This window comes from Triticum urartu, chromosome 1A (genome assembly GCF_056163025.1).
Source record: "Triticum urartu cultivar PI428250 chromosome 1A, HENAU_Tu73, whole genome shotgun sequence".
In the NCBI taxonomy this organism is placed as follows: domain Eukaryota; kingdom Viridiplantae; phylum Streptophyta; class Magnoliopsida; order Poales; family Poaceae; genus Triticum; species Triticum urartu.
This window is the reverse complement of record NC_141873.1, coordinates 398395403-398539581: the sequence shown is the minus strand read 5'-3', so window position 1 is coordinate 398539581 and position 144179 is coordinate 398395403. Positions and strand designations below refer to the sequence as shown.

At 46.4% G+C, this 144179-nt stretch overlaps 5 protein-coding genes across 5 annotated transcripts; 2 read left to right on the top strand and 3 right to left on the bottom strand.

Moving 5' to 3' along the window:
• The first annotated feature begins 43179 nt into the window (after nucleotides 1-43179).
• On the top strand, nucleotides 43180-49937 carry LOC125514237 (Polynucleotidyl transferase, ribonuclease H-like superfamily protein). The gene is made up of 11 exons (XM_048679535.2): nucleotides 43180-43374; nucleotides 44742-44911; nucleotides 45326-46007; nucleotides 46096-46180; nucleotides 46535-46622; nucleotides 47516-47700; nucleotides 48113-48245; nucleotides 48360-48496; nucleotides 48615-48689; nucleotides 49262-49375; nucleotides 49473-49937. Exons 2-11 carry the CDS (start codon nucleotides 44764-44766, stop codon nucleotides 49512-49514), a joined length of 1689 nt encoding a protein of 562 aa, XP_048535492.2. The 5' UTR covers nucleotides 43180-43374; nucleotides 44742-44763; the 3' UTR covers nucleotides 49515-49937.
• Nucleotides 49938-55663: 5726 nt separating this feature from the next.
• LOC125532878 (NADPH-dependent diflavin oxidoreductase 1-like) lies at nucleotides 55664-93197 on the bottom strand. The gene is made up of 17 exons (XM_048696753.2): nucleotides 92914-93197; nucleotides 92712-92791; nucleotides 91936-92130; nucleotides 91768-91845; nucleotides 91585-91689; nucleotides 90860-90951; nucleotides 90312-90423; nucleotides 89632-89706; nucleotides 60938-61048; nucleotides 60401-60475; nucleotides 60124-60243; nucleotides 59812-60028; nucleotides 59224-59709; nucleotides 58860-58978; nucleotides 58699-58791; nucleotides 58443-58574; nucleotides 55664-55705 (listed from the first exon to the last, which is right to left on the bottom strand). The coding sequence occupies exons 3-17, from the start codon at nucleotides 92089-92091 to the stop codon at nucleotides 55664-55666; spliced, it is 2013 nt and encodes a 670-aa protein (XP_048552710.2). The 5' UTR covers nucleotides 92092-92130; nucleotides 92712-92791; nucleotides 92914-93197.
• Nucleotides 93198-99481: 6284 nt separating this feature from the next.
• Nucleotides 99482-104003, top strand: LOC125514219 (nicotinamide adenine dinucleotide transporter 1, chloroplastic). The gene is made up of 9 exons (XM_048679511.2): nucleotides 99482-99919; nucleotides 100028-100123; nucleotides 101959-102065; nucleotides 102196-102244; nucleotides 102348-102457; nucleotides 102769-102866; nucleotides 102975-103063; nucleotides 103192-103286; nucleotides 103413-104003. The coding sequence occupies exons 1-9, from the start codon at nucleotides 99793-99795 to the stop codon at nucleotides 103662-103664; spliced, it is 1023 nt and encodes a 340-aa protein (XP_048535468.2). The 5' UTR covers nucleotides 99482-99792; the 3' UTR covers nucleotides 103665-104003.
• A 1283-nt stretch (nucleotides 104004-105286) lies between these two features.
• On the bottom strand, nucleotides 105287-106962 carry LOC125514228 (uncharacterized). The gene is made up of 3 exons (XM_048679523.2): nucleotides 106234-106962; nucleotides 106077-106132; nucleotides 105287-105832 (listed from the first exon to the last, which is right to left on the bottom strand). Exons 1-3 carry the CDS (start codon nucleotides 106319-106321, stop codon nucleotides 105374-105376), a joined length of 603 nt encoding a protein of 200 aa, XP_048535480.1. The 5' UTR covers nucleotides 106322-106962; the 3' UTR covers nucleotides 105287-105373.
• Nucleotides 106963-107187: 225 nt separating this feature from the next.
• On the bottom strand, nucleotides 107188-110318 carry LOC125514210 (pentatricopeptide repeat-containing protein At1g80880, mitochondrial). The gene is made up of 2 exons (XM_048679499.2): nucleotides 109724-110318; nucleotides 107188-108491 (listed from the first exon to the last, which is right to left on the bottom strand). Exons 1-2 carry the CDS (start codon nucleotides 110248-110250, stop codon nucleotides 107462-107464), a joined length of 1557 nt encoding a protein of 518 aa, XP_048535456.2. The 5' UTR covers nucleotides 110251-110318; the 3' UTR covers nucleotides 107188-107461.
• Between the last annotated feature and the right edge of the window lie 33861 nt (nucleotides 110319-144179).

Genomic DNA, 144179 nt, shown 5'->3' with positions numbered 1-144179 from the left:
CTTGGACCCTATGTCATAAGATGAAGGAGGAGCTCACGAGGGTAGGGGCGCGCCCACCCCCCTGGGGCACGCCCCCCTGCCTCGTGGCCACCCCTTCGGTCCACCGACGTACTCCTTTCACTCATATATACCCACGTATCCTAAAACATCCAGAACGCAACATAGATCTGGAGTTCCGTTGCTAGAAGCCTCTGTAGCCACCAAAAACCAATCGGGACCCTGTTCCGGCACCCTGCCGGAGGGGGGAACCCTCACCGGTGGCCATCTTCATCATCCCGGTGATCTCCATGACGAGGAGGGAGTAGTTCTCCCTCGGGGCTGAGGGTATGTACTAGTTGCTATGTGTTTGATCTCTCTCTCTCTCTCGTGTTCTTGAGGTGATATGATCTTGATGTATCGCGATCTTTTCTATTATATTTGGATCCTATGATGTTTCTTCCCCCCTCTACTCTCTTGTAATGGTTTGAGTTTCCCCTTTGAAGTAATCTTATCGGATTGAGTCTTTAAAGACTTGAGAACACTTGATGTATGTCTTGCCGTGAATATCTGTGGTGACAATGGGATATCACGTGCCACTTGATGTATGTTTTGGTGACCAACTTGCGGGCTTCGTGACATTGGGAACCTATGCATAGGGGTTGGCACACGTTTTTGTCGTGATTCTCCGGTAGAACTTTGGGGCACTCTTTGAGGTCCTTTGTGTTGGTTGAATAGATGAATCTGAGATTGTGTGATGCATATCGTATAATCATGCCCACGGATACTTGAGGTGACATTGGAGTATCTAGGTGACATTAGGGTTTTGGTTGATTTGTATCTTAAGGTGTTATTCTAGTACGAACTCTAGGGCTGTTTGTGACACTTATAGGAATAGCCCAACGGATTGATTGGAAAGAATAACTTTGAGGTGGTTTCGTACCCTACCATAATCTCTTCGTTCGTTCTCTGCTATTAGTGACTTTGGAGTGACTCTTTGTTGCATGTTGAGGGATAGTGATGTGATCCAATTATGATATTATTGTTGAGGGAACTTACACTAGTGAAAGTATGAACCCTAGGCCTTATTTCCACGCATTGCAATACCGTTTACGCTCACTTTTATCATTAGTTACCTTGCTGTTTTTATATTTTCAGATTACAAATACTCATATCTACTATCCATATACCACTTGTATCACCATCTCTTCGCCGAACTAGTGCACCTATACAATTTACCATTGTATTTGGTGTGTTGGGGACATAAGAGACTCTTTGTTATTTGGTTGCAGGGTTGCTTGAGAGAGACCATCTTCATCCTACGCCTCCTACGGATTGATAAACCTTAGGTCATCCACTTGAGGGAAATTTGCTACTGTCCTACAAACCTCTGCACTTGGAGGACCAACAACGTCTACAAGAAGGTTGTGTAGTAGACATCAGTCGTCCTTTTACCGAGGGACACGGCTATTTGAATAGATCAACTTCCCTGCAGGGGTGCACCACATAACCCAACACGCTCGATCCCATTTGGCCGGACACACTTTCTTGGGTCATGCCCGGCCTCGGAAGATCAACACGTCACAGCCCTACCTAGGCACTGAAGGAAATATGCCCTAGAGGCAATAATAAAGTTATTATTTATTTCCTTATATCATGATAAATGTTTATTATTCATGCTAGAATTGTATTAACCAGAAACATAATACATGTGTGAATACATAGACAAACAATATGTCACTAGTATGCCTCTACTTGACTAGCTTGTTGAATCAAAGATGGTTAAGTTTCCTAGTCATAGACATGAGTTGTCATTTGATTAACGGGATCACATCATTAGGAGAATGATGTGATTGACTTGACCCATTTCGTTAGCATAGCACTTGATCGTTTAGTTTGTTGCTATTGCTTTCTTCATGACTTATACATGTTCCAATGACTATGAGATTATGCAACTCCCGTTTACTAGAGGAACACTTTGTGTGCTACCAAACGTCACAACGTAACTGGGTGATTATAAAGGTGCTCTACAGGTGTCTCCGAAGGTACTTGTTGGGTTGGCGTATTTTGAGATTAGGATTTGTCACTCCGATTGTCGGAGAGGTATCTCTGGGCCCTCTCGGTAATGCACATCACCTAAAGCCTTGCAAGCATTTAACTAATGAGTTAGTTGCGAGATGATGTATTATGGAACGAGTAAAGAGACTTGCCGGTTGTCGGTGTCAAAACCGGCGGATCTCGGGTAGGGGGTCCCGAACTGTGCGTCTAGGCCGGATGGTAACAGGAGGCAGGGAACACTTTGTTTTACCCAGGTTCAGGCCCTCTCGATGGAGGTAATACCCTACTCCTGCTTGATTAATATTGATGATATGGGTAGTACAAGAGTAGATCTACCACGAGATCAAGGAGGCTAAACCCTAGAAGCTAGCCTATGGTATGATTGTTGTGTATGGAGTTGATTCCCTACGGACTACAACCCTCCGGTTTATATAGACACCGGATAGGGTTAGGGTTACATAGAGTCGGTTACAATGGTAGGAGATCTTGAATATCCGCATCGCCAAGCTTGCCTTCCACGCCAAGGAAAGTCCCATCCGAACATGGGACGAAGTCTTCAATCTTGTATCTTCATAGTCCAGGAGTCCGGCTGAAGGTATAGTCCGGCTACCCGAACACCCCCTAATCCAGGACTCCCTCAGTAGCCCCTGAACCAGGCTTCAATGACGACGAGTCCGGCGCGCAGATTGTCTTCGGCATTGCAAGGCGGGTTCCTCTCCAAATCTTGTGTACCTGTAGGAATAATGTCCGATTTTTGTAATGTAGTGCTCCTCGGCTTCCACGCCCAATAATGGCCGTCTTCCACGTGTTCAAACGAATGCGAAAAGCTGGGGTGTTTTTACATCCACACCCCTAGCCGTATAAACGAGCCGCCTATTTAACGGGATGGGGATTTAGGTCCAAACCACATCTTCTCCTTTCCGCGAGTTATCATCAGAGCGCTTCCAGCAAAGGTCCATTCCAACATGACCAGCCGTCGCAGCTCCTCCCTGATGGGGAACGTTGCAGAAAACAAAAATTTTCCTACGGTTTCACCAAGATCCATCTAGGAGTTCATCTAGCAACGAGTTATTAGATGCATCTACGTACCTTGTAGATCGCGAGCGGAAGCGTTCAAAGAACGGGGATGAGGGAGTCGTACTCGACGTGATTCGAATCACCGAAGATCCTAGCACCGAACGGACGGCACCTCCGCGTTCAACACACGTACGGAACAGCCACGTCTCCTCCTTCTTGATCCAGAAAGGGGGAAGGAGAGGTTGAGGGAGATGGCTCCAGCAGCAGCACGACGGCGTGGTGGTGATGGAGCTGCAGTACTCCGGCAGGGCTTCGCCAAGCACTATGGAGGAGGAGGAGGTGTTGGAGAGGGAGAGGGAGGCACCAAAGGCAAAGGTAAGAAGTCCACCATCTCCCCCACTATATATAGGAGGGCCAAGGGGGGGGGCGCCGGCCCTAGGAGATCTAGTCTCCTAGGGGGGTGCGGCCAAGGGGGAGGAATCCCTCCTCCCCAAGGCACCTAGGAGGTGCCTTCCCCTCCTAGGACTCTTCCCTCCTTGAAACCCTAGGCGCATGGGCCTCTTGGGGCTGGTGCCCTTGGCCCATGTAGGCCAAGGTGCACCCCCTACAGCCCATGTGGCCCCCTGGGACAGGTGGCCCCACCCGGTGGACCCCCGGGACCCTTCCGGTGGTCCCGGTACGATAACGGTGACCCCGAAACTTGTCCCGATGCCCGAAATAGCACTTCCTATATATAATTCTTTACCTCCGGACCATTCTGGAACTCCTCGTGACGTCCGGGATCTCATCCGGGACTCCGAACAACATTCGGGTTATTGCATATACATATCCCTACAACCCTAGCATCACCGAACCTTAAGTGTGTAGACCCTACGGGTTCGGGAGACATGTAGACATGACCGAGATCGCTCTCCGGTCAATAACCAACAGCGGGATCTGGATACCCATGTTGGCTCCCACATGCTCCTCGATGATCTCATCAGATGAACCACGATGTCAAGGATTCAAGCAACCCCGTATACAATTCCCTTTGTCAATCGGTATGCTACTTGCCTGAGATTCGATCGTCGGTATCCAATACCTCGTTCAATCTCGTTACCGGCAAGTCACTTTACTCGTACCGTAATGCATGATCCCGTTACCAGACACTTGGTCACTTTGAGCTCATTATGATGATGCATTACCGAGTGGGCCCAGTGATACCTCTCCGTCATACGGAGTGACAAATCCCAGTCTTGATCCGTGTCAACCCAACAGACACTTTCGGAGATACCCGTAGTATACCTTTATAGTCACCCAGTTACGTTGTGACGTTTGGCACACCCAAAGCACTCCTACGGTATCTGGGAGTTACACTATCTCATGGTCTAAGGAAAGGATACTTGACATTGGAAAACTCTAGCAAACGAACTATACGATCTTGTGCTATGTTTAGGATTGGGTCTTGTCCATCACATCATTCTCCTAATGATGTGATCTCGTTATCAATGACATCCAATGTCCATAGTCAGGAAACCATGACTATCTATTGATCAACGAGCTAGTCAACTAGAGGCTTACTAGGGACATGTTGGTGTCTATTATTCACACATGTATTACGATTTCCGGATAACACAATTATAGCATGAATAAAGACAATTATCATGAACAAGGAAATATAATAATAATGCTTTTATTATTGCCTCTAGGGCATATTTCCAACAGTCTCCCACTTGCACTAGAGTCAATAATCTAGTTACATTGTGATGAATCGAACACCCATGGAATTCTGGTGTTGATCATGTTTTGCTCTAGGGAGAGGTTTAGTCAACGGATCTGCTACATTCAGGTCCGTGTGTACTTTACAAATATCTATGTCTCCATTTTGAACATTTTCACGAATGGAGTTGAAGCAACGCTTGATGTGCCTTGTCTTCTTGTGAAACCTGGGCTCCTTGGCAAGAGCAATAGCTCCAGTGTTGTCACAGAAGAGCTTGATCGGCCCCGACGCATTGGGTATGACTCCTAGGTCGGTGATGAACTCCTTCACCGAAATTGCTTCATGCGCTGCCTCCGAGGCTGCCATGTACTCCGCTTCACATGTAGATCCCGCCACGACGCTCTGCTTGTAACTGCACCAGCTTACTGCCCCACCATTCAAAATATACACGTATCCGGCTTGTGACTTAGAGTCATCCAGATCTGTGTCGGAGCTAGCGTCGACGTAACCCTTTACGACGAGCTCTTCGTCACCTCCATAAACGAGAAACATTTCCTAAGTCCTTTTCAGGTACTTCGGGATATTCTTGACCGCTGTCCAGTGTTCCTTGCCGGGATTACTTTGGTACCTTCCTACCAAACTTACGGCAAGGTTTACATCAGGTCTGGTACACAGCATGGCATACATAATAGAACCTATGGCTGAGGCATAGGGGATGACACTCATCTCTTCTATATCTTCTGTCGTGGTCGGACATTGAGCTGAGCTCAATTTCACACCTTGCAACACAGGCAAGAACCCCTTCTTAGACTGATCCATATTGAACTTCTTCAATATCTTATCAAGGTATGTGCTTTGTGAAAGACCTATGAGGCGTCTTGATCTATCTCTATAGATCTTGATGCCTAATATATAAGCAGCTTCTCCAAGGTCCTTCATTGAAAAACTCTTATTCAAGTAGGCCTTTATGCTGTCCAAGAGTTCTATATCATTTCCCATCAAAAGTATGTCATCTACATATAATATGAGAAATGCTACAGAGCTCCCACTCACTTTCTTGTAAACGCAGGCTTCTCCATAAGTCTGCGTAAACCCAAACACTTTGATCATCTCATCAAAGCGAATGTTCCAACTCCGAGATGCTTGCACCAGCCCATAAATCGAGCGTTGGAGCTTGCACACCTTGTCAGCATTCTTAGGATCGACAAAACCTTCCGGCTGCATCATATACAATTCTTCCTTAAGGAAACCATTAAGGAATGCCGTTTTGATGTCCATTTGCCATATTTCATAATCATAGAATGCGGCAATTGCTAACATGATTCGGACGGACTTCAGCTTCGCTACCGGTGAGAAAGTCTCATCGTAGTCAACCCCTTGAACTTGTCAATAACCCTTAGCGACAAGCCGAGCTTTATAGATGGTCACATTACCATCCGCGTCTGTCTTCTTCTTAAAGATCCATTTATTTTCTATGGCTCGCCGCTCAACAGGCAAGTCAGTCAAAGTCCATACTTCGTTTTCATACATGGATCCTATCTCGGATTTCATGGCTTCTAGCCATTTGTCGGAATCCGGGCCCGCCATCGCTTCTTCATAGTTCGAAGGTTCACCGTTGTCTAACAACATGATTTCCAAGACAGGGTTGCCGTACCACTCTGGTGCGGAACGTGTCCTTGTGGACCTTCGAATTTCAGTAGGAGCTTGATCAGAAGTATCTTGATCATCATCATTATCTTCCTCTCTAGTCGGTGCAGGCACCTCAGGAACATTTTCTTGAGTTGCACCATTTTCCGGTTCAAGAGGTAATACTTCATCAAGTTCTACTTTCCTCCCACTTACTTCTTTCGAGAGAAACTCTTTCTCTAGAAAGGACCCATTCTTGGCAACAAAGATCTTGCCTTCGGATCTGAGGTAGAAGGTATACCCAACAGTTTCTTTTGGGTATCCTATGAAGACGCATTTTTCTGACTTGGGTTCGAGCTTTTCAGGTTGAAGTTTCCTGACATAAGCATCGCATCCCCAAACTTTTAGAAATGACAGCTTAGGTTTCTTCCCAAACCATAATTCAAACAGTGTCATCTCAATGGATTTCGACGGAGCCCTATTTAAAGTGAATGCGGCAGTCTCTAAAGCATAGCCCCAAAAAGATAGCGGTAAATCGGCAAGAGACATCATAGATCGCACCATATCCAATAGAGTGTGATCAGGACGTTCGGACACACCATTACGCTGAGGTGTTCCAGGCGGCGTGAGTTGTGAAACTATTCCACATTTTCTTAAGTGTGTGCCAAACTCGTGACTCAAGTATTCTCCTCCACGATCTGATCATAGAAACTTGATTTTTCTGTCACGTTGATTCTCAACCTCACTCTGAAATTCCTTGAACTTTTCAAAGGTCTCAGACTTGTGTTTCATTAATTAGACATACCCATATCTACTCAAGTCATCAGTGAGGGTGAGAACATAACGATAGCCACCGCGAGCCTCAACACTCATTGGACCGCACACATCAGTATGTATGATTTCCAATAAGTTGGTTGCTCGCTCCATTGTTCCTAAGAACGGAGTCTTGGTCATTTTACCCATGAGGCATGGTTCGCACGTGTCAAATGATTCGTAATCAAGAGACTCTAAAAGTCCATCAGCATGGAGCTTCTTCATGCGTTTGACACCTATGTGACCAAGGCGGCAGTGCCACAAGTATGTGGGACTATCATTATCAACCTTACATCTTTTGGTACTCACACTATGAATATGTGTAGCATTACGCTCGAGATTCATTAAGAATAAACCATTCACCATCGGAGCATGACCATAAAACATATCTCTCATATAAATAGAACAACCATTATTCTCGGATTTAAATGAGTAGCCATCTCGTATTAAACGAGATCCTGACACAATGTTCATGCTCAAACTTGGCACTAAATAACAATTATTGAGGTTCAAAACTAATCCCGTAGGTAAATGTAGAGGTAGCGTGCCGACGGCGATCACATCGACCTTGGAACCATTCCCGACGCGCATCGTCACCTCGTCCTTCGCCAGTCTCCGCTTATTCCGCAGCTCCTGCTTTGAGTTACAAATGTGAGCAACTGCACCGGTATCAAATACCCAGGAGCTACTACGAGTACTGGTAAGGTACACATCAATTACATGTATATCACATATACCTTTTGTTTTGCCGGCCTTCTTGTCCGCTAAGTATTTGGGGCAGTTCCGCTTCCAGTGACCACTTTCCTTGCAATAAAAGCACTCAGTCTCGGGCTTGGGTCCATTCTTTGGCTTCTTCCCGGCAGCTTGCTTGCCGGGCGCGGCAACTCCCTTGCCGTCCTTCTTGAAGTTCTTTTTACCCTTGCCCTTCTTGAACTTAGTGGTTTTATTGACCATCAACACTTGATGTTCCTTCTTGACTTCTACCTCTGCTGATTTCAGCATTGCAAATACTTCAGGAATGGTCTTTTCCATCCCCTGCATATTGAAGTTCATCACAAAGCTCTTGTAGCTCGGTGGAAGCGACTGAAGGATTCTGTCAATGACCGCGTCATCCGGGAGATTAACTCCCAGCTGAGTCAAGCGGTTATGCAACCCAGACATAGTGAGTATGTGCTCACTGACAGAACTGTTTTCCTCCATCTTACAGCTGAAGAACTTGTCGGAGACTTGATATCTCTCGACCCAGGCATGAGCTTGGAAAACCATTTTCAGCTCTTCGAACATCTCATATGCTCCGTGTCTCTCAAAACGCTTTTGGAGCCCCGGCTCTAAGCTGTAAAGCATGCCGCACTGAACGAGGGAGTAGTCATCGGTACGTGCCTGCCAAGCGTTCATAACGTCTTGTTCTGCAGGGAGAACAGGTGCGTCACCTAGCGGTGCTTGTAGGACATAATCTTTCTTGGCAGCTATGAGGATGATCCTCAGGTTCCGGACCCAGTCCGTGTAGTTGCTGCCATCGTCTTTCAGCTTGGTTTTCTCTAGGAACGCGTTGAAGTTGAGGACTACGTTGGCCATTTGATCTACAAGACATATTGTAAATATTTTAGACTAAGTTCATGATAATTAAGTTCATCTAATCAAATTATTCAATGAACTCCCACTTAGATAGACATCCCTCCTGTCATCTAAGTATAACATGATCCGAGTTAACTAGGCCGTGTCCGATCATCACGTGAGACGGACTAGTCAACGTCGGTGAACATCTTGATGTTGATCGTATCTTCTATACGACTCATGCTCGACCTTTCGGTCTTCTGTGTTCCGAGGCCATGTTTGTACACATGCTAGGCTCGTCAAGTCAACCTAAGTGTTTTGCATGTGTAAATCTGTCTTACACCCGTTGTATGTGAACGTTAGAATCTATCAGACCCGATCATCACGTGGTGCTTCGAAACAACGAACTGTCGCAACGGTGCACAGTTAGGGGGAACACTTTCTTGAAATTATTATGAGGGATCATCTTATTTACTACCGTCGTTCTAAGCAAACAAGATGAAAAACATGATAAACATCACATGCAATCAAATAATAATAGTGACATGATATGGCCAATATCACATAGCTCCTTTGATCTCCATCTTGGGGCTCCACGATCATCTTGTCACCGGCATGACACCATGATCTCCATCATCATGATCTCCATCATTGTGTCTCCATGAAGTTGCTCGCCAACTATTACTTCTACTACTATGGCTAACGCGTTTAGCAATAAAGTAAAGTAATTTACATGGCGTTTCTCAATGACACGCAAGTCATACAAAAATAAAGACAACTCCTATGGCTCCTGCCGGTTGTCATACTCATCGACATGCAAGTCGTGATTCCTATTACAATAGCATGAACATCTCATACATCACATATAGATCATTCATCATTCATCACAACTTCGGCCATATCATATCACAAAGCACTTGCTGCAAAAACAAGTTAGACGTCCTCTAATTGTTGTTGCAAGTTTTACGTGGATGAAGTAGGGTTCTAGCAAGAACGTTTTCTTACCTACGTGAAAGCCACAACGTCATTTGTCAACTTCTATTTGCCCTTCATAAGGACCCTTTTCATCGAATCCGCTCCAACTAAAGTGGGAGAGACAGACACCCGCCAGCCACCTTATGCAACTTGTGCATGTCAGTCGGTGGAACCGGTCTCACGTAAGCGTACGTGTAAGGTTGGTCCGGGCCACTTCATCCCACAATACCGTTGAAGCAAGATAAGACTAGTAGCGGCAAGAAAGTTGACAACATCTACGCCCACAACAAATTGTGTTCTACTCGCGCAAGAAGAACTACGCATAGACCTAGCTCATGATGCCACTGATGGGGAACGTTGCAGAAAACAAAAATTTTCCTACGGTTTCACCAGGATCCATCTAGGAGTTCATCTAGCAATGAGTGATTAGATGCATCTACGTACCTTGTAGATCGCGAGCGGAAGCGTTCAAAGAACGGGGATGAGGGAGTCGTACTCGACGTGATTCGAATCACCGAAGATCCTAGCACCGAACGGACGGCACCTCCGTGTTCAACACACGTACGGAACAGCCACGTCTCCTCCTTCTTGATCCAGCAAGGGGGAAGGAGAGGTTGAGGGAGATGGCTCCAGCAGCAGAACGACGGCGTGGTGGTGATGGAGCTGCAGTACTCCGGCAGGGCTTCGCCAAGCACTATGGAGGAGAAGGAGGTGTTGGAGAGGGAGAGGGAGGCACCAAAGGCAAAGGTAAGAAGTCCTCCATCTCCCCCACTATATATAGGAGGGCCAAGGGGGGGCGCCGGCCCTAGGAGATCTAATCTCCTAGGGGGGTGCGGCCAAGGGGGAGGAATCCCTCCTCCCCAAGGCACCTAGGAGGTGCCTTCCCCTCCTAGGACTCTTCCCTCCTTGAAACCCTAGGCGCATGGGCCTCTTGGGGCTGGTGCCCTTGGCCCATGTAGGCCAAGGCGCACCCCCTACAGCCCATGTGCCCCCCCCGGGACAGGTGGCCCCACCCGGTGGACCCCCGGGACCCTTCCGATGGTCCCAGTACGATACCGGTGACCCCGAAACTTGTCCCGATGCCCGAAATAGCACTTCCTATATATAATTCTTTACCTCTGGACCATTCCGGAACTCCTCGTGGCATCCGGGATCTCATCCGGGACTCCGAACAACATTCGGGTTACTGCATATACATATCCCTACAACCCTAGCGTCACCGAACCTTAAGTGTGTAGACCCTACGGGTTCGGGAGACATGTAGACATGACCGAGATCGCTCTCCGGTCAATAACCAACAGCGGGATCTGGATACCCATGTTGGCTCCCACATGCTCCTCGATGATCTCATCGGATGAACCATGATGTCAAGGATTCAAGCAACCCCGTATACAATTCCCTTTGTCAATCGGTATGCTACTTGCCCGAGATTCGATCGTCGGTATCCCAATACCTCATTCAATCTCGTTACCGGCAAGTCACTTTACTCGTACCGTAATGCATGATCCCGTGACCAGACACTTGGTCACTTTGAGCTCATTATGATGATGCATTACCGAGTGGGCCCAGTGATACCTCTCCGTCATACGGAGTGACAAATCCCAGTCTTGATCCGTGTCAACCCAACAGACACTTTCGGAGATACCCGTAGTATAACTTTATAGTCACCCAGTTACGTTGTGACGTTTGGCACACCCAAAGCACTCCTACGGTATCCGGGAGTTACACTATCTCATGGTCTAAGGAAAGGATACTTGACATTGGAAAACTCTAGAAAACGAACTATACGATCTTGTGCTATGTTTAGGATTGGGTCTTGTCCATCACATCATTCTCCTAATGATGTGATCTCGTTATCAATGACATCCAATGTCCATAGTCAGGAAACCATGACTATCTGTTGATCAACGAGCTAGTCAACTAGAGGCTTACTAGGGACATGTTGGTGTCTATTATTCACACATGTATTACGATTTCTGGATAACACAATTATAGCATGAATAAACACAATTATCATGAACAAGGAAATATAATAATAATGCTTTTATTATTGCCTCTAGGGCATATTTCCAACACTCCCCTCGCCCCTCCGGTCCCAAACCCGGGGACTGGGAGAGTTGCACCATCCCGCATAGCGAGTTAGCGTCACTTCAGGCCAAGGGATTTCTCCCTCAGGCATACATGGTCCCGGTCCGAGCCGGTCTCGCCACCTATAATGGCGGAAAACAAGCGGAGAGCACCCCCAATCCTTCTAAAGGAGAGCGGGTGTGCCTCGTCCCTTATCTAATAAGGGGACTGGGATTTCCAATTCACCCATTTCTCCGCGGGCTTCTGGAGTTCTACGGCCTCCAGCTGCACAACCTCACGCCCGCCTCCGTATTGCATATTGCGGGTTTCGTCGCCCTTTGCGAGCTATTTTTAGGCGTTGAGGCTCATTTCACGCTGTGGAAGAGGTTATTCTGCCTGGTGCCCCGTTCCAAAGAGGGGTCTATATACCAAGTGGGCGGAGCCGAAGTATGGCGCATCGCCGGGACCGGATACCTATCCGGAACCCCGAAGAAGGCGTCTGAGGACTGGCCTTCAGAATGGTTTTATATAGATGACGTCCCGCTACCGGACCCTATCCGAGTCGGTCTCCCTGAGTTCAACAGTGCTCCATTGAAGAAACGCTTGAGCTGGCGTCCGCGGAGCTCTCAGAGAGAAAGCGATAGAGACGTCCTTTACCTGATGGGCCGGATAAGACTGTTGGCTCATTCCAGACTAACCATGATTGGAGTCATGGCCGCATGCATTATGCGGGGGGTGCAGCCACTTCAATATAGAGGCCACCCCATGTGGGATTTCAACGGGGAGGATGACGCCACCCGTTACGGTCGTAAGGGGCCGGCTTCAGCTGCCACCCTAGTAAAGATCTTATCCTCTTTGTACAAGGGAGAAAAGGAGGAATTCCTCCGCGTCAACCCGCAGGCCGGATTTACTATGTACGATCCTCCAAGTTGGGTAAGTGAACAACTGCGCTTGCCCGTTTGTTTTGTACTCCCACGGTTAGATATGTAGTCTAACGACTTCAATGCAGAAATGCGACAGGTAGTGAAGGATATAAACAGCCGCCCTCCACAACCCGAGGACCCAGAACGGTCCCTCGATCCGGACTCCGAAGAGCATCCGGACATATCGGTGGAGCTTATCGACGGGGTGTTCCATCAGCTAAGAAAGGACAATACCTTGGTAGCCATCACGGCTGATTACCCAGGGTTAATCCCGGCCTCCCACGTGACAGAAACCGGAGTCTCATTCCCTTGAGAGAGATTCCACTCTCACGTATTCCGGTGTTTCTGACGACAACCGTGTTTTGCAGGGGAGATTTCCGAGGCAGGAGGCCGAACCTGCGGTGGCTAGCCAACGAGGGGCCGCAGGGCCCCGGGGGGCAAAAAGGAATGTAGTCCGGACTGAGATGCCGGCGCAAAGGTATAGCGCACCCTCTACTTCCCTGGTGTTATTCTGTCCGAGCATATTAACGTTCGTGCTATCTTCAGAACGAAGAGACCTCGCCGAACTATATCCGGAGAGGTTTCCAATCGCGCCTCCACCAGCCAGGCTCCAACGTCTGGCCAGGAAGCGGAGGCGAGCACAAGGCGCGCACCGGACGCTCCTCCGACAGAGGATGCGGACAGGCTGTCTGCCACAAATTCTAAAGTGGAGAGTGCCATGAACCACAGGCGTCGCCGGACAGTTCTATGCGACGCTTGTTTCTCCCAAGAGGCTTTAGATGCCTTTAATTCGGGAGATGCGTACCTCCGTGCCGCTCAAAATGGTTTAGCCAGAGCCACGGAGCAGTATGTAAAAGACATATGGGTAAGAAAATTTTGGTCAATATATATATACCCGTAGCCCCCGAGACTTGAAACAGTTAGAGCAACTGATTTAAGGATCATTGAATATTCAGGTTCTTACAGAGAAGAATACTGTACTGTCCCAGGAGCTGGAAAAGTGCAAGGCCCAACTAGAGGCCGCACTAGCCGCAGCAGGGGAGTCCAAAGAGACCCCCTCAGGTAAGATACACTTCGAAAGATTAGTATTGTGCGGTGTGGGTGCAAATCTGACAAATCATGTTGCAGATGGCGCCGGACTCGATCCGGAAAAGCAACAACTCTTACGCCGGCTAAAGGCCGGTGAGAGTACGTTGACAAAGGTGAGGCGAGAGAAGAATGATCTTCAGGATGCCAACACCAGGCTGGACGTCGAACATAAAGATGTTCGTGGCCAGCTGTCGGACTCCACGAAGGAGAATCAGCGGCTTCGACGCGGCATATTTAGTAAGTGCTTGAACGAACTTTGAAAAAAGAGTTCGGCGAGGAAGTCGACTAACAGAGTAATGTCTGTAGGTATGCTCATAGGTCGTCCTGCAGAGGAGATGCCCGGTTCTACGGGTGGCCTTCTTCCCAAACTCATGCAACTGCATGAGCGAATTCGGCAGGCGATGCGAGGTGTTGCCCAAGCCTTATGGCCTGCCCACTCCATGCCCGAGGGCCTTGGAGAGCTTGCGGAGAAGCTGAACGGAGCTCGGCGGCGCTTCCGGTTGTGGAAGATATCGGCCTGCCGACAAGGCGCTAGGGAAGCCTGGGCCATGGTGAAAACCCGTTTTACGAAGTCTGACCCAAACCACATGGTCGAGGTCGGACCAGTGGGGCCTGACGGGAAGGAGATCCCTGTGAGCTTAGTATACGGCCAAGTAGAGTTGGCCGTGAAGTATTCCCAGCAGGACTGTAAATTAGACAGCATGTTAGATGGTATAGAAGAGGAATACAATTAGTCAGAATGACTATGTAATTTTGAATTGACATGTGTAATGCCTTCTAGCCGGATTGTAGATCGTTTGTCGTTGCCGACCTTTTCGCTTCAACCTCGGGACCTAACGGCCCGGAGTGTGTCCGAATACCATAGCGGTTATATAAGAACCGTGGTATGCGTGGAGACCAGGCGTAGGGGTCATTAGTGCTTTATCAGACAAGTGCCCAACTAGTTATGTTATATTACATGGTTAGTAAGAAACATCTTCCAGAGAGAATAGTTCCGTTAGGGGTTCCTTTCGCTGGGAGGCATGCCCTAAAGTGCATGTCCGGACTGCATAAAAAGACGCAGAAAAAAGCATCTGGGGGCGCATAGAATGAGTAAAAAGATCATCTTTTATCTCACCGGCCGAATATTCCCTTAAGAACGCTAGCTTTCGGCTTCACCCAGTATGAGGTACACATCCGGCTGACCCGGCAGTAACAATCGCAGAGGTGCTCCCTTTACCGCCTAGCCGAACAATCGGAAACGTAGGGGTAAGCACAGGAGCCAGGCAACCCAGCTTGGCCAAAACTTAAGTCATATCGATGCATATAATGGTGAAAAAAAGGGTACATGCGAAAGTTTGACGCATATGTTGGGCGTGAAGCCCGTATAAATAAGCTTCTGTTAAAGAAGCCCCCAGTTTTAATGAGCGCGAGTGGCGCGTCACTAGATGAGCCTTTAAGGGCTATAAAAGAAAAGAGGGGAAGGAGAGAAATGTAAGACAGAAAAATGCAAAAAATGGACAGAGGAAGGAGATGAACACAGAGTCCGGCGCTAGGCATAGGATCTTCGGAGACGGGTGGCGTTCCACGGGTTCGGCTCGAGTCAGTTATCCGACGCATCTCGCAGGCGGTACACCCCGCCAGTCAGGACTTGGTCGATTATGAATGGACCTTCCCACTTGGGCTTGAGTTTGTCCTTCTTATCCAGTAGGCGTAGAACTAGTTAGCTAACATTGTAATTTTTTGCCCGTACTTCTCTGCTTTGATATCTTCGGGCCTGCTGTTGATAAAATGCGGAACGGGCTTTTGCCACATCACGCTCCTCCTCCAGGGCGTCCAAGTTGTCCTGCCGATCGAGCTCAGCTTCTCTTTCTTCGTACATGCGCACTCTAGGTGAGTCATGAATTATGTCGCAGGGCAGAACTGCCTCTGCGCCGTACACCATAAAAAATGGTGTGTATCCGGTGGTGCGATTTGGCGTGGTCCGCAGCCCCCATAGCACAGAGTCAAGCTCCTCTACCCAGTGCATGTTAGATTCCTTGAGGGACCGCACCAGTCTGGGTTTAATGCCGCTCATGATAAGACCATTTGCACGTTCGACCTGGCCGTTGGTTTGTGGGTGATAGACGGAAGCATAATCGAGCTTGATGCCCATGTTTTTGCACCAGAGTTTTACCTCGTCGGCGGTAAAGTTTGTACCGTTATCGGTTATGATGTTGTTGGGGACGCCATAACGGTGTACAACCCCGGATATGAAGTCTATCACAGGTCCGGATTCGGCCGTTTTAACAGGCTTGGCTTCTATCCATTTGGTGAATTTATCCATCATGACCAGTAAGTATTTTTTCCTATCCGTCCCACCTTTAAGGGGTTCGACCATGTCAAGCCCCCAGACCACAAAAGGCCAGGTGATGGGTATAGTTTGGAGTGCGGTGGGTGGCATATGGCTTTGGTTGGCAAAAAGTTGGCAACCAGCGCATCGTTGGACTAGGTCCTGAGCGTCTGCCCGGGCTGTCGGCCAATAAAAGCCTGTACGGAAAGCCTTGCTAACAAGGGACCGAGCAGCGGCGTGGTGACCACCGAGTCCGGCATGAATTTCATCCAGAAGGTTCCGCCCTTCCTCTTCGGAGATGCACCTTTGAAGGACTCCGGTAGCGCTTTTCTTATAAAGCTCTCCCTCATGGACTCTGTAGGCTTTAGATCTCCGCACTATGCAGCGGGCCTCGTTTTGGTCCTCCGGGAGTTCCTGCCTAGTAAGGTAGGCTAGGAATGGTTCTGTCCACGGGGCGATGACCGCCATTATTACATGGGCTGAAGGTGTAATTTCATTAGCAGAGCCTTCAATTGTGTCAGATTGTTCGGCGTCGAGTGGTGCGGCTGGGTCCGGGCTGTTATTTGCGGGTTCCCCCTCCCATGCTACGGATGGCTTGAACAATCTTTCCAAAAAGATATTGGGGGGGACTGCATCTTGTCTTGCTCCGATGCGTGCCAGGACGTCCGCTACTTGATTGTTTTCTTGGGCTATATGGTGAAACTCCAGCCCTTCAAACCGAGCTGACATTTTTAGGACGGCATTGCGGTAAGCTGCCATTTTTGGGTCCTTGGCGTCGAAGTCTCCATTTATTTGGGATATCGCGAGGTTTGAATCCCCGCGTACCTCTAGGCGCTGGATACCCATGGATACTGCTATCCGGAGGCCATGTAGGAGGGCCTCATATTCGGCTGCATTGTTGGAATCCATGTACATGATCTGGAGCACATATTGGACTGTGTCTCCTGTGGGGGACGTCGGGACGACGCCAGCCCCCAGTCCGGCCAACATTTTGGAGCCGTCGAAATGCATCATCCAGTTTGAATATGTGTCGTACTCTTTAGGGAGCTCGGCCTCCGTCCATTCTGTGACGAAGTCGGCCAAAACTTGCGATTTAATAGCTCGCCGTGGCTTATAGGTTATATCAAACGGGAGAAGCTCGATGGCCCATTTTGCAATCCGGCCCGTTGCGTCGCGGTTGTTGATAATATCGTTGAGTGGTACTTCCGAGGCTACTGTTATGGAACACTCTTGAAAGTAGTGTCGTAGCTTCCGGGATGCCATGAATACCGCGTATGCAATCTTTTGATAATGCGGGTACCGTGATTTGCATGGAGTGAGGACGGTGGATACGTAGTGGACCGGCCTTTGAAGGGGGAATTTGTGTCCATCCGTTTCCCGCTCGACAATGAGTACTGCGCTGACAACTTGATGTGTTGCTGCAATGTACAATAACATTGGTTCACCGGTGTTCGGCGCGGCCAGGACTGGGTTTGTTGCCAATATGGCTTTTATTTCATCAAGTCCGGCCGTGGCGGCCTCCGTCCACTCGAAGTGTTCGGTGCGCCGAAGGAGGCGATAGAGGGGTAGTGCCTTTTCTCCCAAGCGGGAGATGAAGCGGCTTAAAGCCGCCACGCATCCGGTTAGTTTTTGTATTTGTTTGAGGTCCTTTGGGATATCCAATTGTGACAAAGCTCGAATCTTGGCTAGATTTGCTTCAATTCCTCTACCGGATACAATGAAGCCCAAGAGCTTTCCGGCTGGGACGCCGAAGACGCATTTTTCCGGGTTGAGCTTGATGTCATATTTTCGGAGGTTATCGAATGTAAGCCTCAAGTCGTCTACTAGAGATTCGACATGTCTTGATTTGACGACCACATCGTCCACATATGCCTCCACTGTTTTGCCGATCTGATTTGCCAGACATGTCTGGATCATGCGCTGATATGTTGCGCCGGCGTTTTTTAGCCCGAAGGGCATTGTGTTGAAGCAGAATGGGCCGTATGGTGTGATGAATGATGTTGCAGCTTGGTCTGATTCTGCCATCTTGATTTGATGGTAACCGGAGTATGCGTCGAGGAAACACAACAAATCGTGTCCTGCGGTGGCATCGATAATTTGGTCGATGCGGGGGAGGGGGAAGGGATCCTTTGGGCAAGCCTTGTTAAGGTCTTTAAAGTTAACACACAAGCGCCAGGATTTGTCCTTTTTTGGTACCATCACTAGGTTTGCTAGCCAGTCCGGATGTTTTATGTCTCTGATGAATCCGGCCTCCAATAGCTTGGCTAGCTCCTCTCCCATAGCCTGTCTCTTGGGTTCGGAAAAACGCCGAAGGGCTTGTTTGACAAGTTTAAATCCTTTTAGGATATTTAAGCTGTGTTCGGCCAGCCTGCGTGGGATCCCTGGCATGTCTGAAGGGTGCCAGGCGAAGATGTCCTAGTTCTCTCGTAGGAACTCTCGTAGTGCGGCGTCTGCATCAGGGTTTAGTCTTGCCCCGATAGAAGCTGTTTTATTGGGGTCCGTTGGATGGACCTGGAATTTGACTATTTCGTCGGCTGGCTTGAAGGATGTGGATTTGGATCTCTTATCGAGTATCACATCATCCCTGTTAACCGTGGAGCGCAGTGCAGTCAGTTCCTTGGCCACTAAGGCTTCGGATAGCGCCTCAAGGGCTAATGCGGCCGTCTTGTTTTCGGCGTGGAGTGCTATGTCCGGATCACTAGCTAGAGTGATAATTCCATTCGGCCCGGGCATCTTAAGCTTCATGTACCCGTAATGGGTATTGCTTGGAAGATTGTGAATGCTTCTCGCCCTAGTAAAGCGTTATATCCGCTCTTAAACGGGGCCACCTGAAACGTGACTTCTTCGGACCTGTAATTATCCGGCGTGCCGAACACCACATCTAGTGTGATTTTTCCTGTGCAGCGCGCTTCCCGACTGGGGATTATTCCTCTAAAGGTTGTGCTGCTTCGCTCGATGCGGTTCCAGTCTATTTCCATTTTTTGAAGGATTTCCTCATAAATGAGGTTCAGTCCGCTGCCTCCATCCATGAGCACCTTGGTGAGGCGAAAGTCGTCCACTATGGGACTAAGGACCAATGCGGCTGGTGCTCGGGCTGTTCGGAATCTAGGTTCATCACTTGCGTTGAAGGTAATAGCAGTGTCGCTCCATGGATTTATTGTTGCAACTTGATAGACTTCGGCGAGGCTGCAGAGTGTTCTTTTTCGCATATTGTTTGATGCGAAAGTCTCGAAGACTGTGAGAACGGTACTGGTGTCCTCGGGCTGGCTTTCTGCGGCCTCCAAAATTAAGAGATCCTCGCCAATTTTGGCCACCTACCGGAGTATCCAACACACTCTAAGGCTGTGAGTTGGTGTGGCGTCCTCTGTACTGTGAATTTTACAGGGTCCATCAAGCCACCTTTCCAGTACGGTTCCATGCCATGTAGAGGGTTTTGGTTTTTTGGTGTTTATCCTGGGTGTCCTATGATGATGCACCCTCTTAGTTCGGACGGGATTACTATTCAAGGCCGGATTATCCCAAAACTTTATTTCGGTTTTCCAGGCGCTTTCCATCGCACAGTATTTTTGTACTATGGACGCCAAGTCAGCGAAGCGTGTAATATCACGACGACTTACGGCATTAAGGATTCCCTCGTCCGTGCAATTACTGCAGAAAATTGAGATTGTGTCTCCCTCGCGGCAATCCTTTATCATGTTCATAACCAGGAGGAATCTGGCCCAGTAATGATGTACTGTTTCCTCGGGCCTCTGCCTGATTTGGGAGAGATCGCTTATGTTTGGGTGGGCGGGTGTCGTTGAACTGAAACCTCGCCCAATCCAAGATTCGGAGGCCGAAGAGTTTCCGAACTCTGAAGTTCGGATTCTAGGATGTTGTCCAACGAATCTAGCCCGTTGCCTGATCCTAAGCTCAGGTCTTGAGTTACATCCTCCTCTCCGCGGGTATCCGGCTTGGAGGAGTCGGGAATTCGGACGTAGCTAGTCCTTAAAATAGATGAAGGGTCGCCGCACTGCGCCTCTACCACGGCAACGTGGTGGGTGACTTGGGGAGAGTTAATTTCTCTTAGATTGGGTTTAAGCCCAACCTGGTTGTAATCCGTAGCGACCCCCAAGGCGGCGATGCGATCCAAGAGCTCGTTTACGGAAGAGAGCTCCATTGGATCTAGCTGCTCGACGAGCTCCGAGCTGACGTGTAGGTTGCTTTTGATGACCCGAGAGGTGACCGTCGGCGCAACAGCCGAACAGGCAGTCATGAGGAAACCACCTAGCCAGAGGGTTTGGCCGACAGCCAAGGCTCCCTTAGCAACGGCGCCGTCTTTAAAGACGGGAGGAGGCATCCTTCCTGATTGTGATGGCACAGAGGAACTCTCAATGAAAGCACCAATGTCGGTGTCAAAACCGGCGGATCTCGGGTAGGGGGTCCCGAACTGATCGTCTAGGCCGGATGGTAACAGGAGGCAGGGAACACTTTGTTTTACCCAGGTTCGGGCCCTCTCGATGGAGGTAATACCCTACTCCTACTTGATTAATATTGATGATATGGGTAGTACAAGAGTAGATCTACCACGAGATCAAGGAGGCTAAACCCTAGAAGCTAGCCTATGGTATGATTGTTGTGTATGGAGTTGATTCCCTGCGGACTACAACCCTCCGGTTTATATAGACACCGGATAGGGTTAGGGTTACATAGAGTCGGTTACAATGGTAGGAGATCTTGAATATCCGCATCGCCAAGCTTGCCTTCCATGCCAAGGAAAGTCCCATCCGGACACGGGACGAAGTCTTCAATCTTGTATCTTCATAGTCCAAGAGTCCGGCTGAAGGTATAGTCCGGCTACCCGAACACCCCCTAATCCAGGACTCCCTCACCGGTAACGAGATTGAACTAGGTATTGAGATACCGACGATCGAATCTCGGGCAAGTAACATACCGATGACAAAGGGAACAACGTATGTTGTTATGCGGTTTGACCGATAAAGATCTTCATAGAATATGTGGGAGCCAATATGAGCATCCAGGTTCTGCTATTGGTTATTGACCGGAGACGTGTCTCGGTCATGTCTACATTGTTCTCGAACCCGTAGGGTCCGCACGCTTAAGGTTTCGATGACAGTTATATTATGAGTTTATGAGATTTGATGTACCGAAGGAGTTCAGAGTCCCGGATGAGACCGGGGACATGACAAGGAGTCTCGAAATGGTCGAGACATAAAGATCGATATATTGGATGACTATATTCGGACATCGAAAAGGTTTCGAGTGATTCGGGTATTTTTCGGAGTACCGGAGAGTTACGGGAATTCGCCGGGGAGTATATGGGCCTTATTGGGCCATACGGGAATAGAGGAGAGAGACCAAAAGGAAGGAGGCGCGCGCCCCCCCTCTGGTCCGAATTGGACAAGGGGTGCATCCCCCTTTTCCTTATTCCTCTCCCCCTCTTTCCTTCTCTCCTACTCCAACAAGGGAAGGAGGAGTCCTACTCCCGGTGAGAGTAGGACTCCCCCCTTGGCGCGCCCTCCTCCTAGGCCGGCCGCCTCCCCCCTTGCTCCTTTATATACGGGGTCAGGGGGCACCCCATAGACACAATAATTGATCATTGATCTCTTAGCCGTGTGCGGTGCCCCCCTCCACCATAATCCTCGATAATATTGTAGCGGTGCTTAGGCGAAGCCCTGCGACGGTAGAACATCAAGATCGTCACCACGCCGTCGTGCTGACGGAACTCTTCCCCGACATTCTGCTGGATCGGAGTCCGGGGATCGTCATCGAGCTGAACGTGTGCTAGAACTCGAAGGTGCCGTAGTTTCGGTGCTTGATCGGTCGGGTCGTGAAGACGTACGACTACATCAACCGCGTTGTGCTAACGCTTCCGCATTCGGTCTACGGGGATACGTAGACAACACTCTCCTCTCTTGTTGCTATGCATCACCATGATCTTGCATGTGCGTAGGAATTTTTTGAAATTACTACGTTCCCCAATAGTGGTATCAGAGCCTAGGTTTTATGCGTTGATGTTGTGCACGAGTAGAACTCAAGTGAGTTGTGGGCGATATAAGTCATACTGCTTACCAGCATGTCATACTTTGGTTCGGGGTATTGTTGGATGAAGCGGCCCAGACTGACATTACGCGTACGCTTATGCGAGACTGGTTCTACCGACGTGCTTTGCACACAGGTGGCTGGCGGGTGTCAGTTTCTCCAACTTTAGTTGAACCGAGTGTGGCTACGCCCGCTCCTTGCGAAGGTTAAAACAGCACCAACTTGACAAACTATCGTTGTGGTTTTGATGCGTAGGTAAGAATGGTTCTTGCTCAGTCCGTAGCAGCCACGTAAAACTTGCAACAACAAAGTAGAGGACGTCTAACTTGTTTTTGTAGGGCATGTTGTGATGTGATATGGTCAAGACGTGATGATATATAAGTTGTTGTATGAGATGATCATGTTTTGTTGAAGTTATCGGCAACTAGCAAAAGCCTTATGGTTATCTCTCTATTGCATAAGATGCAAGCGCCAAATAATTGCTTTACTTTATCGCTATGCGATAGCAATAGTTGCAAGAGCAATTGTTGGCGAGACAACCATGTGACAACACATTGATATAGATCAAGATGATGGAGATCATGGTGTCATGCCGGTGACAATGAAGATCATGACGATTCTTTGGAGATGGAGATCAAAGGCACAAGTTGATGATGGCCATATCATGTCACATATTTTGATTGCATGTGATGTTTATCTTTTATACATCTTATTTTGCTTAGTTTGACGGTAGCTTTATAAGATGATCTCTCACTAATTATCAAGGTACAAGTGTTCTCCATGAGTATGCACCATTGCGAAAGTTCTTCGTGCTGAGACACCACGTGATGATCGGGTGTGATAGGCTCTACGTTCAAATACAACGGGTGCAAAACAGTTGCACACGCGGAATACTCAGGTTAAACTTGACGAGCCTAGCATATAACAGATATGGCCTCGGAACACTGAGACCGTAAGGTCGAGCATGAATCATATAGTAGATATGATCAACATAGTGATGTTCACCATTGAAACTACTCCATCTCACGTGATGATCGGACATGGTTTAGTTGATATGGATCACGTGATCAGTTAGAGGATTAGAGGGATGTCTATCTAAGTGGGAGTTCTTAAGTAATATGATTAATTGAACTTTAATTTATTATGAACTTAGTCCTGGTAGTATTTGCATATCTATGGTGTAGATCAATAGATCACGTTATTGCTTCCCTATGTTTTATATGTGTTCCTAGAGAAAACTAAGTTGAAAGATGATAGTAGCAATGATGCGGATTGGGTCCGTGATCTGAGGTTTATCCTCATTGCTGCACAGAAGAATTATGTCCTTGATGCACCGCTAGGTGACTGACCTATTGCAGGAGCAGATGCAGACGTTATGAACGTTTGGCTAGCTCAATATGATGACTACTTGATAGTTTAGTGCACCATGCTTAACAGCTTAGAATCGGGATTTCAAAGACGTTTTGAACGTCATGGGCCATATGAGATGTTCCAGGAGTTGAAGTTAATATTTCAAGCAAATACCCGAGTTGAGAGATATGAAGTCTCCAACAAGTTCTATAGCTAAAAGATGGAGGAGAATAGCTCAAGCAGTGAGCATGTGCTCAGATTGTCTGGGTACTACAATCTCTTGAATCAAATGGGAGTTAATCTTCCAGATAAAATAGTGATTGACAGAATTCTCTAGTCACCATCACCAAGTTAGTAGAACTTCGTGATGAACTATAATATGCAAGGGATAACGGAAACGATTCCCAAGCTCTTCATGATGTTGAAATCGACGAAGGTAGAAATCAAGAAAAGCATCAAGTGTTGATGGTAAACAAAACCTCTAGTTTCAAGTAAAGGGACAAAGGGAAGAAAGGGGAACTTCAAGAAGAATGGCAAGCAAGTTGCTACTCAAGTGAAAAAACCCAAGTCTGGACCTAAGCCTGAAACTGAGTGCTTCTACTGCAAAGGGACTGGTCACTGGAAGCGGAACTACCCCAAGTAATTGGCGGATAAGAAGGATGGCAAAGTGAACATATGTATATTTGATATACATGTTATTGATGTGTACTTTACTAGTGTTTATAGCAACTCCTCAGTATTTGATACTAGTTCAGTTGCTAAGAATAGTAACTCGAAACGGGAGTTTCAGAATGAACATAGACTAGTTGAGGGTGAAGTGACGATGTGTATTGGAAATGGTTCCAAGATTGATATGATCATCATCGCACACTCCCTATACTTTCGGGATTAGTGTTAAACCTAAAATAAACGTTATTTAGTGTTTGCGTTGAGCATGAATATGATTGGATCATGTTTATTGCAATACGGTTATTCATGTAAGTTAGAGAATAATTGTTGTTCTGTTTACATGAATAAAACCTTCTATGGTCATACACCCAATGAAAATGGTTTGTTGGATCTCGATCGTGGTGATACACATTTTATAATATTAAAGCCAAAAGATGCAAAGTTAATAATGATAGTGCAACTTATTTGTGGCACTGCCGTTTAGGTCACATTGGTGTAAAGCGCATGAAGAAAATCCATGCTGATGGGCTTTTGGAATCACTTGATTATGAATCAGTTGATTCTTGCGAACCATGCCTCATGGACAAGATGACTAAGACTCCGTTCTCCGGAACAATGGAGCGAGCAACAGATTTGTTGGAAATCATACATACTGATGTATGTGGTCCGATGAATATTGAGGCTCGTGGCAGGTATCATTATTTTCTGATCTTCACAGATGATTTGAGCAGATATGAGTATATCTACTTGATAAAACACAAGTCTGAAACATTTGAAAAGTTCAAAGAATTTCAGAGTGAAGTGGAGAATCATCGTAACAAAAATAAAAGTTTCTACGATATGATCGCAGAAGTAAAATATTTGAGTTACGAGTTTGGCCTTCAGTTAAAACAATGTAAAATAGTTTCACTACTCACGCCACCTGGAACACCACAGTGTAATGGTGTGTCCGAACGTCGTAACCATGCTTTATTAGATATGGTGCGATCTATGACATCTCTTACTGATTTACCGCTATCATTTTGGGGTTATGCATTAGAGACAGCTACATTCACATTAAAAAGGGCACCATCTAAATCCGTGGAGATGACACCGTATGAACTGTGGTTTGGCGAGAAACCTAAGCTGTCATTTCTTAAAGTTTGGGACTGCGATGCTTATGTGAAAAAGTTTCAACATGATAAGCTCGAACCCAAATCGGAGAAGTAAATCTTCATAGGATACCCAAAAGAAACTGTTGGGTACACCTTCTATCATAGATCCGAAGGCAAGATATTCGTTGCTTTGAATGGATCCTTTCTAGAGAAGGAGTTTCTCTCGAAAGAAGTGAGTGGGAGGAAAGTAGAACTTGATGAGGTAACTGTACCTGCTCCCTTATTGGAAAGTAGTTCATCACAGAAATCTGTTCCTGTGACTACTACACCAATTAGTGAGGAAGCTAATGATGATGATCATGTAACTTCAGATCAAGTTACTACCGAACCTCGTAGGTAAACCAAAGTGAGATCCACACCAGAGTGGTACGGTAATCCTGTTCTGGAGGTCATGTTACTTGACCATGACGAGCCTACGAACTATGAGGAAGCGATGATGAGTCCAGATTCCGCGAAATGGCTTGAGGCCATGAAATCTGAAATGAGATCCATGTATGAGAACAAAGTATGGACTTTGATTGACTTGCCCGATGATCGGCAAGCAATTGAGATTAAATGGATCTTCAAGAGGAAGACGAACGCTGATAGTAGTGTTACTATCTACAAAGCTAGAATTGTCGCAAAAAGGTTTTCGACAAGTTCAAGGTGTTGACTACGATGAGAGTTTCTCACTCGTATCTATGCTTAAGTCTGTCCGAATCATGTTAGCAATTGCCGCATTTTATGAAATCTGGCAAATGGATAAACAAAACTGCATTCCTTAATGGATTTATTAAAAAAGAGTTGTATATGATGCAACCATAAGGTTTTGTCAATCCTAAAGGTACTAACAAAATATGCAAGCTCCAGCGATCCATCTATGGACTGGTGCAAGCATCTCGGAGTTGGAATGTACGCTTTGATAAGTTGATCAAAGCATATAGTTTTATACAGACTTGTGGTGAAGCCTGTATTTACAAGAAAGTGAGTCGGAGCACTACAGCATTTCTGATAAGTATATGTGAATGACATATTGTTGATCGGAGATAATGTAGAATTATTCTGCAAAGCATAAAGGAGTGTTTGAAAGGAGTTTTTCAAAGAAAGACCTCGGTGAAGCTGCTTACATATTGAGCATCAAGATCTATAGAGATAGATCAAGATGCTTGATAAGTTTTTCAATGAGTACATACCTTGACAAGATTTTGAAGTAGTTCAAAATGGGACAGTCAAAGAAGGAGTTCTTGCCTGTGTTACAAGGTGTGAAGTTGAGTAAGACTCAAAACCCGACCACGGCAGAAGATAGAGAGAGAATGAAAGTCATTCCCTATGCCTCAGCCATAGGTTCTATAGAGTATGCCATGCTGTGTACCAGACCTATTGTATACCCTGCCCTGAGTGTGGCAAGGGAGTACAATAGTGATCTAGGAGTAGATCACTGGACATTGGTCAAAATTATCCTGAGTGGAATAAGGATATGTTTCTCGATTATGGAAGTGATAAAAGGTTCGTCATAAAGGGTTACGTCGATGCAAATTTTGACACTGATCCAGATGACTCTAAATCTCAATCTGGATACATATTGAAAGTGGGAGCAATTAGCTAGAGTAGCTCTATGCAGAGCATTGTTGACATAGAAATTTGCAAAATACTTACGGATCTGAATGTGGCAGACCCGTTAACTAAAATTCTCTCACAAGCAAAACATGATCACACCTTAGTACTCTTTGAGTGTTAATCACATAGCGATGTGAACTAGATTATTGACTCTAGTAAACCCTTTGGGTGTTGGTCACATGTCAATGTGAACTATGGGAGTTAATCACATGGTGATGTGAACTATTGATGTTAAATCACATGGCGATGTGAACTAGATTATTGACTCTAGTGCAGGTGGGAGACTGAAGGAAATATGCCCTAGAGGCAATAATAAAGTTATTATTTATTTCCTTATATCATGATAAATGTTTATTATTCATGCTAGAATTGTATTAACCGGAAACATAATACATGTGTGAATACATAGACAAACAGTATGTCACTAGTATGCCTCTACTTGACTAGCTCGTTGAATCAAAGATGGTTAAGTTTCCTAGCCATAGACATGAGTTGTCATTAGATTAACGGGATCACATCATTAGGAGAATGATGTGATTGACTTGACCCATTCCGTTAGCATAGCACTTGATCGTTTAGTTTGTTGCTCTTGCTTTCTTCATGACTTATACATGTTCCAATGACTATGAGATTATGCAACTCCCGTTTACCAGAGGAACACTTTGTGTGCTACCAAACGTCACAATGTAACTGGGTGATTATAAAGGTGCTCTACAGGTGTCTCCGAAGGTACTTGTTGGCTTGGCGTATTTTGAGATTAGGATTTGTCACTCCGATTGCCGGAGAGGTATCTCTGGGCCCTCTCGGTAATGCACATCACCTAAAGCCTTGCAAGCATTGCAACTAATGAGTTAGTTGCGAGATGATGTATTACGGAACGAGTAAAGAGACTTGCCTGTAACGAGATTGAACTAGGTATTGAGATACCGACGATCGAATCTCCGGCAAGTAAAATACCGATGACAAAGGGAACAACGTATGTTGTTATGCGGTTTGACCGATAAAGATCTCCGTAGAATATGTGGGAGCCAATATGAGCATCCAGGTTCCGCTATTGGTTATTGACCAGAGACGTGTCTCGATCATGTCTACATTGTTCTCGAACCCGTAGGGTCCGCACGCTTAAGGTTTCGATGACAGTTATATTATGAGTTTATGAGTTTTGATGTACCGAAGGAGCTCGGAGTCCCGTATGAGAACGGGGACATGACGAGGAGTCTCGAAATGGTCGAGACGTAAAGATCGATATATTGGACGACTATATTCGGACATCGGAAAGGTTCCGAGTGATTCGGGTATTTTACGGAGTACCAGAGAGTTACGGGAATTCGCCAGGGAGTATATGGGTCTTATTGGGCCATACGGGAATAGAGGAGAGAGGCCAAAAGGAAGGAGGGGCGCCCCCCCCCCTCTGGTCCGAATTGGACAAGGGGTGCAGCCCCCTTTTCCTTGTTTCTCTCCCCCTCTTTCCTTCTCTCCTACTCCAACAAGGGAAGGAAGAGTCCTACTCCCGGTGAGAGTAGGACTCCCCCCTTGGCGCGCCCTCCTCCTAGGCCGGCCGCCTCCCCCCTTGCTCCTTTATATACGGGGTCAGGGGGCACCCCATAGACACAACAATTGATCATTGATCTCTTAGCCGTGTGCGGTGCCCCCCTCCACCATAATCCTCGACAATATTGCCGCGGTGCTTAGGCGAAGCCTTGCGACGGTAGAACATCAAGATCGTCACCACGCCATCGTGCTGACGGAACTCTTCCCCGACAATCTGGTGGATCGGAGTCCGGGGATCGTCATCGAGCTGAACGTGTGCTAGAACTCGGAGGTGTCGTAGTTTCGGTGCTTGATCGGTCGGGCCGTGAAGACGTACGACTACATCAACCGCGCTGTGCTAACGCTTCCGCTTTCGGTCTACGAGGGTACGTAGACAACACTCTCCTCTCTTGTTGCTATGCATCACCATGATCTTGCGTGCGCGTAGGAATTTTTTAAAATTACTACGTTCCCCAACAGGCACAACTGAGAGGTCAGCACGCCAGTCTAAATCCTATGACGCAGGGGTCTAGGCCCATCGCCCATTGCACACCTGCATGTTGCGTGCGCGGCCGGTAAGCAGAACTAGCCCCCTTAATACAAGAGCAGGCTTATGTTCCAATCCGGCGTGCGCCGCTCAGTCGCTGACATCACGAAGGCTTCGGCTGATACCACAACGTCGAGTGCCCATAAGTGTCCCCGCGGAGATGGTTAGTGCGTATAAGCCAGTGGCCAGACTCGGATCAAATACCAAGATCTCGTTAAGCGTGTTTAAGTATCCGCGAACGCCGACCAGGGCTAGGCCCACCTCTCTCCTAGGTGGTCTCAACCTGCCCTGTCGCTCCGCCTCAAAGTAACAGTCGGGGACCGTCGGGAACTCAGGCCCACCTCTACCGGGATGGAGCCACCTGCCCCTTCAGCCCCCATCTCCGAACAGTATCACCGGTAATGTAACAGCGTAAAGTATATATTATATGCCCGTGATCACCTCCCGAAGTGATCACGGCCCAGTAGTATAGCATGGCAGATGGACAAGAGTGTAGGGCCACTGATGGAACACTAGCATCCTATACTAAGCAGTAGGATAGCAGATAAAGGTAACAACAGTAGTAGCAAGGACAGGCTATGCAACATGATAGGATTAACGGAAAGCAGTAACATGTTACACTACTCTAATGCAAGCAGTAGAGAGTAGAGTAGGCGATATCTGGTGATCAAGGGGGGCTTGCCTGGTTGCTCTGGCAAGAGAGAGGGGTCGTCAACACCGTAGTTGAACTGGGGGTCGCCAGCAGTCTCGGGGTCTACCGGAAAGAAGTAACAGAGGGGGAACACAATAAATAACAGAGCAATCAAATGTAGCACAAACCAAGATGCGACAATACGTTGTGCTAGGGGTGACCTAACATAGGGATAGGCGATACCGGCGAAGGGGGGAAACATCCGGGAAAGTATTCCCGTTGTTTCGTGTTTTCGGGCAGATGAAACAGAGGGGGAAAGTTGCGTGTTCGCTATGCTAGGGATGCGTGGCGGACGAACGGGCTGCGTATCCGGATTCGTCTCGTCGTTCTGAGCAACTTTCATGTACAAAGTTTTAACACCGGAGCTACTGTTTATTTTCTATTAATTATTAAAGTTTTAAACCATTTTCTAAATTATTATCTATTTAATTCTAACATTATCCAGAATAGTATGGGATGATGTCAGCATGACATATGTGTGACATCAGCAGTCAACAGTGCGGTTGACTGGAGTCAAAACTGACCGGTGGGTCCTGCTTGTCATAGTCTGTTTAGGTAATTAACAATAGTTAATTAGGTTAATTAACTAATTAGGTTAATTAAACAGGATTAATTAAGTTAACTAATTTAGTTAATTAAGTAATTAATTAATTACATTTATTTTATTATTATTATTTTCATCCTTTTATATGTATATATATAATCGTTCTGGGGGCTAGGCCCCACATGCCACTAGGCCAAAGGCCTTAGCGGGTCAACAGGCGCGGGTATGGGCACCGAGCAGAGCCGGACGACGGGCGCCAGCCCGCCCGACAGGGCGCTGCGGCCAAACGGGTGAAGGGGCCAGCGTGTGGCCCGGCGTCGGCGACCGTGGCCGGAGTGGGGCAGCGAGGCCAGCCGGAGCGAAGGGAGGCGTGGCGGCGTGTGCGCGGGGCGCGCGGGCGTAGGGGGTTGCGGGCGGCTGCGTAGCACGCGGCAGTAGAGCGGGAGCGGAGGCGGTGCACTGGCGAGGGCTTGGCCAGGTGCGGTCGCCATGCGGGATGCGCCCAGAGCGCGGGCGGGAGCGGCGAGCAGCTGCGGTGGCGGGGACGCGCGGGGCGATGGCCAGGGGGTGTGGCCATGGAGCCACGGGCGCGAGCGGAGCAGTGTGCGGGCGGCAGAACGGCGCGGCAACATGGTCAGGGGCGCGGGCACGCGTGCGGAGACATGGCCGGATCCGGTGATGGGAGAGAGAGGGGGAGGGGTAGAGGGCGCGACCGGCGCGGCAGCTCACCGCGTAGCTGTAGGGGGTGGCAGTGGGGGTCGAGGAGAAGGACGGGGACGCATCGCCGGCGAGGAGGAGAGGTCGAGGCGGCGGCGTTCGGTGACGACGTCAGCGAGGCAGAGGCCACGGACGGGCGTCGTGCGAGGGAGGAGGGGATGAGGAGGCGGGCGTCGATGGCAGGCGGCGGCGCGACGAGTTCCGGCGGGGTCTGACGAAGAGGAGGTCGAGGACGGAACGGCGCCGGCGTGGACGAGGATGGGGAGGGGTTGCGTCGGGCGGCGTCAGAATCGGGCGTGCACCCCCGATCTGGATCGGGGGGGAGAGGGAGGAGACGAGGGGGTCGTGGGGGGCAGTGGGAGTCGTGGGTGAGGGGGTTAGGGTTTCGGGGGTTAATGGGGGAGTGGGGGCGGATGGGCCGGCCTGGCCGGGACTTGGCCCAGTTGGGCCGGGGGCTGCTGGGCCGGAGCCCTGGGGGGTTCTTTCCTTTTTTGTGTGTGTGTGTGTGTTAGTTCTGTTTTTGTTTTGATTCTTCTTCTTATTTTCTTTTCTGTTTTATTTCTAGTTTCTTTTAATTTTTAGTTTTTACAAAAATCACCACTAGTACCTAAATTAGTATTTATAAACAAACTGCTGTCACATCAATTCTTAACCCATAATAAAATATTTTTAATATTTTATAAAATCCAATAGGTATTTGTTTAATTGTTTTCACTACTGTTTTAATTAGTTTATAGCCCTTAAACATTTTATCAAGGTTTGGTTTCTCCATCGTATTTACACATGATTTATCTGACCCACCTTGAACATTTTGGTTTCATTGTTTGGAAACTTTTGTTGTTTGCCTATAATTTAAATTTGAATCGTTTTGAACTAACGTGATTTTCTCAACAGCAACCGAGGTGACGTGGCATCATTAGCAAAGGTTTACTGTAGCTTAATTATCCGGGCGTCACACTCTGGGTGCCTAAGGTGTCCAATGGGATAACACCCACTCTATGTTGGGAAACGTAGTAGAAAACAAAAAATCACGACTACGCACATCCAAGATCAATATGAAGATGCATAACTGGTTGGGATTGAAGGAAATATGCCCTAGAGGCAATAATAAGTTGTTATTTTATATTTCCTTATTCATGATAAAGGTTTATTATTCATGCTAGAATTGTATTGATCGGAAACTTAAATACATGTGTGAATACATAAAGAAATACCGTGTCCCTAGTAAGCCTCTACTAGACTAGCTCGTTGATCAAAGATGGTTAAGGTTTCCTAACCATAGCCATGTGTTTTCATTTGATAATGGGATCACATCATTAGAAGAATGATGTGATGGACAAGGCCAATCCGTTAGCTTAGCATATTGATCGTTCAGTTTATTGCTATTGCTTTCTTAATGTCAAATACATATTCCTTCGACTATGTTATTATGCAACTTTCGGGTACCGGAGGAATACCTTGTGTGCTATCAAACGTCACAACGTAACTGGGTGATCATAAAGATGCTCTACAAGTATCTTCGAAGGTGTTTGTTGAGTTAGCATAGATCGAGATTAGGATTTGTCACTCCGAGTATCAGAGAGGTATCTCTGGGCCCTCTCGGTAATACACATCATAAGAAGCCTTGCAAGCATAGTGACTAAGGAGTTAGTTGCAAGATGATGTATTACGGAACGAGTAAAGAGACTTGCCGATAACGAGATTGAACCAGGTATGAAGATACCAATGATCGAATCTCGGGCAAGTAACATCCCGATGGACAAAGGGAATTACGTATGTTGTCATAAGGTTCGGCCGATAAAGATCTTCGTAGAATATGTAGGAGCCAATATGGGCATCCATGTTCCGCTATTGGTTATTGACCGGATCGGTGTCTCGGTCATGTCTACATAGTTCTCGAACCCGTAGGGTCCGCACGCTTAACATTCGTTGACGATATAGTGTTATATGAGTGATATGTTTTGGTGACCGAATGTTGTTCGGAGTCCCGGATGAGATCACAGACATGATGAGGAGCTCCGGAATGGTCCGGAGGTAAAGATTGATATATAGGACGATGATATTTGAACACCAGAAGAGTTTTGGGATGTACCGGGTAGAAATCGGGTCACCGGAAGGGGTTTCGGACACCCCAGGAGGTTAATGGGCCATATGGGCCAAAAGAGGGGAACACACCTGCCCACAAGGGGCTGGCGCACCCCTTCTAAGGCCGCAGCCCTTGGGGAGAGAAGGAAAGGGGGGAGTCGGCTTCCCCCTTCCTTCCCTCTTCTCCCCTTTCCTTTCCCCTCCGGCAAATATGGTAGGGGGGTTAGGGAATGACCCCAAGTAGGATTCGGTCCTACTTGGGGCGGCCCTTGGCCTCTCCCCTCTCCCCCACCTATATATATGTGGGAGGGGGACGCCACACATAACCACGACAATCTCTTAGCCATGTGCGGCGCCCCCTCCATCGTTTACACCCTCGGTCATATTTTCATAGTGCTTAGGTGAAACCCTACAAAGATAGCATCATCATCACCACGCCGTCGTGCTGTGGAACTCATCCACTACCTCGCCATCTTGCTGGATCAAGAAGACGTGGACGTCACCGAGCTGAACGTGTGTTGAACGTGGAGGTGCCGCACGTTCGGTACTCGATCGGTTGGATCGCAAAGAAGTTTGACTACATCAACCGCGTTACTGAACGCTTCCGCTTACGGTCAATGAGGGTACGTAGACACGCTCTCCCCTCTCTTTGCTATGCATCTCCTTGATAGATCTTGCATGTGCGTAGATTTTTTTGTTTCCCATGCAACGTTTCCCAATAGGGATCACGATCATTACCGTCACCGAGTTGTAGCGAAAGATGAACATGCCGGTGTAGATCGTACTTGGAACCTCTTAAACCGTCGATGAACGATCCCATGAACCGAAGACCGAAAGCATGACCTCTCTACTTGGTTGCAAGCGTGCAACCTTCACAATCCGGCAGCGCTTCGCCATCTAGAGCTAATCGTCGCCGGAGAATTAGAGGGAGGAGATTAGAACCACACTGGGCTTTTAATTACAAGAACAAGAGAATTAGCCTAGCTCTAATTAGTTAACTAGGACCAACTCAAATTAGAACTAGGAGAACTAGAGGAGGCTCCAAAACTTTTACGTTAAATTATGGCAAATATATATAGGGTTACGCTATTCTAAGCGTGGTGCAGAATAACTTATTCTATACCCCTAGTAAGGCTATGTACAAAATCTAGTAAAAAACTGTATAAGATGTAGTAATTCTGAAATAAATTTTTTACCACCCAAGTTTTGAATTTACTACATTATCAAAAATATATTGTATTTTGTATGCTACGTTACTATAGTTTGTATAGATCATTACTAGGGGTGTAGAATAAGCTATTCTACACTCATGTTTGATTTAGCATTACTATATGTGTGTGTGTGTGTGTTAGAAGGGAAGGGAGAATCAACCACCAAGGAGGGAAAGCCTTATTGGGGCGTTGGCCAAAAGGGGGGAGGAGTTTCCCCTAGTAGGATTCAGTCCCCCTTCCTTATGGAAGGGAGGCGGCTTCCCCACTTGGGCCTTTTTGGCCCAAGTTGCCATCCACCTCTTGGCCTTTTAAGGTCTGTTGATATTAAATTAAATATAAGATTATTCTAGATACTTTTAGACCATTTATATATAATTTAACATCCCCGTAAATATTTTTCACCTATATATTAATTATCATAATACGCTTTATTACCTGGTACTCTTCGAAACCCATTCGGTCGTGGAATTGTCACGGCAGATGTCCTTAGTGTCAGGACTTAGTCGCGAGGCCAACGCATCTATGTGGTAGCTTGATAGGGGTTGAGCGGGACGAGAGACGCGAGGTTTTACCCAGGTTCGGCCCCTCACGGTGGAGGTAAAAGCCTACATCCTGCTTCATTGATATTGATGATGATGATCACGGTTACAAGAGTGCTCTTATCTCGAGAGCTATTGTCTAAACCTAACTTGTCCAAGGTTGTGGAACTTGTGAATCTTGTCCCCCTTCTTGGGGAGCCTTGCCCCTCCTTATATATGTTGAAGGGGCAGTTTACATGTGGAGTTCTATTAGGATTAGGACTAGTCTATCTCTAATACAAACCGGATACAAGTCCAGGTCTTAGCTCCTTGTAAGATAATGTTCCTCATGCCTTTCCTCTTAAACCGGCCCACCGTGAACCGGCCTTCTGGGCTTTGGGCCTTGTCATCCGTCGATCCCGCACGCCGGATCACCAGTGAGTCATAATGACCAGGTGGGTTGCTTGTAAACCGCCAGGTCAGGGCGGGTCGCTAGTAACTCGCCAAGTGTCAGAGGGGTCTTCAGATAAACCGCCAAGTCTGGCCGGGTTAACTTCCGGCCGGTTTACACCGCGGGGTATATCCCCGACATTAGCCCCCAAGTTTAGCTTGGATTTATTCATGGTAAACTTATGCTGCAAAATAAACACAAGAACAAATTTGACAGGTTATTCTCCGGGTTAAGAATTTTTGTAAACCGGTACCTGATCATCCTTAAGTCCTTGTTATTTCCTCCTTCTGGGAAATCCGGGTCAACAGACCAGCTTCATAATCAATTTGCCGACATTGGCTTACCACCGAGAAATATTGTGAAGAATAACTCCTTTGACTCAGCTTCGCCGGTTTAAGAAATATGGGTCTGAAAATACTTATCTGATATTCAGTCGGCTTGAAGATGTAAAACTTGCCGGTTTAATATTACCAAAATGGCCGGTTTATAAATATTGATGGCGCCGGGTCATAATTGTTGTCGACACCGGGTCATGTAATTGATCTTCCTGATTTGCTCAAAACTAATAAAATGAAGATGTTCCTCCTTTATATGCATAATACCTGTAGCCCCCAAGTCTTAAGAGGAGAACATAGTGATAACTTAAGACTTGCTCCAATAAGTGTTTCAATCTTGAAGAAATCCGGTTTGTTCATCTCAATCATATAAACTGAATACTCCATATATGTAGCCCCCAAGTGCCGGGTTGTCATGCTTGCAGCAACCTGGGACTTGCAATTGCTTATAAAAACTTCAATCAGTGTAGCCCCCAAGGGTCGGGTCATTATACATTAATTAGCAGGGATTTTATAAATATAATCATGTAGACTTGAGCGGTGATGTGTAGCCCCCAAGGGCCGGCTTAGTAAGATAATACTGAACCGGGACTTGATATATACTTCAATGAAAATAACATCTTATAATGTAGCTTCCATCGTAGGGCTTGAACCCACGTCCACAAGGTTAAGAGTTTTGTGCTTTACCAACTGAGCAATGAATCCTTCAATATTATGGACGAAAACTTGTGTACCTTGAATTGTTGATAGGAGCAATTGGTAGCCCCCAAGGGCCGGCTCATTATAATATGATGAGTCGGGTCTTCAATAAGACTAGTAAAAATGACTTTGCATTAGCCCCCAAGTGTCATGATGCATGCTTGCAACGACATGAGACTTGCATGTAATCTCGATTTGAATAATGTAGCCCCCAAGTGTCGGGTTGTAAGCCTGCAGCGACTCGGGACTATTCCTTCCATTGTAGAATAAATCATATCCTTTGATAAAAGAGTAGACATTGCGCTATAGCGACTTTGAAAACCTTAATAATAAAAATCCAGCCATGTTGGCTATTCAAGATAATATAATCCGGTATGAAAACCTTATTCATTCAATATCATAATGAAATTTCAGCCAAGTTTGGCTATTTGAATAATATACCCCAATGATTTATAAGCGCATGATTCCAATGGCGCAATCCAAATATATACTGGCGACTTATTGTCTAAAGCCAGGCCGGTTTAATAAACACCGGATCATACTACCGGTTTAATAAACACCGGTGATTTATAATCATGCTTTATTCAACCTGTTTCTGCATACAATAAGTTTAAAGTGTCCTGGCGGTTTACCGCCGGACGGGTCATAATGCCCAACATATAACCTGGGTTTATAACCAATGCTGCATTTAGAATAATCAAATATGAAATATATCATACCTGTGACATTGAATCACATCGTTGGTTTTACCAACTTTTTGTAGTAAGGGTGATAACCCAAATCTTGAGTACTGATAACTCCTTCCATATTGTGCCGGTTTATAATAAAACCGTGCCGGGTTGTGATAAACACCGTGTTACTCCATAAGAGGATGTTAACAACAAGGATCAAACCGGGCAAATAGTCTCCGGATTGACGTGAACTATGTTCCGTCAATTGATTGGTTGAAAACTTTGTCGGTTTAAAAAAACGCAATAAAAAAGAAAAAAGTATCTATCAAAGAAAATTTCAAGCAAAGGCAATGACAAAACCGTTTGCAAAAAAGGTTTATTTGAGCTGATCAAATGGCGTTACCATGGCCGAACACGACCAAACTCCCGTTAGGTGTAACTATGGTTCTAGTCAGCCAGGTCCCCAAATGAAACCGTGGCATTTATGCCGACCAAGTGGCATGGCAATGGTTCGGGTTCGACCAAGCCCCCAAGTGATTCTGTGGCCTTAGGCCGATCAAGAGGCATGACTGGTTCAGACGTGACCAAGTCCCCAAGTGATCTGGTGGCTCTCGCCTATCAAGAGGTATGGTATTGGTTCGGACATGACCAAACCTCCAAGTGATATAACATGATGCTTTTAAAAAGCGAACTCAAGGGGTAAACCGGAGGCCGCTTTAGAACAACTCCGTGTAACCACACATGATGTAAAAGAACAGAGACCCCGCTTTATGAAGCAGAAACCCCCATGTGATCAATAATATGTCAGGCCAGTAAGGCGGGATACCCATGTTTGAACCACACATCATGGCAGTAAGTCCTCTTCGGCAACTTTTAACTTTTTGCAAGAGATAAATTCTTCTTGAACCGGGATTTTGAACCGGATATTGAGAGCTTCAAAGCTTTGTGGGAAACATCTTTCCCTTGAACCGGATTTTAAACCGAAATCTTCATTTTCAACCGGAAAATTTTCTGACGGCCTTTAAACTCGAACTTGCGAGAAATTAATTCCTTTTTGAACCGGACATTGTTAAACCGGATTTGAGCGCTTCAGAGCTTTGTGGGAGAACAAATTTCCCTTGAACCGGACTGTAAACCGGATATTTGAGAGCTTCAGTCAGACTGACTTCCCTTGAGCCGGATTTTAAACCGGAATCCTTTCTGATAACCCGGATCTTCTTCATCAAGCCGGGATCTTATAACTGTCATATACTTTCTAAGCCGGAAATTTCCTGACGGCCTTTAAACTTTCATAAATATAACAGTAGCCTCGGGACCGAGTTATCCTTCCCTTCATCATCCTGGGGTTCTTGAATTTGCTAAAACTGGTAAGATTCGCTGAGTCATGTCATCGTAGCCCCCGAGTTTCAAGGGTGACTCGAGGAGTTGGCTTGAGACTCTCCATATTTGACCGTGATATAAACCGGCATAGCTTGTATATCATTGGCGTTGATAGCATGATATGAATCCATAGAAGGTTGAGGTGACTGCGGCGGGTTGTAAATGATCCCATATGAGCCGTGTCAGCAACTCGTCCAATGGTTCCTTCCAACTGGCGATTTGAAGTTAATCAAAACTGTAGTGGCGGCGACTTGTGCGCCTAATAAACAGCTCATGCAGACAGGTGCGGCCCGGTATGTTAATGTAGACCACGCCGCAAGAGATGGGCGGCAAAGACGGCCGCAGCTTTAGAGACGACACAACCAGATGAGTCGGCCGCGGCGTAGTAAGTCAGCGCGGACGGGAGAGTCGGCCGCGGGAGTTGTAAACCGGCATGGACGGAGAGCCGCCTGCGGGTATTGTGAACCGGCGCGGACGGGGAGTCGCCTGCGGGCATTGTAAGCCGGCGTAGATGGAGAACCGACCGCGTGTTGATGTAAACCGGACCACCGGTGGTTTGCGCGCGTCCGTTGAACAACAATCAAACGCGATCCCGGCAAGTCGATGTAAACCGGGCCGCAAGGGTGACGACTTGCGCACATATTCTTTGATCATTATAGCACGGCCATATGCTAGCGCATGGCAATAATTGTGCGATTTATATATCCTTAATCCGGCCATCGTCTTTGCAATGACCAATTGTCCTGCATATAAAATACAAAGACCAAAGTAATTGTTCTTTGATAAAAACAATATATGCTAATAAGATAAATTTAAATGGAGGTCACCTAATTTGGTCGGACGTCAGATGGTCCGTGTGTAGCTCCCATAAATAATCTGGCGATGGTGCAACCCATCCACTGTAAACATCTGACGATCAGTAGTCTCTTCATATGGGAGCGTCACTTTTTCAGTACTTGTCGCTGAACTCCTTTTGATTCTTAAACAATTTTTGCAGGTCACCCCTTCGATGGCCTTGTCATAGTTTTCCGCAGCTCCTTCATATGCACATCCCACTGCTAACCCGGCTCCAATTTTGGCAGTACCTTCTTCTTAAGCGTGATAAATGAACTTGACAGTATTGGTTGTCCCGTGCATCACAAATTCTGAACAAGCATGGATCTTTTTTTTCCAATGACAGGCTCACGACTGACTTTGAGATCAACAATGCAACTTTAGGAGCTTGGAGACTCTCAAAACTGCCATCAGTTCAGTCATCAAACATATCCTCCACAGAAAAGTCGGATTCCCTAGAGAGATTTTTGAGTAGCTCGACAATCTCCTTCTTCCTAGCAGCGTATACGCCAGACCTGCTTGCCCACCATAACCCTGATTTGAACCGAACCATCATTATCGCTGGCGGTAGCGCGGTGCTCTTGAGATGAGGCAAGTGAAGAACGACTGAGCAACACAGTCTTGCATCAATAGTAGAAGAGCTTGGACTGCAAATTTCTGAATATTGAGCCAAACAGATGTAAACTAAAGAATTGTCAGTTGATAATGAAGTAACAAAAACTGCTAGCATGTTGTTGCGTTCCCTGAGATTCTGTAGAAGCATGTCGAAGCAGCTCTACGTGGCGAGTTGCTATCACCACGGTGTCAGTATCACTGTGGCAGAGGAAGCGAGACGAGGCCAGACGACTTAGAGGCGGACGGCGAGGCCGCTCGACTGGGGCGATGGCTTGGAAGATGCTCCCAGGGAGGAGAGTCGGCCGTTGTGACCATAGTGGCGAAGGCGATTCTTGCGGCAAGGCAGGCGACGCAGCAACTTGAGACGCCCGTGGGCTGCGGCTGCTTGAACCCATTAGGGCTCTGGCAGCCGGCTGAGCAAGTTTGAGCAGAGACGGCGTGTTACAGCGCCGAAAGTGGCCGGTCGTTAGAAGCGGCCGATGCTGGCGGGGGTAGCTCCCAGCAGCGGCCGAGGCGGAGACGGAGGCTCGCCGTGCGGCGGGCTTGCTGCGGCGGATCAGCGACGACAGGTCACGGAGGGAGCACGTGGGCGGCCTGAACGATGAAACGGCGGCCACAACGGCGGTTTGTAGGCTGGGCCATGTGGACAGCAGCTCAACCCGGCGGTGGTCAGCGGAGAGGCGGGGCCCGGCGCGGCTCGGAGGCCTACAGTGGCGATGCAGCCGAGCGCAGGAGGTGGCCGGTGCAACGGAGGAGGGCGTCAAGGCGGCCAGCGGCCCGAAGCACGGCAGTGGCGATGCGACCGGTGCCGGTGGGCGCGGCGTGGCAGGGCGGAGTCCGCGAGTGAGGCGGAGCACGCACGGCCTGGCGAGTTCGAGGCGGAGGCGGCTCGAGGTGGAGACAAGCCCGCCGCACTTTCCGATTCCACGCCCACCTGCTCGAGCATACGGTCCACAGGGATACGAGACCGAAGCGCGCGGCTGTGGAGGCGAAGTACGGCAGCGGGGGGCCGTGGCGGTTTAGGCATATGGCGGCTCGGCTCCGCTGCGGCTGAGGGGGCAGCCATGGCGCGGTAGGAGAAGTGCTGGCGAGTCAACGGCGACGACCGGCCCGGCGGCGTAGCGGCTCGGAACAATCGGGCGGTTCAAGGGCGCAGGCACAGTTGATGGATGAGTCCGGGTTACGGACGGCTCAGGTTTCCTTTCCTTGACTCTTTCCTTGACTTTGATTTTTTTTTTCTAATCTGCTGCAGCACGTCCGGCCCTCTGATCCGGCTTAGTTCCGATGTCTATCTCGCTTTCAATTCAGTTTCGCCGGATCATCTAGACGTAGAGGCGCATACTGCTGTATAACTCCAACTTTAATCCAAAAGCAATGATTTGTCGGCTCTATCTATGGCTATCCCCGTCGGTTCATCCTATGTGATTTCCTCTTAACTGATTGATCACAAGCTTCTCGATCCCTGAAGAAGATCCCTTCAAAAACTCAACACCACCGTGCGCAGGCCCCACGGTGAGCGCCAACTGTCATGGAATTGTCACGGCAGATGTCCTTAGTGTCAGGACTTAGTCGCGAGGCCAACGCATCTATGTGGTAGCTTGAGAGGGGTTGAGCGGGACGAGAGACGTGATGTTTTACCCAGGTTCGGCCCCTCACGGTGGAGGTAAAAGCCTACATCCTGCTTCATTGATATTGATGATGATGATCACGGTTACAAGAGTGCTCTTATCTCGAGAGCTATTGTCTAAACCTAACTTGTCCAAGGTTGTGGAACTTGTGAATCTTGTCCCCCTTCTTGGGGAGCCTTGCCCCTCCTTATATATGTTGAAGGGGTGGTTTACATGTGGAGTTCTATTAGGATTAGGACTAGTCTATCTCTAATACAAACCGGATACAAGTCCAGGTCTTAGCTCCTTGTAAGATAATGTTCCTCATGCCTTTCCTCTTAAACCGGCCCACCGTGAACCGGCCTTCTGGGCTTTGGGCCTTGTCATCCGTCGATCCCGCATGCCGGATCACCAGTGAGTCATAATGACCAGGTGGGTTGCTTGTAAACCGCCAGGTCAGGGCGGGTCGCTAGTAACTCACCAAGTGTCAGCGGGGTCTTCAGATAAACCGCCAAGTCCGGCCGGGTTAACTTCCGTCCGGTTTACACCGTGGGGTATATCCCCGACACTTTCGGTTACCCCGAAACGCTTTCGGATCCTCTCGGAACTATTCGAATGTTAATGAAATAATTTTACAAATATGTTCTCATCACTCCCATCCTACTAACACTCAACAGACCGTGATTGCCTTAATCTTGTGATCCTGCAGGTTCGGCAACTCATATACATGAACGAAAATGTTCGTTAAATGACCGATAGCGAAACCGTGGATGTCTATATCTATCCCTATAAGCACACGAATGATAATTGGGTGAACCTTTGGTTATCATGTGATGTTCCCTTTGCTTCGCGATACTTTGCAAAACCCGGGATGCATCGGTATCCTTCCCGACTCATCACCATGCTCACTATACCGAAATCCTCATCATCGGTTTTGTTCTTCTTTCTCGTTATTATGTTCCGGCATCCCCGTGATGTGGTCACCTGTGTTTGGGCAAATGATGATGGATATCGTCACACCGAGAGGGCCCTAAGAATAGGGTGCGACTTCGCATTGCGTTCATGGATGACATGCATCTCGTAGGGCGCGAAGTTCTTTCGTTCATGAAAGGACGCATTGCACGTTTTGCCAAAAGGCCAAGCCCTTCTACATGCCTACAAATTTCGCAGATACGACTAACCACACATCGCACATCAACTCATCCTCGATCATTGAGTACCCCGCCATCATGCTTACTATATAAAAAAACAAGAAGTTCAACCAAAAAGCTCTATGGCATTTGACCGAACATCTGCTGCCTGCCGGGCGTGGTGTCCGCCATGGACAATGCCGGGAGGGGGCGGAGGGAACCTGGCGAAAGGATATTGGGTGGACGGCGGCGTAGTCCAAGGGGGGTAGGCGCATGTGTGGGGGTTGGGGAAGGAGAGGTACCACGACGATCGAAGAGGTACAACGGCAACGTCAGACGAGGAAGATATGGATGAAAACAAGGGGCAAGGGTAGAATGGAAGAAAAGTGTCGGGAGGGGGATTTGAGTGAGTCGGGGTTGTCGGAGTCCTACATGGGGCGGTCCGGACTCCTGTGAAAGGTCCCTTTTGTTTTTGGTTTGTGAGAAAACGGACAAACAGACGTGTCGGTGGACCGATATGGTCAGAGTTGAATGGCAAAATACGCCTGAACAGCTCAGCTCCGAGGTTTGAGGGGCCCGCTGGAGATGCCCTAATATATCTTTCTAGTAGAATGGATTTGGTACCTCTCCTGCCAATATTATATAATTAAAAAATAGATGGAAAAGTCGGAGGAACACGAGCGGCCCTGCACAAACGGCCGAAAACGGAAACCTGAGGTCAAGTCAGAGAGAGCTGAGGCGTTGTGCAGCTCCCGTGCTGGCGTTGGCGTTCCTCCCCTTTGTTCGGCCCCCCTCGCCCTTCCGAAGCCACAAACCAAACCCTAGAATCCCACGGTACCAGGAAGGAACCTTCCGATCCCCAAAACAGAGCGCGGAGACTGGAACCTGCACAGGTATCGCATTTTTTCCTTGCTTCGGCTTCTCCTTCTGCCTAGGGCGAGATTATGCCTTCTTCCTACGCTGTTCCGCGGCGTCAGAAACGAGAGTTCGCCCTTTTTGGGGGGCTACTACTAGTTTTCTCTCCTGATGGATGTATGTACCCCCTGAGTTCACGCGAGCTCTGATCCCCATGAAGCATTTTTTTCCCTCTTTGTGTTTGTGTGTCCATTCTGATTCTGTGCCTCCAGTAAGAAAAATGAGTTTCGGGTTGGGGATTGCGTCAGGGGCAAAATGCGCAACCCCCCTGCTTCGTTTGTAAATCATCTGAGTGGTCGATGTTGGTGCTGATTTAGGATTTCCAGCAGCACATTCCGTATGTGCTTACCTTTGTCGGTTACCATTATTTAATGAGCGAAAGAGCTTGATGGTTTTACCTGAAGATGGTTGAGAACTCCAACAGACTGGGAACAGAGAGGAAACATGGTTTCTGTTGTAGTGGTAATTCTAGGTCCTAGGGGCTCGACGGAATCGTTGTCCTAGTAGTGATTGCAGGAAGAAAGAACTTCTGCTGGGAGCTAGGAAGATCTGAAACCGATAACATGATCTTCATATATTTCCGTTTTGCTTAAGATGATCTTTGTCCTGTTTCACATATTTTGATATTAGGGCAGGGGATCTAAATTAGTATTCCGTTTTGATTTTGATATTAAGGCAGGGGGTCTAAAATATTATTCTGATGTGATTTTGATATCAAGGCAGGGGATCTAAATATTATTCTGTTGTGATTTTGATATTAAGGTGGGGGATCTAAAATAGTATCCTGTTGTGCGCTTCTTGTTTACTGAAGATGTGCCAACGCTTGCACCAGCATGTCACTTGGGCCCCTGGACTTGAATATTTCACATTCTGTTAAGCCTGTACAACTGGGTAAACAAATGTAAGAATCATGGTTATTAGAGGTACATGAGTATGAGTCACATGATACCTTAGGTCAGTCTAAATCTCCATGTGATCATTATTTGAGATCATTGGAGAATTAATATTCTTGGATTTGAACAAGTTTTTGCACATCTTATGATTTTTTTAGTTCTTTACAAGCTCCCGGTTGATCTTAATTAGCAATTGCATGGTCAAAATTTAGTTTAAACAGGAGGATCCAAGTGCCACATGGCCATTAGTTACTATCTAAGTTAAGTTTAGTCCTCTATTTTGTATTTACCCACTTCTACAATTTGTGGAGGCCTAAGTGTGCCATTCTCAAGTTCGAGGGGCCAAGTTACATGGCCGTGCAAATTAAACACCTATGGTGTCTGCTCTATTTTGGTCTTGGGAATAGTTCACTTTATGTTGTTTAAGTTGGCAAATTTTCTTTGGTGGACAGGTTGGGCATGATTCATTGAACTATGGGTCGTCTCAAGGCAAGGATGCGGGAAGCCTATGAAAGCAATCAAAAGAATGAACATCGCTCCATATGCTTACACTCTTTTTCTGATCTGTCACATGTTTCTGCAGCTACTTTTATGTATCTTTTGAAGGACTGCTACTTCTATGGTATACTTATTTCCTTTATGTTATCCTTAAATTTCCATGAATGTGATGCTTCTGTAACTTGGTATTCATTATTTATTTGTTGAAATGTTTTTTTCTAAGCCCTGCCACAACTTGTTCTGTGAACTATGATAATAGAACCTTCCAAAACAAACAAAACTTGTGTTAGAAAGTATAGCCCCTGTGCAATCTGTAATTGGGATGAGTTAAACTTTGCCATCATAATATAGCGCACGGCCTTGAATCCTTTGCTTTCCAAACTCTTTGTATTTATGAGTAGCTGAATTCTGTAGTTATCTACTCCATCACAGATGTGCTATTGCCTTGTTCTTTCATGTCTATTTGATTCTTGATCTTCTCCTTTATGTTATTTGTTATGCTTTTCATAGCTCTGACCTTTTGTAAGCTTTAATTTAGGAACCCACAAAGCAACTGCAAAGTTCAGGATCCTTCAGCAGCAGGTTAAAAGGGCATTAAATAATGATCCTCAACCAGGCCCATTCACATACATTGTCCAATGCATGTACATTATACCTTTGTTGGGCCAAAGTCATGCTGAAGGATTCAGCCATATGTTGATATCTTCTCTAAGGCATTTGAAATCCGTGGAGTCAGTACAGAAGGATTTTATTGATGCAAAGTGTCTTGCTGCACGGCTTGTTCTCGATATCCTTGCTTCTGTTGTACCCCATGAAGAACGCATACTGGTAAAGCTCCTTGAGACATTCGATATCGAGTTGAAAGATATGGCCCATGCTTTCTGTGGTTCAGAGTTGGGTGATGAAGATCTAGCGGCAGCAAGAGAACATCTTAAACAGCATGTGCAGTACTTTATGAAATCAGAATCATATGTGACTGCTGTGGCCCTGATGACACGCTTCTCCATCCAATGCTGTGATGAGTCATTTCTCATAAAACTGATTGGAAGTAAGCAATACAAGGCAGCAGAGGAGTGGGCAGCTTTCATGGGGAAAGAAATGATAATTTTGATAATTCAAAAGTATCTAGATGTTAAAATGCTAAAGAGCGCCAATGAGCTGGTGAAACAATATGACCTTGCAGAAGAGTTTCCGGATGTTAATTACTTGTATAAAGAGAGGTGACTTTCCTGTTGCTCAATGGGAAGTGATTAAAGGATATTTGTTTAGGGTTATTTGGAATTTTTATGAGATCTTTTGTATTTGCAGTTCGCTAAAGAAGCTGGCAGAGAAAGGGTGCTGGGATGTTGCAGAAGTCCGTGCCAAGAAGGATACAAAGCTGATGGAATACCTGGTAACTTGCATCCATCTTACCACAATCAACTTTTTAGACGTGTTTGCTGTTTATACATGCCCTAGATCATTATTCTATTTGGATCAATAGAAATTAGGATTCATTTTATTAAGACATTGCTTCCTATACACCGTTACCTTTTGTTCATGGGATGAAGTGGGTGGGAGAATGGTTTTTCTGTTTTGTGTGTGTGTGTGGGGGGGGGGGGGGGGGGGGTGCATGTATGATGTTTGAAGCTGTTGCTTGTCTACTTTTTTTTGAAACTACACACTTTAGATGGAATGGAATACATCTTTTGCTGGCAACCTTTGCGTATCATAAAAGGAATTGATTGTATTGTTATGTTGTGCACAGGTATATCTTGCTATGGAAGCTGGCTATATGGAGAAGGTTGACGAGCTTTGCGAACGATACTCTCTTGAAGGTTATGTCAAGTCTTTGGGTAAGCACACCTATGATGTTATCGATCCAACATTACGCTACAGAGCTATATTCTTAGTGGTTACTTCTATAGAGCTATAATGTTATCGATCCAACATTAAGCTAACACCTATCTATTCTGTATAGTATTTAACACCTAGCTTCTATTTTAGAATCACCTTTACACTTGAATTATCTGTTTAAAAGATACCCTGTTCATATTTCCTTCGGATTATGTAATACTCAGTTACTCAGTACAATGATTCAATTAAGAGTATATTTCGCAAAAAATGTACACATTTCCGCAAAACTACAGATTTAAAGGTCAATTCAATAATCTTCAAATTGAGGGGCAATTTATAAAAAACTATTGATTTTTGGATTATGTAGGTTGAGAAATATGGCATGTGAGTTTATTATTCAATTCATCTTAACTAGTTTATCTTATAAGAGCTGTATAAAAGAACAACAAATATTTAGAATTAGCATTTTCACTTGTACAAAGAAATGAGGAGGCAGCATCACCAACCCTGAAGATAATGTGAATGCAAGCTGCCGGGTGGATGCAAAGACAGTATACAAGTTACCGAAAGGAGGGCGATATAATCTCTGCATTTTATTCATCCTAGTTTCGGATAATACTTTCTCATGGATCATGGCATACGAATACCATGTGACTCTGGTCAACTGGTAGTAGTGAGCCATTCAATTCAGTTGATCGAATGTTCCCGGGTGTAATTTTTTTAGTGCACTCTGATGGTATCCCATTGTGTAGCATCACCCCCTCACCCTAATTTATCGACCTAAATATGAATATTGGTTTTAGAAAGAGACAAAGAGTACACTTCATATGCTGGACTAACTTTATTCCACTAGTTCCATTTCTCTTCTTGATGTGTATTTATTATGACACAGTTCCAGAAGAAGTCATGTGTCAGTCTGACTACTTAGAGCTGAAGAAATTGATTTTAGAAGAGATTGTCTGGGTTGATGAGATCAACGGATTACTTAGTGCAACAAGTTATATTGAAGCTTGTAAAATTATTGGTGTGGATTGCGAATGGAAACCTAATTACGAGAAAGGCAGCAGACCTAATAAGGTAAGTGATGCCTTAGTTCAAATTGTTGCCCGCCTCTATGTTTGCTTGGTGTTCTAGTATGACCATGCTCTCCCTAATATAGTGTAAGCTTACGATGCAAATTTATCGCGATGTAGTATATGCGGAAATTCAAAACCCTCCCCTAGTGCTCTTCAAAAAGGTATGGTTGAATAAAATGGCTAATTATTTCACATTAATCAATTTAGTGGCTCATGCTTTCACTTCATCATCTGTCGTGACAATATGTCATAGGCGATCATCTGGGGTTCTAATCATTTTCTAATGTTTTTTGGGCCTACTATGTTACTGTTAAGTTTCAGTGATATTTTGAGTTTCCCTGCAAGAAGATTCCCATTCTAATCTGTCTGCATATTTTAGTTCTTCCATTGACAGGTTTCATCTGTATGACCAGGTTGCTATCATCCAAATTGCGTCAGATAAGAAAGCTTTCATCTTTGATCTGATTAAGCTGTACGAAGATGATCCTAAAGCATTGGACTGCTGCTTCAGGCGAATCATGTGTTCATCAAACATACTAAAGCTGGGTACTATGTTAATATGATCAATTACCCTTGTCTACCATATGCCTGTTTTCCTTGTAAGAACGTTTCCTTTTTGTGCATGAAAAGAACTAACATTTTTCCCATTGCAAACAATAGGCTATAACCTGCAATGCGATCTGCATCAGCTGTCACAGTCGTATGGAGAATTGTTATGTTTCCAGTCCTATGAAATGCTACTTGATGTCCAGAAGCTGTTCAAAGAGACTACTGGCGGTCTCTCTGGATTGTCAAAGGTATTTTATGATCTAAAAAATCTACAACACTCAGCTGGTATCCAGCTGATTTGTTCATCTTTCTATCGTAGAACCTATGACAAGCTATGTCCCTTTATATATTCGAAAATACTGCCAGAAAATATTAGGAGCTGGTTTGAACAAGACACGGCGGAATAGCGACTGGGAGCAGCGACCTCTGAGCCAGAATCAGGTCTGTTATTCGCCCACTATTTTTTTTGCTCATGTTTCTTTAAAGCAGTCATGTAAAGATCTTAATTCTTATGAGCTGGTGCCCCCCTTATCTGTATGATTGATTTCTAATAATTTGGACATTATCAAGTTTTAGAATCCTCAGAGCTTTCCTACTTTGTTTTCTCAGTTGCGGCATGTGTTTAGGATGAGCTGGCCTAGATCTCTTGTCTAGATTTGACTAATCTCTCTCTTGTCAACCGCATTAGTGGGAATAACTACATTTCCTTGCTGCAATTTTTACCCTTTTTACATGGAGAAAAAAATAATAATAGGAAAAGCACCGAATACACTCAACTCAAGGGTAGCTAGTGCAGGTAAAATTTGTACATTTTAACTGCAAGTTAGTGGAATCTGAAGGCTAATAGGATAATTTTTTATATAAGCCACATTTCCTGGAAAAATGAGCTACTCGGCACCTTTTTTCTTGCATGTTTTTTATTCATGACTCAAACTAGGTCAAATGTGCTCTACGTTGTTTATCAAGGATGTAAAGTGCCACCGCTAATACAGAGATCTGCATGCCTCCTACAGAAAGAGTATGCCGCTCTTGATGCTGCGGTCCTTGTTCACATATTCCATCATGTCAGGGGGCAACCTCAGTTTGGTGTAAACGAGGGACGCCAAGTGGAATGGAAGTCTCATATTGTAAGTTCTCACGCAAAACATCAATGGACTGATTTTTATTTTACTATCTATACGCCAACCTTGGACATTATGTGGTACAATTAACTTTGTTTTGCAGGTTTCCCGAGTGAATCGTGCACGTAGCCCCTTACGGTTCTAGAACTACCAGCGCTGCGCAAGGCGATAATTGGGAATGAAGTTCCTCTTGAGTTCTGACAGCTACAAGCAAGCACCTACTGGTCAGCTTCATCTTCCAAGGAACCAACCTGTTGATACGCTTCTGTAGTTTTCTCGCACCCTAGCTGGTATCAGTGGCTGGCGTGTGACTCAGTAGTAACCCCTCCCTTGTAAATATTACATGCTTTCGAGTCCGGCACTCTCCCCTCTGCCGCATTTTGGTTAATGCAGTCGCTGCCACCTGAAACCTCCATGTTGATGGTGAGTATGGAAATAGCTAAACCATGGTTTAGGAATGTTTTTTTTTGGGGGTAGGTTAAACTGGGCTAGTGATGTTTTTATCTGACGAACACCGCAGTTTTTATTGCATCATACTACCAAGTCTACAGGGATACATTGATTTTCAGGGGGAAATTTAGCCATACATATCGTCCCATGTCAAGCGAGGACGCCATCCTAGCTAATCTACGAGCTTGGCCATTGTTGAGCTGTTCATGGCCGAAATTGCAGGACCCAAATGAGATGCTCCGCTTCTTCATCTCATGAAATATCATGCAGTGACCTCCCAGTTTCTTGTAGACTTGAGTTCCCAGACGACCCTCAGACATTCAGATGAGATGTATAGCTTCCCAAGGCTCATCTCTTCGCCCAAAGACATAGCTTCATGACATGCAAGAGCCTCCAGGGTTTCAGGATTAGTGATTCCGTTATCCGCCACTGCTGATGCCCCTTGAAACCTTCCATCCCGTGCTCATCACGGCAGACAACACCAGCCACACCTTTGCTCAGTGTATTTGCCATCGCACCATTGACATTCAGCTTCCTATGCGACGGGGGGAGCCATCACTGCGTGGCGGTGCGACCGGCCTTGGTCCCCACATTCATGGTTAGAGATTTCGTCAATGTACTACCTGTTATGAGCAAGTGAGTTTGGTACTCATGCTCTTGGATCGCCCGCCTGCCGCCGAGCATACCATATAGGAGTATCCCTAAGGCCTTGTTCGGTTAGGCATGGATTGGAGGGGTTTGAAAGGGATTAAATCCCTTGCAAGTCAAAATCTCCCTTAAACCTCCCCAATCCCCTTCAATCCCTGTGGTGAGGGGATTAACCGAACATAGCCTAAGGGTGACAAGGACCACGATAAGCTTGTCGCTGCTTAGAGTCTCGCTCAGCTCAAATAGCCATCGCTGCACATCTGGTGTCTCATCTCCATAGATCAGCAACGACGAATCATCATCCCTTAGCGCCCACACACTCTTGGCCATGTTGCAGTCGAGAAGCGAATGCCACCAAGTATTATTTGCTGCGTATTTTTTTTCTTTTTTTCTTTTGGAGGGAAAATTGCTGCGTTAGTGATAATCCTTAGTTGCACGGTGTAACGCACCCATCACACTTTGAATGAGGTTTAAACAAGGCCCATGAGGAAAAGAGAGAGGCAAGCGAAGCACTAAAACATTCGTTTTGGCAACTTTTAGCTAGGAGAAAGAATGGGAAGTTCAGAGGAGAGAGTTGTGAGATTAGACATGAGAATTGTCATGTTAGTCTCAAGTGTGCTCGGCGTACTTTAATTGAATATAGGTATTACTTTTGGGATTTTGAGAGATGTTTTTTCACTTGTTTTGTTAGTGGGAATTCATGAGGGATTAACCAAGAGATGGCAAGCTACGATAAGGGTCGGATGTTCGTAGAAAAAAAAAGGTTGGATGTTCTCTTTTTTAGGGTCGGATGAAGAGTCGGATGTTCTATGTTAAACAAAGACCGCGCTACAAATTTGATGCCAGATTTTTAACCATGGCAAGTCGATCATTTTTATGGCAAATTACGTGTTGCTGAAGAAAATTGCCATGCCCGTGACATGTAATTTGCCATGCTCAAAAACCTGACAGCGGTTTTTAAGCATTTTTGTAAAACAATTCCCTCCAAATTGGTGTGGAGCACTAGGCCTGCCTAGAAAACTTCGATGTAGCTCGTATTTTTTCATAGGCAAACTTAATGCTCGCCTGGATAATGTTGTCTGAATTTCTTTAACGATGGCATTATGGTTGCCTACATAATACTTGGTTTGCGAGTACAACTTTTGTAGGCAAACTTGAGATGCACCAAGCATTGGTATGGAGCATCAAGTTTGCCTACATTATTTTTGTCTGAAGTTCTCTAGAAATGGTTATAAAGAGTGCCTATCTGGTGCAATTCCAATTAAAGTACGCTACCGCCAGCTAATCCAGAAATGTAACACCCCCCCAAACTCCTGTATCTCCATGACCGAAACACAAGTCATATCCCGACTGCTGACTGAGATGATCTTAACTCCTCGTGGCAGCAAGCAATTGGCATAGACCTTATGTTTAGCAGCATGCTCTTCATTAGAGATTGGCTACACAATACAAAAATGAAGGCTCCTCCTCGAATATCAATAGCCCATGCAACACCTAGCCCATCTATTCTGAATTAGAAGATGCAAAATACTACAACCGTTGTCATGTAACAAATGAGTGAAAAGAGCACCACAACCATGTTGTCTTATAAGCTGTAACCAGTGCGTGAAAGAAGCACAAACACGGAAAACATACACTAGTGAGGCAGCGATGACTTATTCAAGGACATTACTGAATATGTAACACTACACATCGCATAGTTTGGTGCCCATGGGATGATCGTGCAAACGTAATAGACGGAAAGAGTCTCAGTTCTCTCGTAACTAAGATTAAGACTTAATTAGAATTAAGATATGCATCTTTTCGGTGCCCATGGGAGCGCATGACCCGTTCTAAGCGGGCAGGAGGTATTGGCTTCAGAGATATGCATCTTTTCAACATCGCCCTTCTTGCTAAACAAAGTTGAGACTCCTTCAAAAGCCAGATAGCTTGTGTGCTAGAGTACTCAAGTCTAAATATTATCCCCATGGTCACTTGCTTGATACTGTGTTTCCGTCGAATGCGTCACCGGTCTGGAGAGGAATTGAGGCTTGTTTGGAACTACTTAAGAAAGGAATAATATGAAGAATGGGGAACGGAAAGAGTATTCAGATTCAGAGAGATCAGTGGATCCCGCGACAGGAAGGACTAAAAACATCCACATTCATTCGTCGTTCAAGGCTACAGTGGGTGAACCAACTAATGAGACATGATAGAAAGGAATGGAAGGTTGAGCTCATTAGGCAAATTTTCCATGATTTTGACGTAGATAAAATTTGCAAAATTCATATCCCAAGCTCGGATACGGAAGATTGCATTGCATGGCACCATGAAAAGAATGGGATCTTCTGTGTCAAAAATGTGTACAGACTTGCGGCATCCATCCATGGCCAAGTATCTCAAGCTCCTTCTAGTTCGTCTAGCGTTGCGCTTGACCAAAGCATTTGGGATCTCATTTGGAAGATTAGTGTCCCTCCTAAAGTGAGAATCTTTGGGTGGAGGGTTGTCACTAACACGTTGGCGACAACGAAGAACAAGTGCAGACGGTCGAAGTGGACTCTACGTGTAATATTTGTGGCTGCGGAGAGGAGGACGAATTTCATGCTATAATTGACTGCACGAAGAGCAGAGCCCTGAGAGATGCCATGAGAAAGGAATGGGAGTTGCCACCTGAATCTTCTTTCCGACACACTGGCCCGGACTGGTTGCGGCTGCTGCTTAGTTCTGTCACAGAGAAAATGAGGGCGAGAATACTTATGCTGCGGAGTTGGCATCTGCATGAGGATTGCGTGCATGGGAATGTAAAAGAATTAATTGCAGTCTGTGTTTTTCCTACCGCGTTACAAGGATGATCTGTTAAGACTATTCACAATGGGCAGTAACTTAGACTAGTAACATGCATATGTTACTAGTCTATGTTACTACCTCTACAGTGGGGAGTAACATATGTGTGATGTCATGCAACACTTTATTTATTAGGGTGTAGACTCATCTTGTTTTGGTATGTATGATGTTACAGTAACTAGCTATATATGTTACCACATGCCTCTCTTTCCTCATTAATTACTCGCCACATCATCTGTTTTGTCTAGAGATATGTGATGTTACCACCTACTCCCTTCTTTCCCGTTTATAGGGCTTATCTCAAAATTTTAGTTTTTTCATTTTATAAGGCTCAATTTGGTTGTTCCCATCACATGTTTATATTCCAATGTGCATTAAATCATTGCATGCAAGTATTAAGAAAAAATTGACCAATGCATGTAATTTATGTATGCATGCATTGCAATTAATGCATTGATAAACATATTTTTTTGAAGAAAACAAAAGCATTAATTATGTGCTTTTGAAAACTATAAAAAATATTCCACCACTCATCATCTATCTTGGTTGATGAGATTTTTGAATTGAGCCTTATAAACCAGAAAGGAGGGAGTATGTTACTTTTTTTTTTGCAGGTAAGAGGGAGTATGTTACTTTCACCGTGGGTAGTTTAAAAGCAGCTCAAAGAAATCTGTGGGAGCATGGGAAGGACCAGTGGTCCCTGTTGGACCAGGCGCCGAGCATTCCCGCCCAAAAATGCATGCAGTGGACAACTCTTGTACTTGGAACAGCTAAAATCAATTCGGACGCGGCCTATCTGGCTGACAGTGGGCAGAGTTGGGCGGGAGGCGTTGCTAGGGATCACAACGGTCACGTCTTCCTGTCTGCAGGCAAACAACTCGGGATATCGAGCAACTCTTACAGGACTTCAGGCGTTGGCTGCAGTGTATAATGGACCAGTTGAGTTGGAGATGGACTGCAAATCAGTGGTTGAGCACCTAAAAACTACAGGTCAAATTCGGTCTTCCTGCTATGGAGTAATTCAGGATATCAAAGTGGTATTCTCTAGTTTTGTTACCCACAAAATCTCTTTTGCTGGGAGGGGATGCAATAGACTTGCTCATGAGCTGGCAGCGAAGGCTAGACAATTGGGAGACATGCTAATCATTGCCGGTGTTCCGGATAGTTTACGAAGTCTTATGCTCTCGGAGTGTAATCCCCCTCTTGAGTAATTTATTACTCTTGATTCTAAAAAAAGACTTACAAAATTCAAGGGACTACCCACCATTCCAGAACAACAAGAAGACACACGAGAAACCATTTTAAACAATAAACAACATCATACAACATCATGACATTCATATGATATGTTTCTAAATTAAACTCTAGGGGAACAAGGAACATCTCGGCTCCTTGCTTTGACACATGCACATAAAAATGTGGAGCTAGGGTGGTTTCAAACATCAGAAGATGCCTTCGGAGAGATCTCGGGTGTCTTTACTAAGATTATGACTTAAGTAACATGATGGCAAACACTAAGTAGCATGGATAAATATCCCTCACAGGCTGAGCTACATTAGGGCCATGGGGCCTTGTCCACCTCCCCCTCTATGAATCAGAATCTCACTACCATCTATTAATATTTCTGTTACTTCCCATTTACAAGTTTGATCATGTTGCTTGTTTGCTCATCTTAATAAGTGGATGCGCTCAAAATAATAAACCACAAGCCCAACTAGCTTGGGGAATTCCAAAGATAAATGTCTAAGCTAATGTGTTTGTTGTGGCACTTGCACCTACATACCAAGATTGATCGTCCCATGGCAGTAAGGCCCGCATAGTATGAATAAAAAGCCCTCACATGCGGAGCTATGTTAGGGCCAAGGGGGCTTCCCCCCAATCTCGAGTGTCTTCACTAAGATTATGACTTAAGTAACATGATGGCAAACACTAAATAGCATGCATATAAATATCCCTCACAGGCAGAGCTACATTAGGGCCAGGGGGCCCTTGCCCCCTCCCCCTCTATGAATCAAAATCTCACTACCATCTATTGATATTTCTATTACTTAAGTACATGATTGAGCTATAAATATCCCACTTACAAGTTTCATCATGTTGCTTGTCCGCTCATCTTAATAAATGGATGCGCTCAAAATAATAAACCACAAGGCCAACTAGCTTGGGGAATTTCAAAGATAAGTGTCTAAGTGTGTTGTGGCACTTGCACCTATATACCAAGATTGATCCCTCCCATGATGGCAAGCACTAAGTAGCATGGATAAAGGATAAAGAGCCTTCACATGCAGAGCTATGTTAGGCTCCCCCCCCCCCCCCCCCCCCCACCACCACCACCACAAAAAAAAATCAAAATTTCACAACAATGTATTTATATTACGTGATGGAGCTATAAAATAGCCTGTTTACCAACGACACCTGAAGAAGATTACAAGGGTGATCCGAGACTTATCATGGCAAGGCCAAGGATGCCGATTCTGGCTCAATCACAGCTATGGTTCTATTCCGGATTCGGTCAAGGGGGGCGCAAAGATGGTCGTTCTATTCAGGAGTTGTCTCCTACTGTCTCTGCCATGTGTTAGATTGGGTTTAAGTTAGAGATAAGGAGATAGAGATAGAATTAGTTTAAACCACATGTAACTTGTCTTGTACTCCAAGTCTCTACCTCTCTTGTACTCCTATATATACCCCATACGAGGGTCATATCAATACACAACACTATTCTAGCCATCCTACAATTTCCGCATGGAGTCAGAGCGGTTTGTCCAACGACGCCGATCCTAAGACCTTCCCCTACTTCCGCAGCGCGCCGTTCCCAGGGAGATCAATCTCCTCTCCCCGAGGACGCGGCACCCGATCGATCAAAGATTATATTGGTTCTTTAGATTAGCTTAGCTACAAATTTCGATTCCAATCTAGGTTTAATTTTCTCAGCCATCAATAAACTCCATCGGACCCTCAAATCCTACTGCAGATCCATTGTTGCACGCGGAAGCGATCCGAACGGAAAGGTTTCCTCTGAAGCCGCGCGCACAGATGCAAGCAGCGGCTCCGCTTCCTCCGGCCGTGCGCGTAAGCCCATGGCTGACACCTTCCCGATGCGATCTACATCAACACCATGGGCGGTCAGCAGCCAGCCGCGCATACAAGTGCGTCAACGGCCGGGACTCTCGCCTCCACGTCTCTCCTCCATCGACCGCACAATCAGCCCCAGGCCCCAGCCTCCAAGCTACTTCGATTCGCGGTGCATGCATGCACCAACGGAGGAAAGCAAAGCCACAAGCGTCTACAACAATCCAGCCGGGGCGTCTGTGCGCATCTAGCGCGCATGCAAAATGGGAGGGACACGCGCCAGGCGAGATCCCAGGCGCGACAACGCATACACCAGGAGGGTGTCACGAGCTTGACCTGATCTGCATCGAGGACCACCGTCAACTACAGCCGCGCGACTCCATCGACTCTGAGGCATGCACGTTTCGGACTGCTTCTCGACGCCACGCGCGACCCGCACCAGCAGCTTCAATCGACCGGATCTCGAGTCGTCAGCTACGCCTCCGAGCGTATACCGATCGTAGCTACATCGACTTCTTCTGTTCCGGACTACTTCAACAGTGATCTGCACCGAGCCAGATTCCACACCACGCACATGGCGGACGTCTATATACAACCGACCCAGGCTGCAACTACGTCGGCTACACCGACCACGATCCGAGCCTGCATCAACCTTGCGTCTGCATCGACCTCTCTACCGAGCCGAACATCTCGCTGTACGACTACGCCAGGCTACGAGCCAACATGCTTCTTCACGGCATCGACACCCTGTCGCCACGAGGGACGCCTCCAAGCGACGTATCATCGTCGACACGCCGTTGCGACACCATCGCCGACACTTCATCACCATGGTCTTCATCAACATCTTCGTCAACACACTGCCGTCGCCCCGTCCACAAGATGGACACCTAACGTCCTCTGACAGACTTTTCTGCAAGACGCGATCTCGACGATGGCAATGACCGCGTCATGACGATGGCATCTTCCGCGTCATCCACGACGGCACGACTGCATCGACACGGCGTCAGTACAGTGACGACCCTACACGGCCACACAGTTCTGGCAAAACCGATGTATGCTCGATGGGCTTCCTCCAGTCTTGGCATAATTGGTGGACTCATCGCCGATGGTACCCTCTGACATCCGCAAGGTGCATCGTCCACGTCTGCACCTCCGTCATAGCGCATTTTTTTGTGCCTCCGGCTTTGTGCGGCTTCATCATCCACGACGACCACACCATCGACCACGACTACCTCGACCACGGCTACATCACCATGATCGGCTACCTCGACATTAATGGCTACGTCTACAGCAACTCATCGGCAACAACTCCAGTCAACAGCGTCCGCCTTGTCACTTGCGTCCACGACACTCCCGCTGTGACTGCGGGAGGGAATAGAGGAGAAGGCAGGAAGGCACCAGAAGGGGACGCAGTCACCGCCCTAACTGCCGACCCATTAGAAACGCAGTTGATGATGGTGCAGCGGAGAAGACGACGAAAGCACAAGACTTCAAATTCAGTCGTACACGTCCGCTTCACTCCCGCTACGACTGAGGGGGAATGTTAGAAATATAATTGGGTTTAAGTTAGACATAGAATTAGTTTAAACCACATGTAACTTGTCTTGTACTTCAAGTCTCCACCCCTCTTGTACTCCTATATATACCTCATACGAGGGTCATATCAATACACAACAATATTCTAGCCATCCTACAATTTCCGGGAAAATATCAAGTGCTACCAAGGTTTAGGTGCTACCATGATACAACCTTCTGGGCCGTCGGATTCTCAGATCGGACTGCTCTCAACAACTCTGCAACATTTGTAAAAAAGCCTACGAGAAGTCCAAAAATTGCGCATATGTCCAACAGATCCAATATCTCACGGATGCCGTCCAATCTAAGAATCTGACGATCCAAATGCCCGTATCATGGTAGCATTTAAATCTTGGTAGCACCAGATACAATTTCCACACCATGGTTCCGCACATGCGTCACCGCTCCAGATTGGTTTGCGATGCTCTCGATCGAATCACCTGGATCAGGGACATCCACGGCGCGATGGGTCCCGCCGCCACGGAGGAGTATAAAACTTAAAACAAACCAACGAAGTTGAAAGGTGGTTACTATTAATTGCCTGTATCACATTTACATAACCATGACTTATGGTGTATGCTTCCTCCAGCACCATCTTGATATTCATGCATGCCTCCTCAGTTTTTCTATGACCTTCCTTCTGCAGAATGCTCCAACGAGTAAGGTAATGACACATGTTAAAAATCACAGCAGCAGCAGCATTTTGGCTTTGTTTCAGGTTTTCCAGATGATCTGGCAAAATAGTGGACCCCCCCCCCTGCTACCACCAGAGCCCAATCCCCAACTAGGTCCTCAACATTATGAGGAGGCCCAAGTTGATAGCACATACCACTATCTGCCATATCAACTTGACTAGACTGCATTTGAAGAACAGATGCTCAATGCTTTCTTTGTGCCTACAAAAGTGGCACTGGTCACTACCAACCCACCCTCTCTTGAGCAGATTATCTTTGATCAAAATGTTGTTTTTCAGCATCAGCCACAAGAGCACTTTCAAGAGCTGCACTTTAATACGATGGTTGTGTGTGCCATCTGCTGGTTGATCTGGGAATAGCAGAACAGCATGGCATTCTAAAATGTGGCTGCCAATGCTTTACTTCCTCTTAATATATATGAAAGCATTGTTCGTAAACATATATAATAAAAGGCATTCTGCTATTCCTAGTTAATAGCATAACATCATTAGTCTACTTGCTTTGGAGCTCTCCTAACACTGGCTCAAAATCTCGCTTGGACCGCAAGCCCAGAAAATCTCCTCCCTTACGACCAGGTCTCAACGATAAACCTACCAGCCCTCTTCAGATCCTTCAGCCACCCCGAAGCATCCTCCCGCGGAACACCGCCCTCTTGACACAGAACTTCCTCCAACGCCACCGTAACATCGGCGGGCATTCCGGTTGAAGACCCGGCGACGTATATCGCAGCCTTAGACGATTTGGAGCACAGCATGTCCAGGACTCTCGCCCCCTGCTCCTTTATCTTGTCCTGCACGTAGACCTTCCGAGGCTGATCCCGAGAGAAGGCGGCGAAGAAACCGCCGCCCTTTTCGTGGGACAGCACCCCTCCTTGCCCCTGGGCGTGTTTCAGCCAGAAGTCCTTGTAGAGGAAATCGATGTCTTCGTTTCTACAGCCGAAGAAGAACATCACAGGAGCAGTAGTTGGATCCGCCGCGCTCTGTGCGGCCCTTTCCTCCACGAATGCGCGGAACGGCGCGCACCCTGTTCCCGGCCCGATGAGCAGGAGAGGAACCGAGGGCCGTGGGCGAGGCAGCGATCCTCGGCGCATCCAACATGGTATAAGATGATCGTCTGCGCGTGTAACTGCACTGTGAGTTGCATTTTCTCGTGTGATTTCTAGCTAAAACAATCAATGCGTACCTTCATCTGGACTGAGCCCCGTTAGCCATCTGGAGCAGAGACCATGCCGCGTCCTCTTCCAAGGAGTAAGCCATGATACTACACTAACAGTCAAGTGTATCTGATTTGGGTAGACTAAGGGGGACGACGATATGGAAAAGGCTCTTTTCTTCAACGGAGGCGTCAGTTGCACCAGCCATTCAAAAGGCATTTGCACCGAGGGGAAATCCACCAATACCTAAAACTAGTGCAAAATCCACGCAAGTTTAAGCCAAAGGACAACAACACCTGCAAGAAAGTTGGTGTTAAAATCAGTGGTAAGGCATTACTTACTTCTAGAACAGTCCGGTTCTCATTTTGATAGTACCGGTAAAGGTCGCCCCTTCCTTCAGGAGAAGTATAATCCTGAAGTTTTGCTTTTTCACGTTCATCTGTTGCAAAATAGCTCATGACCTACCAAACAGCATGGCATATTAGTCATAGACATCAAGGATATCAGAGGCCAATACAAGATAGTATCAAACAACTAGACAACATGTGTATGTGATGAAGCATTCAGGGTAATTTCTCTTGCCTCGAAGAAATATCGCCTTGGAGAAGCTGATGTGACATCCATTGTCAAAGCAACAAAGGTCTTTAGCTTGATGGGATCTTTAGGAACTTTGTCCCCATCCTTTGTTCGAACCTGGGCAGAAAAAAAAATCGTTCCCTCTTTCGTTAACAAGAGAACTGCAACAGATTGACTGCTTGAGAAGATATAGCAACAAAGACACAACTAATACAAGAATTCAAGATATATCCCTAGTTTTATGGATAAACTCAAGAACTACACATTTGAGATTGAGAAAGAAAAAGGGTTTATTGTCTAAACCATGATAAACAGCTAGCTCTACTCTCAAGCAGTAGATATACATATAAACATAAACAAGTGAAACACAGCCATCTTCTTACATCTTTACTTGGCACGCACTACTGCTAGCTAGGCTACTCTCTAGCTGTAGCTAAGCTACTAAAGCAAGCAAATAGTTATTTTCATTTTGCAATAGAGTGTGCACAAAGCTACTGATGTTGGCCACAAAAGTGAAGCAGAGAAACATACAGAGAATAAAAAGCTAAATCCACAAGACGACAGACCAGATCCACATACCGTAATGTAACAATCGGGATCCAAGTTACAGCGCTTAATGAAATCATCAACAAGTGATGGATTCTGACTTGGTAAAATTTCTAGAACATCACCAACTTGATAACTGATGGCCTAAAATGACAAAACGGTACATTCTTTTAGTTTCCTTCATGTGTTCAGTGTCAAACACAATACATTGAGCCATATTGTGTCACGTACATGTCACGCATGACAGGGAGACTCCCAGGTTCACAAGGCGCAGGATATATGATAGATTGTTAGTTTAAGTTGCATGTAATCTCTTCCTATCTCCTGTAACCGATTCTATCTCTTCTTCTGCAAGATGTAAACCTCCTGTAAGATCTCAACGATGTATGCGCTTCAGGGATGTGCGCCCCTGCCTATAAACACGTAGCACGTCGCCTCAGGTCGAGGTAAGACGTTTCTGCCTAACGCACATGGTAATCAGAGCCTCCTCTTCCAAACCCTAGCTGATCTCCTCTAGTGCCAGCCATGTCTTCCTCCAGTGCCACCCAATCCAACCTTAGCGGTCAGGTCACGGAGAAGCTCTCCCGGACGAACTACGTCCTGTGGCGCACCCAAATCTCGCCGCAGTTGAGGGGAGCCGGCCTCTATGGCTACGTCGACGGCACTCTGACGGAGCCGTCCCGCCTCCTCGTCACCAAGGACAAGGAGGGGAAGGAGTCGACCGAACTCAATCCTCTCCATCCCATCTGGGTGAGGGAGGACCAGCAGGTTTTGGGCTACCTGCTCAACAACCTCACAAAAGAGCTGCTCATCGCGGTCACCGCGGTCACCACCGCGCATGGTCTGTGGACAGCGCTCGCAGGTATGTTCTCATCGCAGTCTTTGAGCTGCGTCAACAACATCCGCACTGCCTTGATCAATGCGCAGAAAGGGAACCAATCGGTGGCCCCTACTTCGCCGCCATGCGTGGCCTTGCTGATGAGCTCGCCGCCGCCGGCAAGCCCATCCAGGACGACGAGCTGATCTCATATCTTCTTCACGGGCTGGACATGGACTACCAGCCGCTGGTCTCGGCCCTGGATGCTCGTGTCACGCCGGTGTCCCTCGATGAGCTCTACTCCATGTTGAGCAACTTCGACCAGCGCGTCGCCCAGTACCAGGGTGTTGGCGGCGGGTTCAAGTCGTCGACAAACGCAGCAACTCGCGGGCGCGGTGGCTACTCTTCACGTCAGCGCGGTCCTCCTCGCGCCAAGGGCAAGCACAGCAGCGGCAACACCAACAACGGCGACTCTCGCGGCAGTCGCCCCATCTCCACCAACATCAGGGATCGCCGCGGCGGCTCGGGTCGTTCACGTCCTGATGTCGTTCGCTGCCCAAATCTGCAGGAAGCCAGGTCACACCGCCAAAGACTGCTGGTATCACTTCGACGAAGACGATACCTCCTCTGAAGATGATGACAAGGTTGCTGCTGCCGCTGAAGGATCCTATGGCGTCGACACTAATTGGTACCTTGACAGTGGCGCCACCAATCACCTCACGGGTGAGCTAGAGAAGGTGACCCTCCGTGAGAAGTATCACGGGAAGGACCAGATCCACACCGCCAGTGGTGCAGGTATGAGCATACGTCACATTGGTCACTCGGTTATACGTACTGAAAGGATCGATATGGTTGACTAGAGGGGGGGTGAATAGGCAACTACCAATTTTTAGCTTTTCTTTATCAAATTAAACTTTGCATCAAAGAAGGTTGTCTAGATGTGCAGCTAGGTGAGCAACCTATATGATGCAACAACAACAAGCACACAAGCAAGCAAGGGAACAAACACTAAAGAGCATGCACAAGTGAAGGTAAGAGATAACCAAGAGTGGATCCGGTGAAGACGAGGATGTGTTACCGAAGTTCCTTCCTTTTGAAGGGAAGTACGTCTCCTTTGGAGCGGTGTGGAGGCACAATGCTCCCCAAGAAGCCACTAGGGCCACCGTATTCTCCTCACGCCCTCACACAATGCGAGATGCCGTGATTCCACTATTGGTGCCCTTGAAGGCGGCGACCGAACCTTTACAAACAAGGTTGGGGCAAACTCCACAACTTTATCGGAGGCTCCCAACAAGACCACGAAGCTTCACCACAATGGAATATGGCTCCGAGGTGACCTCAACCGTCTAGGATGCTCAAACACCCAAGAGTAACAAAATCCACTAAGGATGAGTGGGGGAATCAAAAATCTCTCGGTGGAAGTGTAGATCGGAGCCTTCTCAGCCACTCCTGAGCAAATCAACAAGTTTGGTTGGCTAGGGAGTGAGATCGGGCGAAAACGGAGCTTGGAGCAATAATGGAGCTTTAATGGTGGAAGAGGTAGGTCAAAGGGGGGAAGAAGACATCCTTTTATACTGGGGGAACAATCCACCCGTTACCCCCCACTCAGCCCCGTAGAGAGCGGTACTACCGCTCCAAAGCGGTACTACCGCCCCATCTCAGCGGTACTGCCGCGCTACAGGAGAAGGGGCTGGGGCTGGGACCCAGAGCGGTACTACTACGGAGGCAGGGCGGTACTACCGCTCGCAAGCAGCACTACCGCCACTACTACTGCAGCTAGTACCGTAAAACCCGACACGAGAAAATGCGCACTAGAGTCGAGGCGGTAGGAACACGGAGCCACAGCGGTACTGCGGCTGAGGCCACCAGCGGTACTACCGCTCCGAGGAGCGGTACTACCGCTTGCTGAGCTTCAGCCGTACTACCGCTATACTGCAGCTAGTGCCGTAAAACCCGACACGAGAAAATGCGCACTCGAGTCAAGGCGGTAGGAACACGGAGCCGCAGCGGTACTACAGCTGAGGCCATAAAGCGGTACTACCGCTCCTAGGAGTGGTACTGCCGCTTAGTGAGCCTCAGCGGTACTACCGCTGTGGCCCGGTACTACCGCTGGGTCCAGGAAAAACCACAAAGGGAGAAGAGAGAAGCTCCATAGAGACGGAGAGAAAACGGTGGGAGAGAGAAGAACGTGTACGTGTTGATTCCACCCAAACCATACCGAAGCAGATCCCCTCTTGATAGTACGGTGACTACTACGAAACTTAGTCCACCAACAAAGTCACGAAGGAAGCTACACCGTCTTGAGTAGAGCGCCGAGGGGAAAAAATCATTGCGTGCCAAAGGATGAATATCTGAAAGAAACCAAAGCACCCGATTAGTCCGCAAATGCATTGTCATCAATCACCAAAACACCGTAGGGATAAATATGCCCTTACACGTACCCCTTCTCGTAAAATTCATCTTCGCAAATTTTTACATGTTCCTAGTGCCAACAAAAATCTCCTATCCGTTCATCGCATTACCATTGACAATCATGTCTTTATTGAATTCCATCCTTTTTTCTTTTTGATAAAGGATCAGGCCACGAAGAAGGTACTATATCGAGGTAGATGCATTCGAGGGCTTTACCCGTTGATTCCGGAGCTTAGGAGATTCAATAAACAAGCCTATGGTGTTGTCAAACTCTCTTCAGCACGTTGGCACGATCGTTTAGGCCATGCTTCTTTTCCTCTTGTTGAACGTTTGCTTAGGAAAAATAAGCTCCCGTTTGTTGGTGAGCGAAATATCGAAACTATTTGTGATTCTTGCCAAAGAGCAAAAAGTCATCAATTACCATATCCTATTTCTACAAGTGTCTCTACTCAGCCATTGCAATTAATTTTTTCTGATGTTTGGGGCCACAATGAGAACACCAACAGGGAGTTCTGGGAAGGCCTGGAAGACATGGTTAGGAGTGTACCGATTGGTGAGAAGCTCTTCATAGGAGGAGACCTCAATGGCCACGTGGGTACATCTAACACAGGTTTTGAAGGGGCGCATGGGGGCTTTGGCCATGGCATCAGGAATCAAGAAGGAGAAGATGTCTTAAGCTTTGCTCTAGCCTACAACATGATTGTAGCTAACACCCTCTTTAGAAAGAGAGAATCACATCTGGTGACTTTTAGTAGTGGCCAACACTCTAGCCAGATTGATTTCATCCTCTCGAGAAGAGAAGATAGGCGTGCGTGCCTAGACTATAAGGTGATACCTGGAGAGAGTGTTGTACCCCAGCATAAGCTGGTGGTTGCTGACTTCCGCTTTTGGATTCATGTCCAGCGGGATAAGCGTGCCAAAGTCGCTAGAACGAAGTGGTGGAAGCTCAAGGGGGAGGTAGCTCAGGTGTTCAAGGAGAGGGTCATTAAGGAGGGCCCTTGGGAGGAAGGAGGGGATGCGGACAATGTGTGGATGAAGATGGCGACTTGCATTCATAAGGTGGCCTCGAAGGAGTTTGGAGTGTCCAGGGGAAGGAGAAGCGAAGATAAGGATACCTGGTGGTGGAATGATGACGTCCAGAAGGCGATTAAAGAGAAGAAAGATTGCTTCAGACGCCTATACCTGGATAGGAGTGCAGACAACATAGAGAAGTACAAGATGGCGAAGAAGGCCGCAAAGCGAGCTGTTGGTGAAGCAAGGGGTCGGGCATATGAGGACCTCTACCAACGGTTAGGCACGAAGGAAGGTGAAAGGGACATCTATAAGATGGCCAAGATCCGAGAGAGGAAGACGAGGGACATTGGCCAAGTCAAATGCATCAAGGACGGAGCAGGCCAACTCTTGGTGAAGGACGAGGAGATTAAGCATAGATGGCGGGAGTACTTCGACAAGCTGTTCAATGGGGAGAATGAGAGTTCTACCATTGAACTAGATGACTCCTTTGATGAGACCAGCATGCGTTTTGTGCGGCGAATCCAGGAGTCTGAGGTGAATGAGGCTTTAAAAAGGATGAAAGGAGGCAAGGCGATGGGCCCTGATTGTATCCCCATTGAGGTGTGGAAAGGTCTCGGGGACATAGCAATAGTATGGCTAACCAAGCTTTTCAACCTCATTTTTCGGGCAAACAAGATGCCAGAAGAATGAAGACAGAGTATATTAGTACCAATCTTCAAGAACAAGGGGGATGTTCAGAGTTGTACTAATTACCGTGGAATTAAGCTGATGAGCCATACAATGAAGCTATGGGAGAGAGTCATTGAGCACCGCTTAAGAAGAATGACAAGCGTGACCAAAAATCAGTTTGGTTTCATGCCTGGGAGGTCGACCATGGAAGCCATTTTCTTGGTACGACAACTTATGGAGAGATATAGGGAGCAAAAGAAGGACTTGCATATGGTGTTCATTGACTTGGAGAAGGCCTATGATAAGATACCGCAGAATGTCATGTGGTGGGCCTTGGAGAAACACAAAGTCCCAGCAAAGTACATTACCCTCATCAAGGACATGTACGATAATGTTGTGACAAGTGTTCGAACAAGTGATGTCGACACCGATGACTTCCCGATTAAGATAGGACTGCATCAGGGGTCAGCTTTGAGCCCTTATCTTTTTGCATTGGTGATGGATGAGGTCACAAGGGATATACAAGGAGATATCCCATGGTGTATGCTCTTTGCGGATGATGTGGTGCTAGTTGACGATAGCCGGACGGGGGTAAATAGGAAGTTAGAGTTATGGAGACAAACCTTGGAATCGAAAGGGTTTAGGCTTAGTAGAACTAAAAACGAGTACATGATGTGCGGTTTCAGTACTACTAGGTGTGAGGAGGAGGAGGTTAGCCTTGATGTCCAGGTGGTACCTCGGAAGGACACCTTTCGGTATTTGGGGTCAATTTTGCAGGAGGATGGGGGTATTGATGAAGATGTGAACCATTGAATCAAAGCCGGATGGATGAAGTGGCGGCAAGCTTCTGGTATTCTCTGTGACAAGAGAGTGCCACAAAAGCTAAAAGGCAAGTTCTACAGGACGGCGGTTCGACCTGCAATGTTGTATGGCGCGGAGTGTTGGCCGACTAAAAGGCGACATGTTCAACAGTTAGGTGTGGCGGAGATGCGTATGTTGAGATGGATGTGTGGCCACACGAGGAAGGATCGAGTCCGGAATGATGATATACGAGATAGAGTTGGGGTAGCACCAATTGAGGAGAAGCTTGTCCAACATCGTCTGAGATGGTTTGGGCATATTCAGCGCAGGCCTCCCGAAGCTCCAGTGCATAGCGGACGGCTAAAGCGTGCGGAGAATGTCAAGAGAGGGCGGGGTAGACCGAATTTGACATGGGAGGAGTCAGTTAAGAGAGACCTGAAGGATTGGAGTATCACCAAAGAGCTAGCTATGGACAGGGGTGCGTGGAAGCTTGCTATCCATGTGCCAGAGCCATGAGTTGGTTGCGAGATCTTATGGGTTTCACCTCTAGCCTACCCCAACTAGTTTGGGACTAAAGTCTTTGTTGTTGTTGTTGTTGTTGTTGTTGTTGTTTGGGGCCCTGCTCCTAGTTCTGTTGGTAGACACACATACTATGTCAGTTTTATTGATGACTATAGCAAATTCTCCTGGATCTATCTTCTCAAAAAAAGATCCGATGTTTTCCAAGTGTTCAAAAATTTCCAAGCACTTGTTGAACGTAAGTTTGATAGCAAGATCATTGCTGTTCAATCTGATTGGGGAGGGGAATACGAGAAATTAAATTCCTTTTTCCAAACACTTGGCATTTCACACCATGTGTCATGCCCTCATGCTCACCAACAAAACGGTTCTGCCGAACGTAAGCATAGGCATATAGTTGAAGTTGTCCTCGCACTCTTAGCAGGTGCTTCCATGCCTCTAAAATTCTGGGATGAAACGTTTCTCACTGCCGTTCATATCATCAATATGCTCCCAAGTCGTGTCATAAACAATGAAACTCCTACAGAACGGCTTCTTCATGTCAAACCCAACTACACATCTCTACGTGTTTTTGGGTGTGCATGCTGGCCCAATCTCCGCCCATACAACTCTCGCAAACTCATGTTCCGATCTAAACAATGTGTTTTCCTTGGATATAGTGCACAACACAAGGGGGTCAAGTGCCTAGATGTTTCCACAGGCCGTGTCTACATTTCTCGCGATGTTGTGTTTGATGAGAACAAATTTCCCTTCGCTGATCTACACCCTAAGGCCGGTGCTTTACTTTGTAAAGAAATCCTTCTTCTACCATCCTCTCTCACTGGCCTCGATGAAGGGGAACGAAACCATGATGATCATATGTTGACTAACCCTCAAACCACTGTGCACAAGTTGTGTGATGTTGCAGGAGAAAACGGATCAGAAAATGATGAAGAAAATGAAGTACAAGGGCCATATTTTATGTGCCCCGAACCAGGGAGCAAATCAGCCTCGGGATCAGCTCCCGTGGCAGAGGCAGACCTGCCCAGCGGATCGGCCTCGGATTCTGGCGCCGCTGGCAGGGGGGCAGGATCCCCTCGGAAATCCGCGCCGACAACGCGAACAACCGCGCGCGCCGTGGACAGTGAGCCCGCGTCTGCCACACGGCAACCTGCGAGTCGCGGAGGCGCCCCTACCAACCCGGGCGAATCACGCGGCGGCACCTGTCCGCCTCCCGTTGGCCCTTCGGGGGCCCGATTCCCGGTCCAGCCCGTTTGCTACAAACGGCGCGATCTGCGTCGGCCGACCGGCGCGGGACCCGCCTCTGGCGCAGCGGACGCTGGCCTCTCATCACGGCACAATGATGAGCCCTGTCCGCTGAGATCTTCTGCGGAGCTGCGCCGTTGCACACCGTCGCCTACTGCCACAGAAAATCCACGAGCAGAATCTGCTGCTGAACCCGATGCTGCTTCGCCCAGATCTGCCTCGGGATCAGTTCCTGCTGCTCCCACAGGTTGCACGGGATCTTCTGTGCCATCAACACAAACTACTCCACCACCGAGATGCACACGGCTACAACAGGGAGTAATTCAACCAATCAATTATAAGCATATTACGAAATATGGCATGGTGTGTTCTACAGGTGAACCCTACACACTTGATGAAGCCCTAGCTGATGAAAACTGGAAAAAGGCTATGAATGAAGAATACATGGCGCTGAAAAGAAACAAAACATGGCATTTGGTCCCTCCACAGCAAGGTAAAAATCTCATCGATTGCAAGTGGGTGTTTCGGATCAAGAGAAAATCTGATGGCACCATTGATCGTTACAAGGCAAGACTTGTGGCAAAAGGCTTGAAGCAACGGTATGGTATTGACTATGAGGATACGTTTAGTCCAGTGGTAAAAGCTGCAACCATTCGTCTTGTTTTGTCCATTGGTGTGTCCAGGGGCTGGAGTCTTCGACAGCTAGACATTCAGAACGCGTTTCTCCATGGTGTTCTGGAAGAGGAAGTGTACATGAAACAACCTCCTGGGTTTGAAAGCAAAAGTGCACCGTTGCATGTGTGCAGACTTGACAAAGCTTTATATGGGTTAAAACTGTTGGGGAACGTTGCAGAAAACAAAAATTTTGCTACAGTTTCACCAAGATCCATCTAGGAGTTCATCTAGCAACGAGTGATTGGATTGCATCTACATACCTTTGTAGATCACGCGCGGAAGCGTTCAAAGAACGGGGATGAGGAAGGCGTACTCGACGTGATCCAAATCACCGGAGATCCTAGCGCCGAACGGACGGCACCTCCGCGTTCAACACACGTACGGTTAGCGTAACGTCTCCTTCTTCTTGATCCAGCAAGGGGGAAGGAGAGGTTGAGGGAGATGGCTCCAGCAGCAGCACGACGGCGTGGTGTTGATGGAGCTGCAGTACTCCGGCAGGGCTTCGCCAAGCACTATGGAGGAGGAGGAGGTGTTGGAGAGGGAGAGGGAGGCACCAAAGATCAAGGTCAGAAGTCCTCCATCTCCCCACTATATATAGGAGGGCCAAGGGGGGGGGGGGGCGCCGGCCCTAGGAGATCTAATCTCCTAGGGGGGTGCGGCCAAGGGGAGGAATCCCTCCTCCCCAAGGCACCTAGGGGTGCCTTCCCCTTTTGGGACTCTTCCCTCCTTGAAACCCTAGGCGCATGGGCCTCTTGGGGCTGGTGCCCTTGGCCCATGTAGGCCAAGGCGCACCCCCTACAGCCCATGTGGCCCCCCGGGACAGGTGGCCCCACCCGGTGGACCCCCGGGACCCTTCCGGTGGTCCCGGTACAATACCGGTGACCCCGAAACTTGTCCCGATGCCCGAAATAGCACTTCCTATATATAATTCTTTACCTCCGGACCATTCCGGAACTCCTCGTGACGTCCGGGATCTCATCCAGGACTCCGAGCAACATTCGGGTTACTGCATATACATATCCCTATAACCCTAGCGTCACCGAACCTTAAGTGTGTAGACCCTACGGGTTCGGGAGACATGTAGACATGACCGAGATCGCTCTCCGGTCAATAACCAACAGCGGGATCTGGATACCCATGTTGGCTCCCACATGCTCCTCGATGATCTCATCGGATGAACCACGATGTCGAGGATTCAAGCAACCCCGTATACAATTCCCTTTGTCAATCGGTATGTTACTTGCCCGAGATTCGATCATCGGTATCCCAATACCTCGTTCAATCTCGTTACCGGAAAGTCACTTTACTCGTACCGTAATGCATGATCCCATGACCAGACACTTGGTCACTTTGAGCTCATTATGATGATGCTTTACCGAGTGGGCCCAGTGATACCTCTCCGTCATACGGAATGACAAATCCCAGTCTTGATCCGTGTCAACCCAACAGACACTTTCGGAGATACCCGTAGTATACCTTTATAGTCACCCAGTTACGTTGTGACGTTTGGCACACCCAAAGCACTCCTACGGTATCCGGGAGTTACACGATCTCATGGTCTAAGGAAAAGATACTTGACATTGGAAAACTCTAGCAAACGAACTATACGATCTTGTGCTATGTTTAGGATCACCAAAACACCGTAGGGATAAATATGCCCTTACAATCTCCCCCTTTTTGGTGGATTGATGACAATTTGGGATTTGCATAGAAAAGAGTAGACATAGAATGCAAGAGAACCCATGCCTCTAAAAATAGACAGGCTCCCCTAGATGTTGTGCACATTCGATAAGTGCTTTGGACTGCACGGCACACATGCTAGGATCACGGCTCCCCCTATATTTTAGAGACCAACAACCTAAGCAAGATATATGAAAACAATATATATGATAGGATAAGCATGCAAGCTATAAGATACCGAGGTGCATAGCACATAAATAAGATAACACAGGTAGCATATGTCTTACACCATATGTTTGGAATTTAGGTCTCACAAGCACAAAACCAAACAAAACCAAACAACGAGAAAGCAAACGAACGACACAAAGACACACTCACAAACACAAATCCCTAAACTCTCTCCCCCTTTGGCATCGAGACACCAAAAAGGGAGGGGCAGAGAGGGACACGAAGATTCCAGGTGATGGGCGAGGAAGGTCCTGAACATCACATCTCTGCATCTTCATCGTGGGTTGAACAGTGCTCGGCATCGGAGTCGGTCCAGTGACAGTTCTGATGAATCCAGTCCTCCTCTTCAGTGATCTGTCCCTCAGACCCACTGACAACTGTGGCTCCCAACTGACGCATGATCTCCTTGTGACGCGTCCTGGCATTCTTCTCCGCCACATGAGTCATATACTGACCATGGGACTCCATGCAGAAGAGCTTCTTCATCTTGCGCTTGAGCTTCTGGGCCCAAGATGGTTCTGCACTGGAGTGGCTAGCGTCCTCATCGTGGGCATCAGGAGCAGCCTCACCCTCAGTTCCCATGGCAGCAGCAGCAGCAGACGAGCCCCCCGTGGCAGCAGTAGCAGAAGGACCCCCTGTGTGAGGCGCTGACCAGTTGTCCTTCTTCCTCAGGCGCTTGATCTCATGTGACACCAACTCTCCAGTTTCTAGCAGCACTCTGGGATAAGTCTGTGCCCAGGCCCTCTCAATGAGCCTCATGATGAAGGGACCATAGATAGGACACTTGCGCTCAGACACGGCAGATACAAGTTCAGACCACATGACATGAGAGATATCCAGGCTTTCTCCAGTGTTTTCTACTTTCTCATGCTGACAGAAAAGGAGCATGTCCACGAGGTAGGAGTGAACCTGATCCAGATTCCCAATGCGAGGGAAGAGAGTCTCACGGAATATGCGATGAAGAATGTCTAGATACGGACACAGCTCGTAGGTCTTCTTCTCAGTGACAGGGTGAACCTTCACAGTGCAGTAGGGCCAAAGAGCTTGCTTGTGGGTGGAAGTAGCATGGCGGTGAGGACGGAAACCGACAGGAGTCTCAAGCCCGTTATCCACCACGTCAAGTAACTCCATGAACGCCCCCCACTTGACAGAAAGCCGCTTGCCATTGGTCATCCAAGTCAGAGTCCTGGCGCTATCTGTTCCAAGATGGACGGTGGCAAAGAATTGAGCCAACAAATCCGCATCGAAATCCTTGTTGAACTGCATGATCCCGAGAATGTTCAGCTGAGTGCACATCTGAAAGGCTTCTCCAAAGTACTCTGGATCCTTCTCCATAGCATCGGTGTCAATGGAGCGAACATCAACATAGAGATTCTTCTTGGCCTTGATCACATCAAAGTAGATGGCAAACTGAAAGCGGTTCCAGAACGGACGGTTGACCAAAGTGGGTTCTTGGTCCACCGTATAGGGGTTGCGGCGACGCTTCTCCCAAAACTCCTTGCTGGTCATCTCAGTCACAGGCTTCCCTTTTGGCTTGTTGGCGGCTCGCTTCGAGTGCTGAGGAGGTGGAGAAACAGTTGCAGAAGCACTTGCTGGAGGCGGTTGGGTGCTCGAGGAACCACCGGCAGGCTCTGAGGTCCGGTAGCGCTTGGAGGTGGCACGCCCGGGGTTGATGCGGCGACCTTGTTGCTCGGGTATGTCATCACCTGGAGCCAAACACAAAACGGAGGCAAAACAACCAGAAGAAACGAGCATAAGCCAACAAACACAACAAAAAGATCAAGGGAAGGTAGGAAAATGATGGAAATTGGCATGCAGCGGTAGTACCGTGATCAGCGCGCGGTAGTACCGCCCTAAACGGTAGTACCGCCCCAAAGGGAGCGGTAGTACCGCCCTAGGCCAAGCGGTAGTACCGCTCCAAGGGGAGCGGTAGTACGGCTTGAGGCGGATACACAGCAGTTTCAACGCGCGAGGCGGTGAGACAGTGGTTTCCTACTACCGTGGACAGATCCGGCACTACCGGCCTACCATATTCAAAAATATTCCCGCCAAACATCAATCTAGAAGATCTAGTTGCCTTCTCCAACCAACTCAAGCCTAGATTTAGCCAAAAATCTAGAGATGCAACCAGCATTGCCCCTAAGCACAAGATCTAAAAGCAAGACCAAAAGAGAGAAGGAACGTGGGCAATACCGGCATCCATGGCAAGAGGACGAGGTGGGGATTGACTCCACCGAAGGAAATGGGGAGGAACGCCCCGGAGGAGGAGAGCCACCGGAGCCCTTCCGTGGCGGAACGGTGCTGGAGAGAGAGAGGCACGAGGGGGCGAGCGAATGGGTATGGGGGAGAAGAAACCTCCCCCTGCCCCGATAAAAAACCTTCAGCCCCCGTCCCGCAGCGGTAGTACCGCGCTGGGGCGCGGTAGTACCGCTCATAGGCGGTAGTTCCGCTCTGGTGTGGCGGTAGTACCGCTTACACGGTAGTACCGTCCATCACCAGCAGCAGTACCGCTTATCAGCGGTAGTACCGCTCGCCAGCAACGGCAGTACCGCTCAGCACACCGCGGCAACTAGACTACATGGCTTAGCTAAAAAAAACAGAAACCCGCAACAAAAAGCAAAGGAACACATCAGCAAGAGGCCAAGAAACCTCTCTTCAAGAGAGGGCGGTGGCCGAAGCCACCTATGTTTGAGTCAAGAGGTATGGCGCCGCGAAGATTTTAACCTTGGGCCCATGACCAAAACTCGTCTTTTGAGCACACGTGCCATCAGCAATGGCTAAAGTGAAAGACTTGATCAATTTATGCATAATGGGGGGAGGGAGAGTTCATCGAGAGAACAACACTCCCCCTATGTCCATGCCTACACCTAAACTAGACACCAAATTGAGCGTGGTAGGGTGTGCACGGGTTCAAGCAACATTGCTCGAATCAATGATATTTAGCTCATGCCTTAACTCGCGAAATCTTGCTTCATCCAAGGGCTTCGTGAAAATATCTGCAAGATTGTCATGAGTGTTGACATAGTTGAGCTCGATCTCTCCTCGCCTAATGTGATCCCGGATGAAGTGATACCGAATCTCAATATGCTTCGTCTTGAAGTGTTGCACCGGGTTGAGAGAAATCTTGATGGCACTTTCATTGTCACACCAAAGAGGCACTTTGTCACAAGTGACACCGTAATCCTTTAAAGTTTGCCTCATCCATAAGAGTTGTGCACAACAACTACCGGCCGCAACATACTCCGCTTCGGTGGACGAGAGAGACACACAACTTTGCTTTTTGGAAGACCAACTTACCAAAGAGCAACCAAGGAATTGACATCCTCCGGAAGTGGACTTCCTATCCACTTTGTCTCCCGCCCAATCGGAATCCGAGTACCCTACAAGCTTGAAGTTTGATCCTCTTGGGTACCATAAGCCAAAGTTTGGGGTATGAGCCAAATATCGAAAGATTCGTTTGACAGCCACATAGTGACTTTCCTTAGGTGCGGCTTGAAACCGTGCACAAATTCCCACACTCAACATGATGTCCGGTCTAGATGCACAAAGGTAAAGCAAGGATCCAATCATGGAGCGGTATACCTTTTGATCCACCACTTTACCATTGGGATCTAGATCAAGTTGGCACTTGGTGGGCATTGGGGTGGGAGCCGGCTTGACGTCACTTAGCTTGAATCTCTTGAGCATGTCTTGAGTGTATTTGGATTGATTGATGAAGGTTCCTTCTCTTCTTTGCTTCACTTCAAACCCTAGAAAGAACTTCAACTCCCCCATGGAGGACATCTCGAACTTTGAGGTCATGAGAGAAGCAAATTCCTCATTGAAAGCTTTGTTAGGAGAACCAAAGATAATATCATCAACATATAATTGGCACACAAACAACTCCCCTTTGACCTTCTTAGTAAAAAGAGTGGGGTCGATTATCCCAACTTCAAACCCACGGTCTTGTAACAACTCGGTAAGGTGGTCATACCACGCACGTGGGGCTTGTTTAAGGCCATAGAGTGCCTTATCGAGTTGATACACATGATCGGGAAAGTAGGGATCCTCGAACCCGGGGGGTTGCTTGACGTACACTAATTCATTAATGGGACCATTAAGAAAAGCACTCTTCACATCCATTTGATGTAACTTAAAGTTATGATGAGAAGCATATGCAATCAACATGCGAATGGATTCAAGACGAGCAACGGGAGCAAAGGTTTCACCGTAGTCGATACCCTCGACTTGGGAGTAGCCTTGTGCTACCAAACGAGCCTTGTTGTGAATGATAATCCCATGGGCATCTTGCTTGTTCTTGAATATCCACTTGGTTCCAATGACATTGTGGTTCCCCGTTGGCCTTGGCACCAATCTCCACACTTTGTTGCGCTCGAAGTTGTTGAGTTCTTCATGCATGGCATTGAGCCAATCCGGATCTTCGAGCGCCTCATAGACCTTGTGAGGTTCCACACAAGAGACAAACGCGTGATGCTCACAATAATTTGCTAATTGTCTACGAATGCTTACCCCCTTTCTTAAGCTTCCAAGCACGTTCGTCATGAGATGATCCTTGGTGGAGAGCTTGGAAGCAACTTTGGCGGCACGACGCTCTAATTCCTCCTCGTCGGTGAGTTGAGGAGCGGTTACTTGATCATCTTGAGTGTCGTCATGAACTTGTTCTTGGTCTTGAACTTGCTCGAGGGAGAGGACTTGACCTTGGGCATCACTTGGTGTGTCAACACCGTCTTGAGTATGATCTTGCCCTAGGTCTTGTTCATGAGGTTGAGGGCCTTCACTTTGTTCTTCGGAAGTGTGTGGGCCTTGGGTTGGTGATGGCTCCACTTGAGTGGGGCATTGTCCTTCTCCTTCGGCCACAAGGGGTTCCTCAATGGGTAGGATGAAACCAACACCCATTCTTCTTATGGCTTGAGGAGGAATTTCATCACCTACATCACAAGTGCCACTTTGCTCCACTTGGGAGCCGTTATTCTCATCAAACTCCACGTTACACGTCTCCTCAATAAGTCCCGTGGATTTATTGAGGACACGGTAAGCATGAGAGTTTGTAGCATAACCAACAAATATGCCCTCATACGCTCTAGCCTCAAATTTAGACAACCGAACACCTTTCTTGAGAATGAAACACTTACACCCGAATACCCGGAAGTACTTGAGGTTGGGCTTGTTACCGGTGAGTATCTCATAAGGAGTCTTGTTCAAACCCTTGAGGAGGTAGAGCCGATTTGATGCATGACACGCGGTGTTGATGGCTTCGGCCCAAAAGTTGTACGGAGACTTGAACTCCGCCATCATGGTCCTTGCCGCATCCATCAACGTCCGGTTCTTCCTCTCCGCAACACCGTTTTGTTGAGGGGTGTATGGTGCGGAATATTGATGCTTGATTCCCTCATCACTAAGAAACTCATCCAAGGTGTAGTTCTTGAACTCGGTGCCGTTGTCACTTCTTATTGTCAAGATCTTTGCATTGTGTTGACGTTGTGCTTCATTGGCGAAGTCAATGACAGTTTGTTGGGTCTCGCTCTTCCTCTTGAAGAAATACACCCACGTGTACCTTGAGTAGTCATCCACAATCACCAAGCAATACTTTCTACCTCCAAGACTATCGAAGGATGGAGGCCCAAAGAGATCCATGTGAAGGAGCTCCAAAGGCCTCTTTGAATAAATGATAGTCGTGGGAGGGTGAGCCTTCTCATGTAGCTTTCCTTCGATACAGGCACTGCAAGCACGATCTTTAGCAAAACTAACATTCGTTAGTCCACGGACATGGTCCCCCTTTAGGAGACTTTGCAAAGATCTCATATTGACATGGGCTAGACGGCGATGCCAAAGCCATCCCACATCAACTTTAGCCATTAGGCATGTCGCGGTCTTAGTGGGTCGCTCCGAAAAGTTAATCACATATAGACCGTTCTCGACATGCCCAACAAAGGCTACTTTAAGAGTCTTGCTCCACAAGAGGGCCACGGTATCGATATCAAAGAAAGTGGCAAAGCCCATGATTGCAAGCTGACGAACGGAAAGTAAATTGTATGCAAGGGACTCAACAAGCATGACCTTCTCGATCGTGAGATCATGAGAGATGACCACCTTGCCAAGTCCCAGTACCTTAGAAAATGAGGCGTCACCCCACTCGACATTGGTGGGCATAGATGGAACCTTGTGCACGTCCACCACCAAGTCCTTGCTTCCGGTCATATGATTTGTAGCTCCACTATCGAGCAACCATGATCCACCACCGGAAGCAAACACCTGCAAGAGATCAATGCTTGGTTTTAGGTACCCATTTTGTAATGGGTCCTTTGATGTTAGTAACAAGGGTCTTAGGAACCCAAATAGACCATTCAACGTGCTCATGAAGAGAACCAACAAATTTGGCATAAACATGCCCATCACTAGCACGGCACAACACATAAGAAGGATTAAAATCGCCGGCTTTGTTGGGTGTGGTGACATTGCCCTTCTTGACTTTGTTCCTCTTCTTCTCCTCGGGGACACTTTCTCCCGCCCTCACAAAGGTTTGCATGAGGGGAGGAGGTCGTTTGGTCTTGTCATTCTTCTTCTTGTTTTTGGAGTCGGAGACGTACCCAACCCCTTCCTTCGCCACACCTCCCTTTTGGTTGATCAAGAGATCATTGAGGTTCTTCTTGCCTTGTATGCAAGTCGCAAGGCCTCTCTCAAGTTGCTCCTTCAACTTAGCATTTTCCTCAACAAGATGTATATGCTCACAACACGGGTTAGTAGCATTTGCATTATCAATTAAAACCATATGAGGAAAAGTTGCTTTCTCCTTAGTTAGCTTCACTTGGAGTTGATCATGAGACTCCTTGAGACTAGCGTGAATACCCTTCAAGGCCTTGTGGGCCTTGTCAAGTATATCAAACTCCTCTTTGAGTCTAGCAAGATCAACTCCGAGTTTGGCCTTCTCGGAATTTAGCACACGAGAAACAACGAGGGCATGATCATAATCTTTCTCTAACTTAGCATGATCAACGTTGTATGACTCCTCAAGAGCCAAACGAAGACCACGCTCTTCCTCAAGAGCATTGGAAAGGTCCGAAATCTCATCGGCATAGTCACGACTATGCCCTTCCATCTTTGAGATGGTGTCTTCGTGGGCCTCGATCATGTCATTGGCCTCGCCAAGTTGTTCCAAGAGAGCAACAAAGTGCTTCTTGGATTTTCCCTTGAGTTTGCCCATAAAGGCCTCAAACTCGTTAGCCTCCACATTAACTCCCTCAACTTCATTAATGCTCTCCGATGGGGAAGGATGATTAATGATGGTAGTTTTGATGTTGGAGGTTACCTTGTTGGTGGCTTTCGCCATGAGGCACTTGGCGTTGATGCTCTCGTTGGGTGAGTCGAAGAGAGACACTCGTGACGTTGTGGCAATGGCGACGGAGGCCATGGCAACCGACTCATCATCTTCATCATCGTCATCATCCTCATTGTACTCTTCTTGCACAACCAAGGCCTTGGGAGGAGTCTTCTTGGTGAAGTTGTTCTTGTTGGGGAACGACTTGGCCTTGTCCTTTCGAATGAGTTTGCCACCATTGTCTTCCCTCTTCTCATACGGGCATTCCGCAACGAAATGACTCACGTTGCCGCAATTGTAGCAAGTCCTTACACGTTGCTTGCCCCTCGTGCCACTCGAGGTGTTTTTGCTAAAGTTGTTCCTCGAGTTTTTCTTGCTCCAAAATTGCCTTGAAGCAAGTGCCATGTGTTCATGATATGCATACTTTGTATCTTCGGGGTTGCTCTCCTCCTCTTCCTCTTCTTCTTCTTCCACGGTGAGCTTGGCCTTCAAAGCAAGGTTAGACTTCTTTCCCCGTTGAGAACGGAGCACCGCATTGTCGGCGGTCTTGTCCAAAATGTTCATGGCCACAAACTCATCCAACACCTCGCTTGAGGTCAAAGTGTGGAAGTCCGGTCTTTGGCGGATGACGGAGGACATGGCCTTGTGGTAGGGCATCATTGCCTTGAGGAATTTGCGCTTGATCCAATTGTCATCCGTGTCCTTGCTCCCGTGATCTCGTAGTGAGACCGCGAGTTTGGTGACTCTCCGATAAAGCTCACGAGGTTCTTCATCTTCCTTCATTGCAAACTCATCGGCCTCATCTTGTACCACTTCATAGTTGGAGCGTTGAATGCTTGCGCTTCCCCGGTAGAGAGACACGACACAATGCCATGCATCTTTGGCCAAGGCGAAGGGACGAAGATGAGGTAGGTCTTCGGGTGGAATTGCATCTTGAATGATGAAGAGAGCATTCTCATTGAATTGATTGTCCGCGGCTTCTCGAGGAGTGAAGTTGCTTGGATCATGTGGGTAGAAACCTTCTTCAATGATTCTCCAAAGGTTAGTGTTCACATGATTTAAATGACGTTTAAAGCGGTAAACCCAAGAATCAAAATCCTCATTTTTCACAATCTTAGGAGGAGGACCGGCATGATTCAAATGAGTAGAAGGAACCGGTCCACCATACACAAGTGGTGGTTCCACATGGGCAAAGATGCCGGTGCCATTCTTGCCACTAGAAGAAGGAGCCTTTTCACTACTAGCTTCCCCCTTGTCGGGGATAGCATCCGACACCTTGTTGGTGGGATCCCCCACTTTCAACGGTGCGGTGGATAGTTTGAGCCCCTCAAGAAATTTAGTAAACATGTTTTCAACTTCGGTCGTCATGGAGGTTTTCAATGTCTCCAAGGCTACATTGAACTCCTCACGAGAGACCAAAGTTCCCCCATCGCCCGTAGACGAGATAGGATTCACACCGGAGTGTTCCTCCGCTCCGTCTACGGTATTAACCATACTCTTTGGACGGTGAAGTCCTTAATAAAGAGACGAGGCTCTGATACCAATTGAAAGGATCGATATGGTTGACTAGAGGGGGGGTGAATAGGCAACTACCAATTTTTAGCTTTTCTTTATCAAATTAAACTTTGCATCAAAGAAGGTTGTCTAGATGTGCAGCTAGGTGAGCAACCTATATGATGCAACAACAACAAGCACACAAGCAAGCAAGGGAACAAACACTAAAGAGCATGCACAAGTGGAGGTAAGAGATAACCAAGAGTGGATCCGGTGAAGACGAGGATGTGTTACCGAAGTTCCTTCCTTTTGAAGGGAAGTACGTCTCCTTTGGAGCGGTGTGGAGGCACAATGCTCCCCAAGAAGCCACTAGGGCCACCGTATTCTCCTCACGCCCTCACACAATGCGAGATGCCGTGATTCCACTATTGGTGCCCTTGAAGGCGGCGACCGAACCTTTACAAACAAGGTTGGGGCAAACTCCACAACTTTATCGGAGGCTCCCAACAAGACCACGAAGCTTCACCACAATGGAATATGGCTCCGAGGTGACCTCAACCGTCTAGGATGCTCAAACACCCAAGAGTAACAAAATCCACTAAGGATGAGTGGGGGAATCAAAAATCTCTCGGTGGAAGTGTAGATCGGGGCCTTCTCAGCCACTCCTGAGCAAATCAACAAGTTTGGTTGGCTAGGGAGTGAGATCGGGCGAAAACGGAGCTTGGAGCAATAATGGAGCTTTAATGGTGGAAGAGGTAGGTCAAAGGGGGGAAGAAGACATCATTTTATACTGGGGGAACAATCCACCCGTTACCCCCCACTCAGCCCCGTAGAGAGCGGTACTACCGCTCCAAAGCGGTACTACCGCCCCATCTCAGCGGTACTGCCGCGCTACAGGAGAAGGGGCTGGGGCTGGGACCCAGAGCGGTACTACTACGGAGGCAGGGCGGTACTACCGCTCGCAAGCAGCACTACCGCCACTACTACTGCAGCTAGTACCGTAAAACCCGACACGAGAAAATGCGCACTAGAGTCGAGGCGGTAGGAACACGGAGCCACAGCGGTACTGCGGCTGAGGCCACCAGCGGTACTACCGCTCCGAGGAGCGGTACTACCGCTTGCTGAGCTTCAGCCGTACTACCGCTATACTGCAGCTAGTGCCATAAAACCCGACACGAGAAAATGCGCACTCGAGTCGAGGCGGTAGGAACACGGAGCCGCAGCGGTACTACAGCTGAGGCCATAAAGCGGTACTACCGCTCCTAGGAGCGGTACTGCCGCTTAGTGAGCCTCAGCGGTACTACCGCTGTGGCCCGGTACTACCGCTGGGTCCAGGAAAAACCACAAAGGGAGAAGAGAGAAGCTCCATAGAGACGGAGAGAAAACGGTGGGAGAGAGAAGAACGTGTACGTGTTGATTCCACCCAAACCATACCGAAGCAGATCCCCTCTTGATAGTACGGTGACTACTACGAAACTTAGTCCACCAACAAAGTCACGAAGGAAGCTACACCGTCTTGAGTAGAGCGCCGAGGGGAAAAAATCATTGCGTGCCAAAGGATGAATATCTGAAAGAAACCAAAGCACCCGATTAGTCCGCAAATGCATTGTCATCAATCACCAAAACACCGTAGGGATAAATATGCCCTTACACGTACCCCTTCTCGTAAAATTCATCTTCGCAAATTTTTACATGTTCCTAGTGCCAACAAAAATCTCCTATCCGTTCATCGCATTACCATTGACAATCATGTCTTTATTGAATTCCATCCTTTTTTCTTTTTGATAAAGGATCAGGCCACGAAGAAGGTACTATATCGAGGTAGATGCATTCGAGGGCTTTACCCGTTGATTCCGGAGCTTAGGAGATTCAATAAACAAGCCTATGGTGTTGTCAAACTCTCTTCAGCACGTTGGCACGATCGTTTAGGCCATGCTTCTTTTCCTCTTGTTGAACGTTTGCTTAGGAAAAATAAGCTCCCGTTTGTTGGTGAGCGAAATATCGAAACTATTTGTGATTCTTGCCAAAGAGCAAAAAGTCATCAATTACCATATCCTATTTCTACAAGTGTCTCTACTCAGCCATTGCAATTAATTTTTTCTGATGTTTGGGGCCACAATGAGAACACCAACAGGGAGTTCTGGGAAGGCCTGGAAGACATGGTTAGGAGTGTACCGATTGGTGAGAAGCTCTTCATAGGAGGAGACCTCAATGGCCACGTGGGTACATCTAACACAGGTTTTGAAGGGGCGCATGGGGGCTTTGGCCATGGCATCAGGAATCAAGAAGGAGAAGATGTCTTAAGCTTTGCTCTAGCCTACAACATGATTGTAGCTAACACCCTCTTTAGAAAGAGAGAATCACATCTGGTGACTTTTAGTAGTGGCCAACACTCTAGCCAGATTGATTTCATCCTCTCGAGAAGAGAAGATAGGCGTGCGTGCCTAGACTATAAGGTGATACCTGGAGAGAGTGTTGTACCCCAGCATAAGCTGGTGGTTGCTGACTTCCGCTTTTGGATTCATGTCCAGCGGGATAAGCGTGCCAAAGTCGCTAGAACGAAGTGGTGGAAGCTCAAGGGGGAGGTAGCTCAGGTGTTCAAGGAGAGGGTCATTAAGGAGGGCCCTTGGGAGGAAGGAGGGGATGCGGACAATGTGTGGATGAAGATGGCGACTTGCATTCATAAGGTGGCCTCGGAGGAGTTTGGAGTGTCCAGGGGAAGGAGAAGCGAAGATAAGGATACCTGGTGGTGGAATGATGACGTCCAGAAGGCGATTAAAGAGAAGAAAGATTGCTTCAGACGCCTATACCTGGATAGGAGTGCAGACAACATAGAGAAGTACAAGATGGCGAAGAAGGCCGCAAAGCGAGCTGTTGGTGAAGCAAGGGGTCGGGCATATGAGGACCTCTACCAACGGTTAGGCACGAAGGAAGGTGAAAGGGACATCTATAAGATGGCCAAGATCCGAGAGAGGAAGACGAGGGACATTGGCCAAGTCAAATGCATCAAGGACGGAGCAGGCCAACTCTTGGTGAAGGACGAGGAGATTAAGCATAGATGGCGGGAGTACTTCGACAAGCTGTTCAATGGGGAGAATGAGAGTTCTACCATTGAACTAGATGACTCCTTTGATGAGACCAGCATGCGTTTTGTGCGGCGAATCCAGGAGTCTGAGGTGAATGAGGCTTTAAAAAGGATGAAAGGAGGCAAGGCGATGGGCCCTGATTGTATCCCCATTGAGGTGTGGAAAGGTCTCGGGGACATAGCAATAGTATGGATAACCAAGCTTTTCAACCTCATTTTTCGGGCAAACAAGATGCCAGAAGAATGGAGACAGAGTATATTAGTACCAATCTTCAAGAACAAGGGGGATGTTCAGAGTTGTACTAATTACCGTGGAATTAAGCTGATGAGCCATACAATGAAGCTATGGGAGAGAGTCATTGAGCACCGCTTAAGAAGAATGACAAGCGTGACCAAAAATCAGTTTGGTTTCATGCCTGGGAGGTCGACCATGGAAGCCATTTTCTTGGTACGACAACTTATGGAGAGATATAGGGAGCAAAAGAAGGACTTGCATATGGTGTTCATTGACTTGGAGAAGGCCTATGATAAGATACCGCGAAATGTCATGTGGTGGGCCTTGGAGAAACACAAAGTCCCAGCAAAGTACATTACCCTCATCAAGGACATGTACGATAATGTTGTGACAAGTGTTCGAACAAGTGATGTCGACACCGATGACTTCCCGATTAAGATAGGACTGCATCAGGGGTCAGCTTTGAGCCCTTATCTTTTTGCATTGGTGATGGATGAGGTCACAAGGGATATACAAGGAGATATCCCATGGTGTATGCTCTTTGCGGATGATGTGGTGCTAGTTGACGATAGCCGGACGGGGGTAAATAGGAAGTTAGAGTTATGGAGACAAACCTTGGAATCGAAAGGGTTTAGGCTTAGTAGAACTAAAAACGAGTACATGATGTGCGGTTTCAGTACTACTAGGTGTGAGGAGGAGGAGGTTAGCCTTGATGTCCAGGTGGTACCTCGGAAGGACACCTTTCGGTATTTGGGGTCAATTTTGCAGGAGGATGGGGGTATTGATGAAGATGTGAACCATTGAATCAAAGCCGGATGGATGAAGTGGCGGCAAGCTTCTGGCATTCTCTGTGACAAGAGAGTGCCACAAAAGCTAAAAGGCAAGTTCTACAGGACGGCGGTTCGACCCGCAATGTTGTATGGCGCGGAGTGTTGGCCGACTAAAAGGCGACATGTTCAACAGTTAGGTGTGGCGGAGATGCGTATGTTGAGATGGATGTGTGGCCACACGAGGAAGGATCGAGTCCGGAATGATGATATACGAGATAGAGTTAGGGTAGCACCAATTGAGGAGAAGCTTGTCCAACATCGTCTGAGATGGTTTGGGCATATTCAGCGCAGGCCTCCAGAAGCTCCAGTGCATAGCGGACGGCTAAAGCGTGCGGAGAATGTCAAGAGAGGGCGGGGTAGACCGAATTTGACATGGGAGGAGTCAGTTAAGAGAGACCTGAAGGATTGGAGTATCACCAAAGAGCTAGCTATGGACAGGGGTGCGTGGAAGCTTGCTATCCATGTGCCAGAGCCATGAGTTGGTTGCGAGATCTTATGGGTTTCACCTCTAGCCTACCCCAACTAGTTTGGGACTAAAGTCTTTGTTGTTGTTGTTGTTGTTGTTGTTTGGGGCCCTGCTCCTAGTTCTGTTGGTAGACACACATACTATGTCAGTTTTATTGATGACTATAGCAAATTCTCCTGGATCTATCTTCTCAAAAAAAGATCCGATGTTTTCCAAGTGTTCAAAAATTTTCAAGCACTTGTTGAACGTAAGTTTGATAGCAAGATCATTGTTGTTCAATCTGATTGGGGAGGGGAATACGAGAAATTAAATTCCTTTTTCCAAACACTTGGCATTTCACACCATGTGTCATGCCCTCATGCTCACCAACAAAACGGTTCTGCCGAACGTAAGCATAGGCATATAGTTGAAGTTGGCCTCGCACTCTTAGCAGGTGCTTCCATGCCTCTAAAATTCTGGGATGAAACGTTTCTCACTGCCGTTCATATCATCAATATGCTCCCAAGTCGTGTCATAAACAATGAAACTCCTACAGAACGGCTTCTTCATGTCAAACCCAACTACACATCTCTACGTGTTTTTGGGTGTGCATGCTGGCCCAATCTCCGCCCATACAACTCTCGCAAACTCATGTTCCGATCTAAACAATGTGTTTTCCTTGGATATAGTGCACAACACAAGGGGGTCAAGTGCCTAGATGTTTCCACAGGCCGTGTCTACATTTCTCGCGATGTTGTGTTTGATGAGAACAAATTTCCCTTCGCTGATCTACACCCTAAGGCCGGTGCTTTACTTTGTAAAGAAATCCTTCTTCTACCATCCTCTCTCACTGGCCTCGATGAAGGGGAACGAAACCATGATGATCATATGTTGACTAACCCTCAAACCACTGTGCACAAGTTGTGTGATGTTGCAGGAGAAAACGGATCAGAAAATGATGAAGAAAATGAAGTACAAGGGCCATATTTTATGTGCCCCGAACCAGGGAGCAAATCAGCCTCGGGATCAGCTCCCGTGGCAGAGGCAGACCTGCCTAGTGGATCGGCCTCGGATTCTGGCGCCGCTGGCAGGGGGGCAGGATCCCCTCAGAAATCCGCACCGACAACGCCAACAACCGCGCGCGCCGTGGACAGCGAGCCCGCGTCTGCCACGCGGCAACCTGCGAGTCGCGGAGGCGCCCCTACCAACCCGGGCGAATCACGCGGCGGCACCTGTCCGCCTCCCGTTGGCCCTTCGGGGGCCCGGTTCCCGGTCCAGCCCGTTTGCTACAAACGGCGCGATCTGCGTCGGCCGACCGGCGCGGGACCCGCCTCTGGCGCAGCGGACGCTGGCCTCTCATCACGGCACAATGATGAGCCCTGTCCGCTGAGATCTTCTACGGAGCTGCGCCGTTGCACACCGTCGCCTACTGCCACAGAAAATCCACGAGCGGAATCTGCTGCTGAACCCGATGCTGCTTCGCCCAGATCTGCCTCGGGATCAGTTCCTGCTGCTCCCACAGGTTGCACGGGATCTTCTGTGCCATCAACACAAACTACTCCACCAACGAGATGCACACGGCTACAACAGGGAGTAATTCAACCAATCAATTATAAGCATATTACGAAATATGGCATGGTGTGTTCTACAGGTGAACCCTACACACTTGATGAAGCCCTAGCTGATGAAAACTGGAAAAAGGCTATGAATGAAAAATACATGGCGCTGAAAAGAAACAAAACATGGCATTTGGTCCCTCCACAGCAAGGTAAAAATCTCATCGATTGCAAGTGGGTGTTTCGGATCAAGAGAAAATCTGATGGCACCATTGATCGTTACAAGGCAAGACTTGTGGCAAAAGGCTTGAAGCAACGGTATGGTATTGACTATGAGGATACGTTTAGTCCAGTGGTAAAAGTTGCAACCATTCGTCTTGTTTTGTCCATTGGTGTGTCCAGGGGCTGGAGTCTTCGACAGCTAGACATTCAGAACGCGTTTCTCCATGGTGTTCTGGAAGAGGAAGTGTACATGAAACAACCTCCTGGGTTTGAAAGCAAAAGTGCACCGTTGCATGTGTGCAGACTTGACAAAGCTTTATATGGGTTAAAACTGTTGGGGAACGTTGCAGAAAACAAAAATTTTGCTACAGTTTCACCAAGATCCATCTAGGAGTTCATCTAGCAACGAGTGATTGGATTGCATCTACATACCTTTGTAGATCACGCGCGGAAGCGTTCAAAGAACGGGGATGAGGAAGGCGTACTCGACGTGATCCAAATCACCGGAGATCCTAGCGCCGAACGGACGGCACCTCCGCGTTCAACACACGTACGGTTAGCGTAACGTCTCCTTCTTCTTGATCCAGCAAGGGGGAAGGAGAGGTTGAGGGAGATGGCTCCAGCAGCAGCACGACGGCGTGGTGTTGATGGAGCTGCAGTACTCCGGCAGGGCTTCGCCAAGCACTATGGAGGAGGAGGAGGTGTTGGAGAGGGAGAGGGAGGCACCAAAGATCAAGGTCAGAAGTCCTCCATCTCCCCACTATATATAGGAGGGCCAAGGGGGGGGGCGCCGGCCCTAGGAGATCTAATCTCCTAGGGGGGTGCGGCCAAGGGGAGGAATCCCTCCTCCCCAAGGCACCTAGGGGTGCCTTCCCCTTTTGGGACTCTTCCCTCCTTGAAACCCTAGGCGCATGGGCCTCTTGGGGCTGGTGCCCTTGGCCCATGTAGGCCAAGGCGCACCCCCTACAGCCCATGTGGCCCCCCGGGACAGGTGGCCCCACCCGGTGGACCCCCGGGACCCTTCCGGTGGTCCCGGTACAATACCGGTGACCCCGAAACTTGTCCCGATGCCCGAAATAGCACTTCCTATATATAATTCTTTACCTCCGGACCATTCCGGAACTCCTCGTGACGTCCGGGATCTCATCCAGGACTCCGAGCAACATTCGGGTTACTGCATATACATATCCCTATAACCCTAGCGTCACCGAACCTTAAGTGTGTAGACCCTACGGGTTCGGGAGACATGTAGACATGACCGAGATCGCTCTCCGGTCAATAACCAACAGCGGGATCTGGATACCCATGTTGGCTCCCACATGCTCCTCGATGATCTCATCGGATGAACCACGATGTCGAGGATTCAAGCAACCCCGTATACAATTCCCTTTGTCAATCGGTATGTTACTTGCCCGAGATTCGATCATCGGTATCCCAATACCTCGTTCAATCTCGTTACCGGAAAGTCACTTTACTCGTACCATAATGCATGATCCCATGACCAGACACTTGGTCACTTTGAGCTCATTATGATGATGCTTTACCGAGTGGGCCCAGTGATACCTCTCCGTCATACGGAATGACAAATCCCAGTCTTGATCCGTGTCAATCCAACAGACACTTTCGGAGATACCCGTAGTATACCTTTATAGTCACCCAGTTACGTTGTGACGTTTGGCACACCCAAAGCACTCCTACGGTATCCGGAAGTTACACGATCTCATGGTCTAAGGAAAAGATACTTGACATTGGAAAACTCTAGCAAACGAACTATACGATCTTGTGCTATGTTTAGGATTGGGTCTTGTCCATCACATCATTCTCCTAATGATGTGATCTCGTTATCAATGACATCCAATGTCCATAGTCAGGAAACCATGACTATCTGTTGATCAACGAGCTAGTCAACTAGAGGCTTACTAGGGACATGTTGGTGTCTATTATTCACACATGTATTACGATTTCCGGATAACACAATTATAGCATGAATAAAGAAAATTATCATGAACAAGGAAATATAATAATAATGCTTTTATTATTGCCTCTAGGGCATATTTCCAACAAAAACAGGCTCCAAGGGCGTGGTATTCACGTCTCAGTCAAAAAAATGCAAACTCTTGGCTTTGTTCCATCTAAGTCTGACACCTCACTATTCATTTATAACAAGTGCAATACTCATATCTTTGTTCTCATCTATGTTGATGATATTATCGTTACAAGCTCATCTGATGAAGCCATAACAGGATTGTTGAAGGACCTCAGTGCAGAGTTTGCTCTTAAGGATCTTGGAGATTTGCATTATTTCTTAGGGATAGAAGTGAAGAAACATGATGATGGACTTCACTTGTCTCAAGAAAAGTATGCAACTGATCTGGTAAGAAAGGCTAGATTGCAAGGCTGTAAACCTTCACCTACTCCATTATCTAGTTCAGAAAAATTATCTCTCACAGAAGGACAAGCCTTGAGTCAGGAAGACAGCACTAAATACAGAAGTCTTGTAGGTGCCCTTCAATATCTCACTCTTACAAGACCTGATATATCATTTGCTGTTAACAAAGTCTGTCAATTTCTTCATGCACCGACCACTGTTCACCTGACTGCTGCTAAGCGAATAGTTAGATATGTCAAGAACACTCTTAATATTGGTCTTAACTTCAGCAAGTCATCATCCACATTGCTTAGTGATTTCTCAGACTCTGATTGGGCAGGCTGTTTGGATGACAGACGTTCTACTGGGGGATTTGCAGTGTTCTTTGGTCCTAACTTGATTTCATGGTGTGCAAGGAAACAGGCCACTGTTTCCAGGTCCAGTACTGAGGCAGAATACAAGGCATTAGCAAATGCTACAGCTGAAATCATATGGGTGCAATCTCTACTAAGGGAGCTTGGTGTAAAACGCAAACAAGCTCCATGCTTATGGTGTGACAATTTAGGTGCAACTTATTTGTCTGCTAATCCTGTTTTACATGCCAGGATGAAACACATTGAAATTGACTTTCATTTTGTCAGAGAGCGAGTGGCTCAAAAACAACTTGATATTCGTTTTGTGCATTCCAAGGATCAGGTTGCAGATGGATTCATCAAGGCACTACCCATTCGAAGTTTTGAAGACTTTAAACATAATCTCAACTTAATGAAGTTGTGATTAAGGGAGGGTGTCAAACACAATACATTGAGCCATATTGTGTCACGTACATGTCACGCATGACAGGGAGACTCCCAGGTTCACAAGGCGCAGGATATAGGATAGATTGTTAGTTTAAGTTGCATGTAATCTCTTCCTATCTCCTGTAACCGATTCTATCTCTTCTTTTGCAAGATGTAAACCTCCTGTAAGATCTCAACGATGTATGCGCTTCAGGGATGTGTGCCCCTGCCTATAAACACGTAGCACGTCGCCTCAGGTCGAGGTAAGACGTTTCTGCCTAACGCACATTCAGAAGATGGTTGCAAGCGAATATGATCAAACGGATCAAAGAACATACAGAACGCCGATCTTCCAATTCAAAGTGGCGGACATCTCTGTCAGTGTCTCCCTTTGTCAAACGCTGATTTGTTACCTAAAAAGGTTAGCAATGCCATCAACAACAGAAACTAAGTAAATAAAAACGGATCAACTAAGTTATAAAGCAATATTCATTTTATAGTTACAATACAGACGAAGCATGAGCTAATAAGGATTCTTCCCATTCATACTAACAACAGTGAGCATGAGTTACGATGACCTTCTTTTATATTGGAGATATACCTCGAAGGTGTCAGTCATGGCAACTGTCAAGAGCAGAATGGCTATAAGCCTATGATGATGGAGTTGCACTTGTCCTTCCAGCACCCATCTACTATGCAGGAGTTTATGCATAATACTATTGTACAGCGAGGTCGTACAAAATAGCCTACTAAACTATCACTTACGGATTAGGAATTCAGTTCAAATCCTTTCGACAACTGATGGATTTGTTGAGTGTAGCATATAAACATTATAAAGTTTCTGAGTAAATAACTAATACACAAGATAGGGAAATATCTTATATGTTAATGCAGAACATTCCCTACAGATGAAGATGTATATCCACATATAGAGTTGCTGGGTCAGCTAAACATGCCAAAGAATAAAATAAAAACTGACTTGAACTGTTAAGCTCTTAGAGAGGTACACAGAGCATACCATTTGTAACATGTGTTGTGGCTCTCTGCTATTATGGCACTTTAGAGCAGGGGACATTGAGCGTGCTTTCTCAATTAATATCTTGGAGTCTGGAGAAGATGACATACAAAATCTATAAGAGAAATACACAGAAGTTTACAGATTACTACTAGTAAACATTAGCAAGATTGAGACCTCCCACCTGAAATATCAGTAGCTTGCCGAGCCGAGTAATAGATGACTTCTACCTTTGCATCCCCCAAAATATTCAATTTACGATGACTGGCGTCAGATACTCTTGGTAGCAGTGATGGATTTGTTCGATTCAGGGATTTCCACAAAGATAACAACCATGGATCTAGTTCTCCTTCGTATCTGATATACGATAAGAAAATAATTCCTTAGTAACTTTAGGAATTGCTTCTGAACTGCCCACAAATAAATGCTCTCTATCATCAAAGAAGGGAAAACCATTGCTTAAAACGTAACCAAAAAACCATATGGCATATGACTTCTCCAGAGATCACACATGAATATCAAATACAAAATAATAGATACTAAAATCATACCCCAAAGAATGTTGATCATCTCCCAAGCCTCTCTCTGTGATTCGTTTGGCACCAAGATCAAAAAGCCTTTGATCGAGCTTGATTGCAGGAAACTGCAGAGCAAACACAACTGTGAAGAGGAAAACAGAAACAAGAAGAAAACAGTGACAGTCATGATTTCTGAGTAACCGAGGACAATCTAATAGCCAAGACCTCCTTGAAAAACAGTGACAAAACAAACATGGTACTATAGCCGTGATAGCAATAAGAAATCCGCATGGCTAATCATGCAGCAAAATGCATGTTTAGAACATACAAAAAAAGTTTACTTCTTGATTACGTGTAAAACTGGCAGTTCCAAAATGAACTTGTTATCTTGATGATATTTCTAGCTAAGCATTTGAATATATCACAACTCTAGTAAGCTTTGCGACATTTTCTCAATCTGCTACAGTAACTTTTTTTTCATAATGATACAGTTATATGGCACAATGAAGTTGTCCCTCCCAAAATCATCCTTTTCAACCACCAGAAAAACAGATGATAGAATGTTGCTATAATCATATACTTCTTTTCCAACCCTGCGCACCATCACATGTTGCTAGAACTTTGGAACGTTATATCCGCAGTTAATTCCCAAGAAACTAATGAACTACAGATCATTTCAACAAATCAACATAAACCATTGTATGAAAAGCAGCAGATAGCACAATAGCAGGCTGTAGAATCTAGTCTGAAGACCCCACATTGTACTCCCTATAGCTTGAGTCGCCGAGCCCAAACATGGCATAATGCAATCCTTTCAGCCATCGCGCACCCAGATGATTTCTCAGAAGGTATTTCCAAAAATTCTGCCCAAACGAAAAATCGCAATTAGAAAATCAACAGTCTGGAAACTACCAAGCAAAGAGACATTTCAATCTCCCCACCTTCATGGAATCTGGGGGATCTCCCTGCCCCGTGGTAGACACAATGAAGATCATAAACCTTTCGTCAGGCAAACAACTCTGCACAAACAAGTGAGCGGCGAGTGATGTTCACATGACATCAGATGGGAGGGTTTTGGGATGGGTTTTTGTTTAGGATTCCCAGCTTACGGGATTAAAGCTATCCATGGAGAGAACGTCGACAGCTGGGCAGCCCCCATGCTCAGCCTCTCGGCCTACACGTTCAGCAGCATCTATGGCGTTGCCGGTTTGCGATGCGTAGAGTATGACGAGACGGCCCGGCAGCGGTGATGATGAGGGCGCCATGGGGAGGTGGGACCGTGGGAGGGACAAATGGTGTCCGGCCTACAAGTTCAATGTTCAGTCCATCTAGACCCAGACATAAATCCTCTTTTGACACAGATGATAGATGCAAGTTCATTTTATCTTTTCCCCCGTCCAGTTTATTGCAACGACATGAACAAGGACAGACCACTCCAAATTTATCAGAACTGAAAACAAGTTCAAAAGTTAATGACAAAAATACTTCTACATGTATTGCTTGAACCTATGGGTATATACAAGCAAATGCAAACCAAGTTGGCCAGAGACCGAATTGGGTACCAAATCTTAACATAACCTATCTACTACTGTATATCTCTAGAAGGAGCCAAGAGATCTAACAGAAAGAAACCAAACCATGCCAATTTAGGGCAACGGAAAAAGTGTCGGAGCCAGGATTGGAGCAAGACCCGGACCAAAATCTAAGTGCGTATGACTATTTGAAAAAGTACCCCATGCAAAAGTATAAAAAAAGATGCAGCTCATTTGGACTAATATTATTTAAGAATTCGAACTCGGTGCTTAATAATACAACGAACTACATAAAACATGGCAAAGACACCATATAAAAAACGGGAGTACGGAAGATTGTCATTTTTCTGTACTTGTTTTGGTTTCTGGAGTCGATAGCTGGTTGAATGAGCTGTGATATACAGTAGATAATTAAAAAAATCGCCTTGTCCTTCTGTTGCATGACATTGATGAGAAAATGCATCAATATTTTAGGTCTTAAAGCTACACTGCTATAAGAACACGAAATTAATTAAGGAATATCTGCGAGACTTGAGGTTTTAGGACGTCCATCACCTGATAGCAGCCACGCTTTTGCTCAAAAACCTGACAGAAGCCGCCTAGGCGAGATGGCGGGGAACGCAACGAAGTGCTCGACGCCACGACTAACAGGCGGCCGCAGTGGCGCAGGGGGGCAACGCGGTGGCCGGCGTCTGGCGCAGAGCAGAGCAGGCTGGGGGCCGGGTAGCGGCACAGCGTCGGCGGCGACAGGCGACAGCCTAGCGGAGTAGCGGACGCGAGGACGGCGGGGCAGACGATCGATCACCCCCGCATGGGCCCAGGATCTTATTGGGTCCAGCTAGGCCGGCTTAGAGGCACAGGAGGAATGTGGGCCGACACTGGGCCAAATCTAGCATCTATGGCCTCTTATAGCATAGCATTTTTGTATCACTTCCTAAAATATCTAGGGTTACAGTAATTTTGTAGGAATTCCGTAGCCTAGGATTTCTGTATAGCTCCCTAAAATATTTGGAGAAAAGGCTGGCTTTCATGTTCAGAAAGTTCTCTTTGTTGCATACGCACATCGCTTTTGTCTTTCTCGGTTTACTCAAGTGATCAAATTAAGAGACAAGCCCCACTCAAAGCAATTCAATACCGAGCTCTCTCTTCTAGTCCCTTCCATCTTCCAGAGTTGTCTGACATCCTAGTTGTTTTCAGTTGATGTCTTTTGTGAATAAATGATAGGCCAATTTTGCATCACTATTTCTCAGTGTAAAATAGTCATTGTTAATGATATTTAGCACATTATCACATCGTCCTAATATATTCTCACTCTTATTTTCATGTTTCACAGGGCGCGACAATTTGCCGGAAAGCTACAGAAAAGCACCATAACAAAAACCACCGAGGAAATATTTTTTGCGAAGTTTCAAAAAATGATAAAAGAATGCATTTGGGTGTTTTTCACCTGAAAAGATCCAAGGTAGCCCCCACCCAAGGAGGCCCATGTGGGACCCACGCGGCCACCCCACATGGCCAGCCCTTGCCACTAGCCAGGGGTGCATGGAAACCCACAAAACACCCTAGTCATATTTTACCCTGATAGCCCCCTCCAGTGCTCTCCGACACGCTTGGTCTTATTTTACCACCGAAACCTCTTGATTTTTTGTTTTTTTCCTGTTATCATCTTTGAGGCGAAAATGAGATGGAGCATTTTTCACCTATGATAGGCTGATCTGCCGGAATTTCATTCCTTTGGGTGGGTGAAATCAAAAACATTGACATCATCAACACTTTGTCTAACATGGAGACCATCATCGCTATCATTGATCCGATTTTACCCCTAGCTTGCAGCCACCCCTTTCGTGAAAACTAACTCATGCATCTAGGCTTTGATTTTTTTTTTACAACAACTGTGCCGGCTCGGCACCACAGGCGAGGCTGCTAGCTTCCTTCTTTTTCATTTTATTTTATCGCTTTCAAGTTTTGTGGAGAATCTAGGCATCTGATTTTTCTTATTAGTAGATGAGACATGAGAGTGATATCAGCTTACAAAGGCAAACCTGCCAATTATGCGAGACATGGACATATAACAATTGGGGTTATTACCTAGCTGCACTGTCACCTTTCACCATGTCGTGGCATGGCGAACACCATTAGAAAAAAACAAAGATTAAGACACCAATCTTTCTTTCCTTTTCAGCTCTCACTCTCATAGTATAATCCTCTTGCCTTTCCACTTTTTCCTCCACTCCGCGTTCAAGCATCAATTTGTAGTGGCCTGTTGCAATCTTTCTTGCAAGGATTCCACATCCATGGGAATGCTGGTGTGTGGCGGAGCAGAGCTGGATACCAAACTGTGAAAAGCAAGTTTCAGAAGAGAAATAAAGTAGTCAACGTTTGCTTCTTCTAGCGGCGCATTCAGTCTCTGGATTGGTTTCATCGTGAGATCCTCCCGTTCGTGGTCTCGTGGATGCTGTGGTCCATGACTCCATGGACTCGATTTTATTCTATGAATGGGATTATTTGGTTCGCCGATTGCTTGGCTTGAGAAATGAAGTGGTTTGATTACTTGATAAAAGGATAAGAACCCAAATCATTACTTGAGAAATGAAGTGGTTTGATTACTTTTGTCACTGAAACTTGAAATCGACCCAAGAAGAACGGATCCATACATAGAGCTCGTAGCATCCCGCAAGTTCACCTAGTCTGCCTGATTTGCACTTGACACAAGGGTGTACATTTTTTTTTCAAGATCATGCAAGAGCATTGCATGTCTTTTTCATTCATTAAAAAAGAGAGGAAGAAACAAGTTCTGTTACATGTGAAGGATCATCAGCGTCTCCGCCCCACACACGCCAAAGGTACACATTATTACACTAGAGCTGCCTGCTGACGTATCTCCAAGTTTCACATCATCTAATTGTCAAGGGTGGTTCCTTGCTCCGAAAGAGAATCACTAAATCCAAGTAAGATCATGTCAGAGGGCTGAAAGCTATGTAATTCATCAGCGAGGAGGTCTCTTTGAAATAATAATCCGTCACTGTACGTGTCAAGCTTCTTTTTGTTAACATAAGGGCATCTCCAAAGCAGATCCTCAAACTGCCCACACCCGTCCGGACCATATGGTTTGGACATGTTTTGCCATCCAACACGGTCCGTGAAGCGGTCCAGATATCATTTTTTTTCGTAAATTGGAAGCAAACAACAGGTGAGGGGGGGAGTCCGGACCGCCGTCACGTAGGACTCTGACACCCTTGGCCCACTGAAATCCTTCGTTTCGGTTCCATTCTCTTCCACTCCTGGCACGCATTCATTCAAATATCATTGAGCTTATTTTTCGAACATCTTGTCGTTTTTGGAGTAAGAAGGATGGTGGGGTACCTGATGAAGGAGGATGAGTTGTTGTGCGATGCGTGGTTGGTATCAGCGAAATTTGTAGGCAGGAGCCGAAGGGGGTGGGTCTTTTGCAGTGCATGCATGATTCTTTTCATGCGTGAAAGCACAATGTGCCCTATGACATGCACATCATCTGTGAACGCAGTGCCAAGCCCTTAACGTGCCAATGGTACGCCATCCAGAGTTCACTCACAAAGTATTGTGATGCGGTTGATCGGCTGGAGGCGATGTGACCATTGCGCGCGGCAACCATGGAAATTGTAATTTTTGCTTCTTTTTGCTCTACATGTTGATTGATTCATTCACCCATTGCTGCTCTACACGTTGTGTAGCATGCACATGCTGTCATGATGTACTACAGGTCAAAGGGCATATCATTCACACACATACTCCCTCCTTCGGAATTACTTGTCTCGGATATGGATGTATCTAGAACTAAAATACGTCTAGATACATCCATTTTTGAGACAAGTAATTCTGAACGGAGGGAGTACATTGTTGGATGAAGCTCAAAGGACAATATGCGTGGGATAAAATGATCCATCCATGTAAAATTTGTTGAACATTCGTTAAATCTCGTTGATTTTGAACTATTGTTGCACTAGACATATTTGCATGCTGTTTATGGATGAGTTTTTTGATGAAAATCGTTCGGTTAGTTGAATGACGGTTTGAAATAGATGCGGCTAATGTTGGATGGCCGGCTTCCGTATCCATGTCCACGGACTGGTCCCTTTGTCTTTGTCTGTGGACGGATATGACGTCCGGTCTAGGTTCAGTGTGGGATGCCCTAGCTAGCTAGCAGGAAAAAAAATGAGTCGCCTGTGTGAGTTATGATTTTTCTTTTTTATGTTTTCATTTCATTATATGTATTTATTGAATGAGGGGCATGACTTTGTTTTGTTTGCTTGACGGGATGAAATGTGCCTATCTTTCCCTAATAATAAAGCACGGATTGACTTCGTGGGTTCACCATCACAATACGCTTTTTCTTATAAATTTACGCTTTTAGTTTGTATTTAAAACATATTCGAGGTGATACTAATATTTTCATGTGTTAGCGTTCGTTCGTACATCGCCCAGATGTCCACGATAAAACTCTCTGGTTCGTCGGTGACATGGGCCTGAAATTTCATAATAACTACGTACAGGCAGCTATCCCAGCCCAGCTAACTGGCCGCAAATAACATGGGCCTTCCCTTATGGGTTGCATGCACGCGAGTGGGCTTCCTTATATTAGATCATAGAGAAAGAAAAAAATACATTACTATGGAGAATCGAACGTTAGATCTCTTCTATTTCTTTGGGCTACAACAACCAACTGAGACAAACATCCTACTTGATGAATAATCCCACCTCACGATTTTAAGGACACACATACCGGTTAATATAGCCAAATAATTAACAAACAGACGTGAAAAGAGAAGAGCTAAATAAGCGGATGGGCTAATTAAGGAAAGGAATGTGGCTAAATAGATGCGGCTAATTCAAAGGAAGTATTGTGTGGGCTCGGCAGAATATTCAAAGGAAGGATTATGGTGGGTGGGCTCGGCACAATATTCAAATGGATGGGATCCTTAATATAAGGCACAGGAAAACGGAAGGAAGAAATTATGTGAGGCTAATAAGTAAAAGGAATGATATAATAAGGAAGGATTTAAACGGGCGGAATCAGGATTGTGTGAGGCTAAAAAGGAGGGTTAAGGGTGCACACACGATATTTATGGAGGAACGAAAATGAGCACGGCAAAAATATCAACATACTTTTTAAATTAATGTTGTATTTATACAGCTAAAATATTAATGATTTTATTTCTTTATAAGATTTTTACTATTGCAGGTTTGAAATATCAATTAATATACTAGGAGCATTAAGTCCACAAAATTATAAGTTGGTGGGCAAGAGAAACTCGCGAAGCTTTGTGATACAGTATGATGATCAAACCCATAGTTGTGGGATTAATCATGTTCCACATGAATAGATGGGCAAGAGAGACTACCATCAACAATTGTGATGAAAAGAAGAATTAGCGACAACAATGGGTCTCTAGAAATATACAATTTTTTCTACAGTTGCAACGATAACCACCGGTTTTATTGGCACAAACAACAATTGGTCCTATCAATATCAACAAGCCCAACCACATGGTACGTGTGGTAAGCTACATGAAAACAGAAAAACAAAAAATATAAACAAGCCCAATAATAAAAGCAAATCTCATGCTACTGAGCCCCAAGTATATTCATTATCCTCTTCCATAAATAATATTAATATGTCAATCAATCGTGTGATCTCATTATTTATGTTTTTTATTAATATTAATTTTATTTATATAGATAAGTCGGTACATCTTCTCCTTAAAAGTTGATGACATCTGTATCATCTTTTCATAATTGAAACACATGTTTTTAGGTCCTCTGGAGCTTGCTACCTACTATTTTTGTTTTGTAGAATTGTTTGTGTAAAATCCCAGCATTTCCACTTTATTATTATTTTGTTTTGTTAATATTGTGTGACAATGACATGGATCGATGACAAGTGGTTCTCACCAGGCACCCAACACATGCCGACACCACCTCTACAACCATCATGAAATATATTTCAAGATGTGATCAAAGATAACCAGTTCTATTTTAAATTAGAATATGATGATGAATTATAGCTCTATATAAATAAATTTGAAATCCATCTGGAATTAGCATATAAATTGTTATTGTGTTGGTCTACGGATTTTGGTGAGCATTAAATTTCACATGAACTATCTTTGTGTTTTCCCATATAATTCTAACTAAATTTAAATACACTGCAATTATGTCTCCCGTTGCAACGCACGGACATTTGTGCTAGTAATACCAACTTGTGTTTTGTCTGCTGGGCCGGATGAAAGTCATGAAACGTGCCTATCATATGGACTTTTTTAGATAGATATCATATGCAGATTGATAAGCATGAATATACCCGGCAAAGGAAAAAAAGGATAAGCATGGAGAGTGCTTCTTTTCTTCACCTCTATCGATGGGCATCAAAGGAAAAGACGAGGCGCAGAACCAAAATGTTTGTGTGGCCCGAGGGAGGCGGCGCCGTGGCCCCACGGCCGCATCGGGGCCGTTCGGTCAGTTCCGACTCTCCGCGACGGATGGCCAGCGGTGCGCCACGCCACCAGTAAGCGGCGACCGGACATCGCCGTGGACCCAGCCGCCGGGAACGCTCAGCTACCACATGCGCGTCCGCTGTCCATGGCACAGGGCCATTGCTACGCTGGGCCCGTAAGACGGTGACGTGGCAGCGGAAGGGCTTGCACGGGAGACGTACGTGGCCTTGTCTCGCGAAGAGCCGAAGCAGCACAGGAGTAAACGAACAAGTTCTCTGAAACTATAATAAAAATATTAATAAGCGAACGAGTTTCACTAAAAAAATGGTTGAACGAACAAGTGCTACACGGGACGTAAACGATTGCTCCCAAAAATGCGGGGCTAGTACCAATGACACTTGGGTCCCACCAGACACGCAGCCATTTGAGTCTGCCTGGGCCCGCGGGCCAGCCACCGCAGCGGCACGTGCCCGCCGGCGTCGAGAATCCAGAGCGACGTGTTCGTGCAAGGAAAGAACCAACCCCGTCCATTCGAGTAGTAGTGCATGACATGCGGGCCCAACCGAATAACCTAGGCCCACTCGTCAGTGTGGGGGATGGGCCCCGCTCCACCCACCGGGGCCCACCCGGCCCAGGGCATGTTCACCTCCGCCTCGCCTCGCCTGCGAGGAGGGAGGAGGATATCATACGAGAAGCGCAAGCGGACGAGCTGCGGAGGAAGGAATAGAGCAGCTCACGAATTCCCCGTCCCTCCCTCCGTGCGCCCATCCCCGCTCCCGCTCGCCCAGATCCCAAACCACAACCCTAGGCGCCACCTCCGCCCCCGCCCGCCCTACGCCCGCCGGCGACCCCGCCGCCGATGTGATCAGGCCAGGCGCCGCCGTCGTTGACGCTCTAGCGCCGGGCTTCTGTTTCCGGAGGCGGAGGCCCCGTACCGCTGGCGCAGATCGGGGAGGCGCGCGACATGCCGGGGGACGTCGCGACCTCGCCGGCGACGGCGTCGGGGCCGCCGGCAGCCGCGTCCTCTTCGCACCATCCCGCCACCTCCGCCCGCAGCGCCCTCTCCAACGCCGTCGCGGGCGCCTCCGCCGGTAATTTGTGGCCACAGCTCTCTCCATTTCGGTCTAGTGTGTTGTTCGGCTTGGGGGTGTATTTGCATGTGTGGGAAGTAATTGCTGGATTTGGGGGCTTGTGCGCAGGCGTGATAGCAGCGACCTTCGTGTGCCCGCTCGATGTGATCAAGACGAGGTTCCAGGTGCACGGCTGGCCCAAGCTAGCCCCTGGCACAGCTGGAGGTGAGCACTTCTTCAGATGAACTATTGCAGTTTTTTGCTTCAGTTTACGGTCATAGTGTTAGAACACTACACGAACGGATGAACCTACTTTCGGAACAGAGTTTTGATGCTAGACTTGAATGTATCCACTGGTTAGAGCAGAGTGCCTGCGTGGAGGGGATGTCGTGTAGTATTAGTTTGTGGCTTCTCTTGACAATCCAGAAGTCAGGGAGTTGAGAGAGAATCCTTTTCAGCAATAGAATACACATCTGATTGTAAATGTTATAATGGTTTGAATCGCTTGTTGGATCAGTTATGTCATCCTCGGCCTTCTTACAGGTTTGTGTCTTGCGTAATCGTCACTTATTAGTTATTAGAATTACTTGAATCATATGGGAGGCATCACGTGGTGATCTGAGATTGTGTGACCTATGAAATCTTGCATGTTGAGTGGAAAGGGGTATGCATGATGCATGTATTTGTTCTTGCATGTGAAAAGCATGGAGAACCCGCATGAACAACCAGTTGTACATGTGGCTGCTATATGCTGATAGGTTGCTTTAGTGCTGAATATGTTTATGTTGGTATTCAGTGATTGCCAGGTAAAACAAATGCTTGGTAGATCAATCTAGGCTTAGCTGTCCTACCCCGACCTCCTTTCCAATCTCCCACGATTTCGTTGCGCAATCCTTCAATGTCATCTAGTTTCTTTTTTCTCTCATGAGTCACGAATCTACTGCCAATCTGGTTGTGCTATTGCCCCTTAATAAGTCTTCCCATTAGGGATTAAGGAAGATCTCACTAGCAAATAAGTTTAAATTCCAGCATTCCTTTGATTTTGAACAATACTGAAGAACACAACAATTTCTGCTGTCCTGTAAGCAGTGGACTTCGAAGTCTTTCTGACAAAATGGAATGACATATTCTAGACGCCATCTGCCAAAAAAATATAAGTTTGCTAAAAGGGTAATAGGGAAAGAGTGTAAATAATAGCAATTGAAGAGACCACGCTGCCATCTGCCCTCTTTAGTAGAATCAGTTTAAAATGTCTCCTCTGAGGGTTTGGATGAGCAGAAGGTTGCGAAGGTGCAGCTAATTACAGGAGAATATCATGAAAGAAGAACGGTGAAGGCTGCATTGTTGGAAAACATCTGGACGCGTAAGAACATGAAAGATGGTCTGTGGGGTGGCTGAGTGGGTGTAACTGATCTCATCTACGTGTTTTTGTGCAATGTATGGAGTTCCTTTGCACCTAGTTACACTGTATGCTCCCATTCCACACCCAATATGTATAGACTATTTTTCTTGGCAGCACGTTCTAAAAATATGTATTGGCTATTTTATATGGGAATAAGTTATCTATGAACCTTAGTTGTGCACAGAACATAGAGCATAATAACATTTCTAAGCCTGATGTTCCAGGGATTATTAAAGATATGCTGAGCTTACAATTAAATTTTAGGACTTATGCTCATCCACGTGGTGAATGCAAATAAAATAAAATGTTTTTCACTTCAAATACGCTGCGGTGATGCTTTTGGGCATAGCTCTGCCAATGATACTCCAGGAGAAAGCCGTCAGCAAATCCCATGCATGCAGAGAAAGTGATGTGTGCATGGATGATGTCCATGCTTAATGCTCATTACTATTGACTTTGCATCTAGAATTCTGATTATTAGCACACATCATGTGCATACAAATGTGTGCTGGACTTCCATTGGACTGTTACGTCCTGTCGTACCAACATATTGTTGTTGCTTATATTTTAGGATGGCTTAGAAAGCTGAGATTTATTACATCACATCAGTTCTCTCTTCTATCTTTTTTGACAGGATTCTCTGTTATATATTGACTAGGTAGTGTCATCATTGGGAGCTTAGAACAGATTGCTAGACGGGAAGGCTTTCGGGGACTGTATCGTGGTCTTTCCCCGACTATTCTGGCGCTTTTGCCTAACTGGGCGGTGAGTATTTGCCCCTATTTTTGCTAACAGCAATCACTGTTATGTTTTTCTTCCATGAGTATGATATTTTTACTTTCACACATATGGTAAATTCTGTTGTAGAGCTAACCGTTCCCGTATGAATGGGCAGGTCTACTTTACTGTATACGAGCAGCTTAAAAGCATGCTTGCTTCCAGCGGTTAGTGCTTTAACCTTACAATGGTATTGTTTTGGGATGTTGTAACCTTCCATAGGATCATGTCATATCAGTTCTCAAGTCGTACTTTACATTAATATTGTAGAAGGAAGCCATCAACTCTCTCTAGGGGCAAATGTTATGGCTGCATCATGTGCTGGAGCTGCAACTACAATAGCAACAAATCCACTTTGGGTTGTCAAGACAAGATTTCAGGTATGATATGATTCATGTCTTGTCCTGAGCAGTAGTAGAGATGATAAAACATAACTGTAGTTAGAAATTTCTGTTTCTGAAATACTTCATTCACCAATAAGTACGGATTGTTCAAAATGTCTTGGCAATTTTGTACGTAATTAAATACATCCAGTTTGCAAGGGAACCATCTTTAGCTAACATGCTTTTGAATATATTTAACTTTTCGGGTCTCTTGTATTTAGTGGTCATACCTAGCATTATTCCAAGAAATATTATCCCAGTAGATACCAGGATTCCTGTCAACAACAGCTTTATGTTTTGTTTTGTAGACCCAAGGAGTAAGAGCTGGTGCGACGATCCCATACAAAGGCACGGTTGCTGCATTGACGAGAATAGCACACGAGGAAGGCATCCGTGGACTATACAGGTAACTTTTGACGGAATGATGGATACCTATTGTGGGCAACTTTTAACCATGCTGATGACTCAAGATTTCTATGTTTTGATATGGTTGCTGGTTTTTTTATTCCAAAAGTGGACTTGTCCCTGCCTTGGCTGGTATCACTCATGTTGCCATTCAGTTCCCTGTATACGAGAAGATAAAAGCTTACCTGGCTGAGCGAGGTATTACTCTCAGCAAATGTTTTTCCACAGAGAAATGTATCTGGATAATCATGGCTGCTAAATTTGTAGAGGCCATATTGGATGGCCTGTCTTGTAGTTCTTCGTATGACATCATCTTGTTTTCACAGATAACACTACCGTTGAAGCATTAAGTTTTGGTGATGTCGCTGTTGCTTCATCTCTGGCAAAACTAGCTGCATCAACCTTAACATATCCTCATGAGGTATTAAGTCAATCCTCTGCAATTATGATCTACCCTACTCTTGTTACTGGTTAAATGAATATACTCTCAATGTTCTTAGCTTGGTTATATATCTCAGACTATTTTCACTCCTGATAATAATTACAGGTTGTTCGATCAAGGTTGCAAGAGCAGGGAGCACACTCCGAGGCGAGATACAGAGGGGTAATAGACTGTGTTAGAAAGGTTTATCATGCAGAGGGTGTAGCTGGGTTCTACCGTGGATGCGCCACAAATCTGTTGCGGACAACTCCTGCTGCAGTTATAACATTCACCAGCTTCGAGATGATTCACAGGTTCCTTCTCAATCTAGGCTCTCCTGAACCTGAACAACATCATCCCCATCCGCTGAAGCATTGACTGTACCATTCCTGTGTCCTATCCCTGCTGTCATCTGACAAGTTGAAATCCAGTAACTATCAAACGACGCCATTTCCCTTGAGGGCTCTCACAACAGAGATTTTGGTATCGCAACAAGTAGCTGTCATTCAAAGCTCAAACCATAGTGTAGGACAGGAATTAGTACTTGTGTATGAATTAGTCTTGATAGCACGCAGTGTGGAGGTATACAGGTTGTGGGGGAATAGTGATATTGGTCGGTGTGTTGTCTGATGATGATGAAAAGAAAAGAATTTTATTGTTGGTACACGAATAATTGCCCTAACCTTTTTTACTTCGGGAGATCTATGATCTTGTACATTATCTTGGAGCACTTTACTGGATTTGGTGCTACATATGATTCTTGAAATTTCGAGCTCGACAAGGACAGAAGGTTTAAACTGGTTGACATATCTGGTGCACATATGGAGTTAGTGTAAAATTTCCCTTTTCACTAACTTAGAAGTATCCAAATGACTAAACAGAAATTGGTGGGTATGTTTTATGTCTTACTCCCTCCGTCTCATAATATAAGATCGTTTTGCAAGCTAAAACAGTCTGCAAAATGATCTTTTATTATGGGATGGAGGGAGTGCAATACTTGCTGATATAGTATATTGTTTGGGCACCATCTCAGCAAGTGCGCTCTCCTTTTGCGCTCTGAAAATACAATTGAAATATATATTGACATTTTTGCGGAGATTTAGATCATCTTGCCTGCATCTGTTAATTGTTTTGAAAATCTTTAGAAACTCTGAAGTTAAGTGGAAATGGTACATCTTCATATACGCTGCTGACCATTTAAGTGCACCTTACCTGAGTTTTGCTGTTCTGTTTGGGCGTTTTCTGTTCTGGTGGTGGAATAGAGAAAGTGTTTGGTGCATCTTTATCTGAATTTTGCTGTTCTAGAGAATGGGGGGATGGAAAAACAACCTATAAGAATTTGGTAGCACCATCTCTATGATCTAAAATTGTTTCTGTGGGGAATACTTTGTATCATCTTTTTCTTGTGAAATTTCTATAGGGCCGTAGCTGTGGTCATGTGTAGAGGTCCAATTTCTATAGGGCCGTAGCTATTAGCCCTGTTTGAGTTGGTCCACGCATATGGTGGATATTTTTGCGCTCCAGTAGGAAAATGGATCTTTGTTTTTAAAAGCAATTGGATGGACATAACGGTGTTTGGATTGTATGATTTGCTTTAAAGGTAGCTGTAGGATGCGAAAACTATCTTCCTATGTAGAGGATTTTCTCTTCCATTTGCTTCTCAATAACAAGCATGTGAAAGTTGAATATTAATTCTACTACCTTAGAGCCCATGACAGATTGACAGTGTAAAAAAAACTGTCTTATATTAAGTTATATAGAGGGAGTATTTTTTTATTGCAGCATCCAAAGTCTAAACACACTTTACTGCAAATTGTTGCGGCATGTCTCTTTGAGCATTCCACATGTAGCTCTAGCATTTTTAGAGGATTTTCGTTTGTTAGGTAAATCTCAGTCATAAAGACATCCTTGTTTTTAAGATCAAAGGTACTCTTGTTTTAGTTCTTCCTTGTTCCGTGAGAGAATACCACGCACATGTGCATCGTGCAAAAATAAGAAGGGAGAATTACAATATGCGGAGTATATATAATGAGATAACTCAACCTGAAACCAAAAGCATTACAAGTACATCCTAAGATCACTATCGCTCATACGGCAAGAAGCAGTGCCGACGCGGAGACAAGGAAGAAGGCGAGGAGGAGCGTCTGCACCGGGCCGCCGCCGGTGGTGCCGGAGCAGTAGTTGCCGAACGCGCCGCCCGGGTACTCGTACCGCCGATCGCCTTCGCCGAGCTGCTGCTGCTGCTGCTCGCCGTAGCCGTGGTAGCCGTAGCCGTACCCGTCGCCGCACTCCCTGCGCTCGCGTATGTCGAAGGTTCCTCTGTCGGGCGTGTAGCTGCAGCCGCTGCCGAGCGCCTGCTTGACGGCGAGCAGCGAGGCGCCGTTGGAGAACCTGAAGCCGTCGTGGGCGACCTCCTCCACGCAGCGCAGCGCCATCTCCGTCTCGGCGAGGCAGGCCCCGCCGCAGTACTCGTCCACGCTCTCCCGCCCCACGTGGAACGCCCCCTCCACGCCCAGCCGAAGCTCCTCCGCGCACTCGTTGTACACCTTCAAAGTTTTCGGCCCAGAGGCAGTTTCAAACACCATATATGTATGTCGTCACTTTCACAAACATGTATGTTTAGGGTGGGGCTAGATCTCAGTCTCAGTCAAATGGCACAACATATAAAAAGAAAAAAAATACGGATCTCCACGTAAGATCTCACGAATATAGCATCGACTGTGACTTCGTTAAGTCTCAGTCGACTAAGATTTAGCAACCCCGGTATGTTTACGCTTCGACATGACTTACATTGTGGTCGTCGAAGCAGTGGCACGCCCTCTCGAAGATCTCGAGGGCAATTTTGCCTGCAACCATGGAGAAAACAGAAAAGTTGAACTAGTTTTCCCGAGACTGATTTTTTAAAATTTGATGGTGAAAATAAAACAAGAGATAGATATACACTCACTAGAGAAGCAGCCTGGCAGCAGGATGCAGATGGCAACGGCCAGTGCCAAGCAGCCACTGGCGCGACAAGGGTGAGGAGGCATTGCCATTGCCCGCGGAAGGTGTGCTGAGCAGAGCAAATATGTTTTACGCCAGTGCCGTCGTCTCTGATCGTTTACATCTGGGGTGTGGGTTGATTGGCTATATATACGGGGTTAATTTCCTGCCTTGCCCTTCCATTACTCCATCCAAAGGATGGTCAATTGCTCACTCTTTGCTACGTTTGCCCACAAGAAATGCTCATGGCCCAACTTTCTGCAGTGTTTTTGTTTTCGGCGGAGATTTGAAAAGGAATTCTTTTTCTTTTTACAAATATTTGTACTCCTCTAGATGCACTTTCTCAAGGTGTGCACCCACCAACAGTTTCTATTATATTAGTAAAATATTTCACCGGCACTAAAGTTTCATCTCAGCTTTAGATATGCGCCGGAGGAAAAACAAGAGGTGCATGCAGGAACAAGTTTGCGTTTGCTACTCTAACCTGACCTCCTCTCTTTGCAGGACTGCCAACTTTTGCCAATTCTGCCCGCCGGGCAAACCAATCTTTGTCCAAGTGCTGTCTTGCACGATAAGATTTTGTCACTTGTTACGCCAGCTTCTCTATGTGCTGTGTAACTTTTGCCGATTCTGTAGCCAACCACTGCCAATATCCAGAAGCCTACTTGCTCATCTCGTAAAACGTATGCTTTTCATGTGACCAACTTAATCTTCACAAAATAACAAAAATGTATTAAATCACTAAATGGCTCTATCTATTTTTACCGATTTATTTAGTTGATCGCTATAATCATAATCAATGACCCTCTAACAGGGTTTCTTACATGGGAAGAAATTCCCAGTTCCTCTGCCTACTGCAATACCTGTAATTCTGGGAAGGCATAGATACGAAATGATCACACATTATAAACACAGAACAATAAGAACCATGACCCATGGCAATCATAGGACCTTTTGATGCTACACCATGTACATTTTTCGAAACTCGGCCCCTGAGGAAAATCCCTCAAGAGCGAATCATTTCAGAAGAAGCAACTCGGGCGAGAATTTTAGCGGTTTCATGTTTGTTAGTTATGAAGATTCAGGAGCAACTTGTTAACTGAACACACATACCTCACAGTCACATTTGTTTGCATTTACCTTTTTGTCATACAAAAGAAGCACTAGAAGCGTGCTTAACAGTGACACATGTATTACGGGATTCTCGTCCGTCTTGTAGAATGTTTGATACGCTGTGGAATAAGGTTGTATTTGCCTGCTCCTCTCCAGTGGTCTCTGTTGGCCAGTAGAAAAGTTTTGAATTCCTTATCAAGTTTTGGGTCCGAAGCAAAACCATTTGCCTTCATTTCATCATAATACTCTAAAGCTCGTGGTATGCATCCATGTTTAATCAAACCTTGGACCACTGCCATGTAGTGTGCATAACCAGGCCTAATGTCGTACCTTCGCATTTCAGTCCACACCCTCAGAGCATTTCCAGACTCATTCAATTGGATAAACTTATCAATGAGCATGAGAAATGTGTCGCTGTTAGGGCCACAGCCATCTTCTTTCATTTTCTTCAGTAGCTGCAGTGTTTCGTCAATGCCTTCCTGTTTCAGAAATGCATGGTACGTCAAAATGGTTGGAACAATGCCCTTCATTGTCATGTCTTCCATCACCTCTCGTGCTTCCTCAAGCTTGCAACTTTCACAAAGTGGAACTATAATACTGTTGTATGTTTCAACATCGGGTTGGAGACCTTCATCCACAATTTTACTGAGAACATTTCTTGCATCCTTCATGCAATTCTCTCTTGTCAGAACATAAATAAGTTGGTTATAGACACCAATACCAGGAGTCCAACCCCTCTTCTTCATCTCATCGTAAACCCTCAGAGTATCAAAAAGGTTCCCTACCTTTGAGAAACAACAGACCATGAGAGCATAAGACGTACCATCAGGAGTAATGCAGCAATTTGCCATTTCTCGCCAAACTCTCTTTACTTCGGCCACATCGGTGAAGATATTACACCAACCATCAAGTATTATATTGAAACCTTCGGCCGTGAGTGGGAAAAATTTCCTTCTTGAAAGAAGCAACTCTTCGGCATCTTCTATGTTTTTACTTCTGCAAAGAGCACGAAGAAGGGAATAGAATACAGTTTGGTCCACTTCCACTTTAAACCTCTCCATCACATCAAAGGTCTTGACTGCTTTCTTCACTTCATTGGCAGCTGCATACCTGAAATTTCATAAACAAATCCCTACAATGAAAGAAGCATGGGACACAAATAGTAGCAGTAACTAGTTTACTACAATGGCAATGGCTGCTTTTCACTTTGGTCTTCACATTACAAAAGCAAAATACAGTTATGATGTCAAAAGTGATCCGATAATGTAAGAGGAGCCCCATAGCAGCGCTAGTAAATAGATTCAGATGTAGGGAATTATATGTTCCATCCAACACATCAAGTACACTAAAAGCGCGAATATAGGATTTATGACAGCAACAACACCACACTCAATAATCAAGATGCTAAGTTTAGCACTCCTGAAACTTCAAACATCAACACAACAAGTAACTGAACCAAAGTAAATTCAGCCAAGCACTCACACAATACATGTCAATCATCACTCACTATACTATCATCATCACATGGCTAGAAGATTAGAATATCCTATGAAGACGAGTCATAAAACTTCTTATGTCAACAACATTTTTGCAAGCAGGCAATCACTTTTTAGCTCTCAAAATAACTTAAGCACCTATAGCTCAAGCATCCACCCCCCTTCTATGACCACAATAGAAGCAATGCACATTGCATAACAAAATATGTCGAATGCCACAAAAGTTATCAGCAGAATGTTGTGTTCACTGTTCACTCCTACAGTCGTACTTTTCCCCTGTTTACCTGAAACCCAACCTAAAGCACTGGATCATTGCAGAAAACTCACCAGTGTGACCATCATCCTTTTCTTGTTCTCAGAATTATGTGTCTACTTCACTAACACGCCAGTGTTTGTATCGGTGCAATGCAATTTTGCTATGATGTATGTATTTTATTGCAAATCTACTGAGATTTCTAGTAAAGTAAGCACCTCCTTTACTCCGTTGCTGGTTATATACCTAGTCCCTTGGCTCACATTCACTGCAATACCACTCCAAGAAACCAAACCAACCCACTCAAAATGGGTTTACAAACATTTTTATTAGGGGAATTTATGTCTTTGTAATAATATGAGTCGCTTACATTTGGCCTGGACCCAGACGTCGATCAGACACCGAATGGCAAATCCTTAAACCGCAATACACCGAGACAAAATCTAAATTTTGCCTACATTATAGAGCCATAGACAACGGAACATAGTTCTACAAGAGCACTATCATAAAGTACTAGTACTATGCTGGCCAAATGCTTGATTACACCTAATAATATCATGAAATGGTGAAAGATTATGTGCATGCGACCTTACCTCTCCATCAAGATGACCATGGCACGGCGGGTCAGCACCCCACGGCGCTGCATCCGCCGCACGGCCGCCCACGCGAGGTCGAACCGCCCAGCCCTCCCCGCCGACCATATGGCCAGGTGCCACGCCTCGGCCGGCAGGGACCCCGCCCCCTCAGCGCCGGACGTGGCGCTGCACTCGTCGCCCCAGCGAAGCGCGAGCGCTGCTGCCTCCGGGTCGCGGCGCAGTTCCCACAGCGCGCGGACGAGTGAGGGAGGGGACGGCGATGGGACAGAAGAGGGGGAAAGAAGGAGGGAGAGGGCGTCCTTCGGGGAAGACGCGACGGAGGAGGCGTGGGAGATGCGACGGAGGAAGGAGGTGAGCTCGCCGTCGTCGTCGGGGGCGGGGGGGATAGGGTGAGCGTACTCGATGTCGCTTTGGTCGGAGGAGGAGTGGCTGACGGAGAGGCTAACGTGGCGGGAGGGAAGGAGGGGGGAACGGTGGGGGAGGAGGAGGTGGCGGCGGAGGGCGGCGGCGAGCTGCGGCGCCATGGGAGAGAGAGAGGCCAGCGAGCGCTACGGGCGCGCCAACATGGGCCAGCGGCCCAGTAGGACGATCGGCCCGATTTTTGCTGAGTTTTGTGTACTACTCCCCCGTTCCAAAATAGGTACAAAGTTAGTACAAAGTTGAGTCAGGCACTAGGCCCAACCGTTCGGCCGGTCGCGTCAGAACCATTGGATTTGAACCGCGTGGGCCATTGGATCTTGCAAAAAAAAGGGCTTGCCCCGCAGCTTCTTCTTCCTCTCGCTGGATTCACATCTCCCGCTCGGTGCACGCATCCTCTCCCCTCCGGTGACTGACCTCGTCGCCGGTCCCCACCCCCGCCGGCCGTCCTCGTCGCCGGTCCCCATCCTCGCCGGCCGCCCTCGTCGCCGGTCCCCACCTGCGCTGTTCGTCCTCATCGCCGCGTTGACCCATGAAACAGTTGCACCTACGGTTGTAGCTATCAGCAACGACGGGTGAAGCCCAGGTTGCAGCTCCGCCGCCGCCCCTCGCCGCAGCCCTATCGCCATGGCCACGCCCAACCATTCCTTTCTCTTTCATCATCCACGTGCAGATGTATTTTGCTTCAATCATTGTTCATTTTTGCTACGACCGGTGACAGGAATCGCTACAACCATTCATGTCGACAGTCACGACGGCGACCACGATTTGCTTCAACCTTCGTCGGGTTTTGCCGGGAGTAGCAAGACATGACACCGGTTGTAGCTTTTCCCGCTGCCGGTTGCAGCAAAAATCGCAGCGTCGCCGTCGTCACCACAAATTTCGTCGTGGCCGTTGCAGCAAATCACATATCCGATTGTAGCTTTTTCGTTGCCGGTTGTAGCAAAAATGACCGCCGGCGGTAGCTTTTCATGCTTCCGGTTGCAGCAAAAACGCAACACCTTGGTCGCCACCACAAAACTTCGGTGTTGCCATTGCAGCAAATCACATTGTGGGAGGTAGCTTTTTTTGTTGTTGGTTGTAGCAAACGGCAATGGCGGTTGCAACAAAACATGGTCGCCGCATTGATTGTAGCTTGTCGTGTGTGCCAATCGCAGCATTTTCATTACTGGCTGTAGGAAAAACAATTGACCTCAGTGGTAGTAGCAAAAAGTAGACGGTGGTAGACCGCGGTTGCAGCAAAAATTCACCCTCGCCGGTAGTAGAAAAAGTAGAGGGTGGCAGCAAAAATTCATTATTGCCGATTGTAACGCCCCAGACACACCCGCCGGTGGTCTTTACTCCTGGCGAGATCTAGACTGGCCCCACAGATCAATACTAGTCTTTTCTGCGCACTTTGTTCTCACTCGTGCGCACCCGGGAGCAACTTCCCGGCCGGTCACCCATCCTGACACTACTCCAAGCTGAGCACGCTTAACTTTGGAGTTCTGTCCGAATGGGCTCCCAGAAAAGAAGGAATTCCTTATTGATATGAGTAGTCTATCATCCCTAATAAGCCAGGTCATCACATACACCCCCACTCAGAGGAACCGACGTCCTCGTCGGGCCACAGGAACGTTCCCTCTTGGCACATACGTCTGTGCATCCAGTCCGGTACATGTACCATGCCGTGTGCCACGACGGGTCATAAACGTCATGAACAACATGACCACGCACCTGTCCATAAACATCCGTGTAACCACGAGGGTCGGCTCTGATACCAACTTGTAACGCCCCAGACACACCCGCCGGTGGTCGTTACTCCTGGCGGGATCTAGACTGGCCCCACAGATCAATACTAGTCTTTTCTGCGCACTTTGCCCTCACTCGTGCGCACCCGGGAGCAACTTCCCGGTCGGTCACCCATCCTGACACTACTCCAAGCTGAGCACGCTTAACTTTGGAGTTCTATCCGAATGGGCTCCTAGAAAAGAAGGAATTCCTTATTGATATGAGTAGTCTATCATCTCTAATAAGCCAGACCATCATACCGATAGTAGCAAATTGTCTCACCGGGTAGTAGCAAAAGTAAACGGCGGTTGCAACATAAACGGTCGTCTCCCCGTCGCGAGGCACGGTATGGCCATTTGGTTGTAGCAAAAAAAATTAGTGGTCGTAGCAAAATTAGATTATGGTTGTAGCAAAAAACATTGTCGTCACTGTCGCGAGAGGCAGAGTGGCCAGTTGGTTGTAGCAAAAATTGTGGCCGGTCGTAGCAAAAACTGACAATGGTTGCAGCACCGTCTGATCGGTTGTTTACCATTGCCGGAGATGGTCATTGTCGGTTTCAAAACCGGCGGATCTCGGGTAGGGGGTCCCGAACTGTGCGTCTAGACCGGATGGTAACAGGAGGCAGGGAACACTTTGTTTTACCCAGGTTCGGGCCCTCTCGATGGAGGTAATACCCTACTCCTGCTTGATTAATATTGATGATATGGGTAGTACAAGAGTAGATCTACCACGAGATCAAGGAGGCTAAACCCTAGAAGCTAGCCTATGGTATGATTGTTGTGTATGGAGTTGACTCCCTACGGACTACAACCCTCCGGTTTATATAGACACCGGATAGGGTTAGGGTTACATAGAGTCGGTTACAATGGTAGGAGATCTTGAATATCTGCATCGCCAAGCTTGCCTTCCACGCCAAGGAAAGTCAAATCCGGACACGGGACGAAGTCTTCAATCTTGTATCTTCACAGTCCAGGAGTCCGGCTGAAGGTATAGTCCGGCTACCCGAACATCCCCTAATCCAAGACTCCCTCAGTAGCCCCCAAACCAGGCTTCAATGACGATGAGTCCGGCGCGCAGATTGTTCGGCATTGCAAGGCGGGTTCCTCTCAAAATCTTGTGTACCTATAGGAATAATGTCCGATTTTTGTAATGTAGTGCTCCTCGGCTTCCACGCCCAATAATGGTCGTCTTCCACGTGTTCAAACGAATGCGAAAAGCCAGGGTGTTTTTACATCCACACCCCTAGCCGTATAAACGAGCCGCCTATTTAACGGGATGGGGATTTAGGTCCAAACCACATCTTCTCCTTTCCGTGAGTTATCATCAGAGCGCTTCCAGCAAAGGTCCATTCCAACATGACCAGCCGTCGCAGCTCCTCCCCTCGCTCCTCCGGTCCCAAACCCGGGGACTGGGAGAGTTGCACCATCCCGCATAGCGAGTTAGAGTCACTTCAGGCCAAGGGATTTCTCCCTCAGGCACACATGGTCCCGGTCCGAGCCGGTCTCGCCACCTATAATGGCGGAAAACAAGCGGAGAGCACCCCCAATCCTTCTAAAGGAGAGCGGGTGTGCCTCGTCCCCTATCTAATAAGGGGACTGGGATTTCCAATTCACCCATTTCTCCGCGGGCTTCTGGAGTTCTACGGCCTCCAGCTGCACAACCTCACGCCCGCCTCCGTATTGCATATTGCGGGTTTCGTCGCCCTTTGCGAGCTATTTTTAGGCGTTGAGGCTCATTTCGCGCTGTGGAAGAGGTTATTCTGCCTGGTGCCCCGTTCTAAAGAGGGGTCTATATACCAAGTGGGCGGAGCCGAAGTATGGCGCATCGCCGGGACCGGATACCTATCCGGAACCCCGAAGAAGACGTCCGAGGACTGGCCTTCGGAATGGTTTTATATAGATGACGTCCCGCTACCGGACCCTATCCGGGTCGGTCTCCCTGAGTTCAACAGTGCTCCATTGAAGAAACGCTTGAGCTGGCGTCCGCGGAGCTCTCAGAGAGAAAGCGACAGAGACGTCCTTTACCTGATGGGCCGGATAAGACTGTTGGCTCATTCCGGACTAACCATGATTGGAGTCATGGCCGCATGCATTATGCGGGGGGTGCAGCCACTTCAATATAGAGGCCACCCCATGTGGGATTTCAACGGGAGGATGACGCCACCCGTTACGGTTGTAAGGGGCCGGCTTCAGCTGCCGCCCTAGTAAAGATCTTATCCTCTTTGTACAAGGGAGAAAAGGAGGAATTCCTCCGCGTCAACCCGTAGGCCAGATTTACTATGTACGATCCTCCAAGTTGGGTAAGTGAACAACTGCGCTTGCCCGTTTGTTTTGTACTCCCACGGTTAGATATGTAGTCTAACGACTTCAATGCAGGAACTGCGACAGGTAGTAAAGGATATAAACAGCCGCCCTCCACAACCCGAGGACCCAGAATGGTCCCTCGATCCGGACTCCGAAGAGGATCCGAACATATCGGTGGAGCTTATCAACGGGGTGTTCCATCAGCTAAGCAAGGACAACACCTTGGTAGCCATCACGGCTGATTACCCAGGGTTAATCCCGGCCTCCCAGGTGACAGAAACCGGAGTCTCATTCCCTTGAGAGAGATTCCACTCTCACGTATTCCGGTGTTTCTGACGACAACCGCGTTTTGCAGAGGAGATTTCTGAGGCAGGAGGCCGAACCTGCGGTGGCTAGCCAACGAGGGGCCGCAGGGCCCCGGGGGGCAAAAAGGAATGTAGTCCGGACTGAGATGCCGGCGCAAAGGTATAGCGCACCCTCTGCTTCCCTGGTGTTTATTCTGTCCGGGCATATTAACGTTCGTGCTATATTCAGAACGAAGAGACCTCGGCGGACTATATCCGGAGAGGTTGCCAATCGCGCCTCCACCAGCCAGGCTCCAACGTCTGGCCAGGAAGCGGAGGCGAGCACAAGGCGCGCACCGGACGCTCCTCCGACAGAGGATGCGGACAGGCTGTCTGCCACAAATTCTGAAGTGGAGAGTGCCATGAACCACAGGCGTCGCCGGACAGTTCTACGCGACGCTTGTTTCTCCCAAGAGGCTTTAGATGCCTTTAATTCGGGAGATGCGTACCTCCGTGCCGCTCAAAATGGTTTAGCCAGAGCCACGGAGTAGTATGTAAAAGACATACGGGTAAGAAAATTTTGGTCAATATATATATACCCGTAGCCCCTGAGACTTGAAACAGTTAGAGCAACTGATTTAAGGATCATTGAATATTCAGGTTCTTACAGAGAAGAATACTGTACTGTCCCAGGAGCTGGAAAAGTGCAAGGCCCAACTAGAGGCCGCACTAGCCGCAGCAGGGGAGTCCAAAGAGACCCCCTCAGGTAAGATACACTTCGAAAGATTAGTATTGTGCGGTGTGGGTGCAAATCTGACAAATCATGTTGCAGATGGCGCCGGACTCGATCCGGAAAAGCAACAACTCTTACGCCGGCTAAAGGCCGGTGAGAGTACGTTGACAAAGGTGAGGCGAGAGAAGAATGATCTTCAGGATACCAACACCAGGCTGGACGTCGCACTTAAAGATGTTCGTGGCCAGCTGTCGGACTCCACGAAGGAGAATCAGCGGCTTCGACGCGGCATATTTAGTAAGTGCTTGAACGAACTTTGAAAAAAGAGTTCGGCGAGGAAGTCGACTAACAGAGTAATGTCTGTAGGTATGCTCACAGGTCGTCCTGCAGAGGAGATGCCTGGTTCTATGGGTGACCTTCTTCCCGAACTCATGCAACTGCACGAGCGAATTCGGCAGGCGATGCGAGGTGTTGCCCAAGCCTTATGGCCTGCCCACTCCATGCCCGAGGGCCTTGGAGAGCTTGCAGAGAAGCTGAAGGGAGCTCGGCGGCGCTTCCGATTGTGGAAGATATCAGCCTACCGACAAGGCGCTAGGGAAGCCTGGGCCATGGTGAAAACCTGTTTTATGAAGTCTGACCCAAACCACATGGCCGAGGTCAGACCAGTGGGGCCTGACGGGAAGGAGATCCCTGTGAGCTTAGTATACGGCCAAGTAGAGTTGGCCGCGAAGTATTCCCAGCAGGACTGTAAATTAGACGGCCTGTTAGATGGTATAGAAGAGGAATACAATCAGTCAGAATGACTATGTAATTTTGAATTGACATGTGTAATGCCTTCTAGCCGGATTGTAGATCGTTTGTCGTTGCCGACCTTTTCGCTTCAACCTCGGGACCTGACGGTCCGGAGTGTGTCCGAATACCAGAGCGGTTATATAAGAACCATGGTATGCGTGGAGACCAGGCGTAGGGGTCATTAGTGCTTTATCAGACAAGTACCCAACTAGTTATGTTATATTACATGGTTAGTAAGAAACATCTTCCAGAGAGAATAGTTCCGTTAGGGGTTCCTTTCGCTGGGAGGCATGCCCTAAAGTGCATGTCCGGACTGCGTAAGAAGACGCAGAAAAAAGCATCTGGGGGCGCATAGAATGACTAAAAAGATCATCTTTTATCTCACCGACCGAATATTCCCTTAAGAATGCTAGCTTTCGGCTTCACCCAGTCTGAGGTACACATCCGGCTGACCCGGCAGTAACAATCGCAGAGGTGCTCCCTTTACCGCCTAGCCGAACAATCGGGAACGTAGGGGTAAGCACAGGAGCCAGGCAACCCAGCTTGGCCAAAACTTAAGTCATATCGATGCATATAATGGTGAAAAAAAGGGTACATGCGGAAGTTTGACGCATGTGTTGGGCGTGAAGCCCGTATAAATAAGCTTTTGTTAGAGAAGCCCCCAGGTTTAATGAGCGCGAGTGGCGCGTCACTAGATGAGCCTTTAAGGGCTATAAAAGAAAAGAGGGGAAGGAGAGAAATGTAAGACAGAAAAATGCAAAAAATGGACAGAGGAAGGAGACGAACATAGAGTCCGACGCTAGGCATAGAATCTTCGGAGACGGGTGGCGTTCCACGGGTTCGGCTCGAGTCGGTTATCCGACGCATCTCGCAGGCGGTACGCCCCGCCAGTCGGGACTTGGTCGATTATGAATGGATCTTCCCACTTGGGCTTGAGTTTGTCCTTTTTCTTATCCGGCAGGCGTAGAACTAGTTCGCCAACATTGTAATTTTTTGCCCGTACTTCTCTGCTTTGATATCTTCGGGCCTGCTGTTGATAAAATGCGGAACGGGCTTTTGCCACATCACGCTCCTCCTCTAGGGCGTCCAAGTTGTCCTGCCGATCGAGCTCGGCTTCTCTTTCTTCGTACATGCGCACTCTAGGTGAGTCATGAATTATGTCGCGGGGCAGAACTGCCTCTGCGCCGTACACCATAAAAAATGGTGTGTATCCGGTGGTGCGATTTGGCGTGGTCCGCAGCCCCCATAGCACGGAGTCGAGCTCCTCTACCCAGTGCGTGTTATATTCCTTGAGGGACCGCACCAGTCTGGGTTTAATGCCGCTCATGATAAGACCATTTGCACGTTCGACCTGGCCGTTGGTTTGTGGGTGATAGATGGAAGCATAATCGAGCTTGATGCCCATGTTTTTGCACCAGAGTTTTACCTTGTCGGCGGTAAAGTTTGTACCGTTATCGGTTATGATGCTGTGGGGGACGCCATAACGGTGTACAACCCCGGATATGAAGTCTATCACAGGTCCGGATTCGGCCGTTTTAACAGGCTTGGCTTCTATTCATTTGGTGAATTTATCCACCATGACCAGTAAGTATTTTTTCCTATCGGTCCCACCTTTAAGGGGTCCGACCATGTCAAGCCCCCAGACCGCAAAAGGCCAGGTGATGGGTATAGTTTGGAGTGCGGTGGGTGGCATATGGCTTTGGTTGGCAAAAAGTTGGCAACCAACGCATCGTTGGACTAGGTCCTGAGCGTCTGCCTGGGCCGTCGGCCAATAAAAGCCTGTACGGAAAGCCTTGCTAACGAGGGACCGAGCAGCAGCGTGGTGACCACCGAGTCCGGCATGAATTTCAGCCAGAAGGTTCCGCCCTTCCTCTTCGGAGATGCACCTTTGAAGGACTCCGGTAGCGCTTTTCTTATAAAGCTCTCCCTCATGGACTCTGTAGGCTTTAGATCGCCGCACTATGCAGCGGGCCTCGTTTTGGTCCTCCAGGAGTTCCTGCCTAGTAAGGTAGGCTAGGAATGGTTCTGTCCATGGGGCGATGACCGCCATTATTACGTGGGCTGAAGGTGTAATTTCATTGGCAGAGCCTCCAATTGTGTCAGAGTGTTCGGCGTCGAGTGGTGCGACTGGGTCCGGGCTGTTATTTGCGGGTTCCCCCTCCCATGCTACGGATGGCTTGAACAATCTTTCCAAAAAGATGTTGGGGGGGGGGACTACATTGCGTCTTGCTCCGATGCGTGCCAGCACGTCCGCTGCTTGATTGTTTTCTCGGGCTATATGGTGAAACTCCAGCCCTTCGAACCAAGCTGACATTTTTAGGACGGCGTTGCGGTAAGCTGCCATTTTTGGGTCCTTGGCGTCGAAGTCTCCATTTATTTGGGATATCGCGAGGTTTGAATCCCCACGTACCTCTAGGCGCTGGATACCCATGGATACTGCTATCCGGAGGCCATGTAGGAGGGCCTCATATTCGGCTGCATTGTTGGAATCCATGTACATGATCTGGAGCACATATTGGACTGTGTCTCCTGTGGGGGACGTCAGGACGACGCCAGCCCCCAGTCCGGCCAACATTTTGGAGCCGTCGAAATGGATAATCCAGTTTGAATATGTGCCGTACTCTTTAGGGAGCTCGGCCTCCGTCCATTCTGCGACGAAGTCGGCCAAAACTTGCGATTTAATAGCTCGCCGTGGCTTATAGGTTATATCGAACAGGAGAAGCTCGATGGCCCATTTTGCAATCCGGCCCGTTGCGTCACGGTTGTTGATAATATCATTGAGTGGTACTTCTGAGGCTACTGTTATGGAACACTCTTGAAAGTAGTGTCGTAGCTTCCGGGATGCCATGAATACCGCGTATGCAATCTTTTGATAATGCGGGTACCGTGATTTGCATGGAGTGAGGACGGTGGATACGTAGTAGACCGGCCTTTGAAGGGGGAATTTGTGTCCATCCGTTTCCCGCTCGACAACGAGTACTGTGCTGACAACTTGATGTGTTGCTGCAATGTACAATGACATTGGTTCGCCGGTGTTCGGCGCGGCTAGGACTGGGTTTGTTGCCAATATAGCTTTTATTTCATCAAGTCCGGCCGTGGCGGCCTCCGTCCACTCGAAGTGTTCGGTGCGCCGAAGGAGGCGATAGAGGGGTAGTGCCTTTTCTCCCAAGCGGGAGATGAAGCGGCTTAAAGCCGCCACGCATCCGGTTAATTTTTGTATTTGTTTGAGGTCCTTTGGGATATCCAATTGTGACAAAGCTCGGATCTTGGCTGGATTTGCTTCAATTCCTCTACCGGATACAATGAAGCCCAAGAGCTTTCCGGCTGGGACGCCGAAGACGCATTTTTCCGGGTTGAGCTTGATGTCATATTTTCGGAGGTTATCGAATGTAAGCCTCAAGTCGTCTACTAGAGATTCGACATGTCTTGATTTGACGACCACATCGTCCACATATGCCTCCACTGTTTTGCCGATCTGATTTGCCAGACATGTCTGGATCATGCGCTGATATGTTGCGCTGGCGTTTTTTAGCCCGAAGGGCATTGTGTTGAAGCAGAATGGGCCGTATGGTGTGATGAATGCTATTGTAGCTTGGTCTGATTCTGCCATCTTGATTTGATGGTAACCGGAGTATGCGTCGAGGAAACACAACAAATCGTGTCCTGCGGTGGCATCGATAATTTGGTCGATGCGGGGGAGGGGGAAGGGATCCTTTGGGCAAGCCTTGTTAAGGTCTTTAAAGTCGACACACAGGCGCCGGGATTTGTCCTTTTTTGGTACCATCACCAGGTTTGCTAGCCAGTCCGGATGTTTTATGTCTCTGATGAATCCAGCCTCCAATAGCTTGGCTAGCTCCTCTCCCATAGCCTGTCTCTTGGGTTCGGAAAAACGCCGAAGGGCTTGTTTGACAGGTTTAAATCCTTTTAGGATATTTAAGCTGTGTTCGGCCAGCCTGCGTGGGATCCCTGGCATGTCTGAAGGGTGCCAGGCGAAGATGTCCCAGTTCTCTCATAGGAACTCTCGTAGTGCGGCGTTTGCATCAGGGTTCAGTCTTGCCCTGATTGAAGCTTTTTTATTGGGGTCCGTTGGATGGACCTGGAATTTGACTATTTCGTCGGCTGGCTTGAAGGATGTGGATTTGGATCTCTTATCGAGTATCACATCATCCCAGTTAACCGTGGAGCGCAGCGCAGTCAGTTCCTCGGCCACTAAGGCTTCGGATAGCGCCTCAAGGGCTAATGCGGCCGTCTTGTTTTTCGGCGCGGAGTGCTATGTCCGGATCACTAGCTAGAGTGATAATTCCATTCGGCCCGGGCATCTTAAGCTTCATGTATCCGTAATGGGGTATTGCTTGGAAGATTGTGAATGCTTCTCGCCCTAGTAAAGCGTTATATTCGCTCTTAAACGGGGCCACCTGAAACGTGACTTCTTCGGACCTGTAATTATCCGGCGTGCCGAACACCACATCTAGTGTGATTTTTCCTATGCAGCGCGCTTCCCGACTGGGGATTATTCCTCTAAAGGTTGTGCTGCTTCGCTCGATGCGGTTCCAGTCTATTTCCATTTTTTGAAGGGTTTCCTCATAAATGAGGTTCAGTCCGCTGCCTCCATCCATGAGCACCTTGGTGAGGCGAAAGCCGTCCACTATGGGACTGAGGACCAATGCGGCTGGTGCTCGGGCTGTTCGGAATCTAGGTTCATCACTTGCGTTGAAGGTAATAGCAGTGTCGCTCCATGGATTTATTGTTGCAACTGTTGGGTTTCGTAGTAATTTCAAAAAATTTCCTACGCACACGCAAGATCATGGTGATGTATAGCAACGAGGGGGAGAGTCTGATCTACATACCCTTGTAGATCGCAACGGAAGCGTTGACACAACATAGAGGAAGTAGTCGTACGTCTTCTTCCCGATCCGACCGATCCAAGCACCGTTACTCCGGCACCTCCGAGTTCTTAGCACACGTACAGCTCGATGACGATCCCCGGGCTCCGATCCAGCAAAGCTTCGGGGAGGAGTTCCGTCAGCACGACGGCGTGGTGACGATCTTGATGTTCTATCGACGCAGGGCTTCGCCTAAGCACTACAACGATATGATCGAGGTGGAATATGGTGGCAGGGGGCACCGCACACGGCTAAGGAACGATCTCAATGATCAACTTGTGTGTCTAGAGGTGCCCCCTGCCTCCGTATATAAAGGAGCCAAGGGGGAGGGGTGCGGCCAGCCCTATGGAGGCGCAGGAGGAGTCCTACTCCTACCGGGAGTAGGACTCCCCCCCCCCAATCCTATTCCAAATAGGACTCCCAAGGGGGAAAGAGGGAGAGGGGTGGCCGGCCACCTCTCCTAGTCCTAATAGGACTAGGGGAGGGGGGGAGGCGCGCAGCCCTTATGGGCAGCCCTTTCACCTTTCCACTAAGGCCCACTAAGGCCCATATGATTCCCGGGGGGTTCCGGTAACCTCCCGGTACTCCGGGAAAATCCCGATTTTACCTGGAACACTTCCGATGTCCAAACATAGGCTTCCAATATATCAATCTTTATGTCTCGACCATTTCGAGACTCCTCGTCATGTCCGTGATCACATCCGGGACTCCGAACAACCTGCGGTACATCAAAATGCATAAACTCATAATAACTGTCATCGTAACGTTAAGCGTGCGGACCCTACGGTTCGAGAACAATGTAGACATGACCGAGACACGTCTCCAGTCAATAACCAATAGCGGGACCTGGATGCCCATATTGGCTCCTACATATTCTACGAAGATCTTTATCGGTCAGACCGCATAACAACATACGTTGTTCCCTTTGTCATCGGTATGTTACTTGCCCGAGATTCGATCGTCGGTATCCAATACCTAGTTCAATCTCGTTACCGGCAAGTCTCTTTACTCGTTCCGTAATACATCATCTCACAACTAACATATTAGTTGTAATGCTTGCAAGGCTTATGTGATGTGTATTACCGAGAGGGCCCAGAGATACCTCTCCGACAATCGGAGTGACGAATCCTAATCTCGAAATACGCCAACCCAACATCTACCTTTGGAGACACCTGTAATGCTCCTTTATAATCACCCAGTTACGTTGTGACGTTTGGTAGCACCCAAAGTGTTCCTCCGGCAAACGGGAGTTTCATAATCTCATAGTCATAGGAACATGTATAAGTCATGAAGAAAGCAATAGCAACATACTAAACGATCGGGTGCTAAGCTAATGGAATGGGTCATGTCAATCAGATCATTCAACTAATGATGTGACCTCGTTAATCAAATAACAACTCATTGTTCATGGTCAGGAAACATAACCATCTTTGATTAATGAGCTAGTCAAGTAGAGGCATACTAGTGACACTTTCTTTGTCTATGTATTCACACATGTATTATGTTTCCGGTTAATACAATTCTAGCATGAATAATAAACATTTATCATGATTATAAGGAAATAAATAATAACTTTATTATTGCCTCTAGGGCATATTTCCTTCAGTCTCCCACTTGCACTAGAGTCAATAATCTAGATTACACTGTAATGATTCTAACACCCATGGAGCCTTGGTGCTGATCATGTTTTGCTCGTGGAAGAGGCTTAGTCAACGGGTCTGCAACATTCAGATCCGTATGTATCTTGCAAATCTCTATGTCTCCCACCTAGACTAGATCCCGGATGGAGTTGAAGCGTCTCTTGATGTGTTTGGTCCTTTTGTGAAATCTGGATTCCTTTGCCAAGGCAATTGCACCAGTATTGTCACAAAAGATTTTCATTGGACCCGATGCATTAGGTATGACACCTAGATCGGATATGAACTCCTTCATCCAGACTCCTTCGTTCGCTGCTTCCGAAGCAGCTATGTACTCCGCTTCACATGTAGATCCCGCTACGACGCTTTGTTTAGAACTGCACCAACTGACAGCTCCACCGTTTAATGTAAACACGTATCCGGTTTGCGATTTAGAATCGTCTGGATCAGTGTCAAAGCTTGCATCAACGTAACCTTTTATAGTGAGCTCTTTGTCACCTCCACATACGAGAAACATATCCTTAGTCCTTTTCAGGTATTTCAGGATGTTCTTGACCGCTGTCCAGTGATCCACTCCTGGATTACTTTGGTACCTCCCTGCTAAACTTATAGCAAGGCACACATCAGGTCTGGTACACAGCATTGCATACATGATAGATCCTATGGCTGATGCATAGGGAACATCTTTCATATTCTCTCTATCTTCTGCAGTGGTCGGGCATTGAGTCTTACTCAACTTCACACCTTGTAACACAGGCAAGAACCCTTTCTTTGCTTGATCCATTTTGAACTTCTTCAAAATTTTGTCAAGGTATGTGCTTTGTGAAAGTCCAATTAAGCGTCTTGATCTATCTCTATAGATCTTAATGCCTAATATGTAAGAAGCTTCACCGAGGTCTTTCATTGAAAATTTTTTATTCAAGTATCCCTTTATGCTATCCAGAAATTCTATATCATTTCCAATCAGCAATATGTCATCCACATATAATATCAGAAATGCTACAGAGCTCCCACTCACTTTCTTGTAAATACAGGCTTCTCCGAAAGTATGTATAAAACCAAATGCTTTGATCACACTATCAAAACGTTTATTACAACTCCGAGAGGCTTGCACCAGTCCATAAATGGATCGCCGGAGCTTGCACACTTTGTTAGCTCCCTTTGGATCGACAAAACCTTCCGGTTGCATCATATACAACTCTTCTTCCAGAAATCCATTCAGGAATGCAGTTTTGACATCCATATGCCAAATTTCATAATCATAAAATGCGGCAATTGCTAACATGATTCGGACAGACTTAAGCATCGCTACGGGTGAGAAGGTCTCATCGTAGTCAATCCCTTGAACTTGCCGAAAACCTTTTGCGACAAGTCGAGCTTTGCAGACAGTAACATTACCATCAGCGTCAGTCTTCTTCTTAAAGATCCATTTATTCTCAATTGCTTGCCGATCATCGGGCAAGTCAACCAAAGTCCATACTTTGTTCTCATACATGGATCCCATCTCAGATTTCATGGCTTCAAGCCACTTTGCGGAATCTGGGCTCACCATCGCTTCTTCATAGTTCGTAGGTTCATCATGATCTAGTAGCAAGACTTCCAGAACAGGATTACCGTACCACTCTGGTGCGGATCTTACTCTGGTTGATCTACGAGGTTCAGTAGTATCTTGATCTGAAGTTTCATGATCATTATCATTGGCTTCCTCACTAACTGGTGTAGGTGTCACTGAAACAGTTTTCTGTGATGAACTACTTTCCAGTAAGGGAGCAGGTACAGTTACCTCATAAAGTTCTACTTTCCTCCCACTCACTTCTTTCGAGAGAAACTCCTTCTCTAGAAAGGATCCATTCTTAGCAACGAATGTCTTGCCTTCGGATCTGTGATAGAAGGTGTACCCAACAGTTTCCTTTGGGTATCCTATGAAGACACATTTCTCCGATTTGGGTTCGAGCTTATCAGGTTGAAGCTTTTTCACATAAGCATCGCAGACCCAAACTTTAAGAAACGACAACTTTGGTTTCTTGCCAAACCACAGTTCATAAGGCGTCGTCTCAACGGATTTTGATGGTGCCCTATTTAACGTGAATGCAGCCGTCTCTAGAGCATAACCCCAAAACGATAGCGGTAAATCAGTAAGAGACATCATAGATCGCACCATATCTAGTAAAGTACGATTACGACGTTCGGACACACCATTACGCTGTGGTGTTCCGGGTGGCGTGAGTTGCGAAACTATTCCACAGTTTTTCAAATGTACACCAAACTCGTAACTCAAATATTCTCCTCCACGATCAGATCATAGAAACTTTATTTTCTTGTTACGATGATTTTCAACTTCACTCTGAAATTCTTTGAACTTTTCAAATGTTTCAGACTTATGTTTCATTAAGTAGATATATCCATATCTGCTTAAATCATCTGTGAAGGTGAGAAAATAACGATATCCGCCACGAGCCTCAATATTCATCGGACCACATACATCGGTATGTATGATTTCCAACAAATCTGTTGCTCTCTCCATAGTACCGGAGAATGGTGTTTTAGTCATCTTGCCCATGAGGCACGGTTCGCAAGTACCAAGTGATTCATAATCAAGTGGTTCCAAAAGTCCATCAGTATGGAGTTTCTTCATGCGCTTTACACCGATATGACCTAAACGACAGTGCCACAAATAAGTTGCACTTTCATTATCAACTCTGCATCTTTTGGTTTCAACATTATGAATATGTGTATTACTACTATCGAGATTCAATAAAAATAGACCACTCTTCAAGGGTGCATGACCATAAAAGATATTACTCATATAAATAGAACAACCATTATTCTCTGATTTAAATGAATAACCGTCTCGCATTAAACAAGATCCAGATATAATGTTCATGCTCAACGCTGGCACCAAATAACAATTATTTAGGTCTAATATTAATCCCGAAGGTAGATGTAGAGGTAGCGTGCCGACCGCGATCACATCGACTTTGGAACCGTTTCCCACGCGCATCGTCACCTCGTCCTTTGCCAGTGCCCGCTTATTCTGTAGTCCCTGTTTCGAGTTGCAAATATTAGCAACAGAACCAGTATCAAATACCCAAGTGCTACTGCGAGCTCTAGTAAGGTACACATCAATAACATGTATATCACATATACCTTTGTTCATCTTACCATCCTTCTTATCCGCCAAATACTTGGGGCAGTTCCGCTTCCAGTGACCAGTCTGCTTGCAGTAGAAGCACTCAGTTTCAGGCTTAGGTCCAGACTTGGGTTTCTTCTCCTGAGCAGCAACTTGCTTGCCGTTCTTCTTGAAGTTCCCCTTCTTCTTCCCTTTGCCCTTTTTCTTGAAACTAGTGGTCTTGTTAACCATCAACACTTGATGCTCCTTCTTGATTTCTACCTCCGCGGCTTTCAGCATTGCGAAGAGCTCGGGAATAGTCTTGTTCATCCCTTGCATATTATAGTTCATCACGAAGCTCTTGTAGCTTGGTGGCAGTGATTGGAGAATTCTGTCAATGACGCAATCATCTGGAAGATTAACTCCCAATTGAATCAAGTGATTATTATACCCAGACATTTTGAGTATATACTCACTGACAGAACTGTTCTCTTCCATCTTGCAGCTATAGAACTTATTGGAGACTTCATATCTCTCAATCCGGGCATTTGCTTGAAATATTAACTTCAACTCCTGAAACATCTCATATGCTCCATGACGTTCAAAACGTCGTTGAAGTCCCGATTCTAAGCCGTAAAGCATGGCACACTGAACTATCGAGTAGTCATCAGCTTTGCTCTGCCAGACGTTCATAACATCTGGTGTTGCTCCAGCAGCAGGCCTGGCACCCAGCGGTGCTTCCAGGACGTAATTCTTCTGTGCAGCAATGAGGATAATCCTCAAGTTACGGACCCAGTCCGTGTAATTGCTACCATCATCTTTCAACTTTGCTTTCTCAAGGAACGCATTAAAATTCAACGGAACAACAGCACGAGCCATCTATCTACAATCAACATAAACAAGCAAGATACTATCAGGTACTAAGTTCATGATAAATTTAAGTTCAATTAATCACATTACTTAAGAACTCCCACTTAGATAGACATCCCTCTAATCTTCTAAGTGATTATGTGATCCAAATCAACTAAACCATAACCGATCATCACGTGAGATGGAGTAGTTTTCAATGGTGAACATCGTTTATGTTGATCATATCTACTATATGATTCACGCTCGACCTTTCGGTCTCCGTGTTCCGAGGCCATATCTGCATATGCTAGGCTCGTCAAGTTTAACCTGAGTATTCTGCTTGTGCAAAACTGGCTTGCACCCGTTGTAGATGGACGTAGAGATTATCACACCCGATCATCACGTGGTGTCTGGGCACGACGAACTTTGGCAACGGTGCATACTCAGGGAGAACACTTCTTGATAATTTAGTGAGAGATCATCTTATAATGCTACCGTCAATCAAAGCAAGATAAGATGCATAAAAAGATAAACATCACATGTAATCAATTTAAGTGATATGATATGGCCATCATCATCTTGTGCTTGTGATCTCCATCTCCGAAGCACCATCATGATCACCATCGTCACCGGCGCGACACCTTGATCTCCATCGTAGCATCGTTGTCGTCTCGCCAATCACTACCATTTAGTAATAAAGTAAAGCATTACATCGCGATTGCATTGCATACAATAAAGCGACAACCATATGGCTCCTGCCAGTTGCCGATAACTCGGTTACAAAACATGATCATCTCATACAATAAAATTCAGCATCATGCCTTGACCATATCACATCACAACATGCCCTGCAAAAACAAGTTAGACGTCCTCTACTTTGTTGTTGGAAGTTTTATGTGGCTGCTACGGGCTTAAGTAAGAACCAATCTCACCTACGCATCAAAACCACAACGATAGTTTGTCAAATAGACTCCGTTTTAACCTTCGCAAGGACCGGGCGTAGCCACACTTGGTTCAACTAAAGTTGGAGAGACAGTCGCCCGCAAGCCATCTATGTGCAAAGCACGTCGAGGGAACTGGTCTCGCGTAAGCATACGCGTAAGGTTGGTCCGGGTCGTCTCGTCCAACAATACCGCCGAACCAAAGTATGACATGCTGGTAGGCAGTATGACTTGTATCGTCCACAACTCACTTGTGTTCTACTCGTGCAAATAACATCAAACCATAAAACCTATGCTCTGATACCACTGCTGGGTTTCGTAGTAATTTCAAAAAATTTCCTACGCACACGCAAGATCATGGTGATGTATAGCAACGAGGGGGAGAGTCTGATCTACATACCCTTGTAGATCGCAACGGAAGCGTTGACACAACGTAGAGGAAGTAGTCGTACGTCTTCTTCCCGATCCGACCGATCCAAGCACCGTTACTCCGGCACCTCCGAGTTCTTAGCACACGTACAACTCGATGACGATCCCCGGGCTCCGATCCAGCAAAGCTTCGGGGAGGAGTTCCGTCAGCACGACGGCGTGGTGACGATCTTGATGTTCTACCGACGCAGGGCTTCGCCTAAGCACTACAACGATATGATCGAGGTGGAATATGGTGGTAGGGGGCACCGCACACGGCTAAGGAATGATCTCAATGATCAACTTGTGTGTCTAGAGGTGCCCCCTGCCTCCGTATATAAAGGAGCCAAGGGGGAGGGGTGCGGCCAGCCCTATGGAGGCGCAGGAGGAGTCCTACTCCTACCGGGAGTAGGACTCCCCCCAATCCTATTCCAAATAGGACTCCCAAGGGGGAAAGAGGGAGAGGGGTGGCCGGCCACCTCTCCTAGTCCTAATAGGACTAGGGGAGGGGGGAGGCGCGCAGCCCTTATGGGCAGCCCTTTCACCTTTCCACTAAGGCCCACTAAGGCCCATATGATTCCCGGGGGGTTCCGGTAACCTCCCGGTACTCCGGGAAAATCCCGATTTTACCCGGAACACTTCCGATGTCCAAACATAGGCTTCCAATATATCAATCTTTATGTCTCGACCATTTCGAGACTCCTCGTCATGTCCGTGATCACATCCGGGACTCCGAACAACCTTCGGTACATCAAAATGCATAAACTCATAATAACTGTCATCGTAACGTTAAGCGTGCGGACCCTACGGTTCGAGAACAATGTAGACATGACCGAGACACGTCTCCGGTCAATAACCAATAGAGGGACCTGGATGCCCATATTGGCTCCTACATATTCTACAAAGATCTTTATCGGTCAGACCGCATAACAACATACGTTGTTCCCTTTGTCATCAGTATGTTACTTGCCCAAGATTCGTCGTCGGTATCCAATACCTAGTTCAATCTCGTTACCGGCAAGTCTTTTACTCGTTCCGTAATACATCATCTCACAACTAACGTATTAGTTGTAATGCTTGCAAGGCTTATGTGATGTGTATTACCGAGAGGGCCCAAAGATACCTCTCCGACAATCAGAGTGACAAATCCTAATCTCGAAATACGCCAACCCAACATCTACCTTTGGAGACACCTGTAATGCTCCTTTATAATCACCCAATTACGTTGTGACGTTTGGTAGCACCCAAAGTGTTCCTCCGGCAAACGGGAGTTGCATAATCTCATAGTCATAGGAACATGTATAAGTCATGAAGAAAGCAATAGCAACATACTAAACGATCGGGTGCTAAGCTAATGGAATGGGTCATGTCAATCAGATCATTCAACTAATGATGTGACCTCGTTAATCAAATAACAACTCATTGTTCATGGTCAGGAAACATAACCATCTTTGATTAACGAGCTAGTCAAGTAGAGGCATACTAGTGACACTTTGTTTGTCTATGTATTCACACATGTATTATGTTTCCAGTTAATACAATTCTAGCATGAATAATAAACATTTATCATGATTATAAGGAAATAAATAATAACTTTATTATTGCCTCTAGGGCATATTTCCTTCAGCAACTTGATAGACTTCGGCGAGGCTGCGGAGTGTTCTTTTTCGCATATTGTTTGATGCGAAAGTCTCGAAGACTGTGAGAACGGTTCTGGTGTCCCCGGGCTGGCTTTCTGAAGCCTCCAGAATTGAGAGGTCCTCGCCAATTTTGGCCACCTGCCGGAGTATCCAACACGCTCTAAGGCTGTGAGTTGGTGTGGCGTCCTCTGTACTGTGAATTCTACAGGGTCCATCAAGCCACCTTTCCAGTACGGTTCCATGCCCTGTAGAGGGTTTTGGTTTTTTGGTGTTTATCCCGGGTGTCCTATGATGATGCACCCTCTTAGTTCGGACGGGATTACTATTCAAGGCCGGATTATCCCAAAACTTTATTTCGGTTTTCCAGGCGCTTTCCATCGCACAGTATTTTTGTACTATGGACGCCAAGTCAGCGAAGCGTGTAATATCACGAAGACTTACGGCATTAAGGATTCCCTCGTCCGTGCAATTACTGCAGAAAATTGAGATTGTGTCTCCCTCGCGGCAATCCTTTATCCTGTTCATAACCAGGAGGAATCTGGCCCAGTAATGATGTACTGTTTCCTCGGGCCTCTGCCTGATTTGGGAGAGATCTCTTATGTTCGGGTGGGCGGGTGTCGTTGAACTGAAACCTCGCCCAATCCAAGATTCGGAGGCCGAAGAGTTTCCGAACTCTGAAGTTCGGATTCTTGGATGTTGTCCAATGAATCTAGTCCGTTGCCTGATCCTAAGCTCAGGTCTTGAGTTACATCCTCCTCTCCGCGGGTATCCGGCTTGGAGGAGTCGGGAATTCGGACATAGCTAGTCCTTAAAATAGATGAAGGGTCGCCACACTGCGCCTCTACCACGGCAACGTGGTGGGTGACTTGGGGAGAGTTAATTTCTCTTAGATCGGGTTTAAGCCCAACCTGGTCATAATCCGTAGCGACCCCCAGGGCGGCGATGCGATCCAAGAGCTCGTTTACGGAAGAGAGCTCCATTGGATCTAGCTGCTCGACGAGCTCCGAGCTGACGTGTAGGTTGCTTTTGATGACTCGAGAGGTCACCGTCGGCGCAACAGCCGAACAGGCGGTCATGAGGAAACCACCTACCCGGAGGGTTTGGCCGACAGCCAAGGCTCCCTTAGCAACGGCACCGTCTTTAAAGACGGGAGGAGGCATCCTTCCTGATTGTGACGGCACAGAGGAACTCTCAATGAAAGCACCAATGTCGGTGTCAAAACTGGCGGATCTCGGGTAGGGGGTCCCGAACTGTGCGTCTAGGCCGGATGATAACAGGAGGCAGGGAACACTTTGTTTTACCCAGGTTCGGGCCCTCTCGATGGAGGTAATACCCTACTCCTGCTTGATTAATATTGATGATATGGGTAGTACAAGAGTAGATCTACCACGAGATCAAGGAGGCTAAACCCTAGAAGCTAGCCTATGGTATGATTGTTGTGTATGGAGTTGACTCCCTACGGACTACAACCCTCCGGTTTATATAGACACCGGATAGGGTTAGGGTTACATAGAGTCGGTTACAATGGTAGGAGATCTTGAATATCCGCATCGCCAAGCTTGCCTTCCACGCCAAGGAAAGTCCCATCCGGACACGGGACGAAGTCTTCAATCTTGTATCTTCACAGTCCAGGAGTCCGGTTGAAGGTATAGTCCGGCTACCCGAACACCCCCTAATCCAAGACTCCCTCAGTCATCTCGGCCATCTCATCATAAAACTTCGGCGGGCGGTGATTCGCAGCACCTAGGCTCGCCGCCCCAGGCCGTTTCGTGTCTAACTCCAAGGAGTTAGGGATCGTCAGGAGCAGGGAGGATGTGAGGACAACGACATGAAATCTGTGGGAGGTGGGAGGAAGAGTTCGCCGGGAAGGAAGAAAAAAATAGGGATAGAGGAGAGGTCGCTCCGGTGACGGAGCTCGCCGGGAAGCCGTGGCGGACCGACGGAGCGAGAAACGGCTCAGGGGATCATGGGGGAGCAGATAAGGTTGCGATGCGTTTTTGGAAGAAGACGACCAAAAAAACTGTGATGTGTGGGCCTGTGTCTAACGCGGGAGGTGGGGTGCCAGACGCAAGATTGAAACGAAACGCACGGCCCGCGCTTGACCGGCCGAAGTTTCAGCCGGTCTGCCGGGTGGAAATGTTTCCCATTTTGAAATGGAGGGAGTACTTTCGTGCGGTTTTCGTTGGTTACAGAGACCATGGTTGTGTTCTGGTTTTTCCTTTTTTCTGCTTATTTTTTAGTGGGTTTTTCTTCTTGTATTCATTTTTATCATGTTTTTTTTACTCTTTCGAGTTTTTTATCTTTATATTTCCCTTTTTCTTTTCCTTGTTTTTATTCTTTTCCCTTACTATTTTCTGGTTTTCTTTCTACTTCAAAGTTTCATGAAAAATCTCAGGAACATTTTATTTTACATTTTACTTCTTTATTTTCCGTCTTTCGCATTTCTTTCCCGGTCCTTTCCCATTGTTGTCGCTTTGGTTTTTGAAAACGCAGGGCGACGCCGCCACGGTAGGGCTACTATTCGGGATGGGAACAGTGTATTGGGAAAGAAGTCCACATACTTTTTGAGGTTTTGCAAATCGACTACTTAACCCCTCAACTGTAAGGGCCTATTTAGACTGTAGGGATTTAAACCATAAAAATAGGGGAAAAGCGTAGGGTTAAGATGTCATGTAATGTGAAAAAATACATTGTATTTCGCAATATGTGCCTTTGATTAGTGCACACGAATTTAAAAGGATTGATGAGATGGGGTAGAGAGAGATAGATGGAAAGTGACTTGGACTGCTCGGAGGAAAATTAAAATGAGGTTTGTGCTCATGTTGAGAATCCTATGGAAGGGGGGGGGCATAGGAAATGATTCCATAGAAATTTGGTGACTCCAATCCTATGATCCAACGGTTTTCATAGCCACTTTTTTCTTAAGATTGAAATGGCCCAGAATTCTTACAATCCAAAGAGGCACAAAAATCATGTATTTCGCCCCTCAATTTTACAAAACCGAGAAATCATCCCTAAGAGCTTGGAAGGTGGTTTTGGAGAGTGATCTGTCCATGTGGCGTCTCTCTCCCTCTCTCTCTCCCTCTCTCTCCACCCAACACCTTATGCATCAATGCCTGACCCCCCTCCACCTCTGCCTCCCGCTCCTGCTCCTCCTCCCTACCCTGCATTGTTGAAATGAAATGAAAAATGGAATAGCGTGTTCTGTAAACAATTGAACTTTACCTTCGCAACAGGAGAAGGCAACAGAAAGCAGCACAACTATGAAACACAAGTGCATTATTCATGTAGGAGTCAGGTAGGTGCGGAGAATGACACGTGCCAAAATGCTTGATGCGCTAGCTAGGAAGCAATGTCAATGGCCAGCTTTCAAATGATTCTGCGGAAATCCCATTGCGCCAGTCGCATGGAAACAATTTGAGACGTTCAAGTGAACCACATTTTTCTGAAAAGGAGGGGTAGAACGAGCTCCACAACATTTCAAATTCATCATATTTGGGAATGTACCCACATAAAAGAAAAAAGAAAGAAAAAATAGTGAGGGGGCAGCTTAGCAGATGCAATGCCTCCCAAACCCATGCAACAAAGGTAAAATCGGGAACTACATACATGCGAGGGTTATTACATGCATGGAATACGTACAACTAAATTAACTAACAAACTGGTTAAGTAAAACATGCTTAATTAAGCTTCTTGATAAATCAGTGCGAACAACAACCGCTAATGTGGCGGTCTGTGATTGTGCTACACTCTTGCGCACATCGCCGGTGGTGACGATCATTGGCGCTTCCACTGCACCAGCGGTGAAAGAACTCCATACCCCAACAAAAAACAAGGAGAAATTAATACTACTCCCTTCGTTCTTTTTGTAAGACGTTTTAGCCAGTCCAGTTTGTACTATTTTGTGCATGTCTGGAATGTGTAAAACGTGTAATAAAAGGGAACACATGAAGGAAGGGGAGATTTGGTGCCCGAGCCCAGCCGATCCCGATATCGTTGCCTTTGGTTCGTTGCTCGGGATCCACAAAAAACGTTCTGACATGTCTGACACGGAATCTAGAAAATGGGGAGTGCCAGGAATACATTACGAAACAGTAGTTGTACGTGGACGGCGGAGCCACGGGTGCGTTCTGGTCCATGACCAGAATGTTAGTGTTTCAACTGAGCCACGTATAGATCTGGAGAGGTGGTTCTTCCTGGAAACCCTCCCCGCCCCTCTCCTCCACAGGTGCCCCCTCCCCCTTTGCATCGTGTTCCAAACAATCTCTGGCGGCAGCGCTCGTTCTGTACCAGCGGTCGCTGGTGAAAAATGGAGGTTTCTGCATTGGAGTTCCTCCTTGCTACCTCTTGAGCACTGCGTTGGTTTTCCCTTGAAGAGGAAAGGGTGATGCAGCAAAGTAGCATAAGTATTTCCCTCAGTTTTTTAGAACCAAGGTATCAATCCAGTAGGAGACTACACGCAAGTCACCTCGCACCTACACAAACAAATAAGAACCTTGCAACCAACGCGATAAAGGGGTTGTCAATCCCTTCACGACCACTCCCTTCACGACCACTTGCAAAAGTGAGATCTGATAGAGATAATAAGATAAATATTTTTGGTATTTTTATGATATAGATTGAAGGTAAAGATTGCAAACTAAAATAGATTGGAAACTTATATGATGGAAGATAGACCCGGGGGCCATAGGTTTCACTAGTGACTTCTCTCAAGATAGCATAAGTATTATTGTGGGTAAACAAATTACTGTCGAGATATTGATAGAAAAGTGCATAATTATGAGAATATCTAGGCATGATCATGTATATAGGCATCACGTCCGCGACAAGTAGACCGAAACGATTCTGCATCTACTACTATTACTGCACACATCGACCGCTATCCAGCATGCATCTAGAGTATTAAGTTCATAAGAACAGAGTAACGCATTAGGCAAGATGACATGATGTAGAGGGATAAACTCAAGCAATATTATATAAATCCCATCTTTTTATCCTCGATGACAACAATACAATACGTGCCTTGCTGCCCCCGTTGTCACTGGGAAAGGGCACCGCAAGATTAAACCCAAAGCTAAGCACTTCTCCCATTGCAAGAAAGATCAATCTAGTAGGCCAAACCAAACTGATAATTCGAAGAGACTTGCAAAGATAACAAATCATACATAAAAGATTTCATAGAAGAATCAAATATTGTTCATAGATAATCTTGATCATAAACCCACAATTCATCGGATCTCGACAAACACACCGCAAAAAGAATTACATCGAATAGATCTCCAAGAAGATCGAGGAGAACTTTGTATTGAGATCCAAAGAGAGAGAAGAAGCCATCTAGCTAATAACTATGTCGAAGGTCTGTGGTAAACTACTCACACATCATCGGAGAGGATATGGTGTTGATGTAGAAGCCCTCCGTGATGGATTCCCCCTCCGGCGGAGCTCCGGAAAAGGCCCCAAGACCACGGGTACATAAGGTTGCGGTGGTGGAAATAGGGTTTCGTGGTGCTTCTGGATGTTTTCGGGGTATATATAGGAGGAAGAAGTACGTCAGTGGAGCTGCGAGGGGCCTACGAGGGTGGGGGCGCGCCCCCTGCCTCGTGGCCTTCTCGCTTCTTTCTTGATGGCCACTCCAAGTCTCATGGATCACGTTTGTTCCAAAAATAACTCTCCCGAAGGTTTCATTCTGTTTGGATTCCGTTTGATATTCCTTTTCTGCGAAACATCGAATTAGGCAAAAAAAAACAGCAATTTGCACTGGGCCTTTGGTTAGTAGGTTAGTCCCAAAAATAATATAAAAAGGTATATTAAAGCCCATTAAACATCCAAAACAGATGTTATAATAGCATGGAACAATAAAAAATTATAGATACGTTGGAGACGTATCAAGCATCCCCAAGCTTAATTCCTGCTCGTCCTCGAGTCGGTAAATGATAAAAACAGAATTTTTGATGTGGAATGCTAGCTAGCATAATTCTTAATGTAATTTTCTTTATTGTGGCATGAATGATCAGATCCGAAAGATTCAAGACAAAAGTTTAACATTGACATAAAAATAATAATACTTCAAGCATACTAATAAAGCAATCATGTCTTCTCAAAATAACATGGCCAAAGAAAGTTATCCCTACAAAATCATATAGTCTGGCTATGCTCTATCTTCACCATATAAAATATTTAAATCATGCACAACCCCGATGACAAGCCAAGCAATTGTTTCATACTTTTGATGTTCTCAAACTTTTTCAATCTTCATGCAATATATGAGCGTGTGCCATGGACATAGCACTATAGGTGGAATAGAATGGTGGTTGTGGAGAAGATAAAAAGGAGAAGATAGTCTCACATCAACTAGGCGTATTAATGGGCTATGGAGATGCCCATCAATAGGTATCAATGTGAGTGAGTACGGATTGCCGTGCAACGGATGCACTAGAGCTATAAGTGTATGAAAGCTCAACAAAAGAACTAAGTGGGTGTGCATCCAACTTGCTTGCTGAGGAAGACCTAAGGCATTTTGAGGAAGCCCATCATTGGAATATACAAGCCAAGTTCTATATTGTAAAATTCCCACTAGTATATTAAAGTGACAACATAAGTGACTCTCTATCATGAAGATCATGGTGCTACTTTGAAGCACAAGTGTGGTAAAAGGATAGTAACATTGTCCCTTCTCTCTTTTTCTCTTATTTTTTTTATTTGGGCATTTTTCCTTTTTATGGCCTTTTTTCTTTTTTTTTCTTTTTTTTCGTCCGGAGTCTCATCCCGACTTGTGGGGGAATCATAGTCTCCATCATCCTTTCCTCACATGGGACAATGCTCTAATAATGATGATCATCACACTTTTATTTACTTACAACTCGAAAAATTATAACTCGATACTTAGAACAAAATATGACTCTATGTGAATACCTCTGGCATTGTACCGGGATGTGCAATGACTCATGAGTAACATGTATGAAAGAATTATAAAGGTGGCTTTGCCATAAATACGATGTCAACTACATGATCATGCAAAGCAATATGACAATGATGAATCATGTCATAACAAACGGAACGGTGGTAAGTTGCATGGCAATATATCTCGGAATGGCTATGGAAATGCCATAATAGGTAGGTATGGTGGCTGTTTTGAGGAAGGTATATGGTGGGTTTATGGTACCGGTGAAAGTTGCGCGGTACTAGAGAGGCTAGCAATGGTGGAAGGGTGAGAGTGCGTATAATCCATGGACTCAACATTAGTCATAAATAACTCACATACTTATTGCAAAAATCTATTAGTTATTGAAACAAAGTACTACGCGCATGCTCCTAGGGGGATAGATTGGTAGAAAAAGACCATCTCTCGTCCCCGACCGCCACTCATAAGGAAGATAATCAATAAATAAATCACGCTCCGACTTCATCACATAACGGTTCACCATACGTGCATGCTACGGGAATCACAAACTTTAACAAAAGTATTTCTCAAATTCATAACTACTCAACTAGCATGACTCTAATATCACCATCTTCATATCTCAAAACAATCATCAAGTATCGAACTTCTCATAGTATTCAATGCACTTTTTATGATAGTTTTTATTATACCCATCTTGGATGCCTATTATATTAAGACTAATTTCATAACCAAAGCAAATTACCATGGTGTTCTAAAATACTCTCAAAATAATATAAGTGAATCATGAGATATCAATAATCTCTATGAAATAAAACCACCACCCTGCTCTAAAAAGATATAAGTGAAGCACCAGAGCAAAATTATCTAGCTCAAAAGATATAAGTGAAGCGTAAAGAGTATTCTAATAAATTCCGATTCATGTGTGTCTCTCCAAAAGGTGTGTAAAGCAAGGATGATTGTGGTAAACTAAAAATCAAAGACTCAAATCATACAAGATGCTCCAAGCAAAATGCATATCATGTGGTGAATAAAAATATAGCATCAAGTAACGTTACCGATGGATGAAGACGAAAGAGGGGATGCCTTCCGGGCATCCCCAAGCTTAGGCTTTTGGTTGTCCTTGAATTTTACCTTGGGGTGCCTTGGGCATTCGCAATCTTAGGCTCTTTCCACTCCTTATTCCATAATCCATCAAATCTTTACCCAAAACTTGAAAACTTCACAACACAAAACTCAATAGAAAATTCCATGAGCTCCGTTAGTATAAGAAAACAAACCACCACTTAAGGTACTATAATGAACTCATTCTTTATTTATATTGATGTTAATCCTACTGTATTCTAACTTCTCTATGGTTCATACCCCCCGATACTAGCCATAGATTCATCAAAATAAACAAACAACACACGAAAAACAGAATCTGTCAAAAACAGAACAGTCTGTAGTAATCTGTAGGTTTCTAATACTTATGTAATCCCAAAAATTCTGAAATAAATTGGTGGACGTGAGTAATTTGTCTATAAATCATATTCAAAAAGAATCAACCTAATCGTACTCTCCAGAAAAAAATGGCAGCAAATCTCGTGAGCGCTAAGTTTCTGTTTTTTACAGCAAGATCGCAAAAACTTCCCCCAAGTCTTCCCAAAGGTTCTACTTGCCACAAACAATAATTAAAAGCATAAAAGCACATACAAACATAAGCTATATGAATTATTTATTACTAAACAGAACCAAAAAGCAAGAAACAAAAACAAAATTGGGTTGCCTCACAACAAGCGCTATCGTTTAACGCCCCTAGCTAGGCATTGACAATTTCAATGATGCTCACATGAAAGACAAGAATTGAAGCACAAAGAGAGCATCATGAAACACGTGACAAACACATCTAAGTCTAACATACTTCCTATACATAGGCATCTTATAGGCAAACAAATTATCATAGCAAGCAAAAACTAGCATATGCAAGGAAGCAGAAAGAAACAATAGCAATCTCAACTTAACGAAATGTGATTTAGTAACATGAAAATTTCTACAATCATATTTTCCTCTCTCGTAATAATTACATATGGGATCATAAGAAAATTCAACAAAATAGCTATCATATAAAATATCTTCAACACGATCCACATGCATGCAAAGTTGACACTCTTCCAAAATAGTGGGATTAACATTAACTAAAGTCATGACCTCTCCAAACCCACTTTTATCGAAAACTTCATAAGATTGAACATTCTCCAAATATGTGGGACCTAAAGTTGACACTCTTCCAAACCCACTTTCAATATTATTGAAAACATTATTATCAATCTCATATTCATCATGGGGCTTAAATAATTTTTTAAGATTATAAGAAGAATCACCCCAATCATGATCATTGCAACAAATAGTATTCATAGCAAAACTAGCATCCCCAAGCTTGAGGTTTTGCATATCATTAGCACAATTGACATTCATAGAATTTATAATAACATCATTGCAATCATGCTTTTTATTCAAAGATCTATCGTGAATCACTTTATAAAGCACTTCATCACAATTTCCAGATTCACGAATTTCAACCAAAAGTCCATAAAGATAATCGAGTGCACTCAACTCACTAGCATTTGGTTCATCATAATTGGATCTCTTAAAAAGATTAGCAAGAGGATGAGGATCCAGAACAATAGATATTTAGCAAGCGAAGATGCAAGCTAATAGAAGGCACATGGTAACACGAGCAAATAGAATGACGAACGGAAGAGGGCGAATAAAACGGCAAAGGTGAAGTGGGGGAACGAGAGGCAAATGGCAAATAATGTAATGTGAGGGATAAGAGTTTGTGATGGGTACTTGGTATGTCTTGACTTGTGCGTAGATCTCCCGGGCAACAGCGCCGGAAAAGGCTTGTTGATGGGAGATCAAATCTTGACTTGACTTGGTGCAACCTCCCCGGCAACGACGCCAAAAATCCTTCTTGCTACCTCTTGAGCACTGCGTTGGTTTTCCCTTGAAGAGGAAAGGGTGATGCAGCAAAGTAGCGTAAATATTTCCCTCAGTTTTTGAGAACCAAGGTATCAATCCAGTAGGAGACTACACGCAAGTCACCTCACACCTACAAAAACAAATAAGAACCTTGCAACCAACGCGATAAAGGGGTTGTCAATCACTTCATGGCCACTTGCAAAAGTGAGATCTGATAGAGATAATAAGATAATTTTTTTTGGTATTTTTATGATATAGACTGAAGGTAAAGATTGCAAAGTAAAATAGATTGGAAACTTATAGGATGGAAGATAGACCCGGGGCCATAGGTTTCACTAGTGGCTTCTCTCAAGATAACATAAGTATTACGGTGGGTAAACAAATTACTGTTGAGCAATTGATGGAAAAGTGCATAATTATGAGAATATCTAGGCATGATCATGTATATAGGCATTATGTCCGCGACAATTAGACCAAAATGATTCTGCATCTACTACTATTACTCCACACATCGACTGCTATCCAGCATGCATCTAGAGTATTAAGTTCATAAGAACAGAGTAACGCATTAGGCAAGATGACATGATGTAGAGGGATAAACTCAAGCAATATGATATAAACCCTATCTTTTTATCCTCGATGGCAACAATACAATACGTGCCTTGCTGCCCCTGCTGTCACTGGGAAAGGACACCGCAAGATTGAACCCAAAGCTAAGCACTTCTCCCATTGCAAGAAAGATCAATCTAGTAGGCCAAACCAAACTGATAATTCGAAGAGACTTGAAAAGATAACAAATCATACATAAACGATTTCAGAGAAGAATCAAATATTGCTCATAGATAATCTTGATCATAAACCCACAATTCATCGGATCTCGACAAACACACCGCAAAAAGAATTACATCGAATAGATCTCCAAGAAGATCGAGGAGAACTTTGTATTGAGATCCAAAGAGAGAGAAGAAGCCATCTAGCTAATAACTATGTCGAAGGTCTGTGGTAAACTACTCACACATCATCGGAGAGGATATGGTGTTGATGTAGAAGCCCTCCGTGATGGATTCCCCCTCCGGCGGAGCTCCGGAAAAGGCCCCAAGACCACGGGTACATAAGGTTGCGGTGGTGGAAATAGGGTTTCGTGGTGCTTCTGGATGTTTTCGGGGTATATATAGGAGGAAGAAGTACGTCAGGGGACCCCAACCCCTGCCTCGTGGCCTTCTCGCTTCTTTCTTGATGGCCACTCCAAGTCTCCTGGATCACGTTTGTTCCAAAAATAACTCTCCCGAAGGTTTCATTCTGTTTGGATTCCGTTTGATATTCCTTTTCTGCGAAACATCGAAATAGGCAAAAAAACAGCAATTTGCACTGGGCCTTTGGTTAGTAGGTTAGTCAAGGGTGACCAACACGTGGCATCCACCGTAACGGAACGCTGTTAAGCTATCGGGTCAGGTTTTGGATCCGATAACCCGTTAACAGCCCTGACCAATGGGAAATTTCCACGTGTAAAATTCTTATTGGTCGGACGAAACACGTGTCAGCTCGTCAGTGGGTCAGATAGGTGCCTATGATACGTCGACACGTGGCACGGCCCAACAGAGGCCCATTCCTGTGAAAAGGCCGGCCCGTTTGACTTGGTCAAAAGCTGGCGGGCCGGCCCATGGAAAGCCTGTTAACGGCATGTTCGAATATAGCCCATTTACAGCCCGCTAACCCAAGGCCTGTTACGCCCTATCCGAATTAGGCCCAGTAGCGTCATCTGGGCCATCCAATATGATTCCAGCCCATTTTCACTTCTGGCCCATGTATGGCCCATGACGTCTTTCGGCCCATATGAGGCCCTATGTAACTCTTGGCCTACTAACGGCCCGTGGTGAAACTGGCCCGTAATGAACAGTGTATCACTTTACACCCATTAACGGCCCGTGGTGAAACTGGCCCGTAATGAACAGTGTATCACTTTATACCCATCAACGGCCCTTTATTCCGTTGGGCCGTTTCCAGCCCATGTTATCTTTCGGCCTTCTCAGAGCCCATTTATTCTTGGGCTCATTTCCAGCATTCATTTACTTACGACCCGGTGTCATTTTCTGCTTGTGAGCCAAATTCAGCCTGTGGTTACAGTCGGCTCGTTTGTGGTCCGTTAATACGTTGGGCCGATTTCATAGCGTCATCAAATACGGTCTATTAACGATGGCCCGTTATGATCGGCCCATGAACGGACGATTCCAACTCTAGCCCGTTTACGGCCATAATGCGACATGTTTGGCCCATGTTTGGCCAATCGATTATACGACCCGTATAAGGCCCATTGATAATACGGCCCGCAGAAGGCCCATTGTTTCTATGGCCCATAGAAGGCCCATTGTTTCTATGGCCCGTAGAAGGCCCACTGTTTCTACGGCCTGTAGGAGGCCTAGTGTCACTACAGTAAATATTAGCCCATGGTTATTGTGGCCTAGTTTTTAAAAAATAGGTTATTGCAGCCACTAGCTAACCGCGGAAAAAGAACTGCAATGACTACAAGCAAACAAATAAACAAGACAACAAGGAAATAAATACGCAAGCAACTAACACTAGGCTATCATGGCTATTACACATATTACATCCACTGGGCATCAAAGTTCGCCACCAGTGCAAATATAGGGAACAAAGCAGCATATCATATACACTGGTTGTCAAAGTTGGCGACTAGCGCAAATAAACGCCGTAGCAAAACAAATCCAGAACTGAAACCACTTCAGAAGATCTCAAGAAACAATATCCTGGGTACCCATAATGCTGGCAAGATGCTTAGCAAGCTTATTAACTTTCTCTTGTTTGGCGCTTAAATCCTCCAGCGCTTGTTGTTGCACCAGAAAATATGCATCTGAATTCTGCAGGGACTTCCTCAGTCCTTCAGCTTCCTGTCGCAGCACATCTGATCGATGTCTTTCAACCTGAAGTTGAGACTCAAGAAGATGAACTGATTCAGGCAGCGAGTTCGAAGAGCTTGTGCCAGCAGTAGTGGCCAGTAACTCGAACACTACATCAAGACAGGACTTTTGGGTTCCCTCACTGTCGTCAAGATAGTTTTTATCAGCTTTCTTGGAGACCAACAGGGATGTCTCACTATCTTGAACCTTATCTGCATTACTTCCTTTACCATTGGATAACGCGGTACTATTCTCCAATATTTTGTCCGCATTCTAAAAGAGAAACAAGCAGACACATCACATGTTTACCATGTTGTATATGAAACTCATTTTGGTAAATGAGTTCAGTAGTAAAGTGGACAGGATAACAACATGAAACAAACATATATCTATGTACCATGGTCACTTTATGGTCTATATCATTCTAGTTTTTGTTGCCAAATCAAGATAGAGACACAGTTCAAATAATATTTGTTCAAGACAAAGCAGAATAGACAGAATATAAGTGTGGGTAACTATAGAGCAATAACAACACTTGTAATGTGCATGACATGAGAACATAACTGTTTATTCAATTGAAACTGAAATCAACATAGAGCAGGTTACAACAGCAAACCAGTTAAAGAAACAAGTTTAAAACATACCTATTCCGCCATTGGAGTTTCAATTCCATCCTTCAAATTTGAAAATAGTTGGTATGAGTAAATACAATCATGCAAGAGAAAAGGAGTATGAACCATAGCTACAGAACCTGACCTGAGAACAAATCTTCTTTTCCTTTAAGCGTTGAGTTGGGATTTAGAGTGGTGGTCCTCGTGCTTTGGGCACTGCAGTTCTCTTACTAACTGCTCGTGTTTGGGTGCTCTATGGTGGAGATGGTGCTGTGTCAACTGGAACTGGGTTACTATCTGCCGGGGTTGGGGTTAGAAGGGGTGTAGCTGGTTCTCTGTCCAACTAGGTAGGGGTACAATCTGCGAGAGTCTGGGTTATGTGCGGTGGATTTGGTCCTTGGGCAAGTACAACCGTGGTTCTATCTGCATCAACTGGTAGCACTATCTTTTTTGAAGACCGTGTTGTTACTCCCTTAGATACTGCCATCACGCTCTCCAATTCAAATGGCTGATAAACAAGAAAAGTAATTGAAAGTATAGACATTGTATGATAGACAGGTGCAATGGATAGTGGGGAATAAAAGAGGGCATGAAATAATTCATATTTATGTTGTCTAACCAAACAGGATAGCATGACACAATTTCACATATATGATGGCTAACTAAACAGGATAGCATGACACAATTTCACATTATGATGGCTAACTAAAAAAAATGGAAAGACATAGTTCAAAATATGAGACTATGTAAACAGGATGACATGACATAACTATATAATGTGTTTATTAAATAGGTTGGCATGCCATAATTCACATACATTCACGGATAGAATGCCATAATTCAAAATATGATGACTGTAAACACTAAACAGGATGAGATGATATAACTATATGATGTCTTTATTAAATGGGTTGCCATGCTATAATTCAGATAGATGATGTGTATGTACTATGTAAACATGATGGCATGATATAATTCAAATATATGATTTATATAGTAAGCAAGTAAGCAGATGGCAATCCATATATGATGTAAAAACTAAGCAATGCAAGACAACATGCATGACATGGGTAATATAACCCTGCCAAGTTTGAGCATAGACCTTAGGGGGGAAATAGGATTGGTCATCAGTCACTGAATCCTCCTCTGAGGAGCTCTCTGTAACCAGCAAGATGTCTGCTTCAGCAGGTAGCATTGTCTGCTCTGAATACCTTGTTTTCACTCCAGATACTTCCATCACCGCTTCAAATGGCGGATGCACAGGAAGAGTAGTTGAATATACAAACGTTGTCGACAAAT

Coding starts and splice junctions, on each gene's coding strand:
- LOC125514237 (XM_048679535.2), top strand. CDS start 44,764: ATGGGTCGTCTCAAGGCAAGGATGCGGGAAGCCTATGAAAGCAATCAA. Junction 47,701..48,112: donor AAGGCAGCAGACCTAATAAG/GTAAGTGATGCC, acceptor CTGTATGACCAG/GTTGCTATCATCCAAATTGC. Junction 48,497..48,614: donor GTCTCTCTGGATTGTCAAAG/GTATTTTATGAT, acceptor AAATACTGCCAG/AAAATATTAGGAGCTGGTTT.
- LOC125532878 (XM_048696753.2), bottom strand. CDS start 92,091: ATGGCGCCCTCATCATCACCGCTGCCGGGCCGTCTCGTCATACTCTAC. Junction 91,846..91,935: donor CCATGGATAGCTTTAATCCC/GTAAGCTGGGAA, acceptor TTGTTTGTGCAG/AGTTGTTTGCCTGACGAAAG. Junction 91,690..91,767: donor ATCCCCCAGATTCCATGAAG/GTGGGGAGATTG, acceptor TCGTTTGGGCAG/AATTTTTGGAAATACCTTCT.
- LOC125514219 (XM_048679511.2), top strand. CDS start 99,793: ATGCCGGGGGACGTCGCGACCTCGCCGGCGACGGCGTCGGGGCCGCCG. Junction 100,124..101,958: donor AGCCCCTGGCACAGCTGGAG/GTGAGCACTTCT, acceptor TATATTGACTAG/GTAGTGTCATCATTGGGAGC. Junction 102,066..102,195: donor CGCTTTTGCCTAACTGGGCG/GTGAGTATTTGC, acceptor ATGAATGGGCAG/GTCTACTTTACTGTATACGA.
- LOC125514228 (XM_048679523.2), bottom strand. CDS start 106,321: ATGGCAATGCCTCCTCACCCTTGTCGCGCCAGTGGCTGCTTGGCACTG. Junction 106,133..106,233: donor GCTGCCAGGCTGCTTCTCTA/GTGAGTGTATAT, acceptor CCATGGTTGCAG/GCAAAATTGCCCTCGAGATC. Junction 105,833..106,076: donor ACTGCTTCGACGACCACAAT/GTAAGTCATGTC, acceptor AAAACTTTGAAG/GTGTACAACGAGTGCGCGGA.
- LOC125514210 (XM_048679499.2), bottom strand. CDS start 110,250: ATGGCGCCGCAGCTCGCCGCCGCCCTCCGCCGCCACCTCCTCCTCCCC. Junction 108,492..109,723: donor ATGGTCATCTTGATGGAGAG/GTAAGGTCGCAT, acceptor ATGAAATTTCAG/GTATGCAGCTGCCAATGAAG.